This window comes from Chelonoidis abingdonii, chromosome 3 (assembly GCF_003597395.2).
Source record: "Chelonoidis abingdonii isolate Lonesome George chromosome 3, CheloAbing_2.0, whole genome shotgun sequence".
NCBI classification, from domain to species: Eukaryota; Metazoa; Chordata; order Testudines; family Testudinidae; genus Chelonoidis; species Chelonoidis abingdonii.
In genome coordinates this window covers 10,881,718-11,025,896 of record NC_133771.1, presented here as the reverse complement: position 1 = coordinate 11,025,896, position 144,179 = coordinate 10,881,718, and the positions used below count along the sequence as shown (strand labels likewise).

Here is a 144,179-nt window from a genome sequence, read left to right as displayed (position 1 = left end):
GTCGGGAGGTACCGCAGGGCTCCTCGGGGCAGGGGGTGAGGAGTTGCCGCAGTGTGGGGAGCTGCCATGGGGGCAGGGGGCACACTTCAGGGTGGGGGGGTGGAGAGCTCCTGCAGGGCTGGGGGGGCCCAAGGTAGAAGTTTTGCCTCGGGCGCAAAACTTCCTTGCGCCAGCCCTGGGGTTCTCCCATCAGTGTAGGCAATGCAGCTCCCCGACAGTTGGTATGTGCGTCAATGGGAGAATGCACCCATCAACCTAGCACTGTCTGCACCAGGGGTTAGGGCGGTTTCATTGTGTCACTCGGGGGTGCGTATTTTTCATACTCCTGAGCTGTATAGTTACACCAACCAAATTTCTAGTGTAGACTAAGCCTAAATGACCATAGAGGCAGTGCTGAGGTAGCAGAGGTGAAGATAGGAGCTCAGTGGTAGCAACTACACTGCTGCACACCTGGCTGCTTCACTGAATATGTACAGAGATTATCATCAGATAGGGAAGTACCATCTGAATAGGGTCAGGCTTTAGGCTTACGTGAGCTGGAAGACAGAATAGTCCAGGTATTCTTTAAGAATAACATATTTATCCTCTAATTAAATATTTATTGTTCTAGTTTTAGCTATGGACAAAAATGTGTTTGAAAGGAAAACTAAACACGGATGTGAGTCACATTGTTCTACATCTTATATATTTTTGGTTTTATTTTTCTATATATCATAGAGATAGTCAATAGTTTTTAAATTCACAATTTTAATGAATTCCCTCAATGGAAAGTTTGATGAACATTTCTATAATATTGTACATCATATTTCTAGCCGTTTTTATACTTACCGGTAATTTGCCGGGGTTCTTTTTTTAATCACCCAGGGACTTTGGTAGATGCTCATGCATTAAACTCCAGAAGCTCCAGGTTCAGTCCTGACCGATGTCGGGCAAGGTCTGTTGGAGTTACTTCTCAACACACTATTAAATGGGGAAATTCCTGCTCTATCTTGAATTTGAAATGTAACGTTATATTGTCCTTGTTTTAATGGCTATAAACATAGAATGTGAGAGCTTCTTCCCTTTTTGCTGTAGATAGGGTGAGTGACGGCAACAGAGATTGTCAATGCAGGATCTCTGGGAATCTGGCAGCCGACGCCTTGCTTCTAAAATCCTTGGACGCTTTTTATCCGGGCTGCAAAGAATCTCGCAAGCTGGAAAAAATCCACAAGGGAGCCCTTGTGTCACCCCTAAGAGCTTGTTCTTCTCTTTTTAATAAAAGTAGCTGCTGGTTGTGGTGTATTGCAAACATGCCTGTGATTTTTATTTGATTTGATTGCACACAGGGGCTGTTTTGCTATTTCTTTTCAATAAAAATCCCTTCCTTCTGTTATTTTAACTACATATAAATATAATAAATGATCACTGCCATATGTGAAATCCACCCAGGGGTGTTCCTAGACCAGGGGACATACTATTTATATGTTTCAGGGAGCTCACATGGATAAATCATGACCTTTCCCTTGGTCCCTTGACAAAGCCATTTGGTTTGTGTTGTTGTCAGAGGAGATGGGTTCAGTCCCAGCTCGGCTGCATGGTGTGCAATGCCCACATCAATGCTCCATGGCATGTCCACCCTCCCCCTGCTCCTCTTGCCTCCCAACCCTCCCCATCAAGAGGATCCCTTCTTTTGTGCCTGAGTGTCCAGATCTTGCCCTGTGCAGCAGGCTCCCACACAAGAGCCCAAAGGGCATCACAAATCCCAAAGACCCAGGCTTAGAAATCTGAGCAAAGTTGCAAGTGAGGGTGTAACTGAGGCAGCCACATGGGGTCCTGCCATGGAGAGGGAGAAACAATGGAGCTCACAGATGCTTTGCATATCTTTATGGCAGCAAAATATTGTTACGCTGGGGGCACCATTTAGGAAAGGCCTCCCCCAACACCAGCTAGTTTTGTACCAGATTTGTGTGCAGCAGAAGGGAAGATACTGCCCTTCCTCTCCCAACCCTCTCTGCCCTGCTCCGCTGTTGTTTGCAGCCATGCTGCCCCGCCTCCCACTATGGGGCCACCGCTAGCATCGCTCCTCGCCTGCTGATATGCTGCATAGAACAGGATGGGAGCTGATGCTGGGGTGTTCCCTTCCGCCTGCCCATTGCGGAAGTGGGTGGGCAGTGCACACACCTGACCCCAACCACTGATCCGCATAGCTGCCCCCACTGTGCCAACTAGGGACTGAGAGTATGGCTGGACCCGCAGTAGCAGAACCTTCTTGGACTCAGCCTCTCCTTGCATTCTGAGCTACATTCCTGTTACCCTTACATACCTCCTGCCTGCTTCCTGAGCTACAATCCTCTCTGCCCCTACGTACCCCCTGCCTGCACCCTGAGCTACACCCCAACAGGAACACAGCCCCTAGCAACCTCCTGCCTGGCCCCTGAAGTACATCCCCACCTGGTACCTGAGCTACCTCAATGGCTGCACACAGACACTAGTTACCCCCTGTTATAATATAATTCCTCAATCTGGACCTTAGAGTTCAAATATGAGGTACTAGCATAAATTCCTCTAAGCTTAATTACCAGCTTAGATCTGATAGCGCTGCCATCAGCCAGAATTTCCAGTTCTGGCGCACTCTGGTCTCCCCAAACTCTTCCCCTGGGGACCCAAAGACTCAGATGCCCTGAGTCTTACCACAAAGGGAAATAACCCACTTCCCTTGTCTCCTCTTTACTTTCTCTCAGGCTTCCCTCCCTGGATGGCCCGGGATGATCACCCTTTTCATTCCTTGAAGCAAACCAGAGAGATCAAATTTCTTTCACCCTCACTCAGAGTCCTGCAAATGCAAGCTTTGTAACTCCAACCCGAAGAGATGTTCCCTTCCCCCCATTTCCTTCCTCCCCACAAATTCCCTGGTGAGTTCCAACTAGGAAAAAATCCAACAGGTCTTAAAAAGAAAGCTTTATATAAAAAGAAGAAAAAAGACATAAAATGGTCTCTGTATCAAGTTGACAATATACAGGGTATTGGCTGAAAAGGAAAAAATGAATAAACAGCCTTATCCAAACAGAAATACAAATTAAGACATTCCAGCAAACTACACACATGTAAATACAGAAAAACAATATAAGCCTGTCTTTCTTACCTTTGTACTTACACTTGGAAACAGAAGATTAGAAACCTGAGACAGAGAGATCCTCTCTCAGAGCCGAGAGAGAACGGAGACAGACAAAGAACACACAGCCAAAAATTCCCTCCCTGAGCTTTGAAAAATCCTGTTTCCTGATTGGTCCTCTGGTCAGGTGTTTCGTTCCCTTTGTTAACCCTTTACAGGTAAAAGAAACATTAACCCTTAGCTATCTGTTTATGACACACCCTGCCTGCATCCTCAGTGGTTTTCAAACTGTTTGAGCTGACCTCCCCCCGCCCCTATATTTTTTGGTTGTGGGCCCACCACCTTATATACAAAATCTAGAGTTTTCAGGTGCCTAAGTAGCCCCACGAATCACGATTAATGTTCCGCACACCAAAACCTGAAATGGTGCCCCTGAAGTTACCTCGAGCTTTTCTCCACAAACCAGCTCCTTCTCTCAGTGCCCTTCTCCCTGCCCTGAACCCATGTCTTCCTCACAGATCTTATGATCAACGTTTCAGGGACCAGACCTAGCGGGACTTGTCTTTACTGGGAAAAGGTGTTATTTGAGAAAAGGGGTTAATGTATGAGCAGGGGAGACTGTGCAGCATAGTGGCTAGAGCACAGGACTGGGACATAGAAAACCTGGATTCTGTGCCTATCTCTAGCTTGTTGGGTGACCCATAGGCCTGCCCCAAGAGGAGTTTGACCAATTAGGGCAAATACTGGGGCAGTGATTGACATGTAACCTGAATCAAAAGGTGGAATGTGACCCCCCCCAAAAAGCTCCTCCCACTCACTTCTAAATACATAATATTTCTGTTTTTGAAGAATTACTGCTTGTGGGCCTATTATTGATCAGAGGGTTGTATCTGCGTCTTTTCAAGGACCAGCAAGGCTAGCTTGCTCTGTATTTCAGAGATAAGCACCCTGATAATATCTTGGAAATTCCTAGAGGAATATGTCCCTCAGCCCACGCTGCTTCCAGCAGCTCCCATTGGCCTGGAGCAGCGAACCGCAGCCAGTGGGAGCCGTGATCAGCTGAACCTGCACATGGGGCAGGTAAACAAATTGACCCGGCCCACCTGGGGCTTTCCGTACACAAGCAGCATCTCAGTTTTGGGAAGCACTGCCCGAAGTCATTAGAATACAGTTTTAAAATCTGGTCAAAAGGTAAACGATTGTTACGATGATGGAAGGAAAACACAGTGATAGCTACAGGTAAGAATATGGGGGGTTTGTAATTGTCAAGCACTGAACATTATGTCAGCAGCATATTTGTTTTAAAAATGTCATGCTGTTTCTAGGAAAGAACATGCTGTTCAGGCAGTGTCCGTATGAGACAAATAACTCTCTTTGGTAGCTCTCCTCCAGCTCGAAGGTGAGCCAATGTTCACCCATTTGGTTGTGTCGTCCATCTGATACAGACAGTGCGGGGGCCACCCGTACCTTTTTAAAAAAAATATTTTAGTGATATAATCCGCAGGTTATAACCTTTGATTGCATCACCCATGAAGCAGAAGGTATCATTACTGTTTGTCAGTTTTATTTTCACATCCATATTGTCAAGGCTGATTCCCCACTCTGGCACTTCAAGTGCAGAAGATGGGGGCCTACAAGGATTCTAAAAATCAATATTGGCCACTCCAGGCTTGTATTAAACTCCCAAGGTTACAGCTTTTCTCTGACCTTGGCTTGGTAAATGCTGCCACCACCCAAATGCAAAATCACCCCTTGGACCCAGTAAGGAACACTTGAGAATTCTTCCCTGTGGGGTACTATCAAGTCGTTTCATCCCCCATCTCCAGGGAAGAGCTGATAAAGAAAACAATGGAAATTAACTGTTGCTACTAGCTAATCAAACAACATGCATAAACCTCTTAGGATCCCAAAAATCCAGTCCTGTTCTTAAAAAGGTAAATTTTATTAAAAACAAAAAGGAAGAAAATACATCTGGAATTTAGGCTTTTGCTAGATTTTAAAAAAGCAATTCCAAAAATTAAGCACCCAAAATAGCTTTCTTGGGGGTTCAACTTAAAGATTACAAGCAAATGAAAGCATCTGAGGTTAGCAAAGAGTTGTTCACAAGCCTTAAAAAATAAAGAAAAATTAACATAATTGCATCTTTCTTAACATTCCTAAATTACTTACATATGGGGGGAGGGTTTCAAATCAGTAATTTTAGTACAATCTAATGATTTCTCAAACTTGGCTTAAAGTGTAGTCATAGCCCTGGCTTTGCTCTGCCCCACTCCCTGCTCTGGAGAACAACCACAGACACCAAGGGAAGCTTCCACCTCAGTTTTAAAAAGTTCTAGCCTTCCCACTGGTTCTTTTGATCAGGTGCCCTTTTCGTTACCTGAGGGAATTTTTTAACATTTTACAGGTAAAGCAAGCAGAGAACAGCTAGCAAGAGGGATTTTACAGATAACTGGCTGGTTGGGTATCCATAAATCGGAGCTACCCCCACCTCTTCATTTATCGCAAACCTGTTCAACAGAAGTTTTTCTTGAAAAATAGGTCGCTATGTAGAGGACCCAGCAGCTGTGTCTTCCTGTTCTGTGTTTGCCAGACTTGCAAACACTTGATTCTCACCATCCAGCTCCATTGCTTCACCTTGTCCAGGAAAGTCTTTGTATAACAGGCCAGCAGAAAAGAGTGTAGTAAGTCTGTCATCACTGTAATTTAGCACTGATTCGATAAAGACCCCATAAGGGTAACAGTCTTTGTTTTGGCTTGTATGGTGGTATCCCAACTTGACATTCTACTGGCTGCAGATAGAGGCCACAGAAGAATTCACCAGGAGGCCCTCAGCCCCCCTCCAAAGATTTGTAAAAGAAGATGGAACCATATTGCGACAAAGGTGCAGTAGCACAATGTATATAATCTACACCATTCCCTGCTGTAAGAAAATCAAGGGGAGCAGCATTCGTAATGACTGTAGATGCTTTTCTTGATGCTGGTCTCTGTAGGGGATTTTTGGAACAAGTCTAGTTGGTTTTAGTGCACTCATCAGCCCAAAGTGAACTGAAGCCATGGTGATTAAAATCTCTCTCTTAACATATGGAAAGTACATCACAGGGGTACTGTGATATGTAGGAAGGGCATATCTAGCCTCACATTGTAATAGTTTCTGTAGTTTCTGTAGTTGGGGAGGGGGTTGTCTCCTTAACAGTTTAGGGTCACCGTAATGTTTTGCTTTTTAAAACCCCTACTGTCTCCTGGAGCGCAGGGGCAACTTGATGGTCACCTTCTCAAAGCAAAATGAAATGTGTCTTTTCTGGTCTGTCTCTATTTCAGTGATGATAGAGTCAATGTGGTGTTTACTGACAGGGACATAACGAGCTTTATCATATGTGATGGTGAGAAACCTGTTGTTACTTCCTTGAATGGGGATGCAGATAAACAAGGGTATGGAGAAGTCCTCCACAAACAGTTGTTAGACAACGTCTGTGTATAAAGAATTTGAACTCCTCCCACACACCAGTGATGTTTGCTAACAAGGTCATTTTTTGACACCACAATTGAGGAGCAAATCCAAAATATTAGCTAGCTCCTTCCATGAGTAACATTAGAGGATGTAATTCTATATATTCTTAATTTGTAATTTGATTTAGTTTCTACTTTTGATGTGAGTCTTTTTTGAATGTCAAGTAATTGGAGATCTCCTGGTTAAGCCACATTTCTGTCTTTCCTGTGCATTGCAATATTTGCTCTTGCATTCTTGATAATGTCAGACCAATGACGGTCAGAAATTAAACTCTGCCACTGGATCATACAACAAAATTCAGAAATGGGGGCTGTAAACACAATGTCTCATCATAGATTTAACTAAGTAGAGGCTGCCTCTTTCCATGATTGTGCTGGTTCCTACTCCCAGGCTGACATTCAATATGGAGAAACAGTTCTCGTTCGCCACCCTTGTCTAATGGTCAGCACACAGCACTCACAGTCAGAGGGTAGCTAAAGGGCACATTAGAAATGTAGATAGATTCCACCTCCTCCATCCTTCCTTTAATGAGGAGACCATAATCTCTCCCTTCCCCAGATGTATAAAACTCCTGAATCCCCACACTGAACAAGGCAAATTGGCATTAGGAGGAAATGGAGGTTAGGGGTAGGACAGGTTGGGGAGTGGGAAGTGCTCAAATCCTGTCTGATGAGGCAGGGAGGGCTTGATAGTTTGGGAGGTGGGAGTCAGGGGCTCATCTCGTCTATGTGGAGAGGGAGGAATAGGTGGGTTTTCAGGCTGTAGGTGTGTCAGCTAGAATTCAGGTAACAGATGTCTTGTCTTCACTGCTGAATAGAGTGACCAGATAGCAAGTGTGAAAAATTGGGATGGAGTAGGGGATAATAGGTGCCTATATAAGAAAAAAACCCAAATATAAGGACTGTCCTTATAAAATAGGTGTGTCTATGCAATTACAGTCTTCTCTTGAGTTCTTTTCCCCGTGTTTGTCACTACATGCCAGGGGAGAGTTCATTCACACTCTCCTTATGATAGGTTCAACTCATGAATCAAGCTATTTCTGTGCAATTTTCAACAAGCAGCTGATCAGGCCTTTTGGTTGTTTAGACTTTATAACATTTCATTTGGATTCATTTTTAGAGATTTGCACATCTCAGCATATCAACTGAATATATCACCTTCTACAATATAAAACAAAGGCCTTTTTCTCTGTATGAATGATCAGTTTGACATAAATATTTATTACATATCACAATTGTATTTAAAATAGATAACATTGCAGGATGTGTTTGCAATACTCTTTGAGGTCAGATCTCCTTGGTAATAAAACTTCCTCATACGGCATAACCTGGTTACAGATTCCTCATTAGAGCTTTCAGATATCTATATAGTTTCTTACAGATTTTATTGACAGCCTTTATATCTCTCTTTTCCCATTAAAACATTTGTAGATGATATTGTCATGTCAAGTAAGACCTGGATCTGCTGTATCTCTATTATGGATTTCTTTGCCTAAAGTATGTAATCTGGAAGAAAAAAAGAGAAAGGAGGAAGCTATTTTCCATTTTAACAAGAGTGTGTGATCAGCTTAGCTAGCAACTGTTCCTGTTTCTTAGTCTAACTCTTCTGTGAAAATCAGAAGCAGCCATTCTAATTTGATGTGTTTTAAAGGTTTAGGTCTAAATTATGCCAAGGATTCTGGCCTATTCATAGTTGAGTATAACATTATTGGTAGCAGTAAATTCCATGTTTTCTTACTAATAATGACATCTGACAAGGGGCCTGTCTTACACAAGTTACACTCTCAAAATACCTGGTAAATACCTACAGACAGGTTCAAAGCCCTTTGAAATCACTGGACATTGTCCCTTTGACTGAACTAAATTCTCTAGAGAAATTCAAGCACATCATATTTATCACGTACGGCTCAGCAACTAAATATATAATTCAGACAAAAAAAAGGAAGGAAGAAAAAAGTTAGGCATGCCTCGCAAGGCTAGTTCTCTTCAAACCAATATGAGAAAAGATCTCAGGAGAAGACTCTATTCCAATAGACACATCTCTTCTGCCTTGGTAATCAGCAGACAACCCTGCTTTGTCAAAATGATCAATTTTGGCCATGAAACCCTTCTTCCAAGTAATTTAGGCAGCAACAAATTCCAGGTTCAATATTAAGGGCTTCTTCTTAACAATACAAAAGGAAAATCAGCTTCAGACCCCACCCACCAATCTAACAAAAATAAACACTAGCCCTCGGTGCCACTGAAGCAATACTTCCCCTCTCACAAGAACTGAGTATCTAGAACAAGACAACTTTTCCTAAAGAAGAAAACACCACATTTAATTTAGAAACACGCTGCAACAAGGATTTGAAAGTACACAACTAATAGGTAAACACTCACCCTACAGTATCTTGAGCAGTGTCCCTTTTCTCAGTTTCCCATATTGTGATGTGAAACCCCAAGGAACAAATGTCTCTTTAACATGCCAATCCCTTTTTCCTTCCACTGCCTCCTACTCTTGACATGCATCTGATGAAGTGGGTATTCACTCACAAAAGCTTATGTTTCAATATGTGTGTTAGTCTTTAAGGTGCCACAAGACTCTTTGCTGCTTTTACAGATCCAAACTAACATGGCTACACCTCTGATACTCCTACTCATAGTTTGTTGTCTGAGATCAGCAATGTCCCCAGAGTCCAGCTGTGTGTTTGGGTGGGTTTCCCTCCTGCCCCTGAAGAGAAATCGTGGTTGAGTGATGCCTCCACCTTTGCTCATCAGTGTCTCTGCAGTCTCCATTACTGCTACTTCACTCCACAACATTACATTCTGAAGTTTCACCACTTAGGTCAAGTCTCCGTGTTTTCACTCACTAGCAGAGAACCTCTTTGCAGTTGTCTTTTCTACACTGCTTTTAACCAAAATGCTAGCTCCTTATCACTTCTAACAGCCAGTCCCCTTAAATAAGCTGATCAGTAAATTCAAATCTAATGATTACTGAGGAAGAACTATGACACTCCCAAAAAAAAAAAAAAAAAAAAAAAAGCTACTCAGCTCTGTCTTTAAACACAGATGAAATTAGCCCACATTCCCTAGAAAGGAACATCTGTCCCCAACACTTACTTGGATTTGGCATCACTACCCACTACTTAGCAAGTGATGTTCAGGTTAGGGTAAACGCCTTAGTTGGGGCTTGTTAAGTACAGTTCTGCTTCCCTTTACATAAACACTAAGGACAAAAACATTTAATAAACTTTCCATTCAACCCTAAAGTTAATTTTAACCCCAAACAGTCAAACTGATCAGTTTGGCAGTAAAGATCTGTGTGCTGAGCCCCTAGGCAGAGTCAGGTGTTTATGCAAATACAGTCTGCTCCTGAGGTCTTTGTCCACCAGTCTGTTACTAAGTGTCAGAGGAGAGCTCATTCAGACCCTGCTTACTGCTGGTTTGGGTGAAAAATCATGTTAGTGTTGAATGCAGGTGTTACTAGATTTGCCCGTTACTTTGGGGAATGCTCATTCAGCGCTGGGTTCTTCCAGCCCCAGAATCAGACAAACACACACACACACACAAACACACACATTAATAGAGTGCGTCTGCGAGGACTGAGTTAATCAGCACTCCCAAGCTGACCACTTATATGCCCTTGGACTAAATAGGCTGGGTCAAGCTGCATTTCCAAGCTGTCACCCTCATAGGCCCTTGGACTCAGCAGGCTGAGTTGAACAGCACCTCCAAGCTGTCATCCTCATATGCCATGGGAAACACACCGGAATAGAGCACACCTGAGCAGGCAGGGTTGAGCAGCACTTCCAAGCTGCCACCCTCATATGTCCCAGGTTCAGCACGTCCCTATCCCCACTTTCATGTTACAATTGTTCCTACAGTAACCCACTTGATGAGCAAACCCCACAGGATTTGGGGGTGCTGCAGGGATATTTAGCTTAGATATGAGGAGCGTTTCTGGAGAACGAATGGGGAAGCCAAAATACACTCACCCAGGGAGGGGAACAGGGAGAGATAAGTAGCCAGCTTAACTATGAAAGTTATTTATTGAAAGGTGATAACTATACCACGGGAGACAAACGAACAAAACTGCTATAATATTAAATCTAACAAATTTGATTATAAAAGTCAGGTTTAGAAAACTATAACTGATCACATGAGTCAGGGTCAGAAGGCTACATCGAGAGAGAGAGAGAGTGGTGGGTTCTCACGTTCTCACCACTCCGTGAAGTTTGAATCGATCAGGGGTGTCAAGTGGTGGTGGTAGCTGAAAGTCTGGAGTGCTGGAGACAGGCAGAGCCCCCAGCACAATCAGTCAGGAGAAGATGAAGTCCCCATGGAACTGATGCAGGTGTTGGACACAGGCATCAGAACACCTACTTGAGCATGGTAGGGGTTCCAGTAGGGAAAGAACAATGGTTCAAGGGAGAACATTAGATTTGTTTATGGGTAAACTGATGGCTCAAGGGAGTATATCAAAGTTGTCTTCTTCAGGCTAGACAATAGTAGCTGATCATTCCTGGCTATGGGAGGTGTTCCTTCCAGGGAGCTTACAAAGCAATTAGGCAGCTTCAGTATTTAGGATACCAATAAGGAATTTATTACTAGAATTGGTCTGATAACTACTGAGCTTGGTGTGTGCAGGCATAGGTTCATTAACATCTGAAGCAGAAATTTCCCATGATGCAGTGCTTTCCTGCTTTTCTGGTCCCAGAGTTCCTTGCAGTTCTTGCCTTGGAATCTCTTTCTCCATTCTGTATGCTAATGAAGATGATAGAATCATAGAATCTTAGAATATCAGGCTTGGAAGGGACCTCAGAAGGTCATCTAGTCCAATCCCCTGCTCAAAGCAGGACCAATCCCCAACTAAATCATCCTAATCAGGGCTTTGTCAAGCCTGACCTTGAAAACCTCTAAGGAAGGGGACTCCACTACCTCCCTAGGTAACCCATTACAGTGCTTCACCACTCTCTGAGTGAAAAAGTTTTTCCTAATATCCAACCTAAACCTCCCCCACTGCAACTTGAGACCATTACTCCTTGTTTTCTGTCATTCTGCTACCACTGAGACAGTCTAGATCCATCCTCTTGGAACCCTTTCAGAGAGTTGAATTGCAGCTTATCAAATCCCCCCTCATTCTTCTCTTCTGCAGACTAAACAATCCACGTCCTTCACCTCTCCTCATAAGTAATGTGCTCCAGGCCCCCTAACATTTTTGTGCCTCGCTGGACTCTTTCCAATTTTTCCCATCTTTCCTGTAGTGCGGAGCCCAAACTGGACACTACTCCAGATGAGGCCTCACCAATGATCAATAGAGAGGGAATGATCACATCCTCGTCTGCTGGCAATGTCCCTAACTTATACAGCCCAAATGCCGTTAGCCTTTCTTGGCAACCAAAAGGGCACACTGTTGACTCATATCCAGCTTCTTCGTCCACTCTTACCTAGGATCCTTATCTTGCAGAGCTTGCTCCATAGCCATTTGTCCCTATAGTCTGTAATATGAATGGGATTCTTCCTTCTAAGTGCAGGCTTGCACGTCGTCCTTGCTGAACCTCATAAGGTTTATTTTGGGCTCAGTCCTCTAATTTGTCTTAGGTCCCTCTGCCATCCTATTCCCTACCCTCCAGCGTGTCTAACCACTCCTTTCAAGTTGCTCGTCATCTGCAAACTTTGCTGAGAGTGCAATCCACGCCATCCTCCAGAATCATTAATGAAATATTGAACAAAACTGGCCCCAGGACCAACCCTTGGGGCACTCCACATGAAACCGGCTGCCAACTAGACATGGAGCCCTTGATCACTATCTGTTAAGCTCGACGATCTAGCCAGCTTTCTATTCACCTTATCATCCAATCATCCAGCCCATACTTCTTTAACTTGCTGGAAAAAATAATGTGGGAGACCGTATAAAAAGCTTTGCTAAAGTCAAGGAATAATACATCCACTGCTTTCCCCTCATCCACAGAGTCAATTATCTTCTCATAGAAGGCAATTAGGTTAGTCAGGCATGACTTGCCCTTGGTGAATCCATGCTGACTGTTCCTGATCACTTTCCTCTCCTTTAATTGCTTCAGAATTGATTCCCTGAGGATGTGCTCCATGATGTCTCCTTGTCCCATATTTGATGCAAATGAGGCTAGGAGAGTTTCCTTAATCCTGTCACCCATGTCCGGAAGGGTTTAGGTGTGTCTCCCAATGCCTTTCCATTGTTTTTTGTGAGTTTTTAATTTGATTGGCTTTGGTTCAGGTAGAGGCTGCGGGGGGAAGGTCTTCTGTGTGTCAGACAGGCTGGGTACTGTGCCCTGGTTCCCCAAGAGCACAGAGCTGATAGGTAACAAAGGGGTAATGAAATCTTGTTGTCCTTATTGCATAAATAAATGGCAGCAGAACTGTTCTTAGCATGCCCTAGCTGAACAGGTAACAGTAACCTCACTCACTAAGGGACAGGGAGTGATGCCAAATTTATGAAAAAGTCAGGAAGATCTGGGACCGCTGTTTCGTTGGGTAGAATGGGCTGTGTAGAAAGACTGCTAGATACTGATGGATGCTTTGCTCCCTGGTGTTTAAAGACAGAGCTGAAAAGATTCAATTCAATTATTAATTCTCAGTGATTACTAGAGATGAAATCATTTATGAGCGGCTCTAGAGATGGAGCCTTAGCTATAGTCCAGGAACAGCGTTGTGCTGTGAGACAAGGCAGAAGCTGCAGTAGGAGCAAGGTTCCAGGCTATCAGGGCCGGCTCCAGGTTTTCTGCAGCTCCAATGGCGAAAAAAAAAAAAAAGCTAATCGGCACTTTGGTGGCAGCTCAAACGCGCCACTTTATTCTTCGGCTGCAAATCCTTCACTCCCTCTCTTCCTCTTCGGCGGCACTTCAGCAGCAGCTCAGAGGAAGAGAGGGACTGAGAGACCACCACCCCTTTCTATTGGCCACCCCAGGCACCTGCTTCCTTTGCTGGTGCTTGAAGCGAGCCCTGCAGGCTAACCAGTGAAAGCGCTAAAGGCTGGGGTATGTGTTAGAACCTTAGAATGCAGCAGCAAACGTTTCCTCAGATAACGGTAACAGAGAGCAGCAAGCGGCTGCAGAGACAGAGGCAGCAACAAAGATATGACTTAACTCCCCCTTTTAGGGTGAACCCAGATGAATGAACCCCTTGAATTCTGGGACTTATAGTCCAGCAAGCATGGCAACTCTAGGCTGCTAAGAAAGCCTGCTGAGTATGAAGGGCTGCTCTCCTCTGTCTGGACGGAGTTGGTAGGACCCGGAATTTGTAGGATTACAGAATCTCTCTGGAAAGGAGAACAGGGAAAGACAGGAGGGAAGTGATGATCTTAAGAATTAAGAAGAAGAATGAACCCTGAGTGATCTACTAAAAGCCTTCTCCCCAACACCACCTGAAAGACTCCCTGAAATTAACCTCTGCCATTGGACTGCGCCTCAGAAATTTCACACCGATCGGGGGGTTATTATTTAAATTTACCCTTTATATGTGGAGGATTGTGAAGAGGAACACTCACCATGGTACCACCTCATGGTCAGGGGGACAGCAGGCTGTTTTCTTTCCAGGTGCTCCACTTTCCCTGCAATGATTTGTCCCTTCAGTGACTCAGCCCTACAGCCAGGTCTCACATTCAAATCCATGCTTTCAGGGTATATGCAAAGAGTTCAGCAATGGGGTAGCCTTCTGGAATAAGCATGGGACCCAGGCTTCTCCCTTTTGGATTGGGTCATCTCATGCCTCGACCCTAAAATATTTTATCTTATCACAGCCTTAACTAGGCAGAAGCTGTAGTCTTGCTATGATTTTCTTTGTTTTATTGCCAATAAAGTGCAGCAGACTGTGCTTCTGATGGAGCAGATTCCCCAGAAGACAGTGCAGTGTGTTTGTCTCCCCAGTATCAGTCTGCAAAGAAAGAAACGGCAAAAATTAGGAAACAAAAAATTGAGGAGGAGCAGAAGTAGATCACAATGCATAGAAATTAGAAGTAATGAACTGCAGCAATATAAGTGAAGCTCAAGAGATCCGGAAAAAGATTCCCTGGTGGTAGGGCCAAGGAGAACAAGGAGTTTTATTGAAGTATTTCAGGAACAAAAGAGATTCTAACACTGGAACAGGCCCATTACTCCATGGAGATGGTAAAATAATAATAACAATATAGAAAGGACGGATGTGTTCAATAAATACTACTGCTCTGTATCTGGAAAGAAGCACAATGTTGTACATATATCACCTGTAAGAGTGTCCAGGATTGAAGCCTCATAGAATAGGCGAGACAACTGCTATCTTGACCACCAGATAGAAGCAGAGACCTCCAGAGTGACATGCAGGGTCTCCATAGACTGAAGTAGGAAGTCAGTTCCTGGGGGAGAGTGAGATGTAAGAGGCACACAAGCTCTGTGGGTCAGCATAAGGGGGCTGTTAGCAAAAGAGCTGGCCAAATTCTCTGTCCTCTTCCCTCCTTCTTTTCTTTCCTCTCCTTTACCCTCCTCTCTGCCTCTCTCACTAACCCAATTCCCTGTCCTGCTTTCCTGTCTCCCCTTCTCCTTTCTCTACCTGAACATTCTCCTTTCAGTCTTCAGCTTACCCCGCCTTTTTTTCTTACCTAGTTGCTCTCTACCTTGTCCCATCTTTTCTCTCCTCCCCTACCTTCTCCCTCATTTCCGACCCCTTTACTTGTTGTCCACATCCCTAATTCCAGAAATCCTCCCAAATCAAACCTCTCACAGCCATAATGTTAGTTAGTGAGCAGGTGATTAACTAACTGAGCCCTACGGGTGGGGACACTGTTCATTTGGATAACTAGTATGTCTGGATAAAGGGAATTTGGAGAACTGGAATTATCCTGTAAATTAATCTTAACTCAGGTAGTTTTAAAAAATCACCACGTTTTCATTTGGATAAATAAATCACATGCACCATTGCAGGTTTGAAATGCCCATCTTCAATCTGAACATTGGAATTGTTGCAATTTTGTCTTTGGGAAATTCCATCATCTTTGTGCAAAACATCTTGAGCCATCCCAGTTTGCATAGCACACGTTAGGCCACAGTGGTTTGTGCAAAACATCTTGGGACATATAAGGAACATTTATTGGTTTAGCTCTTGTCAGCAACTTACTTCTGCAGGCCACTTCTCCTTCGCCTCCCCGTCTTGTGTTCCTTGGTCAACATGATATGACTCTGTGTTAGCCCCACCTATTCTTAAATATCTCTAATGACAGGGATTCCACAACCACTCTTGGAAGTCCCTTCCAGAGTTTAATTTAGTTAGAGAGTTTTCCTAATATCCACCCTAAACCCCCCATGCTGAAAATTAAGCCCATTACTTCTTGTCCTACCTTCAGTGGACCTAGAAAATGGTTGATCACCATCTTCATTATCACAGCCCTATTTGAAGACTGTTATTAGGTCCTCCCCTCTGTCTTCTTTCCAAAAGACTAAACATGCCCAGGTATCTTCACCTTTCCTCCCAGGTGAGGTGTGCTAAACATTTGATCATTTCTTTGCTCTTCTGTGGAATCTCTCCAATTTGGCCACATCTTTCCTTATGTGTGGCACTCAGAATTGGACACAGCACTCCAGATGTGGCCTCGCTGGTGCTGGACAGAGCAGGACAATTACTTCCCATATCTTACGTACGATCCTTGTGTTAAAACACTGCAGACTGATATTAATAATTTTTTACAGCTGCATCACATTGTTGACTCATATTCAAGTTGTAATCCACTATAGCCCCTAGATCCTTTTCAGCAGTACAACCACCTAGCCAGTTATTCCCCATTTTACAGCTGTGAATTTAATTTTCCCTTCCTAAGTGAAGTACTTTGCACTAGTCTTTATTGAATTCTAATATATTTTATTAAGAGCAATTCTTCATTTTTGCAAGGTCCTTTTATATTCTAATCCCATCCTCCAAAAAGCTTGCAACCCCTCTCAGTTAGGTGTCATGTGCAAATTTTATAAGCACAGGAAAATTGTACTGCTAGAACTGAGATCCTCTAATTACCATAAAGTAAAGCAGTGTTGTACGGGGAGATGTCTTCAAACTAGTAAAGTGCCTGAAGTCGACAAGCTTAGCTTATCCAAGGAAGGAGGGGAGGGCGTTTGGGGTGCCACAAAAAGGGCGCTTGACCCCGTGCCCTTCCGGATAAGAACTGTGTTGAAGTTTCTGATACCTGCATTTTAGAAAAGCAGGATGTGCCCTCAAGAATGTGTCTAACAGGGTCTCAAGGATGCAAACTCTGGGGAAAAAAACACACTTGGTTAATCAATACTCCGAAGAAAACCTCTTGTTTGACCACTGAAACTGCTTCCTTAACAATTTTTCTTTAAGAGACGTGTGATTGTGTTATTAAAGTATAAAACTATATAGGAAAACAGCACCCTGTAGTTTGAGGAAATTTCATTACCCAGATGATCTCACTAGAAAGTACTGAGACCATTTTGGAGAAAGTTGTGTGATTTAAAAGGACATGTCTGAGAAGCTGGCTGGACCTTTAATGTTGGTTTTCAATAAGCCTGGAACACTGGGGAAGTGGCATAAGTCTGGTAGACAGCTACTGTTGTGCCAGTACTTAAAATGTGTGAAGGGGAAGCCCTGGGTTATTATAGGCTTGTCAGTCTGACATCAATCGCAGGAAGGATAATACAGTAGTTGATACAGACAGGATTAATACAGAATTATTGCCAATCAACTTGGATTTATGGAAAAGAATCCTGTCAAACTAACTTAATATATTTTTTATGAGAATGCCAGTTTGGGTTATGAAGATAATGTTGTTGACACAATATACTTAGTCTTCTGTAAGATATTTAACTTGGTATCACAGGACATTTGGATTAGAAAACTGAATTATATAAAACTAACATGGCATACATTAAATGGATTAACAGCTGGCTAACTGATAGGTCTCAAAGTGTAATTGTAAACAAGGCATCATCATTGATGGGATAAATGTCTGTTGGGGTCTGGTAGGGATTGGTGAATATTAAAGAGAAAACATATCATATCATGACATATCATAGCTCATCATGTTGCAATATAAATGGCACAGTAAAAGAAAACAGCTCTCCTCTTTGAACTCTCACCTTGAACTTCTCTACACTTCATCTGCTACTTAGATTAAGGATGGCTACCCGTGTTATGAGATCTCTTCAAAAATGCCAGTCGAATGGATCATCAGGAAAAATGGCACTTAGGAGATTTCAATGGGCTTCACTTTTCATTGGTTTCACAACATATCAACAGAGCGTTGCAGCTCCCTTATTACAAACAAATGCCTTGGTACAGTATATAAGTGATCACTGATAAAGAGAATGAGAAGTGACTGGGCTACAGATGCAGCCAGGGAAACTGAAGGAAATTTCTAAACTTCTGTAATGGAGTCAGTGCTCACTGGGAGCCCAAGTAGGATCAATGAGGTAGAACAACTGTACCGCTGATAACGGTTAGTTTTTCACCCAGTGAGGCAGAGCTGTGAGTATTAAGGGCTAGACACTGCCATACTTAGGCCACGTCTAGACTACGCGCCGGATCGGCGCGTTAAAATCGATTGCTCAGGGATAAAAATAACGCATCTGGTCTGGACGCGATATCTCGATCCCAGAGCGTGCTTAGATCGATTCCGGAACTCCAGCCAGACGACCGGACTTCCAGATTCGACACAGCGAGCCGTGCGGATTGATCCCGCTCGGTGAAGACGGGTGAGTAAATTGATTTTAGATATTCGATTTCAGCTACGCTATTCTCGTAGCTGAAATTGCTTATCTAAAATCGATTTAATCTCGTAGTGTAGACCTGGCCTTAGAGTAGGTCTATACTGCAAGAGCTGTAGCAGCATAGCTGATCTCTAAGGTTGATATTTGATCCCCTAATGTCTGCTCAGCAACATGACACCTCTGGCTGGCATCAGACTGTGGGGCTGTTTCACTGCTGCATAAATGTCAGGGCTGGGGCATCAGCCTGGGCTCTAGGACCCTGTGAGGTGGGACGGTCCCAAAGCTTGGGCTGCAGCCGGAGCCCAGAAGTCTACACAGCAATATTACCACTGCCCGAACCCTGCGAGCCTGAGTCAGCTGCCATGGGATGGCCCCAGTTTCTCTTTTTTTACAGTTTAGACATACTCATAGAGCATCTGCAATAGTATTTTAGTATTAAAAATTCTTATCACTGGGGTGACTCTGCTACCATCATATGAGCAGGTAAAACACAGCAACCCTTGAGCAGAGCTATGGGTCTTTTGTTTTAAGTCTTTATGATAAGGGGACCAGCTGCCTGAATCATGAAACTTTATCCTGAAATTAGTCAAAGCAGAGACTTGTTCTACAGGGTGGCCATCCTTCTTCCACTCAATTTGCAGAGGCTTCTTTCCAGAAATCATGACCTGGTCTCATTATAAATAAGAACCAGGTCTTGCGAGTCAAAATAAGAGGAAAATTCATATAACAGACAGAAGATGCCTCACAGCATTTGCGATAAAACAACCATGTGATCAGCATATAGTAACACCAAGATAAGTCTACCTTTAATGTGTGGTGGAGAACATTTATTTTGCTTTAAATATCCATACATCATTAATATATAAATTAATAAAAGAGGTGCTAGAAGGCATCCCTGGTATTCTCCTCAAGCCACTGGGAAAACATTCTCCATTGCCTTTACCCAACCCACATCACTCTGGTGAAGAGCCTCCAAAATATTCAGAAGTCTTAGATCGATATTCATAATTTTTAACTTTGCCCAAAGATTCTCTAGATCAATAGAATCAAATACCATCTTTAAAACTCTAATAGTGGCACACAGTTTGTACCTTTAACCACAGTATATTTATAAATCAGAGAGGAGAAAATAAAGCAATTGTCAATTGTGTCTCTACCTGTTTTTATCTAACTTCTCTGTGAGTATGGCAAGAAAATAGCAGGGAAATAATAGGCGTGAGTGGCAGTCAGGGTGAGGTGCCCACTCCTCGTGTCCTCACTCGGCAGAGGAACATCCAATGACCCTTGACCTTTCTCTGTGGAGAAGGTAGCAGGTGAGAAGACAAGCACCTTCTAACAACAGAGAGACAGTTGAAATAGAGGCCTGGTCTACACTACGCGTTTAAACCAATTTTAGCAGTGTTAAACTGATTTAATGCTGCACTCATCCACACAACGAGGCCTTTTATATCGATATAAAGGGCTCTTTAAACAGTTTCTGTACTCCTCCCCGACGAGAGGACTAGCACTGAAATCGGTATTGTGATGTCGGATTAGGGTTAGTGTGGCCGCAAATCGACGGTATTGGTCTCCGGGCAGTATCCCACAGTGCACCATTGTGACTGCTCTGGACAGCAATCTGAACTCGGATGCACTGGCCAGGTAGACAGGAAAAACCCTGAGAACTTTCGAATTTCATTTCCTGTTTGCCCAGCATGGAGCTCTGATCAGCACGGGTGGCGATGCAGTCCCAAGAATGAGACAAATCTTGAGAGGTGCTTGGCACCTGCAAATGCCACTGGCTTCCCATGTTTCATGCAGCAACATTTTTTGTCTCTACTTTAGATAGTTATCCTTAAAGCAGATGATTTTTATGAGGGAAAAAAGAAAGGGAAACCTCTTGGTTTTCTACCATCACTAAGTGTAAAAATTCCTTAGTTTAGATATTCAGAAAAAAATCCATGGATTCCTGGCACACAGTATTTATAATGTTATTCACTTTTATTCTCATAAATCTCTGTTAAAAAGGATTTTAAACTCTTTGGAATGGTTTATAAAGCATGAAATTAGTAAATTTCCTTAAATAGACAAGGAAAATATTGATTAAATATTGTACAAACAAATACACAAATGCATATGCCCTACTGTCAGTGCTTCCAAGGTATAGTTGTGTTCTGAAATCTTCTCTGCAAAAGGACTCTCATTTCAATTTAATGGGAGGCTTTCCATTTTTTCAGAGAGCTTTCGATCAGGCTGTAGACGATTGCTCGTTTTAAATACTCATACTGTAACTTTCACAAGGCAGGAACTTGACTACTGTGTTTCCCTGAAATTCTCCAGGAATGTTTATGACTCTGTATAAATTATAATTATGATGATTGTTATAAACAGATTGGAGCACAAATTTAGTAAATGTAACATGCTTCAAAAAAGATTTCAACAGATCAGCATTTCACAATCCCCGGTAGCCCATGAATAGAGACTTTCCATCTCCTCTCTATTTCTCAGTGTCTTCTCTCCAGCAACACTGAGCTCCCAGCCAAACTTCAGCCATGAAGATTCTCTACCTGCTCTTTGCTCTCTTTTTCCTGGTGCTCCAAAGCTCCCTAGGTAAGATCTTAATGAAATGAAGGGAGAATATAGAAGGACAATAGTGAATCTGTATTAAGAGTTCTAAAAATTGTGCAACATAATTTTTCCAGTTTTTTTTTTCAAAAGAGTTGCAGGGGTTTCAGCCGATACTTCATATTTAACTGGAGAGTAGTCCTGGGGTGAGATGTTCCTATTAAGATCCAGTTAGATTTGGCTGAACTATGACCTGTAATACTATCACCAATGTTCTACCTAGTGGAGTCCTACAGTGATTGGTTCTTGCTATCATACTAGTTAAAAAACTTATAAAGGACTTGAAAAAACCCCATAAACTCATCACCTATAAAGTTAGCAGGTGACAAAAAGTACGGGACAGGTCACTCATAGAGAGGGATTTGAATCACTTGGTAAGCTGGGAACAAGTTAACCATCATACAGCTAAATCTAAATGCATGGATCTAGGAACAAAGAAGTTTGGCCACAGTTATAGGGTAAGGGACTCCATCATGAGAAACTGTGACTCTGAAAAATGTTTTGGATGTTGTGGATGGATAAACAGCTGAAAATTGTTAAAAGGTTTAAGACATAACTTGGATGCAGAAAGAAGGAAATCTTGAGTAGGAGCAGAGAGATTATTTTACCTCTGTATTTCACACCTCCAGATGTGACCACATCTTGAATACTGTGTCCAATTCTACTGTCCACACTTCAGGAAGAATGTTGATCAGTTGGAGAGGGCTCAGAGAAAAGCCACAGGACTGATGAAAGGATTAGAAAGCACCCCTTATAGTGATAGACTCAGAAAATTCAATCTCTTTAGCTTAACAAAGAGAATGTTAAGCAGTGACAGTGTTTGGAATCAGAAAGAGTCAAAACCACTGCAACAAAACTATTATTCCACCAGTAGAAACTGGTGATTCAGGCAGCTGCCTGCTTTCCATCCTGAACAGCTTTGAGGCTGTGAAGGACTCTGATGCTCAATGCTACAGTACTGAAGCATATAGCCAGGAAGGGAGGAATGCCTTCATGATTTGAGCATTGCCCTGCTAAACCTGAGGTTATAAATTCAGTTCTTGAGAGGGCCACTTAGGAACCTGGGGCAAGAATCAGTACTTGGTCTGCCTAGTGAAGGCAGGGGGCAGAGCTCAATGACCTTCTTGAGATCCCTTTCAGTTCTAGGACATAGGTATATCTCCTAGTCTTTCTTTATTTTTTATTTTTTTAAAGCCAGAAGATCTGCTGAATTAATTCACTCTGCTCAATTCTTAGGGGCAGTCTTTGAATGGGCACAGAACTACAGACATTTATATATTATCAAAGATCTAGTGAAAGGGGGCACAGGAAGATAACTCGGTTGACTTGGCCTTGTCGCAGTGAACTGAAAATTCAGTTAATGGGAAATGCCCGTCATGCTGCAATCACAGCTCTTGTTTACACTTATGTTTGGATGAAAATCAAGACTCTTTTTCTTTGTGCGGGATTCACCCAGTTCATCAATAACCCCATTTCCTGTAGTCATGCTGGGGGCTTCTGCCACCATACATGTTACCCCACTTACGGATATATTGGAACTTGTGATTTTCTGCGGAGTTGCTGTAGAAGAAGAAGGGTAAGTTCAGGATGCCACAAGGGAGACATCACTGTGCAAACAGAATATTTGTGTCTCTCCTTTCTATAGCTGCTCTTTAATGAGCTTGCAGGCTCAGAGTACATGGCACGACCCTGACATGGGACGAAGGAAATATTTGTGATGCCCTGATTCTGGACTATCTGGGGTTTACATGTTAGAGTTACGCTAATCTTACAGCTACTTTACTCAGGCTGCCTAAGGTCTGTCCACAACCTAGAGCAGCCCAGAGTCTCAACAGTGCTCAGTGCTACAGAGCTTGCCTCTCTGAGACCCTGTAACACCCAGTACCACCGCAGGACAGTACTTGCAAGGAGGGCAGCATAGGAATAATTATGTGAGCCATGTATTGCTCATGTATTGCAGTTACTCTCCTCAACCCATTTTAATGTCCCTCTGGCTTGTCAACACGGCATCGTGCAGACAGTGTCTGTGGCCAGTCTGTGGGGTACGTCTACATTGTTGTTTCATTTAAGAATATGGAAAACAACGGGGAAGGACTAAAGTATATTTCCCAGGAGAGAGTATGGGGGATGTGTCTCCTTTGTATCATTGTGCAGCACCTGTGAGATCAAAATGGCTGCTCTTTACAACATTAATTCTTATTTTACCAAACAGAAACTTGTACAAGTATGGAGCTAGGTTTAAGTGTGTGTGTGTCACATCCCAGTATAAAATGATTAATTCTGTCACAGAAAAATTAGAATAACCAGCAATACAGCTTCTGATTGACGCTTAAACTTTTAAGCCTTTCAGAAATGTTATGTCACCCTTCCAGTCACTGACAGAAGGATCCTATTTTCAATAACTACCTGAAGACACATTCAAACATAGAATTTTCTTGTAACACTCAGCATAATGACAGCTGCCAGTCTGATTCCATTATAAACCCTTCCCCTCACATACTTGTCCTTTTCTGGAAAGGTCTCCTCTCTGGATATCATTTCTGCATTTGAAAGGCCTGCTGTCCTCACACTGAGCAGAGTAGAATTTGGGAGCCTTATGTGAAAGCAACAAATGGGGAAGAAATGGTCCCTTTGCCCCTGAGGAAGCATCTCTAGCCCAGCGAGTTTTGTGTTTTTCTTTTTAATGTCATTTTGCCCCAGATGAGGGAGGTTTTGGTTCAATGGGATGGGGGCTAAACCACCAACCCAATAATAGAATCGGAGGCACTGGCCAGGTCTGATGAGGAGAAGGTAAGCTGCACCCACACAGTGTGGATATAACCACGATTTTCCCATCGAAAAAAAGGGTATTTTTAAATCATTCCACTCAAAAATGGAAGAACAATTAAACTCAATTTGTGACCTGGACCTCACTGCAAAGTCCATCCAGAATGACACAGTGTGAAAAACTGGAAATAAAAACAATGATGAACATTTGAGGATTTCAGACAACCACATGCTCTGCAGCATTCTTGGAGCTGTGTTAAAGAACATATGGGTCCAGATGCTGCAAACAGGAGGAGCTGTGTTGAGCATAAAGTTGCTCCGGTGTGTTTTTGTGGGAAAGAGGCACTTTTGAGCACATATGTGAACGCTGCCATTCCTTCTGGGACCAGGACCCTGTGGTTTGAACCAGAGCCCTCCAGAGCAAAATCCTCAAGTGCCTTCAGGTTGAACAAAAAATCCAATGTCTAGATGGAGCCTGTGACAGACTCACAACCTCCACCAAGCAGAATTCGTAACACACACTGACCACTGGGTCACACATGTATATTATCAGATGTGCTCACTCTTCAGTACAATTCAATAAGCACTAATGCACTTTAAGGATTGATAAAAGAACTGGAGTACTTGTGGCACATTAGAGACTAACAAATTTATTTGAGCAGAAGCTTTCATGGGCTAAAATCCACTTCATCAGATGCATGCAGTGGAAAATACAGCAGGAAGATATATATATACACACACAGAGAGAACATGAAACAATGGGTGTTACCATACACACTGTAATGAGAGTGATCAGGTAAGATGAGCTATTACCAGCAGGAGAGAAAAATAACTTTTTGTAGTGGTAATCAAGATGACTCATTTCCAGCAGTTGACAAGAAGGTGTGAGGAACAGTTGGGGCGGGATGTAAAATAAACATGGGGAAATGGTTTTACTTTGTATAATGACCCATCCACTCCCAGTCTTTATTCAAGCCTAATTTAATGGAGTCCATTTTGCAAATTAATTCCAATTCAGCAGTCTCTCATTGGAGTCTGGTTTTGAAGGTTTTTTGTTGTAATATTGCGACTTTTAGATCTGTAATCTAGTGACCAGGGAGGCTGAAGTGTTCTCCAACTGGTTTTTGAATGTTATAATTCTTAACTTCTGATTTGTGTCCATTTATTCCTTTACATAGAGACTGTCCAGTTTGGCCAATGTACATGGCAGAGGGACATTGCTGGCATATGATGGCATATACATTCGTAGAGGTGCAGGTGAACAACCATCTGTTAGTGTGGCTGAGGTTAATAGGTCTTATGATGGTGAGCCCTGAATAGATACACAGACAGAGTTGGCAATGGGCTTTGTTGCAAGGATAGGTTCCTGGGTTAGTGTTTTTGTTGTGTTGTCTGTGGTTGCTGATGAGTATTTGCTTCAGGTTGTGGGGGCTGTCTGTAAGCAAGGACTGGCCTGTTTCCCAAGCTCTGTGAGAGTGATGGATCGTCCTTCAGGACAGGTTGTAGATCCTTGATAATGTGCTGGAGATGTTTTAGTTGGGGGCTGAAGGAGACGGTTAGATTACTCACAGATTACCACTACAATTTTTTTTCTTCTTCTCTCCTGCTGATAATAGCTCACCTTAACTGATCACTCTCATTATAATGTGTATGCTAACATCCATTGTTTCATGTTCTCTGTGTATATCTATATATATATATCTTCCTACTGTATTTTCCACTGCATGCATCCAATGAAGTGGGTTTTAGGCCACAAAAGCTTATGCTCAGATAAATTTGTTAGTCTCTAAGTTGCCACAAGTACCCCTGTTCTTTTTGCAGATACAGACTTACATGGCTACTACTCTTTCAGTCTTTAAGGTAGCTCAGTACATATTTGGAGCCTTTATATTTCTCCTTTTAGAATTCCAGAGCAATTACAAACCTTGGTGACTTCAGTGCTAGCATGGCTCAGAATTTCTTTTTACTGTTTTAAACATGACGTTTCCTACTGTTAAGTTAACTTAGTCTCATTGCTTATATGTAACCAATTCCATTTGTACTCTTCTTGTTAACTGCTGGATTTCCCCTGAGCCTTGTACAAGGTGCCCAGCATGCTCAAATTAATGTTGCAGCAGGGACAGGACTGAAAGATGAAGTTGGGAGGGGTGAGAGGCTTTCCCAGACAATTTGGGCTTCTTCTCTACACCCAAACTGCTACAGTGGCACAGCAACACCGCTGCAGCTGGGCCAAAGCGCTTCAGTGAAGACGTTACCTAAACCAACAGGAGGGGCTCTCCCATCAGTGTAGGCAATGCAGCTCTCTGAGAGTTGGTATGTGCGTCAATGGGAGAATGCACCCATCAGCTTAGCGCTGTCTTCAGCAGGGGTTAGGTTGGTTTTACTGAGTCAATCCCGGGTGCGTATTTTTCATACTCCTGAGTGACTTAGTTACACCAACCAAATTTCCTAGTGTAGACCAGGCCTAAGTACCATAGAGGCAATTATGGCATAGGAGAGGAGAAGATAGGAGCTCCGTGGTAGCAACTGCACTGCTACTTAACTGGCCACTTCACTGAACATGTACAGACATTATAATCAGGTAGGGACCTGCCATCTGAATAGAGTCAGGTTTTAGCCTTACATGAGCTGGCAGACAGAATAGTCGAGGCGTTCTTTAAGACTAATATATTTATCTTCTAATTAAATATTTATTGTTTAATTTTAGCTATGGATAAAAGAGTATTTGAATGGAAAACTGAACATGGACATGAGTCATGTTGTTCTACATTTTACATATTTCTGTTTTTGTTTTTCTTTATATCATAGAGACAGCGAATATTTTTAAAGTTCACAATTTTGATTAATTCCTTCAAAGGAATTTCAAATTTCAACTTTTTTAAAATGTTTGATGAACATTTCAGTGATATTGTCCATCATATTTCCAGCAGTTTTTCTATTCAGTTTGCTGGGGTTCTTTTTTCAATCACCCAGCACCTTTATTTTTGGTGGTTGTTACTTGAACTGTGTAGAATGTTATTAGGAAGGACTTTTGAAAGAAAATGAGAATCTGCCTCCTTTACTGGAGAGTTAGGGGCAAAGGGAGGGGAGGGTCATGTTCAGAAGTCCAGCATATTTACTTCAAAAGCCAGGTGGGCAGCCAGAACATATGTTTAGGTATAGCAGATAAATTGACTCTCCTCTACATCGTTAACTAATGGCTATTTGGCTTTTAGCTCATGGAGTAGAGGCTCATGCACTAAGCTCCAGAGGCTCCAGGTTCAATTCCACCTGTGGTTGACTTGGGTCTGTTCATGTTACATATGCACATGCTATTAAACATTGGGGAAATTCCTGCTCTACTTTGCATTTGAAATGTAATGTTAAATTGGGATTATATATATATATACACATATATATTTGGGAGGGGGTAGCTCAGTGGTTAGCACACTGGCCTTTTAAACCCAGTGTTGTGAGTCAATACTTGAGGGGGCCATTTAGGGATCTGGGGCAAAAATCTGTCAGGGGATTGGTCCTTCTTTGAGCAGGGGATTGGATTAGATGATCTTCTAAGATCCCTTCTAACCCTGACATTCTATGATTGTCCTCATTTTAATGGCTGTAAATATAGACTGTAAGAGTTTCTTCCCTTTTTGCAGTAAAGAGAGTGATAGCAGCAGAGATTGTCAATGCAGGATCGCAGAGAATCTGGCAGACAACGCCTTGCTTCTAAAATCCATGTATGCTTTTCATATGGGCTGCAAAGAATCTCGCAAACTGGAAAAAGTCCACAATGGAGCCCTTGTGTCACTCCTGATAGCTTGTTCTTCTCCTTAAATAAAACTAACTCGTTCTTGTGGTGTATTGGAAACATGCTTGTGAGTGTTCCAACTGGCATACGGGGGCTGTTTTCCTATTTCTTTGCCATAAAAACCCCTTCCTTCTTTTATTTTAATTAAATATAAATTAAAAAAATGGTCACTGTCATAGGTTAAATCCACCCAGGGGTGTTCCTAGAGCAGGGGACATACATATGTATATGTTTTAGGGAGCTCATGTGGATAAATCTTTCCCTTTCCCTTGGTCGTTTGACAAAACCATTTGGTTTGTGTTGTCAGAGGAGTCAGGTTCAGTCCCAGCTCGGCTGAACAGTGTGTAACGCCCACATCAATGCTCCACAACCTGTCGACCCTGCCTCTGCTCCTCTATTCTCCCAACGCTCTCCATCATGAGGTCCCTTCTCTTGTGCCTGAGCGTCCAGACCCTGCCCTGTGCAGCAGGTTCCCGTGCAGGAGCCAGACTGACAGCACAAATCCCAAAGACCCAGGCTTAGAAACCTGACTAAATTTGTAGGTGGGGGGTTAACTGAGGCAGCCACATGGGGTATATCTTTGCAGCAGGAAAATATTTTTACCCTGTGGCACCATTTAGGGAAGGTATCCCCCCACCCCCAGTTTTGTGTGACGTGTGCAGCAGAAGGCAAGATGCTGCCCTTTCTCCCCCTGCCCATGCCACCCTGCTCTGCTGTTGTTTGCAGCCATGCTGCCCCTGCCTCCCACTGTGGGGCCACTGCTGGCATCACTCCTCGCCTGCTGATATGCTGTGTAGAACGGAGTGAGGGCTGATATCGGGTGTTCCCTTTCCCTTGCTGATTGCAGAAGTGGGTGGGCGGCACACATCCCTCACCCTAGCCACTGGCCTGCAGAGCTTCCCCCACTGTGCCAACTAGGGACTGAGGGTATGGCTGGGCCCACAGTAGCAGCACCTCCTTGGACATAGCCCCTCCCTGCACCCTAAGCTTTACCCCTCTTGGCCCCATGTACGCCCTGCCTGCATCCTGAGCTACATCCCTCCAGGAACACAGCCCCTAGTAACCTCCTGCCTGGCCCCTGAAGTACTGTCTGTCATAAACAGATAGTTAAGAGTTAATGTCTCTTTTACCTGTAAAGGGTTACAAGCAGTGAACCTGGAACACCTGACCAGAGGACCAATCAGGAGACAAAATACTTTCAAATCTCGGTGAAGGGAAGTCTTTGTTTTGTGTTGTTTGTTTGTCTGTTGTTCTCTCTGGGTTTTGAGAGTGACCAGACGTGCAACCAAGCTTCTCTCCAATCTCTCTGATACAGTATCTTATATGTTCAGAATAGTAAGTACTAGGTAGATAAGGCGGTTTTAGTTTTTTCATTGTTTTCTTTATTTGCAAATGTGTATTTTGCTGAAAGGATTTTAACTCTGTTGGCTGTACTTGTATACTTAGGCTGGGAGGGTATTCCCAGTGTCTATAGCTGAAAGACCGTGTAACATTTTCCAACTTGAGTTTACAGAGACAATTTTTACTTTTTCTTTCTTTTATTAAAAGCTTTTCTTTTTTAAAAGACCTGATTGATTTTTTCCCCGTGTTAAGGCTCAAGGGAACTGAGTCTCTACTCACCAGGTACAGAATTGGTGGGAGAAAGGGGGGAAGGGAGGGGGGAAGGTGGAATTCCTCTGTGTTTTAGATTCACGGAGCTTGAATCTGTATTGCCTCTTGGTGTGGGGAAAAGAGGAGGGGGGAAGGTGACATTCCTCTCTGTTTTAAGATTCAAGGAGTTTGAATCACAGTGATCTCCTAGTGTACCCAGGGAGGGGAGGATCTGGGAGGAAGAAAGGAAGGGAGGGGGAATGGTTTATTTCCCTTTGTTGTGAGACCCAAGGAGTTTGGGGTCTTGGGGTCCCCAGGGAAGGTTTTGGGGGGACCAGAGTGTACCAGGCACTGCAAGTCCTGGTTGGTGGCAGCACTACAAGATCTAAGCTGGTAATTAAGCTTAGAGGAATTCATGCTGGTACCCCATCTTTTGGACACTAAGGTTCAGAGTGGGGGTTATACCATGACACACCCCCTCCTGGAACCTGAGCTACCTCCATGCCTTCACACAGCAGCTAGTTATCCCCTGTCTGAACCCTCAGCAGTTTTCAATTTTTTTGTGCTGATCCCCGGCTTTTCAGTTATAATTTTTGGTTGTGGCCCCACCACCTTGTATGAAAAATTAGAGTTTTCAGATACTTAAGTAGCCCCAGGAATCACAATTAATGTTCTGCACAATAAAATATGAAATGGTGCCCATGAAGTTACCTTGAGGTTTTCTCCACAAACCATCTCCTTCTCTCAGTGCCCTTCCCCCTGCCCTGAACCCACGTCTCCCTCACAGACCTTATGGTGAACGTTCCAGGGATCAGCCCTGGAGGGACTTGTCTGTACTGGGAAAAGGCATTGTGTGAGGAAAGGGGTTAATGTATGAACAGGGAAGACTGTGCAACCTAGTGGGGACATAGGAGACCTGGATTCTGTGCCAATCTCTGGCCTGGTTGGTGACCCGTAGGCCTGCCCCAAGAGGAGTCTGACCAATTAGGCCAAGTCCTGGGGCAGAGATTGACATGTAACCTAAAGAAAGAGGTGGCATGTGAACTCCCCTAAAAACTCCTCCCACTCATTTCTAAATAAATATTATTTCTGTTTTCGAAGAATTACTGCTTGTGGGCCTATTATTGATCAGAGGGCTGTATCTGTGTCCTTTCAAGGAACAGCAAGGCTAACTTGCTCTGGGGAGTCATTTGTATATCAAAGACAAGCACCCTGGTAATATTTTGAATATTCCTAGAGGGTGGATCACAATCTTTGTTACTGGTTCAAATAAAATCTAAATTAGGATTTAAAATTAAAAGCTTTTTTTAGGTAATATTATTGGCTTAATATAATTAGATCCAAACCATCTGGTAACACCGTAGACTCACCCCCAAGAGCAGGTTTGAGCCCTGAGGGAAAGTTTCTGGGTAGACTGAGAAAAACCACAGACATGAAGGGAAAGCTTCCTTCCCAATTTTAAAAAGTTCTAGCCTTCCCATTGGCTCTTTTCATCAGGTGCTCTTTTCTTTACCTGGAGGACTTCTTAACTCTTCTTAACAGGTAAATCAAACAGAGAACAGCCAGCAAGAGGGATTTTACAGCAAACTGGTTCTCTGGGTCTCCATAAAAGCAGGGCTGGTACAACCATTTAGGTGACCGCTGGGATTTGAGGGGCACCATTTTCTTTAGCAGTGACCGCGGTGAGCGGATCTTCGGCCACTCCGGTCATCACTGGCATTTAGGTGGAGGAAGCTGGGGCAGGGGAGCATGGGGAGAGCCGCCTGCAGCAAGTAAGGAGGGAGGCAGAACGTAGGGGAACTGATTGGTGCCGCAAGCCTGGGTGGCGGGAGAAGTGAAGCAGCCACGGTGTGCTTGGGGAGGAGGCGGGGCAGGGGTGAGCTGCTTCACTTCTCCCCCGTCCCAGGCTTGCAGCGCCAATCAGCTTAGGCGCCGCAAACCTGGGAACCAGGAGAAGTGAAGCAGCGACGGCGTGCTCGGGTTGCTCGTGCATGGAGCAGGGGTGAACTGGGGTAGGGGGGTGCATCAGGGCGGAGGGAGGAGTTGCCATGGGGGGGTGCCTCAGGGTGGAGGGGGGGAGCTACTGCGGGAGGGGCACCTCAGGGCGGGGGCAGGGAGCAAGATGGAAGTTTCGCCTAGGGCGCAAAACATCCTTGCACCGGCCCTGCATACAAGGGAGCTACTCCTCCACTCCCACACACACACACACACACACACACACACACACACTTCATTTATCATAATACTGTTCAACAGAAGTTTTTCTTCAAAAAAACATGTCACTATGCAGATGACCCAGCAGCTGTATTTCCTGTTCTGAGTCGTCAGGTTTGCCTGTCTCACAAACCCCTGATTCTCACCATCGTGCTCCATTGCTTCATCTAGTTCAGAAATGTCTTTATATAACAGGCCAGCAGAAAACAGTGTGGTAAGTGTGTTTTTGCTGTAATTTGGCACTGACTCTATAAAGACCCTGTAAGGGTAACAGTTATTGCTTTGGCTTATGAGATGGTCTCCCAACGTGACATCCAAGTAACTGCAAATAGAGGCCATAGAGGAATTCACCAGGAGGCCCTCAGCCCCGCTGCTGAGATTGATTCTATCTTCTTTTATAATATTGCAACAAAAGTACAGTAGCATATTGTTTAAATGCATATAATCTACACCATTCCCTGCTGTAAGAAAATCAAAGGGAGAGGCATTCATGATGGCTGTAGATGCTTCTCTTGATGCTGGTCTCTGTAGGAGCTATTTGGAACAAGTCTAGTTGGTTTCAGTGCACTCTTCAGCCTGCAGTGAACTAAAGCCATGGTGATTAAAATCTCTCTCTTAATATGTGGAAAGTGCATCACAGGGGCTCTGTGAGATACAGGAAGGGCATATCCAGCCTAACATTGTAATAGTTTCTGTAGTTGGGGGGGGGTCTGGGTAATAGTTTAGGGTCACCATAGTGTTTTGCTTTTTAAAAGCCCTGCTGTCTCCGGGAGTGCAGGTGCAGCCTGATGGCCACCTTCTCAAAGCAAAATGAGACACGTCTGTTCTGGTTTGTCTGTATTTCAGTGGCGATGATGTCAATGTGGTGTTTACTGACAGGGATATTGTGATAGAAACCCCCTTGGAACTGCCAACTGATGTGCCAAGACTACTTCTACCCCTCCTTTCCTGCCCTGACAGCTTGGGACTTCAGCCTCCTGCCTGCTTTGAGCCAGACCTACTAGCCTGCTGCAAACCCAGACCCAAGTCTGAACCACATGCCCTAACAGCTGTAGCTTAACTGGAAGCAGCTTACAGAAGTGTTCCTGTCTTTAACACACAGATGCCCAACTCCTAATGGGGTCCAAACCCCAAATAAATCCAGTTTATTCCATATAAAGTTTATACAGAGTAAACTCATAAATTGTTCGCCCTCTATCACCCAGGTATCAATACATACTCTGGGTTAATTAATAAGTAAAAAGTGATTTTATTAAATACAGAGAGTAGGATTTAAGTGGTTCCAAGTAGTAACAGACAGAACAAAGGGAATTACCAAGCAAAATAAAATAGAACATGCAAGTCTATGTCTAAGAAACTGAATACTATAAAAACCTCACCCCGTAAGCTTCCTTTTACTGACTAGTCTCCTTCTAGTCTGGGTCCAGGAAACACTAACACACCCTGTAGTTACTGTCCTTTGTTCCAGTTTCTTTCAGGTATCCTTTAGCCAGCTGAAGACAAAATGGAGGGGTCTCCCAGGGGTTTAAATAGACATTCTCTCATGGCTGGAGACCCCCTCCTCTCTCCTATGCAAAGTCCAGCTTCAAAATGGAGTTTTGGAGTCACCTGGGCAAGTCATATATCCATGTATGACTGAGTTTCTTACCAGCTAAGCCATATTCCTGGGAAAACTCAGATGTGGATTCGTGTCTTCAAGACCCATTGTCCATCAAGTGCTTCTTGAGTGGGCATTTAACTTGCACATTCCCTTCTAAGGAATCTGACCAAATTCCTTACTAAGGTTATTTAAAATCAGACAAGTATACAGCCAATATTCATAACTCTGAATACAACTACACCTGCGTACAAATAGGATGAATAAATTCAGTAGATCATAACCTTTAATAGATATGTTACATGGCATATGTAGCATAAAACATATTCCAGTTATGTCATATATACATTCATAAGCATATTTCCATAAAGCCTTATGGGTGGGACCGTCACAGACATAATAACCATAATTGTACGCTATGGTGACAAACTTGTTGTTTCTTCCTCGGACAGGGATGCAGATAAACAGGAGTATGGAAAAGCCCCCACAAAGAGTTGTTCTACAATGTCTGTGTATAGACACAAGAATGTGAACTTCCCTTCACCCACGTAATGTTTGCTGAGAAGGTCATTTTTTGACAACAAAATTGGGGAGCAAACCCAAAATATTAATTAGCTCTTTTCTTGAGCAACATTAGAGGATTTAATTCTATATACTCTTCCTTTGTAATTTGACCTGGTTTCCACTTTTCCTGTGAGTCGTTTTTTGAAATTCAAGTCATTGGAGATCTGCTGGTTAAGGCAGGGTAGTCTCTCACCATACTTTTGTCTTTCCTGTACATTGTAGTATTTGCTCTTGCATCTTTGATAATGTCAGATCAATGGTGGTCAGAAATTAACCTCTTCCAGTGGATCACACAGACAAAATTTAGAAATGGGGGCTGTAAACACAATGTCTCATCACAGAAATAACTAAGTAGAGGCTGCCTCTTTCCATGATTGTGCTGGTTCCTACTCCCAGGTGGACATTCCATATGGAGGAGCAGCTGTCTTCAGCCACCTCAGTCTAATGGTTAGCACGCAGTCAGAGGGTAAGTAAAGGGCACATTAAATTGTTTACAAGCAGCTGATCAGGCCTTTTGGTTGTTTAGATTTTATAACATTTCATTTAGATTCATTTTTAGAGATTTTCACTTCTCAATATATCAGCTGAATGTATGACCTTCTACAATATAAAACAAAGGTCTTTTCCCCGTTATGAATTATCAGTTAGACATCGATATATATTACATATCACAGTTGTATTTAAAATAGATAACATTGTAGGATGTATTTGCAATACTCTTTGAGGTGAGATCTGGTAACAAAACTTCCTCAAACTACACACCCTGGTTTCAGATTCCTCATGGGAGCTTTCAAATATCTTAAACTTTTATTGACCACCTTTAAACCTCTCTTTTCCCATTAACACATTTGTACATGATATTGCCATATCAGGTAAGACCTGGATCTACTGTATCTCTATTATGGATTTCTTGGCATAAAGTACATAATCTGGAAGAAGAAGAAGAAAAGATAAAGGAGGAAGTTATTTCCCATTTTAACAAAAGTGTGTGGTCAGCTTAGCTAGCAACTGTTCCTCTTTCTTAGTCTAACTCTTCTGTGAAAATCAGAAGCAGCCTCTCTAATTTGACATGTTTTAACAGTTTAGATCTAAATTATGCCAAGGATTCTGGCCTATTCATGGATGCATATGACATTATTAGTGGTAGTAAATTCTATGTTTTCTTACTAATCATCACATCTGACAAGTGTCTGTCTTACACAAGTTACACTCTGAAAATACCTGACACATACAAACTGATTGAAAGCCCATTGCAGTCAATGGACAATGTCCCTTTGACTTGACTAAATTCTCTGGAGAAACTCATACATATTATATTTACCACATGCGGCTCAACAACTAAGTATATAATTCGATCAGAAAGAAAGAAAGAAAGTCATGCCTGGGAAGCCTAGTTCTCTCCAAACCAATGGGAGAAAAGCTCTAAGGAGAAGACTGTATTTCAATAGACAGTTATTCTGCCTACGTAATCAGCAGGCAGCTCTGCTTTGTCAAAGTGATCAGTTTTGGCCGTGTAACCCTTCTGACATGTGATGTAGGCAGCAACAAAGGCCGGATTCAATATCAAGGGCTTCCTCTCAACAATACAAAAGAGAACCAGCCTGAGATGCCACCCACTAATTTAAGAAAAATAAACACTTCCCCTGGGTGCCATTAAGAGGCAATACTTCCCCTCTCACAAGGAGTGTCTATAACAAAAGAAAACTTTTCCTAAAGAAGAAAACACAGTGTTGAATTAGGGACAGACTGCAACAAGGGTTTGAAAGTATACAACTAATAAGTAAAACACTCACACTACAGTATCTTGAGCAGTGTCCCTGTTACGTGCCTGAGTGCTCTACAGGGACGAGACACACACACACACACATGGTGAGTGATATGGCTTTTAATGAAGGTAAAGAAAACACACCTGCAACGGGGACTCTGCACGTTGCTAACTCAAAGCGGGGAGCGAGTCCAAAGCAGCAAAACAATTTCTAGTAAATATAACTTTATGCTAATAGCATGTAAAGCAGCTCATACATAGGCAAGTGGGAGCTTTCCCACAGCTGGGGCTATCTCTGGTGGCAAAGGGCCAAAGGCTAGCAACACTTTACCAAACACACAGAAGCTCCCAGGCAAAGCAGTTCTGACCAGTTACATACAGCATGCACTAGTACACAGCAACCTTTAATAACCTGTCCTTGAGAAGGCGATCAGCCCTAGCTAAACCATAACAAAATCTTCCGCAGTCCCTTAAAGTCCCTTTTCCCAGTTCCCCATCTTGCTGTGTGAAAGCCCATGGAAGAAATGTCTCTTTAACATACCAATCCCTTTTTCCTTCCGCTGCCCCCAATTCACAGTTTGTTGCCTCAGATCAGCAATGTCCCCAGAGTCCAGATATGTGTTTGGGTGGATTTGTCTTCTGCACCTGAGGAGAAAGCATGGTTGAGTGATGCCTCTGATCATCAGTGTCTCTGCAGTCACCATCACGCTCACCTCTCTCAACAACATTATATTCTCAGGTTCCACCTCTTAGCCCAAGTCTCTGTGTTTTCACTGACTGGTAGAAAGCCTCTCTGCAGCTGTTTTTTCTGAATTGCTTTTTACCAAAATGCTATCTCCATATCACTTCTAACATTCAGTCCCCTTAAATGAGTTTATCAGTAAATTCAGATCTAGCAATCACTGAGGAAGAACCAAGACACTCGAAAGAGGCTATTTATCTCTGTAAACACAGGAGGAGGAGTCAAATAGCTCTTAGGACTCCTTAAACTAACCCCTGTTTGCAAGAAGTGAACATCTGTCTTTAATCCCTTCTAGCACTTATTTGGATTTGGCATCACTGCCCACTACTTCGAAAGTGATGTTCAAGTTAAGTTAACCCCCCTCAGTTAGGGCTTGTTAAGTACAGTTCTGCTTCTTTTTACTCAGACACTTAGGATAAAATAATTTCATTACCCTTCCATTCAACTCTAAAGTTAATTTTAACTCCAAACAGACAAAATTGATCAGTTTGGCAATACAGGTCTGTCTGCTGCGCCCCTAGGCAGAGTCATGTGTTTATGCAAATACAGTCTGCTGCTGGCTATGAAGGGCCTGGTCTCCTCAGTCTGAATGGAGTTGGTAGGACCTCCTGGGAATCTCTCTGGAAAAGAGAGCATGAAAAGGCAGGGGAGGCTGATTTTAAGAACTAAGATGAAGAATGAACCCTGAGTGATCTACCAAAAGCCTTATCCAACGCTACCCCAAAGACTCCCTGAAACTAATCTTGGCCATTGGACCACACTGCAGAAATTTCACACAGATTGGGGGCAGGGATATTATTTAAATCTACCCATTAGGTGTAGAGGAATGAGAAGGAGAACACTCAACTCGGCACCACCTCTGGTCAAGGGCACAGCAGGCTGTTTTCTTTCCAGGTGCTTCCCTTTCCCTGCAATAATCTGTCCCTTCAATGACTCAGCCCGTCAGCCAGGTCCCACATTCAAGTCCATACTTTCAGGGTATATGCAAACAGTTCAACAATGGGGTAGCCTTCTGGATTAGGCATGGGACCACAGGCTTCCCCCTTTGGGTTGAGGTCATCTCCTGCCTAGACTCTAGAATCTTTTATCTTATCACAGCCTTAACTCAGCAGAGGCTGTAGTCTTTCAATGATTCTCTTTGTTTTATTGGCACTAAACTGCAGCAGACTGTGCTTGTCAGGCAGCAGATTCCCCAGAAGAGAGTCCAGAGTGTTTGTCTCCCTGGTATCAGTCTACACACTAAGTGTAGGCAAAAATTAGAAAAAATAAAAAAAATAGGGAACAGAGGAAGTAGATAGCAGTGCATAGAAATTAGAAGTAATGAACTCTAGAAATATAAGTGAAGCTCAGGAGATCAGGGAAGACTCCATAGTGGCAGGGCCAAGGAGAACAAGGAGGTTATGTACAAGTATTTCAGGAACAAAAGAGATTCTAAGACTAGTACAGGCCCATTACTCTATGGAGATGGTAAAATAATAATAACGATACAGAAAGGCAGATGTGTTCAATAAACGTTGCTGCTCTGTATCTGGAAAGAAGCACAATGTTGTACGTATATCACCTGTAAGAGTTTCCAGGACCAAAGCCCCAGAGAACAAGTGTGACCACAGCTGTCTTGATCACCAAATAGAAACCAAGACCTCCAGAGTGACATGCAGGAGTCTCCATGGAGTGAGGTATGACTTTGGCTCCTGGGGGGCGGGGGAAGGTATGTGACAGACACACATGCTCTGTGGGTCAGCACAAGAGGGATGTTAGCAAAAAAACTGGCCAAATTCCTTCCCCAACTCGCTGCCCTGCTCTCCTGTCTCCCCCTCTCTTTTCTCTCCCTGAACACTTCTCCTTTCAGTCTTCAGTTTAGCCTCTTCTTTTTTTCTTACCTATTCACTCTCTTCCCTGTCCCATCTTTTCTCTCCTCCCTTAACTTCTCCCTCATTCCCCCCCCCAAGCCACCTTTTCTTGCTGTCTGCATCCCTAATTCCAGAAATCCTCTCAAATCAAAGTTCCCTCAACCATAATGTTAGTTAATGAGCTGGTGATTAACCAAGAGCCCTACAGGGGACATACACTGTTTATTTGGATAACTAGTATGTCTGGATAAAGGGAATTAGGATAACTGGAATTAACCTGTAAATTGATTTTAACTCAGTTAATTTTAAAATTACCATGTTTTCATTTGGACAAATAAATCACATGTATTACTGCTGCTTATCCATTAAAATTGGCAGGAAAGGGCATTCTTCAGCATAGCTTCACTGAAGCCCTGAGTGGTTTCTGAAGATAGCTAGAAAGATAATTCAGGTAGCTCATTGACTCAAGGGGTTATGTCAGCTGTGTTCTTCTCTTTCTAGATCTCACAGGCATCTCTGTAGATAGCACTTTAAAGGAAGAGTTAATAGGGGGATTATCTGACTTTATGATGTGATTTTAGCAGTTGCCTAACAAGGGGGGCTTTCAGTCCCCAGATGATAACAGCCCAACTTGCTGTCTCTCTCAGTCACATATTTTTGCTTCAGTGACTGACAGTTTGTCCAAAACAGCCTGGTTTATGCAGATTGTGAAGGTTTGGTTTCTACTTAGTAAAAATTGGAGGTGGAGGGAGACAATCAGAAAGTGACCCATGGTTCTACTGAAGATTTGAAATGTCCAACTTCAATCTGAATGTTGGAATTGTTGCAACTTTGTCAGTGGGAAATTCCATCATCTTTGTGCAAAACATCTTGTGCCATCCCAGTTTACATAGCACACGTTAGGCCACAGTGGTTTGTGCAAAACATCTTGGGACATATAACGAACATTTATCGGTTTAGCTCCAGTCAGCAACTTACTTCTGCAGGGCACTTCTCCTTCGCCTCCCTGTGTTGTGTTCTTTGGCCAACTTGATATGCCTCTGTGTCTTTCCCCATGTGGCAGTTTGTGTTGCAGACATGTCAATTTTGAAGTTAGGAGAGATTCTTTATTTAAAGTCTTCTAGAATCATAAAAGTGTAGGGCAGAAAGGGACCTCAATCAGAAAATTAACCATGGTTCTAGTGAAGACATTTATTGGTTTAGCTCTTGTCAGCAACTTACTTCTGCAGGCCACTTCTCCTTCGCCTCCCCGTCTTGTGTTCCTTGGTCAACATGATATGACTCTGTGTTTGCCCCACCTGTTCTTAAATATCTCTAATGACGGGGATTCTACAACCTCCCTTGGAGGTTCCTTCCAGAGTTTAATTTAATTAGAGAGTTTTCTTAATATCTAACCTATACCCCCCTTGCTGAAAATTAAGCCCATTACTTCTTGTCCTACCTTCAGTGGACCTAGAAAACAGTTGATCACCATCCTCATTATCACAGCCCTTTAAGTATTTGAAGACTGTTATTAGGTCCTCCCCTCTGTCTTCTCTCCAAAAGACTAAACATGCCCAGGTATCTTCACCTTTCCTCCCAGGTCAGGTTTTCTAAACATTTGATCATATTTGTTGCTCTCCGGTGGAATATCTCCAATTTGGCCACATCTTTCCTTGAGTTTGACACCCAGAATTGGACACAGCCCTCCAGCTGTGGCCTTGCTAGTGCTGAGCAGCGCAGCACAATTACCTCCCATGTCTTACATACGATTCTTGTGTTAATACAACGCAGAGTTATATTAACAATTTTTTACAACCACGTCACATTTTTGACTCATATTCAATTTGTAATCCACTATAGCCCCTAGATCCTTTTCAGTAGTACAACCACCTACCCAGTTATTCCCCATTTTACAGTTGTGCCTTTAATTTTGCCTTCCTAAGTAAAGCACTTTGCACTAGTCTTTATTGAATTCCATTATATTTTATTCAGAGCAATTCTTCATTTTAGCAAGGTCGTTTTATATTCTAATCCCATCCTCCAAAGTCCTTGCAACCCCTCTTAGCTTGGTGTTGTGCAAATTTTATAAGCACAGAAACATTGTATTGCTAGAACTAAGCTGTTCTAATTACCATAAAGGAAAGCAGTGTTGTACGGGGAGATGTCGACAAACCAGTAAAGTGCCTAAACCAACTATTACTTATTGCTAAAAGCAGCCAAGTCGGCAGGCTTAGTTTATCCAAGGAAGGAGGGGAGGAGGTTTGGGGTGCCATAGCAAGGGCAGCCTGACCCCGCATCGTTCCTGATAGGAATTATGTTGAAGTTTCTGATACCTGCATTTTAGAAAAGCAGGATGTGCCCTCACGAATGTGTCTGACAGGGTCTCAAGGATGCAAAGTCTGGGAGAAAAACACACCTGGTTAATCAATAATCAGAAGAAAACCTCTTGTTTGACCATTGAAACTGCTTGTTTAACAAGTTTTCTTTAAGGGACACGTCATTGTGTTACTAATATACAAAAAACGGGGGAGAAAGTTTGAGTTAGTGGGACTCTTCAGGACTGGACTCTCCCTCTGGATACATCTTGTGTTCCCCACAAGCAGCCGCTGTGCCACTCGAGAGCCACACTCAGCTTTGGTAATTATTGAGAGTTGGGGGTGTTTTATAACCTGTTGCGGATGTGTGTGAGTGTTGAGACTAAGTAAAGTTTAGTTTTAAATTCTCCTATTGCCAAGCCCAGGGGAAATATGGGGTTTCCATGTTTTCAAGGACGTCTCCTCCCTCCCAGTAAACCCACCAAGCCCATCCCCTTCACCACCTCCTATCCCTCGTCTCTCCTCTATGCCTGGTCAGGAAATGGCACAGACCTAGTCCTTATGCAAACAGCTCCCATCAGTATCCGATTTCTCAGTTCTAATGCCTGGCTCCTATTTCTCTCTTCTGAAATATTCCCCCACCCTCCCACACACACTTCAAAGCCCCAGTTCCCCAATATCTTCCCCAAACAAGAGCTCACACCCCAAATCCCCAGCACTCACATCCTTACTACACTCAAACTACTGGCTAACTCAGACAATGGCTCCCTACTCCACCCCACAGAATGGGCCTCCTGGTCATTGCCAATGTGGCCCATGTCAGGGAGTGAGGCCTGCAGCATTCTCAACTCCTTGAAGTGTCTGCTGGCAGTAGCTCCCAAACCCTCAGTCCCTTCTGTGTGCCTCTGAGTCCCCCCAGTCCCACCTCACATGTCCCAGTTTCCCAGATTCTCCCCTCTACTTTCCACACCATGTGCCTCTGACCCTCCTGATTCCAGTACATGTCCCATTCCTCTTCATCCTACCTCCTCCTTCTTTTCCTTCAACCCCCCTAATATTCCTCTCACTCCCAATCCCCAGACCCCAAATCTCCCCTGCCTCACTCCTCAAGGTGTTTTCAGAGGGGCCCCAATGGCCTCTCCCTCCCTTCTGTCTTTAGGCCTCCAGGTTCCTCCAACTCCACTCTTCAGTGGGCTGCCAATGGAGGCTGCTGACCTCTCAATCCACAGATAGACTGATGGATTTTCAGGGGGAAGGACAGAGTCCAAGCCTACATGAAGACTGATCTCTGCTGGAGCCAGCTCTGCTGACTTGCGGGTAGCTCCGTCAACTCTAGTCATGTCAGGGGCGGCTCTAGGCATTTTGCCGCTCCAAGCACAGCAGGCAGGCTGTCTTCGCGGCTTGCCTGCGGGAGGTCCCTGGTCCCACGGATTCTGCAACACATCTGCAGGAGGTCCACCGAAGCCGTGGGACCAACAGACCCTCCGCAGGCATGCCACCAAAGGCAGCCTGCCTGCCACCCTCGTGGCGACAGGCAGAGCGCCCCACCTGGCTTGCCGCCCCAGGCACGCTCTTGGTATGCTGGTGCCAGGAGCCACCCCTGAGTCATGTTCAGATCCCGGCTTTGTCATGGCAAAGACTGTCAAAGTCATTTTAGAGAGGCCTGTTGTGCCTCTCTAAACAGGAAAACGGGAAAAACAGGCAGGCCACACTGCATTCCACAAAACTGTGTGTATTACTGAGAACAAAACTACTAGGTCTGGTTTTCCATAGAGATATCTGCTCAAACAATTTTGATGGCTACATGATCTCAACACTTTAAAAGGATAATACTCAACTGTTATACAAAACAAGATGCCCCCACCACACACGTATATTCATGACTCAAAGTATCCCCAATATTATGAAGTTTATTCTGTGATTTTCCAAGGATTTGAAACATTTCTGTAATGGGATGGATGCATAAAAACAGGAAAAAATAATCATACACTAAGAATATTAATCAATACTGTATGAAAAAGATGCACACGTAATATACACACACACACATAGAGTTTGGTCCCAAGTTATTAGTATTTTTAATAATGTCATCTATGTCCAGGGATGCGCAAGAATCCTTTGCAGAACTTAGGGCTAAGCCCTTAAAACATGTCTAATAGCTGATGCTGCATCTGTAGCTCACAGAGGAGTTAGAGACCTGGTCTACACTACGCATTTAAACCGAATTTAGCAGCGTTAAACCGATTTAACCCTGCACCCATCCACACAACGAGACCCTTTATATCGATATAAAGGGCTCTTTAAACCGGTTTCTGTACTCCTCCTCGACGAGAGGAGCAGCGCTGAAATCGGCATTGCCATGTCGGATGAGGGATAGTGTGACAGCAAATCGATGGTATTGGCCTCTGGGCAGTATCCCACAGTGCACCATTGTGACTACTCTGGAAAGCAGTCTGAACTCGGATGCACTGGCCAGGTAGACAGGAAAAGCCACGCGAAATTTTGAATTTCATTTCCTGTTTGCCCAGTGTGGAGCTCTGATCAGCACGGGTGGTGATGCAGTCCCATATCCAAAAAGAGCTCCAGCATGGGCTGTACGGGAAATACTGGATCTGATCGCTGTATGGGGAGACAAATCTGTTCTATCACAGCTCTGTTACAGAAGACGAAATGACAAAGCATTTGAAAAAATCTTCAGGCTGTGATAGACAGAGGCCACAGCAGGACTCAACACAGTGCTGCGTGACAAGCATAATGGAAAGCCAAAGAATCAAATGGGCGCTCATGGAGGGAGGGAGGAGGGACTGAGGACCACAGTCCCCGCAGTCTCCGAAAAGCATTTGCATTCTTGGCTGAGCTCCCAATGCCTGTAGAGTCAAACACATTGTCCAGGGTGGTTCAGGGTATATCTCGTCAATTTCCCCCCTCTCCCTTCCCGTGAAAGGAAAGGGAAAAAGATAGTTTCTTGACTTTTTTCAATGTCATCGTATGTCTACTGCATGCTGCCGGTAGATATGGTGCTGTGGCGCTGAACATCAGCATCCTCTCCCCTCCTCTTCCGTCCCCAGTGGCAGATGGTACAGTACAAAATGACTGATAGCTGTCCTCATCATCCTGTGAGTGCTCCTGGCTGGCCTCAGGAGAAGTCGGCCGGGGGCACCTGGGTAAAAATAGGAATGACTCCCAGTCATTCCCGGCAGATGGTACAGAACGGCTGGTAACCGTCTTCATCATAGCAACTGGGTGCTGAGCTCCATCAGCCCCCTCCCACCTTCATGTCTAAAGAAAAGATTCTGTACTGCCTGGACTATCAAAGCAGAGAGAGGCTGGGTTCCTCTCCTCCACCACCGTTTAATGTCCTGCCTGGACTATCATAGCAGCTGGAGGCTGCCTCTCCCTCATTTAATCTTACTAAAAAGTCAGTGTTTCTTATTCCTGCATTCTTTATTACTTCATCACACAAACAGGGGGACACTGCAATGGTAGCTGAGAAGGGTTGGGGGAGGAAGGAAGCAATGGGTGGGGTTGTTGCAGGGACATCCCCTAGAATGGCATGCAGCTCATCATTTCTGCGGGATCTGACACGCAGCGGCTGTGCTCTCTGGTTCTCTGGTACACTGGTTCTCTAGTAACCTTGCCCATATTCTAGGCAGGACTGACTCTATTTTTAGATAAAACATAAAGGAGGGAATGACCCAGGGGGTCATTCCCATTTTTATCTTTGCATCCCGGCTTGATCAGCAAAGGCCAGCCAGGGCCCATGACAGCAGCAGACTGTACAGAACGACTGATAACTGTCATCTCATCACTAATTTACAATGACATGGCAGACTGTACAATAGGGATAGTAAGTCTCTGCTACCTTGCAAAGGCAAATGAATGCTGCTGTGTAGCACTGCAGTACCGCGTCTGTCAGCAGCATCCAGTACACATACGGTGACAGTGACAAAAGGCAAAACAGGCTTCATGGCTGCCATGCTATGGCGTCTGCCAGGGCAATCCAGGGAAAAAGGACATGAAATGATTGCCTGCTGTTGCTTTCATGGAGGAAGAAATGAGTGACGACATTTACCCAGAATCACCCACGACACTGTTTTTGCCCCATCATGCATTGGGATCTCAACCCAGAATTTCAATGGGTGGGGAAGACTGCGGGAACTATGGGATAGCTGCAGGATAGCTACCCACAGTGCAACGCTCCAGAAATCGACACTAGCCTTGGTACATGGACGCACACTGCCGAATTATTGTGCTTGGTTGGGCCGCATGCACTCAACCTTATATAATCTGTTTTACAAAACCAGTTTATGTAAAATTGGAATAATCCTGTAGTGTAGGCGTACCCAGATTGAGTAACAACAACAGTTGCTAGCGGAGCTAACCACAAACTCTCACTCATTTGTGAAGTAACCTCACCTTTTATCAGTTTCTTCTGTATTATTTGCTTTATTCCTAGAAGTCCTTAGCAGATAGACAAGATAGAAACTATATAAAAAATATAGGACTATATACGAAAACAGATCCCTGTAGTTAGAGGAAGTTTCATTACCCAGTGATCTCACTAGAAAGAGTACTGAGACCATTTTGGAGAAAGTTGGCTGAGAAGCTGACCAGACCATTAATGTTGGTTTTCAAAAAGTCTTGAACACTGAGGAAGTTGCAGAAGACTGATAGAAAGCTATTGTTGTGCCCGTACTTAAAACAGGTGAATGGGAAGCCCTGGGTTATTATAGGCTTGTCAGTCTGACATCAATCACGGTAAAGAAAACAGAGTAGTTGATACAGACAGGATTAATACAGAATTAAAGGCAGGTAACAGAATTAATAACCAATCAACATGGGTTTATGGAAAAGAGGTCCTGTCAAACTAACTTAATATTTTTATCAGAATACCAGATTGGGTTATGAAGATAATATCATTGATACAATATAATTAGTCTTCTGTAAGATATTTAAGTTGGTACCACAGGACATTTGGATTAAAAAGTGAATTATATAAAACTAACATGGCATATATTAAATGGATTAAAAGCTGGTTAACTGATAGGTCTCAAAATGTAATTGTAAACAAGACATCATTGATGGGGTTTATGTCTGGTGGGGTCTGGTAAGGACTGGTGAATATTAAAAAGAAAACATATAGAGAGAGATCATAGGTATCATGCTGCAACATAAATGGCACAATAAAAGAAAACAGCTCTCCTCTCCGCACCCTTTTCTGGTTATTCTCTACACTTCATCTGCTACTTAGATGAAGGATGGCTGCCTGTGTTATGAGATCTCTTCAGAAATGCCAGCCAAATAGATCATCAGGAAAAATGGCCAATAGATTTCAATGGGCTTTACTTTACAGATTTTCACTTTTCATTGGTTTCACAACATAGCAACAGAGTGTATCAGCTCCCTTATTACAAACAAATGCCTTGGTATAGTATATCAGTGATCACTGATAAAGAGAATGAGAAGTGACTGGACCTCAGCTGTAGCCAGGGAAACTGAAGGAAATTTCCAAACTTCTGTAATGGAGTCAGTGCTCACTGGGAGCCCAAGTAGGATCAATGAGGTAGAACAACTGTACCCCTGATAACGGTTAGTTTTTCACCCAGTGAAGCAGAGCTGTGAGTATTAAGGGCTAGACGTTGCCATACTTAGGGTATGTCTACACTGCAAGAGCTACAGCAGCCTAGCTGATCTCTATGGCTGAAATTTGATCCCCTAATCCAAATTTGACCTCAGAGGGAATGTCTGCTCAGCAACATGACACCCGTGGCTGGCCTCAGGCTGAGGGGCTGTTTCCCTGCTGTGTAGCTGTCAGGGCTGGGGCTGCAGCCTGGGCTCTAGGACGCAGTGAGGTGGGACAATCCCAAAGCTCATGCTGCAGTCAGAGCCCAGAAGCCTACACAGCAATGTTACCACAGACTGGACCCCATAAGCCTGAATCAGCAGCCATGGGACAGCCCCAGTTTTTGCTTTTTTACGGTGTAGACATATTGATAGAGCATCTGCAATATTATTTTAGTATTAAAAATTCTTAGTGCTGGGGCGACTCTGCTCCCACCATATGAGCAGGTAAAACACAGCACCCCTTGAGCAGAGCTCAGGGCCTTTTGTTTTAAGTCTTTATGATAAGGGGACCAGCTGCCTGAATCATGAAACCATATCCCTAAACAAGTTAAAGCAGAGATTTGTTCTACAGGGTGGCCATCCATCTTCCACTCAATTTGCAGAGGCTTCTTCCCAGAAATCATGACTTGATCTCATTACAGGACCAGATCTTGCAATTTAAAATAAGAAGAAAGTCATTTCAGAAGAAGCCTCATGGAGTTTGTGATAAAGCAACCATTTCATCAGCATATAGTAACACCGAGATAACACTACCTTTAATGTGTGGTGGAGAAATTTTATTTTCCTTTAAACATCCACCACATCATTAATATATATATTAATAACAAGAGATGCTAGAAGGCATCCCTGGTGTTCTCCCCAAGCCACTGGGAAAACATTCTCCATTGCCTTTACCTGACACACAGCACTCTGGTAGAGAGCCTCCAAATGTTCAAGAGTCTTAGATCAATACCTGTCCTTCTTAATTTTGCCCAAAGTTTGTCTAGATCAATAGAATCAAATACCATCTTAGCATTCTAATAATAGCACACAGATTTTACCCTTAACCACAGTATATTTATAAATCAGGAGAAAATAAAGTAATTCTCAATTGTAGCTCTACCTATTTTTATCTAATTTCTCTGTGCATATGACAAGATCATAACAGGGAAATAACAGGTATGAGGTGGCAGTCAGGGTGACCTGCCTGCTCCTCGTGTCCCCCATTGGCAAACACCCAGTGCCCCTTGACCTTTCTCTGTGGAGAATGTAGCAGGTGAGAAGACCAGCACCTTCCAACAACAGAGAGACAGTTGAAATAGAGGCCACTGACTGGGAGAAGAGAGGGACAGCTCACTGCCCTGTCACCGCTCCCTATTGCCCTGTGATGTCCTCCTCTCCATGGATTCTCATTCTTCATTCACTCCCCTCCACTTTTCTATTTGGTGCTTCCAAATGAGAGGAAATGGGGGGAAAGAGGAAGAAGGTGAATGGGAAGGGGTCTGGGAAGGGGTCTGGGAAGCTTTGCGGGGGGTTGTATTTTGTAGGCTCTGGACTCTGGTTAGAATAATCCCCCAGGGAACTTGGAGGTGTCATACAGCTCTATTGAACCCTTAGAAATGTTCTTACATTCCCCTGGCTGCTGTTGAAGCCCAATCAGTTCTTGTTCTCTCTGTCATGAAAGAATGAGACAAATCCTGAGAAGTGCTTGACACCTGCAAATGCTACTGTCTTCCCCATGTTGATGCATTAACATTTTATGTCTCTGCTTTAGATAGTTCTCATTAATGCTGATGCTTGTTATGAGGGGGGAAAGAAAGGGACAACTCATGGTTTTCTCTCATCACTAAATGTAACATTCTTCAATTTAGATATACAGAAAAAAAACTCATGCTTTCCTGGATCACCGTATTTATAACGTTATTCACTTTATTTCTCATAAATCTCTCTAAAAAAGGATTTTTAACCTCTTTGGGATGGGTTTTGATGCATGAAATTAGGAAATTTCATTAAATACAGGTAAAATATTGAATAAATATTGTACAAAACAAATACACAAATGCACACGCCCTACTGCCAATGCTTCCAAGGTATAACTGTGTTCTGAAATTCTTCTCTGCAAAAGGACGCTCATTTCAATTTAATGAGAGGGCTTCCATTTTTTCAGAGAGCTTTCAATCAGGCAGTAGATGTTGGATAGTTGTAAATATTCATGTTGTAACTTCCTCAAGGCAAGAACTTGGCTACTGTGTTTCCCTGAAATTCTCCAGGAATGTTTATGATGCTGTACAAATTATAATTATGATGATAATTATAAAGAGGTTGCAGCACAAATGTAGTAAATGTGACACATTGCAAAAAAGATTTCAACAGATCAGCGTTTCACAATCCCCGGTAGCCCATAAATAGAGACTCTCCATCTCATGTTTATTTTGCAGTCTTTTCTCTCAAGTAACGTCGAGTTTAAAGCCAAACTTCAGCCATGAAGATTCTTTACCTGCTCTTTGCTGTCTTTTTCCTGGTACTGCAAAGCTCTCCAGGTAAGATCTTAATGAAATGAGTGGGGGATTATACAAGGAGCTGAAAAAAACCATAAAATCACCATCTATAAATTTAGCAGGTGACAAAAATTAAGGGACAGGTCACTCATACAGAGGGATTTGGATCACTTGGTAAACTGGGAACAAGGTAACAATCATACAGCTAAATCTAAAATGTATGGATCTAGGAACAAAGAAGGATGATCATAGTTATAGGATGAGGGACTCCATTTTGGGAAGCAGTGACTGAAAAAAGTTTTGGAGATTGTGAATGGATAATCAGCTGAAAATTGCTAAAAGGGTTAATACATAACTTGGATGCAGCAATAGGGAAATCTTGAGTAGGAGTAGAAAGATTATTTTACCTTTGTATTCTGCACCTCCAGATGTGACCACTTCATGAGTACTGTATCCACTTCCGGTGTCCACACTTCAGGAAGAATGTTGATCAGTTGGAGAGGGTTCAGAGAAGAGCCACAGGAATAATGAAAGGATTAGAAAACATGCCTCATACTGATAGATGCAGAAAATTCAATCTCTTTATCTTAACAAAGAGAAGGTTGAGGGGTGATTTATTACAATTTATAAGTATGTGTATGATGAAAAATATTTAATAATGGGCTCTTCAATCACGAAATAAAGATATTTTGTGATCTAATGATTGGAAGTTGAAGCTAAACAAATTGAGACTGGAAATGAGTTGTAAACTGTTAACAATGAAAGTAATTAACCACTGGAACAACTTACCAATGTATTCTCCATCACTGACAGTTTTTAATCAAGAAGGATTGTTTTTTTTCCGTAAAAGATACCTTCTAAGAAATATTTTGAGAAAGTCCCTTCTCACTAGATGATAATAAAAATACTTTAGTACCAGGCAAATTGGTTGAAACTATAGTAAAGAACAGAATTATCAGACGGATAGATCTACACAATGAGATGAGGAAGAGTCAACATATTTTTGCAAAGGGAAATCATGCCTCACTTAGCTACTAGAATTTTTTGAGGGGGGTCAACAAATATGTGGACAAGGATGATCTAGTGTAATTAGACTTTCAGAAAGCCTTTGACAAGGTCCCTCACCAAAGGCTCTGAACCAAAATAAGCATTCATGGGATACTAGGGAACATCCTCTCATGGATTGGTAACTGGCTAAAAGAGGAAACAAAAGGTAGGAATAAATGGTTAGTTTTCAGAATGGAGAGACGTAAATAACGCTGTCCCACAGGAGTCTGTACTGGGACCAGTCCTGTTCAAAATATTCATAAGTAATCAGGAAAAAGGGGTAAAGAGCGAGAGGGAAAAATTTGTAAATGATGCAAAATTACTTAAAGATAGTAAAGTCCAAAGCAGAGTGCGAAGTATTACAAAGGAATTTCATAAATTTGGGTGACTGGGCTACAAAATGGCAAATGAAATTCAATGTTGATAAATGCAAAGTAATTCACTTTGGAAAACACAATCACAACTATACATATAAAAAGATGGAGTCTAAATCAACTTTTACCACTCAAAAAAGAGATCTTGGAGTCATTGTTGTGAGTTCTCTGAAAACATCTGCCCAATGCACAGTGGCATTTTAAGGAATACTTTAAGGAAAGTGCAGCTAAAATCTAGTTTAAAATAGTCTAATATTAATATCCTAAAGGACATTTGGGCCACATTCTTATAAGGACCAGCCTGTCTGAAATGTCTAAGCTTGGCAACTGTCATTGAGTAAGTATTCCCAAGTGCTAAGTCTTCACAAGGATGTCTGTGCCGAGTCTCACTGACAATCAGGTGTTCTGACTGAGAAGGACTTGTTTAAATCCTTCTCTTTCTAAAAGTTCCAGTCACCCAACCCACTGCTAAGCTGGTTTAACCCTTCTCAGCCAATCAGCATTTAGATACTGCCTAGTACATCAGGCGGTTCGAATCAGAAAGAGTCTGCCACTATAAGTTGGTGATGAAGGCAGCTGCCTGCTTTCCATCCTATACAGTTGTAGGGCTGTGAAGGACTCCGATGCTCAGCGCTCAGTTCTGAAGTGTGCAGTCAGGAAGCCAGCAGATCTGCTGAATTAATTCATTCTGCTCAGTTCTTAGGGACAGCCATTGAATTGGCCCGGAGCTAGACATTTATGTATTATCAAAAATCTAATGAAAGGGGGCACAGGAAGAAAATTGGGTTGGCGTGGTCTTTTCTCAATGAACTGGAAATTCAGCTAATGGGAAATGCCTGTCATACTGCAGTCACAGCTCTTGTTTACACTTACGTGTGAATGAAAATCAGAACTCTTTTTCTGCAGGATTGGCCCAGTATATCAATTCCGATGCTGTTTGTAGACAGTTAAGAGGCAGGTGCCTCCCTATATGTTACGGCCCTTGGATAAACATTGGAAACTGCAGGTTTAGGCGGAGTTGCTGTAGAAGGAGAAGGGTAAGTTCAGGATGCCACAAGGGAAACATCGCTGTGTAAACAGAATATTTGTGTCTCTGCTTTCTATAGCTGCTGTTTAATGACCTTGCAGGCTCAGAGCACACGACACAACCCTGGGACATGGGACAAAGGAAACTTCTATGCTGTCCTCATTCTGAACTCTCTGGGATTTCCATGTTAGATTTAGAGTAACCTTACAGGGTATCAGAGTAGCAGCCGTGTTAGTCTGTATATGCAAAAAGAACAGGGGTACTTGTGGCACCTTAGAGACTAACAAATTTATTTGAGCATAAGCTTTCATGGGCTACAGCTCACTTCATCGGATGCATAGAATGGAAAATATACAGGGTTTGTGTGTCATATCCCAGTATAAAATGATCTCATCTGTCACAGAAAAATTAGAATAACTAGCAATACAGCTTCTGATTGGTGCCTATACTTATACTTTTAAGCCTTTCAGAAATGTTATGTCACCCTTCCAGTCACTGACGGAAGGATCTTATTTTCAGTAACTACCCGAGGACACATTCGAGCATGGAATTTTCTTGGTAACACTCAGCATAATGACAGCTGCCAGTCTGATTCCATTATAAGCCCTTCTCCTCACATAGGTGTTCTTTTCTGGAAGGGTCTCCTCTCTGGATATCATTTCTGCATTTGAAAGGCCTGGTGTCCTCAACCTGAGGGGAGTTGGTAGGACCTGTTCTGAGTCTCTCTGGGAGAAAAAGAGCAGGAAGGCTGATCTGACAAAAAGAAATGGCCTAAAAATGAAGCCTGTAAAAGCAAACCGAGAGGAGCTTAGAGAAGAGCTGAGCAGAGGAGAATTTGGGAGCCCTACGTGAAAGCAGCTGATGGGAAGAAATGGTCCCTCAGCCCCTGAGGAAGCATCTCTAGCCCAGAGAGTTTTGTGTTTTTCTTTTTAATATTATTTTGCCCCAGATGGGGGAGGTTTTGGTTCAGTGGGTGTGGGGAGAAGGCTAATCCATCAACCCAACAATAGAATCGGAGGCATTGGTCAGGTCTGATGAGGAAAAGGGAAGCTGCACCCACATAGTATGTATATAACCATGATTTTCCCATAGAAAAAAGGTATTTTCAAATTTTTCCCCTAAAAAATGGAAGAAAAATTAAACCCAATTTGTGGCCTGGACCTCACTGCAGAGTCCATCCAGAATGACACAGTGTGAAAAACTGGAAATGAACAGAGTGATGACCATGTGAGGATTTCACAAACTGACTAGTGGGTCACATGTGTATACTTTCAGTCCTTAAGAACATAACATAAGAACATAAGAACGGCCGTACCGGCTCAGACCTAAGGTCCATCTAGCCCAGTATCCTGTCTACCGACAGTGGCCAATGCCAGGTGCCCCAGAGGGAGTGGACCTAACAGGCAATGATCAAGTGATCTCTCTCCTGCCATCCATCTCCATCCTCTGACAAACGGAGGCTAGGGACACCATTCCTTACCCATCCTGGCTATTAGCCATTAATGGACTTAACCACCATGAATTACTCAGAGCCTTTGCATTTCTCCTTTCAAAATTCCAGAGCAATTGCAAACCTTGGTGACATCAGTGCTAACATTGCTCAGAATTTCTTTTTACTGGTTTAAATATGAAGTTTCCTACAGTTAAGTTACTTTGGTCTCGTTGCTTATCTGCAGTCAATTCTATCTGTGTTCCTATTGTTACGTGCTGGATCTCTCCTTAACCTGAATAAGGAGCTCAGCTGCAATTTAGTGCTGCAGCCGGGACAGGATGCAGAGAGGAATTTGGGAGGGATAAGAGGCTTTCCCAGACAGTGAGGGCTTGTTCTCTGCACCTAAACTGCTACAGTGGTACAGCAACGCCGCTGCAGAAGTGATGTGTGCATCAATGGGGTAGGAGATGTGAAGATAGGAGCTCCGTCGTAGCAACTGCACTGCTACTCACCTGGCTGTTTCACTGAGCATGTACAGAGATTATCATAAGGTAAGGAACTGCCATCTGAATAGGGTCAGGCTTTAGGCTCACATGAGCTGGCAGACAGAATAGTCCAGGCATTCTTTAAGAATAACATACTTATCCTCTAATTAAATATATATTGTTTTAATTTTAGCTATGGACAAAAGTATTGACATGAGTCATGTTGTTCTCCATCTTACATATTTTTGGTTTTATTTTTCTATATATCATAGAGAGAGTGAATATTTTTATAGTTCACTATTTTGATTAATTCCCTCAATGGAGTTTCAAATTTCAACTTTTTAAAAAAAGTTTGATGAACATTTCAGTGATATTGTACATCATATTTCCAGCAGTTTTTCTATTCAATTTGCTGGGGTTCTTTTTTTAATCACCCAGTAACTTTATTTTGGTGGTTGTCACTTGAACCATGTAGGAAGTTAATAGGAAGGACTTTTGTAGGAAAATGAGAATCTGCCTCCTTTACTGGAGAGTTAGGGGCAAAAGGAGGAGAGATTCATGTTCAGAAGCCCAGAATATTTACTTCAGAAGCCAGGTGGGCAGCCAGTACACAGGTTTAGCCATAATAGAGAAATTGAGGCCACTTTACATCCTTAGTTAGGCAATATTTGGCTTTTAGCTCATAGAGTAGAGGCTCATGCACTAAGCTCCAGAGGCCCCAGGTTCAATGCCACTCGCTGTGGACTTGGGTCCATTGGTGTTACGTATACACACGCTATTAAATATTGGGGAAATTCCTGCTCTACTTTCCATTTGAAATATAAAATTATATTGCCCCCATTTTAATGGCTATAAATATAGAATGTGAGAGTTTCTTTCCTTTTTGCAGTAAAGAGAGTGAGTGATGGCAGAAGATACTGTCAATGCAGGATTGCAGAGAATCTGGCAGACAACGCCTTGCTTCTAAAATCCTTGGACGCTTTTCATCTGGGCTGCAAAGAATCTCGCAAGCTGGAAACAATCCACAAGGGAGCCCTTGTGTCACTCCTAATAGCTTGTTCTTCTCCCTTTAATAAAACTAGCTGGTTGTTGCGGCATATTGCAAACCTGCTTGTGAGTGTTTTGACTGGCATATGTGGGCTGTTTTGCTATTTCTTTTCCATAAAAATCCCTTCCTTCTTTTATTTTAATTAAATATAAATAAAATAAAATAAAAGGTCACTGCCATAGGTTAAATCCACCCAGGGGTGTTCCTAGACCAGGGGACATACATATTTATATGTTTCAGGGAGCTCACGTAGATAAATCTTTCCCTTTCCCTTGGTCCTTTGACAAAACCGGTTGGTTTGTGTTGTTATCAGAGGAGTTGGGTTCAGTCCCAGCTTGGCTGCACAGTGTGTAATGCCCACATCAGTGCTCCACGGACTGTTGGCCCTCTCTCTGCTCCCATCGCCTCCCAACCCTTCCCACCAGAAGGTCCTTTCTCTTGTGCCTGAGCATCCAGACCTTGCCTTGTGCAGCAGGCTGCCATGCAGGAGCCAGAATGGCAGCACAAATCCCAAATACCCAGGCTGAGACACCCGACTGAATGTGCCAGTGAGGGTGTAACTGAGGCAGCCACAGGAGAGCCTGCCATTTAGAGAGAGAAAAAGTGGAGCTCACAGCTGCTTTACTCAGCTACACCCCTCCAGGAACACAGCCCCTAACAACCTCCTGCCTGGCCCCTGAAGTACAACCCGACTAGAACCTGAGCTACCTCCGTGCCTGCACACAGCCTCTAGTTAACCCCTGCCTTCACCCTCAGCAGTTTTCAAGCTTTTCATTTATAAATTTTGGTTGTGGGCCAACCACCTTATATGCAAAATCTAGAGTTTTCAGATACCTACATAGCCACCGGAATCATGATTAACGTTCCTCACAACAAAATCTGAAATGGTGCCCCTGAAGTTACCTCAAGCTTTTCTCCACAAACCAGCTCCTTCTCTCAGTGCCCTTTCCCCCTGCCCTACACCCATGTCTTCCTCACAACCCTTATGGTGATTGTTTCAGGGACCAGCCCTGGGGGGTCTTGACTTTATTGGGAAAAGGCATTGTGAGAGGAAAGGGTTTATGTATGAACGAGGAAGACTGTGCAGCCTAGTGGCTAGAGCACAGGACTGGGACATAGGAGACCTAGATTCTGTGCCTATCTCCGTCCTGTTGGGTGACCCATAGGCCTGCCCCAAGAGGAGTCTGACCAATGAGGGCAACTTCTGGGGCAGAGATTGACATGTCACCTGAAGAAAAAGGTGGCATGTGACCCCTCCTCTAAAAGCTCCTCCCATTTATTTCTAAATAAATATTATTTTTGTTTTTAAAGAATTACTGCTTGTGGGCCTATTCTTGATTGGAGGGCTGTAGCCATGTCCTTTCAAGGACCAACAAGGTTAGCTTGCTCTGGGGAGCCCTCTGTGTATCAGAGACAAGCACTCTTGTAATATCTTGGAAATTCCTAGAGGGTGGATCACAACGTTTGTTATCGGTTCAAATAAAATCTAAATTAAGGTTTAAAATTAAAAGCTTTATTTCTAGGTGTAGCAGGGTGGTTACCTGCTCCAGCCCTGGCAGGGTTAAAACGAGCCCTGGGAGAGGATTGGATGGTGAGGAGAACAGCCCAGAGTGAATGGGAAGCAGGCTCAGCTGGGGCCACGCCACAATTAGGTCCCAGCTGGCCCTATAAAGGCTTGAGCCAGGAGTTTAAGCAAACAGTCTCTCTCTGTCTTTAGAGAGAGAAGGGTCTGACTGCTAGGGAGGGTACCTGGGTACCTAAGGTGGAGCAGAGTAGGGGGAAGGTAAGAGGAGCTGAGGAGCTCTGGCCTGGACCCCACCCCCAGGCTGCAGTCCTAGGGTAAGGCCAACTGGGTACTGGGGTTGCAAAGAGGCAGCCCACGGTTAGGCTGAGGCAGCAGGTCCAAACCCCTTTGCTTGTGATAAGTGGCTGATACACTGAAGTCTGCCCCAGTGAATGGGGGCTAAATGATGACAAGCAGTAGCCAAGACTGAGGTGAAGTGGGGATAGTGGTGGGGGGGGTCCCCTGGGATGAGGAGACCCTGAGACTGAAGGGTTCTGAAAGGGGGGCAGAAACCCAATGAAGGGGCACTGGGTTCTGGGAGGGACATGGAGGCCAAGTGGTAGCGGGACACCGGCCTGCAGAGGGCGCTCTGGGGGCTGAAAACACTAATTCCCAGAGACAACCAGCATTGGTGAGTCCACAACATTACACTAGGTAATATAATTGCCTTGATATAATTAGATACAAACATTCTGGTAGCACCGGACCACCCCAAGTATCATGACCAGACAGCAACTGTGAAAAATCGGGATGAGGGGGGTAATAGGAGCCTATACAAGAAAAAGACCCAAAAATCAGGACTGTCCCTATAACATTGGGTCATCTGGTCACCCTAACAAGAGCAGATTTGAGCCATCAGGGAAAGATTCCGGGTGGTCTAACCCACCCCAAAGAACTATGGAATGCATTTGAGCTTTCATGTGTTCTTCTATTAAATGTTGTTCCCTTCACTGTACAGTCAAGTCACAGGATGAAATTTTCTGATTGGGGGAAAATAGGTTTTGAAAGAGTTTGTCAGAATCCCCCATAATGTGGGTATTTGGTAGGTTAGTTCTTCAGCCAAATTAATCCCAAGGGAAATTTTATAACAATTTAACCATTTTGCACTTTCATCACCATCAAGTCATTTTGCTCTAAGTCATTAGAATACAGTTTTAAAATCTGGCCAAAAGGTAAACCATTGTTACAGAGATGGAAGGAAAACACACAGTGATAGCTGCAGGTAGGAATGTGGGGCTTTTGTAATTGTCAAACAGGGAACATAATGTCAACAGCATTTTCATTTTAAAAAATTCATGCTGCTTCTAGGAAACAATATGCTATTTGGGCTGTGTCTGTATGAGACAAATAACTCTGTGAAAAGGACAGGAGTACTTGTGGCACCTTAGAGACTATCAAATTTATTTAAGCATAAGCTTTCATAGGCTACATCCCACTTCATCAGATGCATAGAATGGAACATATAGTAGGAAGATATATGCATACAGAGAACATGAAAAGATGGAAGTTACCATACCAGCTGTAAGAAGCTATTTAATTCAGATGAGCTATCATCAGCAGGAGAAAAAATACTTTTGTTGTGATAATCAAGATGGCCCATATCAGGCAGTTAACAAGAAGGTCTGAGGATACTTAATGACCCAGCCACTTCCAGTCTCTATTCAAGACTCTTTCTTAGTCTAACTCTTCTGTGAAAATCAGAAGCAGCCTCTCTAATTTGACATATTTTAACAGTTTAGGTCTAAATTATGCCAAGGATTCTGGCCTATTCATAATTGTGTATGACATTATTAGTAGCAGTAAATTCCATGTTTTCTTACTAATAATGACATCTGACAAGTGTCTGTCTTAAATAAGTTACACTCTGAAAAACCTGCATTGAAAGCCCATTGAAGTCAATGGACAATGTCATTTTGACTGGACTAAATTCTCTGGAGAGACTCAAACACATCATATTTACCGCGTGCAACTAAGTATATAATTCAAAAAAGAAAGAAAGAAAGTCAGGCATGCCTGGCAAGCCTGATTCTTTTAAAAAAAAATGAGGGGAAAGATCTCAGGAGAACACTGTATTTCAATAGACACATATTCTGCTCGTGTAATCAGCAAATAGCCCTGCCTTGTCAAAGTGATCAGTTTCGATCATGTAATCCTTTTGCCATGTGATGTGGGCATCATGAAACGTTATCCCCAAATAAGTCAAAGCAGAGGTTTGTTCTACAGGGTGGCCTCCTATCTTCCATTCAGTTTGCAGAAATCATGTTGTGGTCTCATTATAAATGAGAACCAGATTTTGCGAGTTTAAATAAGAGGAAAAAGTATTTTCAGAAGAGGCCTCTTGGAGTTTGCAATAAAATAACCACATCATCAGCATATAGTGACACTGAGATAAGTCTACCTTTTAATGTGTAGTGGAGAAATTTTATTTTCCTTTAAATATCCACCATATCATTAATACATAAATTAATAACAAGAGGTGCTAGAAGGCATCCCTAGTGTTCTCCCCATGCCACTGCGAAAACTTTCTCTGCTACCTTTACCCGACCCACAGCACTCTGGTGGAGAGCCTCCAAATGTTCAGAAATCTTAGATTGATGCCCCTCTTTCTTAATTTTGCCCAAAGATTGTCTAGATCAATAGAATCAAATACCATCTTTAAAACTCTCAGAGTAGCATAGAGTTTGTACCCTTAACCACAGTGTATGTATAAATCATAAAGGAGAAAATAAAGCAATTATCAGTTGTGGATCTACCTCTTTTTATCTAACTTCTCTGAGCTCACTGCCCTGTCACAGCTCCTCATTGCCCTGTGGATGTCCTCCTCCCCATGGATTCTCATTCTTCATTCACTCCCCTCAACTTTTCTATTTGGTGCTTCCAAATGGGAAGAAATGGGAGGGGGGAAAAGAGGAAGAAGGTGAATGGGAGGGGATCTGTGAAGGGATTTCTGAAGCTTTGCGAGGTTTGTATTTTGTAGGCTCTGAACTCTGGTTAGAATGAATCCCCCCGGGAACTTGGAGGTGTCATAGAACTCTATAAAACCCTTGGAAATGTTCTTACATTTCCCTGGCTGCAGTTTAAGCCCAATCACTTCTTGTTCTCTCTGTCATGAAAGAATGAGACAAATCCTGAGAAGTGCTTGGCATCTCAAATGCCACTGAGTCCTTGTGTTTGATGCATGAACATTTTGTGTCTCTACTTTAGATAGTTCTCATTAATGCTGATGCTTGTTATGAGGGGCAAAAGAAAGGGAAAACCTATGGTTTTCTCCCACCACTGACTGTAAAATTCCTCAATTTAGATATACAGAAAAAAATCCTGGATTCCTGGCACACGATATTTATAATGTTATTCACTTTATTTCTCATAAATCTCTCTTAAAAAGGATTTTTAACCTCTTTGGAATGGGTTTTGATGCATGAAATCAGGAAATTTCCTTAAATACAAGTAAAATATTGATTAAATATTGTACGAAACAAATACACAAATGCACATGCCCTACTGCCAGTGCTTCCAAGGTACAGCTGTGTTCTGGAATTCTTCTCTGCAAAAGGACCCTCATTTCAATTTAATGGGAGGCTTTCCATTTTTTCAGAGGGCCTTCGATCAGACAATAGATGTTTGTCAGGGGCGGCTCCAGGCCACAACATGCCAAGTGCGTGCTTGGGGCAACATTCCGCTGGGGGCGCTCTGCCGGTCACCGGGAGGGCGGCAGGCGGCTCCGATGGAGGGTCCGCTGATCTCGTGGCTCCGGTGGACCTCCCACAGGCGTGCCACCGGGAGGTCCACCGCAGCTGTGGGACCAAAGGACGCTCCGCAGGCACGCCTGCAAGAGGTCCACCGGAGCCGCGGGACCAGCAGACCTCCACCGGAGCCGCCTGCCGCTCTCCCGGCGACAGGCAGAGTGCCCCCCGTGGCATGTTGCCCTGCTTGGGGCAGCGAAATGTCTAGAGCCGCCCCTGATGTTTGTAGTTGTAAATATTCATATTGTAACTTCCTCAAGGCAGGAACTTGGCTACTGTGTTTCCCTGAAATTCTCCGGGAATGTTTATGACACTGTATAACTTATAATTATGATGATAATTATAAACAGATTGCAGCACAAATGCAGTAAATGTGACATTCTTCAAAAAAAGATTTAAACAGATCACCATTTCACAATCACAGGTAGCCCATAAACAGAGACTATCCATCTCCTGTCCATCTTGCAGTCTCTTCTCTCCAGTGACATTGACCATGCATTCCAGGTCATGATGCACCCTTATCTTTGTTTTGGGTACATGCATTCCAGGTACTAAGGTACATGAAGACATCTCCTAGGTCTTCACCATGATAAATAGGTTTGTGAGGGCAACACCCTTTCTGTTACTATAAGGAAACAATGATATGTCCTGATACTGACTGTTTTCCTATCTACTTAAGCCAAAGCTTACCTTAGGTAATGCAAGGTCTTGGGATGCTTAGAATAAGCGAACAAATGTACAGGCTAATGTGGGCTGTATAACAGCTACATTTTTAATGCATTCTTAATGTTTACTAGATATGTACGTTATCTAGTGTAGCTTTAATAACAGTGTTTAGAACTTTAAATTTTAGAACACAAAAAAGAAAAGTCTAAGAGTTTTGAGCTTAGTTGCATCTCAGAGGTGTGTGTGCAAGGTGATCCATCCTTCACTTCATCTTGAACCCCATGCTAGCTGTCACCTGTGTGCTTCCTGGCCTGGCCTGGTGCAGCTACCCCTCCACCTTAGGGTGCCCTTCAGATGGACCCCCAGAGGTATTTGCTTTGGATGGTGGGGGACAGCTCCAACTGGGAAGGGCAGATTGAGCCCTACGCTGTGAGTCCCAGCCCATGGTGCTTGATCCCTAATGTGGGATTGAGCAAGGTAGCTGGGTCCTTGGCGTGGTGGACCCCAGTGGGGGACCTTACAGGGAAGCCCGTTGATGGAGGAACATGCTGCTGTAAGGAGTTCAGAGCAAAGGGACGATGCACTGATTTTCTGCCAAGGGTAGCAGATTGTCTTGAGCAGCCTGTGCATGTGATATAAGTCCAGCTCACTCCTGGGCTATGGCCACTATTCAGATGTTAATGACAGCACAGCTCAAATCTAGTTTAAAATATTCTAACCTACCTCCCCTACAGGGTGAGGAGATGGACATTCGAGCCACATTCTCACAAAGATCAGTCTTTCTGGCCTCTCTATAACTGGCAATTGACCATCAAGAAACTATTCCTGGACTGAATCTTCACAAGAACATCTTCACAGAGTCACAGACCATGGGGTGTGTGACCAGAAGGGCCTTGTTCAAACCTCTCTCTTTTTAAAAGTTGTAGCCATTCCACACTGTGTTGAGCCAGTTCAGCCCTGCTCAGCCAATCAGCTTTTTTGATGCTTCCTGGTATATTACTCTTAGGAGGCAGAACAGATCAAAACAGCAGACAAGAAGGGAAGTTGGCAATGCAGGCGGCTACCTGCTTTCCATCCCTAAAAGGCATGGGGAGGTGACAGACACTAAGGGTACGTCTACACTATGGGATTATTCCAATTTTACAGAAATTAGTATTTGGAAACAGATTATATAAAGTCAAGTGCACACGGCCACACTAAGCACATTAATTCGGTGGTGTGCGTCCATGGTCCGAGGCTAGCATCGATTTCCAGAGTGTTGCACTGTGGGTAGCTATCCCATACCTATCCCATAGTTCCTGCAGTCTCCCCTGTCCATTAGAATTCTGAGTTGAGATCCCAATGCATGATGGGGCAAACACAGTGTCGCAGGTTGTGGTAATCTAGCCTCCCAGTCCCAGACCTGAACTTTAGCGTCCACAATCTGGTCCTGTCCCAAACCTGGACCTTAGCGTCCAAAAGTCTGGGGGCTTACCTGAAACTCCCCCAAGCTCCCTACCAGCTTGGGTATTTGGGCTGCCACCAGGTCAGGAATTTAATTAGAGAGCCTGACCCCCCTCTTTCCTCTCTCTGGTGCCCCAAACCTCCCTTGGTGGGACACCCAGATTCCAAATCCCTTGGATGCTAAAAGCAGGGGAGAAACTCCCTTCCCCTCTGCCCCCTTCCCGGGCTTGCCAAGAAACCGGTTTCTCTGCTTCCCAAGAGATAAGCGTTCTCTGCCCTCAGGACAATTGAGATGCAAAATACCAACAGCTTGGCTTTGCCTTTCCCGTGCCTGCCTTCCCGTGAGGGAGACAGATACCTGATACAGAGGTGATTCTTTTTCTCTTTCCCCGTAGCCTGCTCTTTCCCTGAAAGCAATAGGAAAATAGCCCACAGCCTGGCTTTTCCCTTCCCTTTGCCTCCCTAGGAAAAGAAACTTCCACACGTTTTAAAAAGAAAAGTTTATATAAAAAAAGAAGAAAAAAATATAAAACAATAATCTTGCATTAAGGAAAACTCAATACAGGCTCTTGCTTATAGAAGATATGAGAACAGTCTATTAAAAGTAGCCCAACTTAAACCAGTCCACAAATCAACATACATTTGTGAATACACCACAAAGATCATCATAGCCGACCTTACTTGGGCTTCCTTTGTCCTCCACAAGATTTTTACAGAGTATTAAGAGAGAGTAGGAGCGAAACTTGTGACTCATAGCGAAAAACAAAAAGACCCCTGGTATACAAATTCCCGCCCCTGACTTTTAACAATCCAGTTCTCTGATTGGTCCTCTGGTCAGGTGTTTGGTTACCCTTTCCAGGTAAAAGAAACTTAACCCTTACCTTACCTATCCATTTATGACACAGGTGATTCTGGGTGAATGTTGTCACTCAATCCTCCCTCCGTGAAAGCAACAGCAGACAATCATTTTGAGCCCTTTTTCCCTGGATTGCCCTGGCAGATGTCATAGCATGGAAACCATGAAGCCCGTTTAGCCTTTTTTTCACTGTCACCGTATGTGTACTGAATGCTGCTGACAGACGTGGTACTGCAGTGCTACACAGCAGCATTCATTGTCTTTGTAAGGTAGCAGAGATGGTTACTAACCCTATTTTACTGTCTGCTGCTTTGGAAATTGGTGATGATGGTTAGCAGCCCTCTTGCACTGTCTGCTGCTGCCATGGGTGCTCCTGGCTGGCCTCGCTGAGGTCAGCTGGGGGTGCATGGACAAAAATGGAAATGACTCCCCAGGTCATTCCCTTCTTTATGTTTTGTCTAAAAATAGAGTCAGTCCTGCCTAGAATATGGGGCAAGTCTACTAGAGAACCAGAGAGCACAGCTGCTCCGGGTCAGAGCCCCAGAGATCCTGCAGAAATGATGAGCTGCGTGCCATTCTAGGGGGTGCCCCTGCAACCACACCACCCTTTGCTTCCCTCCTCCCACACCCCTTCTGGGCTACCGTGGCAGTTATCCCCCCGTTTGTGTGATGAAGTAATAAAGATGCAGGAATAAGAAACATTGACTTTTTAGTGAGATAAAATGAGGGGGAAGCAGCCTCCAGCTGCTGTGATATTCCAAGCAGGACAGAATCTCCATTACTCATTAAAGGGTGGGGGGGAGAGGAGTGCAGCCTCCAGCTGCTATGGTACTCCAGTCAGGATAAAATCTCCATTACTCATTAAAGGGTGGGGGGAAGAAGAGCTCAGCCTCCAGCTGCTATGATGAGGACAGTTACCAGCCCTATTGCACCATCTGCCAGGACTGAATCTCCAGGACACAAAGCTTAAAGAAGGGAGTGATTGGGAGTCATTCCCATTTTTGCCCAGGCACCCCCAGCTGACCTCATTGAAGCCAGCCAAGAGCACTCACAGGATGATGAGGAGAAGGGCTATCAATCATATTGCATCATCTACCATCAGGGAGGGGATGCTGCTATTTAGCGCTGCAGCACCCCATCTACCAGCAGCATCCAGTAGAGATATGGTGACATTGAAAAGAAGCAAGAAATGATTTTTTTCCCTTTCCTTTCATGGGGGAGAGGAGCGGGGTAAATTGATGAGATACACCCTGAACCACTGGTGACAATGTTTTTGACCCTTCAGGCATTTGGAGCTCAGCCAAGAATGCAAATGATTTTTGGAGACTGCAGGAACTGTGGGATAGCTCGAGTCCTCAGTCCCCCCTCCCTCCCTCCATGAGCTTCCATCTGATTCTTTGGCTTTCCATTATGCTTGTCACACAGCACTGTGTTGAGTCCCTGCTGTGGCCTCTGTCTATCATAGTCTGAAGATTTTTTCAAATGCTTTGGCATGTCATCTTCTGGAATGGAGCTCTGATAGAACAGATTTGTCTCCCCATACAACTATCAGATCCAGTATCTCCCGTACAGTTCATGCTGGAGCTCTTTTTGGATTTGGGACTGCATCGCTGCCTGTGCTGATCAGAGCTCCATGCTGGGCAAACAGGAAATGAAATTCAAAATTTAGCAGGGCTTTTCCTATCTACCTGGCCAGTGCATCCAAGTTCAGATTGCTTTCCAGAGTGGTCACAATGGTGCACTGTGGGATACCGCCCGGAGGCCAATACCATCGATTTGCGGCCACACTAACCCTAATCCGACATGGCAATACCGATTTCAGCGCTACTCCCCTTGTCAGGGATGGGTACAGATATCAATATTAACAGTCCTTTATATTGAAATAAAAGGTTTTGTTGTGTGGACAGGTGCAGGGCTAATTTGGTATAAACACCTACTGTAGACTAGGCCTAACACTCACATCTGTGATTCTCAGCTCTGCAGCCAGTGAGCCAACACACATGTCTGTTTAAACACACTCTGTTCTCTCCCAAGGGGAGGCTACTGAATTTCATAGGTTATTAGGGTTGGAAGGGGACTTTAAGAGATCATCTAGTCCAAACCCCTGCTCAAAGCAGGATCAATCCCCAAATGGCCCCTTCAAAGATTGAACTCACAACTCTGGGTTTAGCAGGGCAATGCTTAAAGCACTGAGCTATCCCTGTACTGAATCATGGCTGTTTCTAGCATATTTGATCTGTCATGAAATGGTGCACAAGAAGCTAAATGGGCTGAGCTGGCTAAGTCTAGGTGAAGAGGAAATGCCCATCATGTTACAATCACAACTCTTATTTACACAGCTCTGTAAATGAAAATTAGACTCTTTCTCTTTCTGCGGGATTCACCCAGGGTGCCAGAGGCAGCTTGTAACGTATACATTTGGGAGGTAATTGTTACCATGATGCCTGTCAACCCTCCTTCCTCCCTCATCCCCCATCACGCTGTACTGACTGGATGCTGCAGTTGATGGAACTATTGGCATGCGAAATGAAAGTCAGTTTAGGGTTTCAGATGGGAGACATTACAGTGTGAGCAGAAATACTATTACTCTCCTTTTTAATCCCAGCTATTGTTTCATTAATGTGTCAGGATCAATGGTGATTATTATGCCACTCTGGGGTCCTTTATAGTCAAATCCAATTTTCACCTGTTATTATTATGGTTTGCACTTAGAGGTGATTCTCTGTTACTGCTGCTTGTTCCTGCTTCCTAAATTCCACACCCAACCCTATTCCTGGTTCCTGCTCCACCTCAACTTGCTCCTAGCTCCTGCCTCACCCCTGTCTTCATTCCTAGTTTCCACGGTGCTCCCACTCCATGCTGATCCTTGCCTCACCTCCAGTTCCTGCCCTTATGCCTCTATTCCAACTATTGGTTACTACTTCTAGCTCTGATTTCTGGCTGACTCTGGCTTGATCCTTGGCTCAGGCATTTGATCCCAGTTCTAACCCTCAGCTTTCACCCTTGGCTTTGGTAATCAGCAGTTGTTTCTGGTTATGACCCTCCACTTCATTCTCTAAGCTGGATGCCTGATTTCTCTGACCACTATGCCAGACCATCTATGTCCCAGGACCTAACAGCTCATGCAGATAACTTCCCTTGAGGAGGGTCCCGCCGAATGGAACCAGCAGGGCTCACCCTTCCTTCCCAAAGGGAACTGGAAAACCCAAGTAGGTAGCCTGCCTCCAGGTGGTCTACCAGGCAGTGCAGGCCCATCTTACCAAGTTGACTGCAGAGAAGCAGATGCTATGCCTGCAGGCTCTTCAACTCCACACACACATGCTGGCCCCAGGATCCTATCTGCTGCAGTACCCCTGGGGCAGGGACATGTGACCCGTTAACAGAACGTTTCAGTGGGCACCACGAGACGTTCCGTTGATTTACAAATCAGTGTCACCTCCAGTTCCTACTACAGCTGCAAATGCACTCTTTCCACAGGCAAGGTAGGCCTGGCAGTCAGCCTGATAGTCAGGGCAGCATTGGATTGGGCATCTCCCTACTAGAGGGTAAAACCCTGGTACTAACTAGTTGTGACGGCTTGCTACAGGCAATGTCGACAATCCTTGACAACCCCTGCTCTGACTGCGATGCTGAGGCTGCACTCAGGAAGCTCCGGCAGGGGCAGGGTAATGCCACGGACTGTGAGGCCAACTTCTCCCAACTGGCATCAGACACGGAGTGGAATGAAGCTGCCCAGATGTCCCATCTCTGATGGGGTCTGAAGAGCTCAAGGGCATTTTGGCCCAAGCGGAAACCCCAGCAAACCTAGATACCTTTATTGAGCTGACTGAATGATCTCAGAGCAGCATGAAGAAAGAGTCAGCACCACACCCTGTTCAGCATGCCAAGCACAGGCAGATAGATTCTGCTCACCAGCAACTTACTCCCAAAGAAAAAGACAGTCAGCGACGTCTCAGTCCATGCTTCATTTGCAGCCACTTGGGCCATTCCATCACCACCTGCCTGGCCTGAAGTCTGGCCCTACAGATTCCAGAGAACAAGTTGACACAACTCTTGATCCAAGCTGGGCATGAAAACCAGTCATAACCCCGAGCTTAAAACCCTAGTCCTGATCAGGACATGCACCAGATCCTGCCAGGTCATGCCACAGCTACTAGTACCCAGTAGGCCAAGGATCCTGAGCCAGCCTCAGTAACTCCCTCAGAAACTCCCTCATTGATTCTGGCATCGCAGATAACTTTATGGATGAGAGCAGCTCAGACCCTACTGGTCCCATTACAGTCCAAGTCTGTCTCCGACTAGATAGAAATGATTGAGGGATCTCCCCATCCTCCAGGTCTGGAGTCACTGAAACACTCCCCTTGGAGACCACAATCCAGGGGCACTGAGGGATACTGCAATTTAACAGGATACACTTCCCACATTTTCTCCTGATTCTGGGCATCTCCTGACTAACCCATCATGACCCCCTTAAGTGACCAGCAGCAGTCATGGGTCTGTTTTCCCTCGAAGTTCTCGTTTCATGACTGAAAAATGAGACCATCCTTCCTTCCTATGCTTTACAGAAAAGGAAAGCAGAGTGATCCTGGCAATTGCTACCTGAGAAGCAAACTCTATCCCCGTAGATCAAATTGGAAAAGGGAGAGGAGGGACACTTCTAGGGAGTGGATAATGGAAACATGAGCAGGAGCACCACTTGGGTTTGGAAAGTACAATCCTTGCCAGACACACCTGACTGGTTATAACCTTAGGGGCCCACCAGCACACAATAGATGTAATGTGTTTCAATGCCAAGGCATTTACTACAGCATCTCAGGAAAGCCTGCCCTGAAAGGGCCAAATTCTGCCTCCCCTCCTTCACTCAAGTTTTCTTGTTAACACTGTGATGCTGGCAAACCAGATGCCGGCTCATGTCAAGGTCCCTATGTCTCAATTAAACACTAACAAATACATACCTAGAACCAGTCTGGCTCACCTGTATTAGTATTGTTAAAATATGCATTAGGATTAGAGAGGTGTGACTGCTTTTAAATTGCTGCAGGTGTTAATCTCACTTATAACATCTGTATCCCATATTGTACGGTAACATGTATACATTTGCACTGTAAACCTCTGGAACTGTATATATCACCAGAAAGGAGAGAAACATTAATGTATGTAAAGCGCTGGCTACCTGCAGAAGCTATTAGGTGCTTCCCCACCAGGAAGGCCCATTGAAACCAAACCAGCTGTTTTGGAACATCAAAGAACAAAGATTTTGAGGATTGCTTTCTCTCCTCCCACACTTCCCTATGAAGAGGAGAAATGCAAATAGGCTCATCCCTTCAGCTTGAAGAAAGGAAATAAAAATCCCTAGCAAGAAGAAATGGTATCTCTTTGCTGCTTGGGCTCTGTAAGGGCAAAGATTTCTAGGCAAATGAAAGGGATCTCCAGCTGCCGGATTAGCCCTACGAGATATACAGAATTTACTTACAAAAAATCCTATTACCATTTGACTGTGTGTGTTGCCTACCTGCTTTAACCTTATAAATAATTCTCTTATTTCTTTTTCCTAGTTAATCAGTCTTTAGATAGTTTATTACAGGATTATCTACAATTATTGTTTTTCGTGTGAGATCTAAGGCGCAAGTGACTGGAGTAAGTGACAGGTCCTTTGGGACTGAGAGTAACCTGAACATTGTTGTGTTTTTTGGTGTATGAGACCATCTACCACAAAGGCAAGCTTGCCTAGTTGGCAAGATAGATTGGAGTATACCCAAGAGGACTGTCTGTGATTTCATGGTGTGACAAAGTTCCTCCTCTACCTTAGTGGGTCCTGCGCTTATTGGCGGATTTGTTCACCTCAGTGATCTTCCCCTCTTGTGCAACCCACAGTCTGGGTCAGCTCCTCCTGTGTCTGATCAGGAGTTGGGAGGTTTGGGGGGAACCCAGGCCCGCCCTCTACTCCGGGTTCCAGCCCAGGGCACTGTGGATCACAGCTGTCTATAGTGCCTCCTGTTAACAGTGCATGACAAGCTACCAACTCCCCTAGGCTACTCCCATGGCCTCCTCCACACCTCTATTCCTCAACCACAGGGGACTCTTCCTAGTGTCTTGATAAGCTTGGTCTTTCCTTCAATCTCCGCAGACACTCTTCACTTTCTCAGGCTCCTTGCCTTCTCCTCCCAGCTCCTCACACACGCTCCTTCTCCTCTAGCTCTCCTTGGCCTGACTGGAGTGAGCTCCTTTTTAAACCCAGGTGCCCTGATTAGCCTGCCTTGATTGGCTGCAGGTGTTCTAATTAAAGTAGCTATCTCTACTGCCTTCTAGAAAGATCTTAATTGGCTCCAGGTGCCTTGATTAACCTGGAGCAACTGCCATTTGGTTACAAGGATACTAGGGATTTGTTTAGCCTGGGGCTAACATACCTGTTTCTCAGTACTTTACTGTAGCCATCTGGCCTTGCCCCATCACAATGGTTAGGCTGCGATAGTACCTGAGGAGTTCACACTTAACACTCGGTTGGTGAAATCTAAGACTAGGACTCACAGCAAAATTGGGATTTGTGCCATACTGATTAACAGTTTACCCTGAGGTTGGTATTCATGGTCTTGAGCCATTCCAGATAGCCTGACACACACCACCATGTGGAGATCTGGCTTTAGCTCTGATGATCAGGGCTGGCTTTGGGAGAACTGGAGTATGTGACTGTCACATTTAGGGATTGGCTAACTGCTCCTAATGGTATAAGAAACACACCCCTGCACAAAAATAAGAGAGGCCTCCTACCTTCTGTTCCCTACCCCTGCTCCTTGCCAAAATCTCACCAGGGCCCTTTTCAGAGCCTCCCTGAGGTTGGATCTAACCTTGGCTGAAGTTAGAGAAGTTGTTTTAGTTTCTCACTGACTCCCCACTCACATCTCAGCCCATCAGGGAGGTGGTTGGGGTCTAAACATTCTCCCTATCCCTTCCCAACCTCTTGTCCCATAGGCCCCACCCAACAGAGCTCTGTCTGCCAACAGGCCATGCTTCCCCCTCACCTTGTGCTCTGTTCTTGAGGGCAGACCAGCTGCCCCCTCCTTCCCTCCCTCAGGATGTGATGAACAAACATCATGGGGCACATTTAAAGCTAGATATTCAATAGCTGCCAATGGCCTGAAGATCAGGGCAGGGCCGGACCTGTGTGAAATGAGACCCCCCCGGTACTCGTGCATGGACTGGCCAGGCATGGAAACAGAGGACTGCTGGAAATGCTGCCCACATGGAGGAAGTGACTGAGTGCTTAGGCCTCCCAACCCTGAGAGCTGGAGAGCCTCAAACGTAAACCAAGGGACCATAAGGCCTGGCTGCCACAACTCCCATGGAGCCAGTATCAGGGTCTGCCTTGTGGGACTCTTCCCCCACTCACAGATGTCACCAAGCTCAATGAACTCTCACTGAGATTCAGCCTAAATGTTCCCTGTCTTAATTATTCTCAGTAGACTCCCTTTACATCAGGCTAAAAATAATTGCTCTCAATGCTTGGTGTTTACATCCTCTAAATATCTGTAGACTTTTAGCGTTCTCCCACCCTGCTTTAGGGGCTGATTTGTCAAGCGATACATGTGCAGACTCTTTTTAAATTCCAGTTAAACCTTCTCCAGCACCCTAATTTTTTATTAAACTCTGAGCTCCCTCCAGTTTGTGAGTAGAAGTCAGGTAATGAGGGTTCAGAACTCAACTCAATTCAATATTCCCAATGGAGGGACACCAAAGCCATGTGAAGGGGACTGTGACATGACACTACTGAGAACCAGTAAGTCCAGGACACAACAGGTACTACAGAAAAGTTTAAAACTCTTTGTTTAGTTTTTTATTATTAATAACAACTATTTTATTCAAATGTTTTTGAACTAGTTAAGAGAAAAAACTTTCCTTGTTAAAGATTCAAGAACCTTGCCCTTCGGTTCTGGTTTGAGGAACCCAGAAGACATTTCTGTGGGGTTTCCAAAGAATCTTCTAGCAAAAGAGGGAAGACTAGACTTGGTTTTCCTGATGCTTCTAAGGTAAATAACAAGGAGAAAAAAAATAAAACAGATTAAAACAAAACAAAACAAAAACTTTATAAAACATAAATCCCTTCTGGTTTCTTGATACCTTATAAAAAGGCAGAAAAGAGCAGAGGCCCAGTGCTATTTTCCCCTTTCAAGTTAACCTGCAATAACCTGGGTTCAATACTGACAGTGCATTAGAGTATTAGGAAATAGTTGATCTGGTCAATCAATCACTTTATGTTGGTGTAAAAAAGATTAGCCACATCCTGCTACTAAAGGATGAAGGCACCTGTTCCTGAGAAGCTATTGGTAACTTCAGTCTGTGAGGGGGGTCTTGCCAGACCTCTAAGATAGTGGGAGGAGGAATAGGCCACCAACCACCCTTGGAAAATCAGCACAGCGATGGGCCATCTCCTCAAGATGCTGCGGGGGACAGGTAGGAGATGGGCAGGGCTTCCTTCAAGAGCAGAGCACAAAGCAAGGAGGAAACATGGGGTGTTGGGAGAGAGGGTTCCACCATCAGAAACCTTTGGGAGATGAGGTTTTATGGGACACAAGGAGAATATTTAGACTGCTTATACCCCTTAGGGATAGAGCTATTGGTAAATAAGATTGATGGGTATCAGTGGATAAGTGAATCTTCCTTAAACTTCAGCCAAGGTTTACTCCCACGGGCAGTTGGCTCTGAAAAGAGGTCAAGGTGCGGTTTGTTAGCAGCATAAGGAGAAGAGGAGGCATTATTTGTTTTTTTGTGAAGGGAGGTGTTTCTTTTATCTCAATCATCCCCACTTGTGAAACCCACATATTCCAGCCTTTCCCAAAGCCAGGTGTGGTCATCAGTGTAACAGCCATGTGCCAATTAAGGGAATATTTTTGAGTTCCAGTCAATAGCTGCATGGGACCCAGATGGATCATTGCCATCTGTGGGGAAAGAGCGGTGTGTTGAAAACTGTATTAAAATTGTAGAGCTATCACTTTAAATGTTCAAAGTTTTATTTTGGTCCTGCTTCCAAGCTAGAGGGCTCTACAGGGAACCATGTGTTCTGGGCTTAGCAAGCCATCTTCACGAAATGTGGAGTGAGTTGTGTCTCTCCATTTTAGGGAACAGCTTGCTTTGTCCCTCTGTTTTTGCATTTTATGTGTTCTTGTTATGAATTCTAAGATAAAGGACTTATTTTCTTGCAATTCAATTATGTCTTTTAGCAATATAAAAAGAAAAACATGCACAATCTAAAACAACAGCAACATCCATATAATACATTAAAATGTCATTCAGAATGTAATAAAATCTCTCTTCTTCAGCACTACGATAAACAAGCAAAAATTGCCACTGATGTCATTATGATGAGGACTTCGAAAAAAAATAAAAACATTATCATTTGAGATAGTGACAAAATATTTTTGTGTACGAGAGGTAAAATCCAGTGTGCACTCAGAAGCTTGGAATTCTACAATCCAAAAGATAATGAGGTAGATCTTCCAATGCTCCAGATTTCCATGGGCAACAACAAAGTTGTGAAGAAATTTTCCATAGCTTTTCTTTAAATCTATAAAAACAACATACAGTGTGTACCCTTAACCACAATAGCTTTATAAATCATTTAGGACAAAATAAAGCCATTATCAATTGTGGTTCTACCAGCCATCTTCCTGCAAGAGTATTGCTGTTTTTATCTAACATCTCTGTGCGTATGGCAAGAACATGACTGGGAAAGAAGAGGAGTGAGCTGGCCAGCCAGGGGGGCGTGCCCGCTTCTTGTGTCCCCTTTGGGCAGTGAAGCATCCAGTGCCCCTTGTCCTTTCTTTGTGGAGAAAGTGGCAGGTGAGAAGACCATCACCTTCCAACAGCAGAGAGACAGTTGAAACAGAGGGCACTGACTGGGGGACGAGAGGGGCAACTCACTGCCGTGTCACAGCTCCTCATTGCCCTGTTGATGTCCTTATCTGCATGGATTGTCATTCTTGGTCCCCTTCCTTCATCTTTTTGTATCTGGTGCCTCCAAATGAGTGGAAATGGGGAGGAAGAGGAAGGTGATGACTGGAGGGAGACTCACAAGGGTCTTCTGAAGCTTTGGTTCTGGGCCCTAGTTAGAATGAATCACTCAGGGAATATTGAGGTGTCAAATGCCTCTATAGACCCCTTAGAAGCTTTCTTACATTTTCCTGGATGCAGTTTAAGCCATATCACTTCTTGTTTTCTCCTTCCTGAGAGAATGAGACAAATCCTGAGAGGGGATTAGCACCTGCAAATGCCATTGGCCTCCACATGTTTGATGCATTAACATTTTATGTCTCTACTTTAGATGGTTATTGTTAAGGCTGATGCTTGTTATGGAGGGAAAACAAAGGGAAAATTCATTGTTTATCCCATCACTAACTGAAAAATTCCTCAGTTTAGATTTACTGAAGGAAATCAAACATACGCATTCCTGGCAAACAGTATTTGCAATGTTATTCACTTTATTTCTCATTTTTAAAAGGATTTTAACCGCTTTGTAATGGGTTTTGATGCATGAAATTAGTAAAATTCCCTAAATGCATTGTAAATATTTATAAATGTTGTACAAAATAAATACAAAAAAACCCACACATACTCCCTACTGCCGATGGCTTCCCAGATACGGCTGTGTTCGGGAATTCCTCTCTGCAAAAGGGCCTTCATTTAAATTCAGTGGTAGTCTTTCCATTGTCCTCAAAGGGCTTTCGACCAAGAAGTACGTTTACTAGAGATAACTTGTATATTGTAACTTCCTGAAGGCAGGGACTTGTCTTTTGTATTTCCCTGAAATTCCCAAGGAACATTTATGGTGCCGTACAAATAATAATCATTATAATTTGAGATTGCAGCATACATGTTATTAATGTGATTTACATCGAAATGAGATTTCAACAGATCAGCATATCACAATCCCCAGCACTGTATAAATAGAGAGACTCTCTGTCTTCTGTCTATCTTTGTGTCTCTTCTCTCCAGTGGCACTGAGTTCCCAAACTTCAGCTATGAAGATTCTCTACCTTCTTTTTGCTGTCCTCTTCTTGGTGCTGCAAAGCACTCCAGGTAAGTTCTTAATTAAATTAAGGTGAAGTTAATTATTCAGGGCTTTAATGTCCTTTTTGTTAAGTAATATCTCATGCCCCTACGAGAATCTATGCTATTTGGGAATAGAACCCTGATTGTTAATACGGTAGACCTACATCTCAATGTCTTAGCTACACTGTGTCACAGAAATAATTTCCTATATCTGTGCTTGGCTTCATTACTAGAAATGCCATTGTGTGGGGCTGGAACAGTTCCTGCAGAAATGACAATGTATCTGTATTATTATTCTTTATTATTGAATTAGCACCTAGAAACCCCACTCCCACAATGGGACTCCATTGTGTCAGTTTCTGTTCTACAGGACAATAAAGATACACTCCCTGCATCAAAGAATTTACAATTCAAGTATAAGATGAGTGAGAAAACACAGACCGATAGGTGGAGCACAAGGAAGCAATGAGACAACACTGTTGATATCTGTGCAGAGTGGATACATTAATCAAAGCACAACTAATCTACTTTAAAATATTATAATCTAAATTTTCTAAAGGGGTAAGGAGGTGAATATCTCCATTCTCAAAAGGATTGGCATGTCTGGCATGTCCAAACCTGGCAATTGGTCATGAAGAATCTATTCCCAAGGGATGCCTGCACAGGGTCTCACAGACAGTTAGGACTGTAAAAAGATTTGTTCATGCTCTTCTGTTTCTAAACATTGCAACAATCTAGCTCAGTGCTGATACTGCATGATACTTCACTGTTAGGAGTAAGAAAGAGTCAAAACCACTGCAGCGGCCATTAAGGGAAGTTAATGATGAAGATAGCTACCTGCTTTTCTATCCCTTAAAGGTGTGGGGCTGTGAAGGACACCCATGCTCAGTGCTAGGGTTCTGCAGTATGCAGCCAGGGAGCCAGAGCATCTGCTTAATTCTCTCATTCTGTTCTCTTCCGAGGGGCAGCCATTGTGTGTGCACATATTACAACCATTAAAGATAAAGTACCACAGTGTATATGAAGATAATTGGGCTGACACGGCTGGGTCTCAATGAAAAGGAAATTCCTGTCTTGCTGCAGTCATAGCTCTTGTTTACCCTGCTGTGTGAATGAAAATCAAGATCTTTTCTCTTTGTGCAGGATTCACCCAGACTCCCGCTTGTTTCAGGTAATGTATACGAAATGGGGGTCAATGCTACTTTAGATGTCCCCTAGGAACTTATTACATTGGACGCTGCTGTCATTGGCGCAGTTGCTGTAAGAGGGTAAGTGCAGGATTCCAGTAGGGTGAAATGGCTCTGTGATAATAAATAATTGTTTCTCTTCTTTATATGTCCAAACTGTAGTTTAATTCCCTTGGAGGCTTTGCACATACTGCACAGCACAGCGACAGAGGAGCAAAGGAGGCCTCTGTGCTGCCCTTATTCTGGACTGTTTGGGTGCAGGATTGGCCCTAGCCTATGGTTAGCCAAGCATATATTAGAACAACTTGATTGACTTGTTGTACTTACAGCTGCCTTACCCAGGCTGCCTATGGTTAGGTCCCAGCTTGGAGCATCCATAGTGCTTGGATGCTGACACCTGATAACACCCAACATTATCTCCAGCACCACAGGTGTGTGTGGAGGCTGGGAGGGGTTGCCACGTACATGACGACTGAATCTATGACCACCCAATTAGAATAATTAGTGTCTTGTTGGCTTCTGATCAAGGCTTATACTTTTAAATGTTTCAGAATTTTTATATGTCACTTTCCCAGTGTCTGACGGAAGGATCCTATTTTCAATTACTAGCTGAGGACAAAAACAATGAGGAATCCTTGTGGCATCTTAGAGACTAACAAATTTACTAAGGCATAAGCTTTAGTGAGCTAAAACCCACTTCATCAGATGCATGAAGTGGAAAATACAGTAGAGAGGTATAAATACACAGCATGTGAAAAGATGGGAGTTACCTTACCAAGTGTGTGTGTTGGGGGATGGTCAGTGCTAATGAGCCAATTCAATTAAGGTGGAAGTGGGCTATTCTTAACAGTTGACAAGAAGGGGTGGAAATCACTTTTGTAGTGCTAATGAGGCCAATGAAATCAAGGTGGCAGAGTTAAACAGTTAACAAGGTGTGAGTATCAGCAGGAGGAAATAATTTTTTTGTAGTGACCCATCCCCTCCCACCCTTTTTTCAGGCCTAGTTTGATGGTGTCCAGTTTTCAAATTAATTCCAGTTCTGCAGTTTCTCGTTGGAGTCTGAGGACAGATTCAGTCATAGCATTTTCTTGGTTGCATTCAAAATAAGGACAGCCCTCAATCAGTTTCCATAATAATTCCATCTTCTTGCATACTTGTCCATTTTTGGAAAAGTCTCCTTTTTAAGGGAAACATCCATACTCACTCCAGGACCAATGGGATTATATTGCTTGGAATGTCTGAGCAAAATTTATTCAGTAACATAGAACCATAGATTATTAGGGTTGGAAGGGACCTCAGGAGATCATCTAGTCCAGCCCTCTGCTCAAAGTAGGACCAATCTGCACTTCCCTAAATGGCCCCTTAAGGATTGAATTCACAACCCTGGGTTTAGCAGGCCAATGCTCAAACCACTGAGCTATCCCTCCCCCCTCATTTAATGTATTTTACACAAGTTCAGTTCCCGCCTGGGAAATGGCCTCTGTCAAAAACAGGGATTCTTTGATTTGTAGTCAAGCAATCATAACAACTGTAGACTTCTAACAAAGCATTCTGGGTATGAAAGGCCTATTGTCCTCAGTCTGAGGGGAGCTGGTAGCCTCTCTGGAAAGAAAAAGAAGATGTAAAAGCATGAGGGCTGATCATCACCAGAGGAAATGGCTTAAAAATGAAGCTTGCAAAAGTAGCCTATATATGTATGTAATGGACTTACACTTCTGTAAGACATGTGACTTGGTACCATATGACATTTTGGTTACAAAAATACAATGATATAACATTAACATGGCACATATTAAGTACATTACCATCTGGCTAACTGATAGATTTCAATATGTAATTTTAAATGGGGAATCATCATTGAGCAAGTGTGTTTTTAATGGTGTCCTGCAGGGATTGGTTCTTGGCCCTATGTTATTTAACACTTTTATCAATGACGTGGAAGAAAACATAAAGTCATCATTTGTAAAGTTGGCAGATGACACAAAAATTGAGGGAGTGGTAAATAATGAACAGGTCACTACTAAATACAGATCTGGATCGCTTGGTAAGCTTGACGCAAGCACACAATGTGGGTTTTAATACAGCTAAATATACATATATATACATCTAGGAACAAAGAATGTAGGTCATACTTGCAGGATGGGGGAGTCTAGCCTGGGAAACAGTGACTCCGAAAAACATTTGAGGGAAGTGGTGGATAATCAACTGAACATGAACTACCAGTGCCAATGCTGTGGCCAAAAGGGCTAATGTGAGCTGGGGATACATAAGCAGGGAAATATCACATAGGAATAGAGAGATTATTTTACCTCTGTATGTGGCACAGGTGTGGCCTCTGCTGGAATACTGTGTCCAGTTCTGGTACCCACAATTCAAGAAGGATGTTTATAACTGGAGAGGGTTCAGAGAAGAGCCATGAGAATGATTACAAGATTAAATGCCTTATACTGATAGGCTCAAGGCACGCAATCTAGTTATGTTAACAAAGAGACGGTTGAGGGATGACTTCATGACAGTGTATAAATGTGACACTTTTGGGGATTATCCAAGGTGCCTAAGGTCAATCACCCCCACCTGCTTACAGAGTGAAAGCACCTTATGCGTGCCCCCCAGGGGAACTCCTGCCCAACTACCTGCAGTTTGCAACACACATGAACTGCTCTGGGCTCTACAAGCCCTGCCCTTTCCCAATGCAGGCTAGCAATTTACATACCCCACATTGTTCTACTCGATTGCCCATTCCCTGGTCCTCTAGACACCTGCAATGTACGCCAATCTGCTGCAGTGCACCCCAGTTCACCACCCCCTTTGAACCAGGCATCTAGATGTGTTTATAGGAAAACCAAATTGAAGTTAATCGAACAGAGATTGAGATAGAGATTCAAATGCAAGGAAGTATAAAGGTTTGGAAACATAAAGTTACAGCTAAAAGGAAAACATAAAGCACCATCTATAGCCTGTAATTATTAGCAAGTTACTTTCCTGTTTAATAATGTATTTCTCATCCAGTGGTTAGTCCTTATAGCTCTTGTCCGGTTCAGAAAGCTTCGATCCACCTTTAATGAGAGGAGGATGTAACAGAACTCTCAGCTTCCACAAAGTGGGGGGGTATGCGTGTAACACATACTGCCAGGTGGGTGACAGATGCATGTCATTAGAAGTGCTCACTCTTGAATGCAATTCAATAAGTAACAGTCCATTTTGAGGAATGATGTTACTTCAGTCCTTAAGGTAGCTCAGTACATACTCTGAGCTTTTGCATTTCTCCTTTTACAGTTCCAGGGCAACTACAAACCTTGGTGACTTGAATGTTAACATTGCTCAGGATTTATTTTTAATGGTTTAAACATGAAGGCTCCTACAATAAAATGAACTTGGCCACACTGCAAATCTGCAGCAGTTCCTGTCCCTGTTCTTCTTTTTACCTGCAGCACGTACCATAAACTATACAGGCTGCCCAGCATGGTGAAATTAATGCTATAACATAGCCAGGTCCAAAGGAAGTAGTAGGGAGAGACTTCCTCAGTTACTGAAACACCAAAGAGGCAGTTTAAAGGCAGGGGAAATGAAGCTGGACTCTCCATGCTAGCAACTGTGGTGCTGCTCTTTCAGCTGCTTCACTAAGCATGCTCAGAGATCCCTGCAACCAGGAGGCATGGCTGCAAGTATGAAACTGCCACCAGAATATGGTCAGGTTTTAGGCTTTACTTGAACTGGGAGGCAGACTTCGCATTTCCAGGCATTCTTTAAGAATAACCTATTGAGCATGCAATTACGTGTTTGTCAGTTTAGTTTTAGATATGGCAAAAGTGTGATAAAAAAACTGTACCTGGGTGTGTCATATTGTTGTACGCTCTCTGTATTTGAGGTTTTATTCTTCTCTATGTAATAGAATTAGTCAAAAAAATTAATATTCACAATTTTGATTAAATCCGTCACTGTAATTTCAAATTTCAAGATATTTTATTAATTTTGATGAACATTTCAATGAAAACTTTGCATCATATTTCTAACAGTTCTAATATTTAATTTCTAGTGGGGGAGGTTCTTCTTTGTTTTTATGTAAAGGGAGGGAAGAGCCACATTCAGAAGTCAGATATATTTAACTGATACACCAGATAGGCAGCCAGATCACATGTTTAGATATATATGACTATTCACTATAACTCTGTAGCAGAATGGATGAATCCCAGCTTTAGAGTTAAATTGAAATTCCTGCTCTACCGTTCATTTGAAATGTAATGTTATTTTGTCCCTGTTTTAATGGATATAAAGACAGAGTCTGAGAGTTTCTTTCCTTTTTGCAGTTCTAAAAGTGACTGATGGCAGCAGAGATTGTCCATGCAGGATCTCTGGGGATCTGGCAGATGACGCCTTGCTTCTGAAATTATTGGATCCTTTTCATCTGAGCTGTCAAGAATCTCACAAGTTGGAAAAAAATCCATACGGAAGCCCTTGTGTCACCCACAATAACTTGTTATTCTCCTTTTAATAAAAGTAATTGGTTGTGGTGGCATATTGCTGGAACATGATTGTGAGTGTTTCAATTGTGAGCGGCAGTTTTGCTATTTCTTTTCCATAAAGATCCCTTTCTTCTTTCTTTTTAAAATTATAAATAAATAAAATAGGTCACTATAGTGCGTTAAATCCACACCCACAGGGGTGTTCCTAGGCATGGGGGCATACATATTTATATGCCTCAGTGAGCTCACAAGGGCATATCTTTAGCTGTTCCTTACATCTTTTACAAATCCATTTGGTTTGTGGTGTTGTGAGAAGAGCTGGTTTCAGTCACGGCTTGGCTGCACTATGTGTAATGCCCACTTTGGTGCTCCATGGCACCTCAGCCCTCTCTCTGCTCCCCTGTTCTCTCAAAGTTCCCCATCTTGGGGACGCCTTGTCTTGTACCTGCATTTCCAGACATTGCCATGTGCAGCAGGCTCCCTTGCAGGAATCAGAATGGCAACACAAATCCCTGAAACTTTACATGCTGCATATGGAATCTCAGGGAGGCTGAGACGTCCCCAAAACAAGTCCTTACCAAGAAGAACAGAAGAAATCAGGCCAAGCTACTTTAAGCTCTGAGATCTGATTCTACTCCTTGTTCCATTTACCACTGGGTTATACTGATGCAGTGCTGGCATATGAGAGATAAGTAGGCCCATTCCGGATGTTGTTTAACAGTTCTTCAAAACCTCCAATGATTCCACAAGGTCCTTAGGTAATTTGTTCTAGTGTTTAACCACCCTGAGAGTTAGGAAGACTTTTTTCTTCAATCTAACATAAATCTCCCTAGCTACAATTTAAACCCATTACCTCAGCGGTTAAGGAGAACAATTTGTCACCCTCCTCTTTATAACAACTATTTACATATATTCCCGAAGTGTGGTGCCCAGAAGTGGACACAGTGCTCCAGTTAAGTCCTTATCAGTCTTGAGTAGAGTGGTGGAATTACTTCTCAAGTCTTGCTTACAACACTCCTTCAAATACATCCCAGAATGATGTTTGCTTTTTATAGCAGTATTACATTTTTTCATTCATCTTTTCTTTGTGATTCACTATCCCCCAGTCCTTTTCTGCAGTCATTTCCCATTTTGTATGTGTTCAATTGATTATTTCTTCCTAAATTTAGTACTTTGCAGCTGTCCTTATTGAATTTAAACCTATTTGTATCGGACAATTCCTCCAGTTCATCAAGATCATTTTGAATTCTAATCCTGTCCCGCAAAGTGTTTGCAACCTCTCCCAGCTCAGTATTGTCCACAAACTTGCTAAGTATACTTTCTATGCTATTATCCAATCCAAGTCATTTATGAACATATTGACTGAAACTGGACCCAGAACAGGTCCGTGTGGAACCCTACTTACTATGCCCTTAGTAGTCTAGGGGTTAATGACAATCAAATGTTTATCCCACCTTTTGATCCCTGAGGCTACACCCACAGGTCACAATAACCACCACCCCTGGGGTTATTACTTCCAGGGCTGAGATTGACATGCGACCAGAAACAATGGGTAGCATGTGACCCCCCCTCTAAGAACTCTTCCCACTGCCCTCTACCAGTCAGAGTATGTTTCAAGCCTGTAGGACTAACCCCAAGGACTTTGACCAATCAGGATAAGTTCCATGACTGAGACTGACATGTGAACGGAAGCAAGGCGTGGCCTGTCACCCCTCTGAAAACTCCTCCCTCTGCTCTCTACCAACTGGAAAGGGTTTCAGACCTGTAGGAGCACCCCTAGAGAGGATTTCACCAATCAGTTCTGAAAAAGGATCACGTGACCCCTCTAAGAATTCCTTCCACTACCCACTATGAACTGAAATGCGTTTCAGCCACATAGACCCTAATGAAGGGAAACCCCTACCAATCAGAACAGGTATAGCACAAGGATCTAGTCTGATTGGCAGCACTGCCCTCTATCACTGTGAGGAAGAAGGCATCTTGTTTCAACAATGTTTTTTTCAGAAATTGTGGAAACATTGAGAGGAAATGTGGCCTCCTTCATACTCTGTGAGAACTACAGAATTCGTCTGAGCGCCAAGCATGCTCCGTGGCCTGCAGAGAAAGTGTTACATTACTGGCAGTTTGGAGGATGAGGGAGCTGATGAGGGAAGCCCTCTGGCCCAGCAGTTAATGGATATGCCAGAATCTATCCCCAAAGTCCAAGTGCTTGTGAGGCAAACTGACAAGCGTAATGCGCCACCCCCCCCCCCGCCATCATCCGCCGCCAGGAAGGAAGGCAACCACAGTTTGTTGTCCGAGTTACCATTCGACCAGGTGAACAGAGAAGATCTTGCTAAAGAAATAGAAAATAAGAAAGTGTTGGTCAAGGATGGGGTAGGAATTGACCCGGCGTTCTGTGACTCTAAAAACCAGGGAGTTTACAGTTGTATCTTTTCTGAAAATCTCTCAATAGCTTGGCAAGCTCTTTTTAGAGGATCCAGAACCTCTGGACATCAGAGGATGAAGCTGAATCAGGCCAAATTTGTGTTTGCTACACACCAAGATAAATTATTCAAGAAGACATCATGTATGAAGAGGATGATGGATATATAGATTTAAGGAAGGCCTCTGGCATAGAACTAACTGATCCTGTGCCACATGGTGAGTGTAAAAGTGTTCTGGCATCTAATGAAAGTGTTTCTCTTTAAGTTATCCTTAATCACTGCTTTAGGGAAAAGCTTTCTGAAGATTGGGAGGGCTGTGTTGTAGACATGCCAGGCCAGTAGTATCATGACTATGTGAATTGGATGTCAGAGGATATAAACTGGAAGCTCCAGGCCCTGTCTGCTGATCTGTGTCTGAAAAGTTTATTAAACATGGTAATTGCCATAAGTTATGCAATACAATGTCTGTGCTTAATCCAAGAAAATTTAGGCCAAAGGTGACCTTGGTAAATGCTGTGCAAAGCGCTTGAGAATCCAACCGTGTTTTAACAAGACTATCAAACCAAAAGATACCCGCTTAGTGCATTTTATTGACTGGCTGATCTGCACAATAAGTTACAGAACCCTGCTTTTATTTGACAAAAATATAAAATGATTAAATTAGAGAATCATAGAAGATTAGGGTCCTGCAGAAAAGGACCTGGGGATTACAGTGGATAAGAAGCTGGATATGAGTCAGCAGTTTGCCCTTGTTGCCAAGAATGCTAACGGCATATTGGGCTGCATTAGTAGGAGCATTGCCAGCAGATCGAGGGATGTGATTAGTCCCCTCTATTCGGCACTGGTAAGGACACATCTGGACCATTGCATCCAATTTTGGGGCCCCCACTACTGAAAGGATGTGGACAAATTGGAGAGAGTCCAGCTGAGGGCAATTAAAATGATCAGGGGGCTGGGGCACATGACTTATGAGGAAAGGCTGAGGTAACTGGGATTTTTTAGTCTGTAGAAGAGAAGAGTGAGGGAGTGTAGCAGATCGAGCACTCACCAGCACGGCTCCTTCTGCTGATTACTTCAGGAATTAGCTCTTTTCCAGCACTCGGAGCACCCTCTGCTGGCTCGTGACTCTCCTGCCACAGGCCCCGTGTCCCTCCTGGACCCCAGTGCCCTTTTCCCTTGGGGTTCTGCCAGTGCAGTACCCCCACACTCTGGGTCTTCCCTCCCAGGGGAACCCCCAACCCTCTAAGCCCCTCTTGCCTCAGTGGCTACTGCCAGTCGTCATCTAGCCCCTGCTCACTGGGGCAGAGTGCAGTCTGTAATAGCCACTCATCACTGGCAAGGGGGTTGGGCCAACTGCCTCTGCCTAACCCCAGGCTGCACCTCTGAAGCCCCAGTACTTCCTTAGGCCTTTGCCAAGGCCTCCGCTTGGGGAGTTGCCTGGATGGAGCTCCCTAACTCTTCTTATCCTTCCCCAGCGCTGCTCTGTGCTGGGTACCCTGTGCTCCCAGGCAGCCAGGTCCGTCCCACTCCAAGCTGGAGTGAGTCTCTGACCCAGTAAAAGCAGCAAAGAATCCTGTGGCACCTTATAGACTAACAGATGTTTTGGAGCATGAGCTTTTGTGGGTGAATACCCACTTCTCTGACCCAGCTCCTCCCTTAGCCCTTCTTATCATGGCTGCTGTGGCCTGATTAGCTGTGTGCCCATCTGTGGCTGATTCCTCAATCAGCCTACATCTTTCCCCTGGAGCAGGGTAACTGCCCTGCCACAGGGGGGAGTTGATAGCCGCCCTCAACTACCTGAGAGGGGATTAGGATGGAGCTAGGCTGTTCTCAGTGGTAGCAGATGACAGAACAAGGAGTAATGGTCTCAAGTTGCAGTAGGGGAGGTCTAGGTTGGATATTAAGAAACACTATTTCATTAGGTGAAGCACTGGAATGGGTTACCTAGGGAGGTGGTGGAATCTCCATCCTTAAAGGTTTCTAAGGCCCGGCTTGACAAAGCCCTGGCTGGGATGATTTAGCTGGTGTTGGTCCTGCTTTGAGCAGGGAGTTGGACTAGATGACCTCCTGAGGTCTCTTCCAAAACTAATCTTCTATTGTTCTATGATTCTAGGTAATTTGCATCAACACAGATGCTTGCTTTTGAATCCAAAGCAATCACCAGCTCAGAGACTAGACTCTGACTTAAAAGGATTAATTTCCATCAGCAAGTCAGAACCAGAGTTCTGATTACTTTCCACTTTGTAGCCTTTTATTCTATTTAATGTTAATTATACTACAGTGAGTTTGGCTCTGGTGACTACAGTCTTGAGTTTAACAGACTTATCTCTGTTTGTTCTAGATCAAGAGCCCATAGGAACATATGAAACAATAGGCAAGTAACACAGACAATCATAAGAAAATCTATTTTTTAGCAGTTTTATTAAAGTTACCAACAAAATTATAAATGTCACAGCATATTCAATTCCTAAAGATATGTACCATATATTAGTTATAACTACAGACATCTCACATCCTCCTAGATGGTGTTAGAGTCTGTTGACCCTTTTATCAATATAGGAGTGGTTCCTGAAGGAGGTTCCCATAGGAAGCTCAATAATATCCACCTGGTGAAGTGAAGAAACAGATTGACAGAGCCAGAAGGGTACCCAGAAATCACTTACTACAAGACAGGCCCAACAAATAAAGCAACAGAATGCCACTAGCCACCACCTACAGCCCCCAACTAAATTCTCTCCAGCGCATCATCAAGGATCTACAACCTACCCTGAATGATGACCCCTCACTCTCACACTTTGGCAGACAGACCAGTCCTCGCTTATAGACAGCCCCCCAACCTGAAACAAATACTCACCAGCAACAACACACCACACAACAAAAACACCAACCCAGGAACCAAACCCTGCAACAAACTCTTGTGCCAGCTCTGTCTGCATATCTATTCAAGGGGCACTATCATAGGACCTAACCACATCAGCCATACTATCAGGGGCTCATTCATCTGCAGATCTACCAATCTGATATATGTCATCATGTGCCAACAATGCCCCTCCGCCCTGTACATCAGCCAAACTGGACAGTCTCTATACAAAAGAATAAATGGACACAAATCTGACATCAGGAATTATAACATTCAAAAACCAGTAGGAGAACACTTCAATCTCCCTTGTCACTCAATAACAGACCTAAAAGTGGCAATTCTTCAACAAAAAAACTTCAAAAACCGTCTCCAACGTGAAACTGCAGAACTGGAATTAACTTGCAAACTGGACACTGTTACTTGGGATTCTTTCAACCCAAAGCTCTTGGTAACTTTTACTCTGTGTGAGGTGGTGTCAGAAAATAAATCAGGGGAGACACGGCCGTCTGACCGATAGATGGCTGGCACAAAGAGGACAACACAAGAGTGCTTTCACTTAAAGCTAAATTTTACTTAGTCTCAAGCACTTACACACGTCTGCAACAGGTTAGTAAAACACCCCCAACCCTTGATAATTACTGAAGCTGAGTGTGGCTCTAGAGTGCATAGCGGCTGCCGGTGTGGAATACAAGATGTATCTAGATGGAGAGTCAAATCCTGAAAGAATCCCACCACCTCAAACTTTTCCCCCTTATTTATAATACAATGACATGTCCCTTAAAGAAAACTTGTTACAAGCAGTTTCAATGATCCAGCAAACCAGGTATGGGTTTTTCCCATACTCTGCAGTCTTGAGGCCCTACAGACACATCCCTGATGGCAAATCCTGATCTTCTAAGATGCATGTATCAGCAACTTCATCACAATTCTTATTAGGAAGGATGTGGGGTCAAGCTACCCTTTCTGTGGCACCCAAACCCGCCTCCCCTCCTTCCTTGGATAAGCTAAGCCTGCTGACTTGGCTGCTTTTAGCAATAATCCATAGTGGTTTCAGGCACTTTACTGGTTTGCTGACATCTCCCCGTACAGTTACCATCAAATTAGACCTGAATAAAGACTGGGAGTGGTTCGGTCATTACAAAACCTAAGCCTAATTTCCCCCATCCTAATTTCCCCCTACTGTTACTCACACCTTCTTGTCAACCATTTGAAAGGAGCCACTCTCATTACCACTACAAAAGTTATTTTTCCTCCCTTGAAATTGAATTGTCTCATTAGACTGACTTCACACTTGGTAAGGCAACTCCCATCTTTTCATGTATTTATACCTGCTCCTGTATTTCCCACTCCATGAATCTGATGAAGTGGGTTCTAGCCCACAAAAGCTTACGCCCAAATAAATTTGTTAGTCTCTAAGGTTCCACAAGGACTCCTCGTTGTTTTTGCTGATACAGACTAACACAGCTACAACTCTGAAACCTTTTATATACTGTGATTCTGCCTATATCTACATTCTGTGCATGTACAAGAAAGTGTCAACCCTCTTTTTCTTACTGGTCTGTGTCCCCTAGAAACATAAAGGACCCCGAATTCTATAGGCTGTGCAGGTTCTCATTAACATTGACATACCACCTTCATTTTGTGGTTAAGAGACATGTTGGAGACAGTATTTGCTGTTACAGCATTTTATAATTTTAAATTTAATCTTCCCAGTTAGATTTTCGTAATATTACCAGTTGGTACCTTTTTCCATAATTTTTCGGGTTATTTCTTGGTCATTGATTTATGTCATCATTTCTTGTCTCCAAGGCCTAAAATAGCTAAGTTAAAATCTTGCAGGCCTCAGCTTACAAGTTCTTGCATTTCAGCTTGTCTTACTCATGTCTAATACTTGATTCCTCTACATACTGATCAAACATATACTTTTATAATCCTACAAATTAACTCTAATTAACATGTAATGTATATGATATAACATTGATTAATCATAACATTACACAATAAATGAACAATAAATTAAATGTATATGATATAACATTGATTAATCATAACATTACACAATAAATGAACAATAAATTAAAATCGTTGGCTACATTCCCCCTCCCAACAGGGTGTTGTCTCATTATCAAGTGATAATGAGATAATAGGAGGCCTGTCACACACAGATGAGAGTATAAAGTAATGATTAATATCACAGTACACAAAAGACATAATTGATGTAATATTTAAATCTTAATTAAACTTAAATTTATACTAAAGGGTATATGTAACATAACTTTATTTGCACACCATTATTCTATAGCTCTGGCTGCTACTGGTGCTGTGTAAGTTAACAAAAAGAGAAAGGAAACAGGCTGAATTATATGCAGCAGGGGGTTAACCCTTCTTGTATGTATGGTTCCAAGTTATTTTTCCCATGTAACATAAGGCCAGGATGATGCATGTAGTAAGGATACTGTCTCAAATAATCCATTTTTTCCATTCAATTCCCAATTCCCACTATTTAAAATTTTGACTATTGCTTGATTTGCTTTATTCGTGTTATTACTAATTATAATTAAATATGATTTTTTAAAATAACTTTTTAACTCTAAGGTTAGTGATGGTATATAGTCATGAAAAGCTGGAATACTTTGTGTGATTTGATTCTGATCATTAGGGTTACTCAGAATAACAGTTTTATTTTTAAAAGTGGGTATCAGAGATATTTGTTGTGTGACCAATTGTTGCAGGCACTTTTGTTTAAAACAAAAATTTGGATTTGTGACCATACATTTGCATTGACCACAACAGAACTTTTTTCTAATTAGTTACCATGTAATAGTGTTCTTTTCCTGTACAGGGTATTTGTTCCATAGGAGATTTCCATTTGGTTAGCTGTACTGGATACGATGTTTATGTTGCATTTCCTGCCAGTAAATCTTATAGGTACATTCACGGCTGACCACATAGTGGAGCTGTTATCTTAAACACATCACACCTACAGATTCATTGATGTCCCTTTTGAGAATAAGCCATCCATGGTACTTTTCATATTTGGATATTGTGATGATACTTGCATCCATTTCTTGTCACAGTTATCTTATAGGTGGCCTATGGACTGGACGGTAGCCAACTGGTTAAATATATCCTTATCTGTATCGAACACAGGTAGCAATAGCGTGAACAAAACATATAAGGATTGTAACATGTCACAGGGTTTTTTTAAATAACATGTATTCTGATTTGGATGTGGTGTCATAGATTTTTGGTTTTTAATTGCCCCAAATGGTATTTTTTACATTCCATTTGGCATTAAAAAAAATTTCTTCACACTTTTGAATACATTGTGGATAATTCCAATTTAAAATTTGCTGGTCTTTAATTAATGTTGGTATCTTTTTTCAGTTTTAAGAATTGTAAGGCATTTTTAACGGTGTTGATTACATATTTTTATATGCTGAACAAAATTTTTTTCAAGATAATGATTTCTATTCTGATTATTATTATAATTTACCAACTAATATTTTTGAGTTTTATTAAACAAAATTGAAAACTAAAATCATTGGCTACAACTTCCAACTTTTGCTTCCAGAATACCCAGTGATCTGAAAAAGAAACCATAACCTATTGTGGCTCCTTTTGGAGCCCTAATAGGATTTTAATTAAATAGCATGTTTTCTTTACTTTTCTCTTACCCCTTCTACAATATACACTGGATATTTCATAGAAAAATGCACATTCCTTCCATAGTTAAACTGCTATAACATTATATTAGCCATACTAATGTTTACAAAAAGTGTAATTGTTTATTTTGTGCTTACAGACTTTTTATGTATCCTTATTTAAGTGACAGTCTGATTACTCAAAGCCACGCTAAGACTTAGTGTTCCTAACATTGCTTCCTTTGTACATTCCACCTATGCACTTGCAACCGAGGTGCACTGTCCTGTAACTTTTTAGTCTTCTCCTGCAGTTCTCAGCTGCTATTTATTACCAAACAAACAAACAAACAAAAAAAGAATCTCTTCCCGTTCTCCTGGTTCTGATTGCCTGTGTCACATCCTCTGGTCCTTGTTTAAAAAAAAAAAATTAAACTTTATAAAAAAACAGACCCAAAGGATTAAATGCAAGTACCAAAGCCAAACCACACTATCTGCCTGTGTCCAGCAAAAGGGTCTGTCAATGTATCAACTTTGAATAAAAAATTCAAATGGATTTTTAGTGGCATTATTTAAAAAACCCAACAATTCTTCTTTAACCTACGGAACAGGGCTTTACAAACTAGGGGTATTGGTTTAGGTCCTTAAAACCTTACATAGTTACACAATATATTTACACACACACACATTCTCTTTTGCTTAATATCCCTTGCACTGCTTTCATTATTTTTATGAAGTTGTAACAGTTTACATTCCCTTTTATACACTTGGAGGCAGTTAAGTTCCAATGTAAGCCCCTTATGTATTTTTTTTAGTGATTTTGACTAAATTGTCCATAGTCAAATAATTTAAATCAGATTATTTCTTTGCCTGCTGCCTGCAACAGCCCTTTACAATTGATTATTCATAGACTACTCTTTTGGGGAAAAGGGCCCATTTTCCTTCAGAATAGCTGTAAAAACTCCTGGGAACAAAAACATCTACCTAACCCTCCTTGTGCAACTTGTTTAACTATCAGGCTTTCAGCGATATGACTCTACGGAGTTGTACATATATTTAAATTTACATGACTGGGTTTTAGTAGCAAACCCAGAATTCTCTTCTTCTAACACCATAAATGTCACTCTTTAATATTTCCACAACTCCCAAATAGTTACTTTCCTCCAGACTCTGTAGTATTAATTTCTGCAGAAGCTACTGTTAACTCTTTACTCTTTCTCTAAATCACTTACTTCTGCATCCAATTTATTATATCTTAGCTTTATTATATTATTCTCTGCTGCCGTAACTTTTAAAGTTTTTGTGGCAACATCATTTTGTGATCTTAACCCGTCCATGCTTTCACTCTAACTGCTGTGTTCATCAGTTGAACTGATTCTTATGTGTTTTGCATTTATTTCTTAAGGTGGCGCATTTTGCCTGCAACGACACAGCCAGCAAGTACCGTCTCAGCAACACAGCTGCCTTAGTTTGCTCTTGCAAACCCCAAATTTGTTCCCTCGGTGTCTGTTGCCTTTGTCCGCATGCCAAATGGACGGCAGTATTGTCCTTCTTTGTTGCAATTATTTGTTCCTGGGCAACTCCATGGGTTAACACATTAATGCTAGATGTTAAGCCGCTCACTCTCCGTTTTTCACCTTGAGAAAAAAAAATTAATCCACCCTTCTGGGATCCAGTTGCAGCTCCTGTCTCTTAAAATAGTCTGTTAATTCTGCTATCATCCAGGAGTCCTGCTGTTCCCTTCTCAAGGGGACATATGGCCCTTTGGGGAAGACCTGCGGGGGTATGACCATCCAGGATCTGTCCCCTTCAGATCAGTCCAAATATCCCACCCCAAGTATCATCCCAGGGGTCTGAAGTACCCCTAGTATTTGCACCTGTTCTCCCCTCACTGCTACCACAATGCTTCTCTGGGCTCCTAGCTTACATTTCAACTCTTTAATCTGTTGCATGCAGGCAGAATGATCGCTGCTAGACTGAGCCTGATACTGTTTTTCCTGCAGGAGTGTTCTGACAGCTGCCTGAACATCCCTCAATTTCAAGCATAATATCTCTATTTCCTCACTTATAAAGGCTTTATACTAATTCAAGGTATCCTTTACCATATCCAGTTTCAATTCACAGTCTTCTTAAATTGACCAGGTCACATCTTGAGCCCTCAGTAGGATATAGACAGAGTGTCCGATATTGTGCAGGTAACACTGCTGGAGAATGCTGGCAATCTAGGTCATTTCAACTGAACTGATTGAGCTTTTACAGCAGTTGGACAGAATATTTGTGTCCTTCTCTCAACAAGGACTGCAGCCTGCTTGACAAAATGAACCCTCCACAGAGAAGAGGGAGAGTGAGAAAGTTGAAAAGCTAGAAGGGTGGAAGCTGGTAGCGGAACCAATCCTCTTTGCAGAGTGGGTAGCGAACCAAGAGCCATGCCTGAGGAAGATGACTCTTTTCAAGGGAAAAATGCATTGGAACATGCATGTAAAGGGTTTGAAGCATATGCAATAATATGACATGTAAATTAAATAAAAGAGCTGTAAAAACTGCAGCTGGGTAGGCACTATGGAAAGTGGAAGAAAACAAAATCATCACTGATAAAGTTTACAGACAGCACAAAAACTGGGTAAGTGGTAAATGATGAAGAGAACAGGTTATGAAGACAGAGTGATCTGGTAAGCCTGGCACAAGCACAGCAATATGCATTTTAATATGGCTAAATGCAAATATATATGTCTCTAAGAACAAAGAATGTAGACCATACTTACAGGATGGGGACACTCTATCCTGGGAAGCAGTGACTGAACAAGATCTGGGGGTCATGGGTGGATAATCTACTGAACATTACCTCCCAGTCCAATGCTGTGGCCAAGAGAGTTAATTCAACCCTGGAATGCACAAAGAGGGGAATCTCGAGTAGTAGTGGAGAGATTATTTTACCATGAAGAAGCTATTCCCAAGAGCTGAATTTTCACAAGCATGTCTGCGCAGAGTCTCTCAGACAGGCACTCGATCCAGAAAGAACTTGATCAAACCCTTCTGCTTCTAAAAGTTGCAGCCAACCAACCTCGTGCTGAACTGGTTCAATCCTACTCAGTCACATCATTTATCGTAATTTTCCTGCTACATTGCTCTTGGGAGCCATGAACAAACAAAACTAGAGCAGCAGCCTGTAACAAAAGCCTGGTACTGCCAGCTTTTCTTCCTTTAAATGTGTAAGGCTGTGAAGGACACTGAGTTACAGACAGTTTTCAAATTCATCCAGCGAGCCAGAGCCCCATTTAATAAACTTGCTCTGCTTTCTGTTTAGAGGGTACTATAGGATGTTCCCCAAACCACAGCCATTTCTGTAGCATTAAAGCTGTGATAAAACTGTGCCCTGGATGATAATAACGGTGCTGATTTGGCTAGCTCGCAGTAAATGTGAAATCCAGTCAAGGAGAAATGCCTTCAATGCTAAAATAATAACCCCTTTTTCATTCTGCTGAATTATAATTAAGACTTATTCTTTATGCAGGACTGGCACAGAATAATTTTACCAGAGAGCAATGTAGACCCTTTGCATGTGAATGCTTCTTGTCCTATCATCACAATACCAGATACTTTGCAGATTGTTTCAGAATGGGCCACTGTTGTTTACCGTAAGTTTACGATTCCATAACAGAGACATTAATGCATTAACAGAAATGTGTGTTCCTCTCCATATACCTTGAGTGCCCAGAATCTGAGATGCATTCGGGTTAGAGTGTCCTCAATATATATTAGAACAACCCTGCTGGCTGCTCGTACTACGGCTTAACCCAGGCTGCTTTGATCTGCTCCACACATAAAAAATCCCAGAATGTCCATAATGTTCAATGCTATAGAGATTGCACCTCTTGAGACCTAACAACTCCAGTACCATCTCTAGCACCAGCTCTATGCCAGTGTTTGCAAGAAAGGCCAGCATAGAGCCAGTTGCATCAACTCTGCTGCTCATGAATTGATGTACTCTCCCTTAGCCACATATGATGCTTTTACACCACTAAACACTGCGGGACCAGCATATACATGCATGGAGTGCGGCCTGAAACAGTCTCACTGTATAAATGGTTTGTGTTCCCTATTAAAAAATGGAAGAAGAAAGAAGAACCAATGCAAAGTCTCCAGGTGAGAGTGCAGGATATCAGTCTACTGCTCTGTATCAGTCTCTAGCAACTCTGAGACCAAAATGCCTGCTCTCTGCAAACAGGCAGCATCTTTAGAGCTTTACAGCTGTGGTGCACACAGATCCCACCACCCAGCCCACCCCAGCCCCGGGATCTGTGCGGCAGCTCCCTGCCCCAGCTCACCTCTGCTCCGCCTCCTCACCGAACACACCGTCACTGCTCCACTTCTCCCGCCTCCCAGGCTTGTGGCACCAATCAGCTGTTTGGCATCACAAGCCTGGGAGGGAGAGAAGCAGAGCGGGGCGCCGTGCTCGGGGGAGGAGGAAGAGCAGAGGTGAACTGGGACAGGGAGCAGGTCCCCTTACTTGCTGCAGGTGGCCCTCCCCATGCCCCCTTGCCCCAGGTTCCTCCGCCTAAATGCCGACGACAACCTGGGCGGCCGAAGATCCGGCCACTGCAGTTGCCGCTGAAGACCCTGAAATGCTGCCCCCGCAAATGCTAGCTCCGTAGGCGACCGCCTAGGTCGCCTAATGGGTTGCACCAGCTCTGGGGGAGGCTTCAGGCACCAGCGCAGCAAGTGCGTGCTTGGGGCGGCAAGCCACAGGGGACGGCGTTCCAGTTGCAGTGAGGGCGGTAATTCGACTGCGAGTATGTCGAAGGTTCGGGACCGGCAGATCACCCACAGTAACGCCACTGAATCTGCGTTATCAGCGGACCGCCCACAGGCATGCCACCGAAGGCTGTCTGACTGCAATGCTTGGGGCAGCAAAAAACAGAGCCACCCCTGGCTCATGCCTCAGCCAGGGCAGGGACCCCAGCAAACAGTCTAGTTCGCCGGCAGGGGTTGAGCACCAACCACAGTCTATGGGGCTCAGGCAAGGGGTGTCCTATGAGCACAGGCCTCCTGGCCTAAGGAGGGGGACTACTGCCATTCCAGGGGTAGGGTGGGAGGGGGGACGCGGGCCTGCCCAACTCCACCGCATCCCAGCCCAGGGCCCTAACAGCAGCAGATGGTCTGCCACTGGGTCAGCGGGCATCCAGACACAACACGCTGACCATGGCACCAGAGCCAGACAATAGTCTGGTTCCCCTGGGCTGCTTCTGATACTCCCCCTCGGGTTTAGCTGCATCCAAGAATTGTCCTCCATCTCCTCAGGGTACACTGCGAGCAGCAGTCCCACCGAGTCCTCGATGTTGTGCGTGTCAGGCAGTCCTGGTACCTGGGCTGTCTCCTGGGGTTACAGCTCCAGCAGCAGGCTGGAAGCATCTGCCTCCCTCCGTGGCTCCTCCTCAACAGAACTGCAGGGCCTGCCTCTTATACTTCCTGTTCCTCTCCCACCCTTCCATTTCCGGCATAGCAGCCTATGGTTTCCAGGTTCTGCCCACCAAGGGGCATCTGGCTCTCCCTCGCTGTCGGTCTCTGAGGGATACCACGCCCCTTTGCTATCGGTCCCACCAGTTAGGGTTTGTGGTCCTACTCCAGAAGCGCCGGTCTACATAGGGGGCATCCATGGCTACACCAAGTGTCATAAGCAGCATCGAGTCTGTTATATCTGTGCCCTCTTCCTGCTCCATCATTATCTTTGTCAGGCGCCTTCAGTGGGTCAGAAAACTCCACTGGAATGTCCACCTAAGTGTCATGGAAGCGCTGCCCATTTCCTTAAGCAGGAGTGAAAGCGCAAGTGAGGGAAGTTCTTCAAATGGTGCCTTCTCCGCATTGCTGGCTAAGGGTGCTGGAAGGGCCAAAATGATGGCTCTGAAAGAGGTGTTTGTGGGCTGCTCAAACTACGTGGGATCTGCTGGGGTGGACCATCTGGTTTTCTCACACTGCACTACACACAAACAACTAGAGTGGCCACATCTCAGGGGCATGCTTGGAAGTCTGGGATACGTTTGGTTTGACTCTGGCCTGTGTATTGCAGTGCAGATGCTGGAACCTCGGGGTGGAGCCCAGGTTAAAAAATTCTCAACCTAGCATCAGCAATCAGTGTAAACGCTCAAGCCCTGGATTCTCAAACCCAGGGTCTTCTGACTCGAGTTCCACCAACTCTGGGTTTACACTGAAGTGTAGCCATACCCAAAGTCCTATTTGCCTGAACACATTAGGAACAAATAACAGGAAGCAGTTTCTTTGTTCTGAAATCCAAGCCAGATTTCCAACGAGGCCTGAGTCCCAAGGAAATCTGTCTCCGTCCCTGCTTCTCAGGTTTTCTGCTGCTTTCCCTGAGCCTTCGTCTTTGCATTCTGCTGGCTTTCTGCTTTTGACAAACACAGCTGCAGTGCAATCAATACTGTAGCCCCTGTGCTTCCAATCAGTTCTCAGGGAAACCATTCTTATTCTTCCTTGAGTTTGTTCTTGCTCAGGCTTTCCCTGTGGCCAGTGCCATGAGCAGTGGCTTCTCTTGTTTCAGCTATTCTACTGCATAAAATAACTTAATTATATCTTCCACTGAGACAGAATAAAGGGTGGAAAGCATGCCCATCAGCTTCAGTGAGGTCTTTGATTCCTTGTAGCAGCCACTAGCAATCTCCAGCATAACAATTCCAATTAGAATAATAGGTCATGTGTTGGCTCCTGGTTGAGGCTCATGCTTTTCAAATATTTCAGCATCTTTATAAGTCATTTTCCCAATCACTGATGGATGAATCCTATTTTCAGTCACTTGCAGGTTCAGCTATAGCAATATCTTTGAAGCATTCACCATAGGAACAGCTCTCAGTCTGTTTCCATTATAACCCCTTCTTCTCACAAACCTATCCAATTCTGCAAAGGTCTTTCTTTGGCAGGAATATTCCTTGCTCAGTTATATAACCATAGAATCATAGAAGATTAGGGTTGAAAGACACCTCAGGAGGTCATCTAGTCCAAACCTCTGCTCAAAGCAGGACCAAACCAACTAAATCATCCCAGCCAGGGCTTTGTCAAGCTGGGCCCTAAAAACCTCTAAAGATGGAGATTCCACCACCTCCCTAGGTAACCCATTCCAGTGCTTCACCACCCTCCTAGTGAAATAGTGTTTCCTAATATCTAACTTAGACCTCCCACATTGCAACTTGAGATCATTTCTCCTTGTGCTGTCATCTGCCACCACTGACAAAAGCCTAGCTCCATCCTCTTTGGAACCCCCCTTCGGGGAATTGAACGCTGCTATCAAATCCCCCCTCATTCTTCTCTTCTGCAGACTAAATAAGACCAATTCCCTCAGCCTCTCCTCATAAGTCATGTGCTCCAGACCGCTAGTCATTTTTTTGCCCTCCGCTGGACTATCTCCAATTTCTCCACATCTTTTCTATAATGGGAGGGCCCAAAACTGGATATAATATTCCAGATATGGCCTCACCAGTAACAAATAGAGAGCAATAATCACTTTCCTCAATTTGTTGGCAATGCTCCTACTAATGCAGCCCAATATGCCGTTAACTTTCTTGGCAACAAGAGCACACTGTTGACTCATATCCAGCTTCTCATCCACTGTAATCCACAGGTCCTTTTCTGCAGAACTGCCTCTTAGCCAGTCAGTCCCCAGCCAATAGCAGTGCATGGGGTTCTTCTGTCCTAAGTGCAGGACTCTGCACTTGTCCTTGTTGAACCTCATCTGATTTCTTTTGGTCTAATCCTCCAAATTGTCTAGGTCACACTGGACCCTATCCTTACCCTCCAGCCTATCTACCTCTCCCCTCAGTCTGTGTTCAAAGTGGAATTTTTTGGAGTGTTGGAGCAAAATTAGTTCAGCCATAGCTGGGTTTTTAATGTTTTTTGACACAAGTTCAGCTCACACCTGGGAACATGGCCTCTGTCAAACAGAAGGCTTCTGGGACTTGTAGACCAGCAATCCTGGGAGCTGTAGGTGCTAACAAAGCATGCTTGAGTGTCACAGTTTCAGGGCAACTGCACCTGTTTCCCCAGATCAGTGATCCACTCTAGGGTTACTCAGTCAGGGCTCAGGGCTCCAGCCATCACCTGTGTTTGGGCAGGGACACTTGTCCCACTCCCCTGACCAAGGGGTGGAGTGGTGATGGGAATTTAAGGCTGCACAACAGCCTGCCATACACTGTGATATGCCCAACAAGCCAGACTACCTAAAAGCCAGTGGCTGGGCTTTGCTTTCTCTCTGAGGGCAATGAACAGTGTATTGCCAGCAGTTTCAAGTTACCACCCAACTCTTCCTAAGCAAGCGCATTTACTCTTAAGGTAAAAGCGTTACAGAGAAAACAGATAAAAAACAATGAACTGATTCAAACCTATAGTAAATATAACAGGAGTTACCCAATCAGTCTTATGTGGCCCTACTAGGCCAAACATTATCCAATCCTTTTGCAAGGATCAGGGCCACTTAGACAGAAGGTCCTGTCCATTTGCTGGACCAGAAAGAACATCCTGATTCAGTTCAAATCCAGCCTTTTTATATCAAAAGCCCTTTATGTTTCTCTTGGTCTCTGGAAAACCCCATTTGAACCAGTAGGTGTGAGACTTCCCAGAGGTGGTGTCTTTCTGGTGGTGTTTACAGCTCAAGTGATTCACCTTAATTACCCCCACTGTTTTTGTTTCCTAGGGGAGCTGTGATAACCCACCCGCTTCCCAGAGTTGCATACAATCCCTGTCTCACAGTGATACATCATCATAATACAATATAATCCCCAAAGGTACTGCATGTGGTTGCAATATCTGTCACACAGGGTATTAAAGGCTTGTTCTCTTCAGTCTGAGGGAAGTTGATAGGAGTTGCTGGGAGTCTCTTTGACAAGGAGGGGAGTAGGGAAGGAAAAGGCAGGAGGGCTGATCTTGCCAAAAGGTTTAAGAATGAAGCCTACAAAAGCAGCCTGGAAGGATCTCAGAGAGGAGCTGAGAAAGGGACAGTTTGAGAGTTCTACATGAACAGAGTGCAGCCTTGAGGAAGACGCAGCTGCTCAGAGAGCCAGGGTTTTTTTTTCTCCAATTGACATTTTTGTTTAACATAGAAGGGGGAGTTTTTGATTCAGAAAGGGGATTAAATCACCTCTCTCCAGGGGGAAGCGAGGCCCGGGCAAGTCAGAGGGTTGGAAAACACATTATACATGATGCCCAGCACAGACAAATGAATGTTGCAGCAGGGATAAGTGCCAGAGGTACAGTTTGGAAAGTCAAACACCAATGAGAGAACTTGGAGGCAGGCAATGTGAAGATAGGAGCTCTTCAGGCCAGTAGAATGGGAACCAGGGCCCTAAAGTGAAGTGGCCATGCTACCCAAGTTGCAGCAGGGGATATAAATGTTAACCAGATATATCTGCATGGATGGGATCATTCTTCCTGTGCTTTTTGATCTGAAATTGAATGTTGTAATTTCCCATATTTATGGATACAAAAAAAGAATCTGATTGTTTCCTTTCTCTGTGCAGAACGTATGACTGAGAGCTCTGCTCATGGTCTAGGCGGGATCTCTGGGAATCTGAGTGACATCCCCTCACTTCTAAAATCCTTGGTTCCTGCTTCAAAGAAGCCTGAAGCACTGTTCATTTAAGTTTCACAGAGCCATGTGTGCTGGAAAAATCCAAAAAGGAAAGCATCCATCACTGTTAAAAGATTGAATCTCCCCTATTAATAAAAACAAGTTGTTGTGACATCGCAGTGCTGAAATATGAGTGTGTATGTTCTGGCGGGGATGAGGACAACCCTATTAAAGGCATAGAAATATCCCTCTGTATTATCACTTGATGTTAGTTACATCTTGCCTGTGTGCACCAAGGAGTGAGGCAACAAAAAGAAGAAAAATTTGGGAGGATGGGACCCACAGTGAGAATCCATTTGTTCTGCAGCCACATAGAAGGGGACATACATGGGGCAATAAGGAGTTATTGGCACCTGTCCTCCTTATCCCCCAGTCATTGCACCCTGCCCTCATTGTCTCTTGACCCTGACCCTCCTCCACATTCCCATCCCTGTGGGTAGATGGAGGCAGCCATCTTCTCACAGAGTGAGGCCGGGGAGCTCTGTCCTCTTCCCTTTCACACTCACAGGATCCTCAATATGATTAAGGTTATTTTTCAGTGTTAAACTCTTTGGACCCTCTGTGATGGGTGGGATACCTGAAAGTAGGACAATACCGTGGATACATACACAACAATGGGAACAAGTGTGTAAAACAGATACTTAAACACAGGCCCTGCTGCCAAGGCACATCCTAGCTGGAGCTGTTCTCAGAATTTGGCTCTCCACTATGTGGCATTGTCCAAAGCCCACTGAAGTCAGGGGGACTCTTTCCATTGACTTCAGTCAGCAGCAGATGCTTACCCAGGATGAAATCCTGGCCCCATTGACATCAATGGAAAAAATCCCATTTAACCCTTAGATGGTTATTTCCTTCAGGCAGGGCCTTGTCAGTAGTAATTGTGGTCAGATGTTTGGCTGTGCGTGTGTGTGTTCTCTGTTTGCCGTCCCAGCTCTGTATAGATAGCAGGTTCAGCAGATCTCGATCAAACTGCCCAATAAATCCACAGACTCAGTTTTCAGCAAAGGCACCTGGCCAGGTTTATTGACGACGAAGCACGGTTGTAGCTTTCCAGATCAATATCTACAGTTCTACTAGCACATGTATGCCCATGACAATGGAGGCAGCTCAGTCAGTGGTGGGACTTTCCACTGCCCCCTAGGCTGGCCAGAGACACCCCTCTGAGACTCCATTTTAAACAACAATACAAACAAGTTATGTGTTACCCCTCTGATGTGGTTAGTTCGATCAAAACATCTCTATCCATCACACTGTCATCCTGACCTTATCTTTAGGAGGAGTCAGTGCAGGAGCGGCGCCAGGGTTTTTGGCGCCCTAGGCGCAGGGCCGGCTCACCGATCCCGCGGCTCCGGTGGACCTGCCGCAGGCGTGCCTGAGGATGCTCCACCAGAACCCCGGGACCAGCGGACTGTCCACAGGCACGCCTGCGGGAGGTCCACTGCTGCCCTCCCAAATCCTGGCGCCCGGTCGCCTAAATGGAAGCGCTGGCCCTGAGACAGTGTGTTCTTGTTATATTTGGGGGGGCGTGGTAGTACCATATGTGGGGTGTGGTGTTCTGGTACCACCCTTCTGGATGGTGCTTGTGTGAGTATCCAGTGCCTAGCACTTCTTAGGAATGTGTGGGGTTTTGCCATAACAGCCCTGTTCTTCCCAGGTACTATGAGCTTGCAAGCAGGTGTGTTTCATGGCAGGGCCTGATTTTTGCTAACTAGGCCTTATATCAGCAAAGCTTGACCATTATTTTAGTTCAGGCCTCAGGCCTGACACCAGTCTTCTGATATAAGGCATTATGTCTCAGACCTTCTCTGTAATACAGTAATGATGACATAGAAAATATGGAATTTTTTAGTAAATAAACTAATTCAAAATTTTGGAATGGAATATTTTTCCTTTCAAAACAGCTGTTTCATCAACAAGAAAATTTTCAGGGCGAACGAGTCAATTTTAATGACCTCTCATTTTTTAAAAAATGAAACCATTCAGCTGAGGTTGAAACATTAATTATTATTATTATTATTATTGTTATTATTCCCAAAGGAGACCATGTCATGGACCAGAACCCCATTGTGTTAGGTGCTATATAAACACAGTTAAAAAGATGGTCCTTGCCTCATAAAGGTTACAAAATAATGTAAGGCAAGACACAGCAGATGAATACAGACTGGTGTGGAAGTACAAACAAACAAGGAGCCATTTGGAAGAGGATTATAGAATCATAGAATATCAGGGTTGGAAGGGACCTCAGGAGGTCATCTAGTCCAATCCCCTGCTCAAAGCAGGACCAATTCCCAACTAAATAATCCCAGCCAGGGCTTTGTCAAGCCTGATCTTAAAAACCTCTAAGGATGGAGATTCCACCACCTCCCTAGATAACCCATTACAGTGCTTCACCACCCTCCTAGTGAAAAAGTTTTTCCTAATATCCAAGCTAGACCTCCCCCACTGTAACTTGAGACCATTACTCCTTGTTCTCTCATCTGCCACCACTGAGAACAGTCTAGATCCATCCTCTCTGGAACCCCCTTTCAGGTAGTCGAAAGCAGCTATCAAATCCCCCTCATTCTTCTCTTCTCAGACTAAACAATCTCAGTTCCCTCAGCCTTTCCTCCCGCATAAATCATGTGCTCCAGCCCCCTAATAATTTTTCTTGCCCTCCGCTGGACTCTTTCTAATTTTTCCACATCCTTCTTGTTGTGTGGGGCCCAAAACTGGACACAGTGCTCCAGATGAGGCCTCACCAATGTTGTATAGAGATCAATGATCACGTCCCTTGATCTGCTGGCAATGTCCCTACTTACACAGTCCCAAATGTCGTTAGCCTTCTTGGCAACAATGGCACACTGTTGATTCATATGCATCTTCTTGTCCACTGTAACCCTTAAGTCCTTTTCTGAAGAACTGCTGCCTAGCCATTCAGTCCCTTGTCTGTAGCCATGCATGGGATTCTTCCATCCTAAGTGCAGGAGTCTACACTTGTCTTTGTTGAACCTCATCAGATTTTCTTTGGCCCAATCCTCTCATTTGTCTAGGTCCCTCTGTATCCTATCCCTACCCTCCAGGATATCTACCACTCCTCCCAGTTTAGTGTCATCTGCAAACTGGATAATGAGGATAATGAGGTGCTTTGAGTTAATCGCGTGAGTTAATTGTGATTAATCGACAGCCCTATTTAAAACATATCAAATAGCAGATGAGGCTTCTATGTTTTACCTAGGACTTAAACTGAGTAACAGCAACAGCAAGCTGGCTAAGCTAGCTGCAAATACTTGTTACATTGTAAAGGAATTTCTTTTATATTTTTATTCTATAATGTGCATGCACTCACACACACACAGAAAGCTGCATCTTTTAAATACAAATGTTATCTTAACTAATTATTAACAAAGATATAAGAATCCTTTTTTTATAGATTAGAGAAGGTGACATGTTCAATGGGTATACTGAAAGGCCAATGCCAGCGGAAAATCTGCGAGGTGAACCCAATTAATATAAGCCCTAACCGACCACCTGCCCTGATATCCTGTTTGCTGCCAGTAGCAAAGAGACAATTTAACATGTGAGCCAATCCTAATAGCGTGCAAATGAAGTATAGAAAATAATCACATGTGATTAGAGGGGATTATACAGCTGTTATTTTTATTATTCCATTAATTGTTAGCAACACTACTGGCGATGAATCAGGCAAATGAGTCAAATGACTTTACGTTGCTGCATGATGAGCTATGACACACAGACAGCATCATCGTGGAATATGAAAAGACTTTACATAATGTCTACAGACTTAAAACTGGATATTTCTGGTGACAGCTCAAAGTACAGACAGACAAACTGCTCCTGAGGGAAGGTTATGGAGTGGTGCCAAGTTGGCCAATGACCGACCTCCGGGAGGATCGGGAGATGATCCCTGCAGTAGTTAATAAGGACGATTTTAAAACTTTTATTATTATTATTAACAGCCATGATATTCAAACAATTTTAAGCAGTTAGAAAATAAAATTTCTTTCTTAAAGAATCAAAATCCTGTCACGCTTTCCATTTAGGGTTGAGGAACCTTGAACCTGTGAGGCCTCCAAAAAGCCTTCAGGCAAAAGAGAGAAGACCAGACTCAGTTTTCGTGATACTTCTAAAGTAAGTAATATGGAGAAAAAACAAAACAAATTAAAAACACCCTTCAGGTCCATTGAAAGCTTGTAAAGAGTCAGAAAAGAACATAGGCCCAGTGCTAGTTTCTCTTTTGCAATTAATCTGAAGTACCTGTCTTCAATATCGGCAGAGCATGAAGAGTGTTAGGAAATGCATGACCTGGTGTAAAATGAAGAATTGCCACATCCTGCTATTAAAGGATGAGGGTTCCTGTGCCTCAGAACATATCAGTATCTTTAATCTGTGAGGGCAGCCAGCCAGACCTCTAAGATAATAAGAGAGGAACACCAACCATTCTCTGGAAAGTGAGCAGGGTGATGGGCCATCTCCTTAAGGTGCTGGGCGGGAAGAGCAGATGGTGGCTTGGCCTCCCCTTGATATCAGAGCACAAAACAAGAGGGAAGCATGGGGCTATTAGAAGGGAAGGATCTGTTGGGAGGGGGCCTGTGGAGAGGAGGTTTGATGGGACACAAGGAGACTATTTCACACATACACCCCAATCTCCCTGAGGGATGGAGATTTGGGTGCAGGGTGGGCAGGTGCCAGGGGTTAAGTGAATCTTCAAGGTTCAGCCAGGCTTTATTCCCACTTCTAGCTGGTTCTGAGAAGATGTCAAGGTGGATTAATTGGCAGAAGAAGGGGAAAAGGCAGGGTTTTTAGTTTTTCTGCAGGGTGGGATTTCTTATTTTATATGGAGAAGTTTTCTCATCCCTATCTATAACACCCACATCCTACAGCCTCTCCCACAGCCAGATGCGGTCATCAATGCAACAGAAAGGCACCAATTAAGGGCAGATCCTGGTGTTCCAGTCTGCAGCTGGAGGGGATCCAGCTGGAACATCGCCACCTGTGGAGAATGTGTGGTGTATTGAAAACAGCATTAAAATTATAAGCTATCCATTTAAATGCTCAGGATTTTGTCCTGCTCCTTCTTGAATGTCAGGGGGCTCTACAGGGAGGTGTGCAATCAGGCCTTAGCTGTTAGCCAGCAGCCAGCCAGCCAGCCTACAGTAATGTGGGGTGAGTTGTGCATCTCTGTTTTAGGGAGCAACCTCCTCTCTCTCTCTCTCCCTCTCTCTCCCTCTTTTGGGTTTTTGGTAATTTCTTGTTCTGAATTCTAAGGACTAAAGAAGAGTTATACTGTCACTACCCTGCAATTCATTTCCATTTTATTAAATCATATATGACATATGTCTTTTGCAAATACAAAAAGAAAAAATTGCACCAACAGTGACATTCATATAACACGTTAAAATGTCAGTTAGAAGCTAATCAAAACTCTTTGGCATAATGCTAAAAATGCAAAAGTTGCCACCAATTTGATTCCTACCATGTACTAAGAAAAAAATAAAAGAATTATCATTTCAGATGATGATAAAAATTACTTTTATACAAAAGATATCAAATCCACTGTGCTCTCAGAAGATGGATTCTGCAGTCAAAAAGATAAAGTAGTAGATTTTCCAATGCTCCAGATTTACATGAGTGAAAATGACAATGTGAAGCAACTTTTTTCTTATTTACCTTTAAGGAAAGCAGTGTCTGTGGTTTGGAATCTTAGCTGAGTATATGTCATACATAAATGAAGACTTGATATCTCATTCTAATGCAGATAAAAAACATAAGCTGTCTTCAAAATAGAAAAGCAAAAGGCAAACTTAAAATTATGAATCATAGCTGGATCTTCTTGTTGGGTAATATCTGTTACTCTCTGTTTGACTACATTGATTTAAAAGTATCCATAATAAGTGAGTAATGGAGAAACCCCGCCTAAGTATAATAAATTGAAGAATATTATACCATGGAAATAAAGAGTTGTTTCCCCATCTCCTGAAACAAGGATGGAGCAATATGTAATCTGGAAGAATAAAATTTAGACCAACATTTAATAAAAGCAGTATGTAAAAACAAGGCCGGGGTAGAACTGGGGAAAAATAAAAGTCTTCTAAAAATATATTTTGAGTGACTTCTTATGGCCAAAATTTGACTCCAACCCAAATGTTGAAACCCATAGAGCACCTGCTATGTCAGTTTTGGAGTTAAAAATTCTTAGAGCTGGGGCAACTCTTTTCCAATCATATGAGCAGCTAAAACAGCACCTCTTGAGCAGAGGAAAGGGCCCTTTGTTTTAACTGTTTATGATAAGGGGACCAGCAGCACAAATAATGAAATTTTATCCTTAAATAAATCAAAGCAGAGATTTGTTCTACACAGGGTAGCCTTCTGTCATTCACTGAATTTGGGTAGGATTCTTCCCAAAAATCATGACCTTGGTCTCATTATAATTGATAACCAGGTCTTGAAAGTTATAATAAGAGGAAAAATTAGGTAACTGTCAAAGGCCTCTTGAAGTTTGTGTTAAAACAAGCATGTAATCGGCGTATAATAAGACCCGAATAGATCTCCTCTTAATGTGTGTTGGAGAAAGCTTATTTTCCTTTAAAACATCCACTACCTCATTAATATAGAAATTAATAAGTTCAGGTGCTTGAATGCACCCCTGGAGTTCTTCCCTAGCAATAGGGAAAACGTTAGTGCATTCTCCATTGGCTTTACCCTACCTTTACGTTCCTGACACCTCATATTGAAAATATTAGTCACTTTATTTCTCATTTTTAAAAGAATTTGTAATCTCTTTGTAATGGGTTTTGATGTATGAAATTAGGAAATTTCCCTAAATACATGCAAAATATTGATAACTATTGTACACAACAAATACATGAACACTCATACCCTACCGCCAATGCTTCCTATGTACAGCTGTGTTCTGAAATTCCTCTGTGCAATAGGGCCCTTGTTTAAGGTCAATGAGAGGATTTTCATTATCTTCAAATGGTTTCTGTCCTGGTAATACATGTCTGCTAGGTGTAAATATTCATATTGTAACTTCCTCAAGGCAGGGATTTGACAGTTTACTTCCCTGAAATTCTCCAGGAACTTTTATGGTGCTTTACAAATAATCATTACAATTAACTGATTGCAGCACACACCTTTTGAATGTCACTGGCATCAAAAAGAGATTTCAACAGATCAGCATATCGCAATCCCCAGCACCCTATAAAGAGAGAGACTCTCTGTCTCCTGTCTGTCTTAGTGTCGCCTCACTCCAGTGGTGTGGTGTTGCCATCCAAACATCAGCCATGAAGATTCTTTACCTTCTCTTTGCTGTCCTCTTCTTGGTGCTGCAGAGTATCCCAGGTAAGATCTTAGTGAAATGAAAGGAAAACATAAAAGGAGGTTTGTGAACTGTACTAAGGCTGCTTAAAACTTTCTTTCATATTTTTTTAAGCTTGTTTTCTGAAGCTCTCTAGTGCTTATTTAGTTGGCAACAGATGTTTGAAATTTGGCTGGGGAATAGTCCTGGGGTCAGGAAGGTGCTTTTGATGTGCCTAAGAAAATCTATTCAGATTTGGCTTAATTATAGCCTATAAAAATATCCCCACCATTCTGTTTAGTGGGATCCCACAAGGATCAGTCCTAGATCCTATGCTACTTAACATTTTTATCAGTGACCTGGAAGAAAACAAAGTCATCACTGATAAATTTTATAGACAACACAAAAACTGTGCGAGTGGTAAATAATGAAGGGAACATGTCACAAAGACTGAGCAATCTGGATCACCTGGTAAGCAAAACAAGATGCATTTTAATATGGCTAAATTCAAAAATATATATCTAAGAACAAGGAAGGTAGGCCATACTTTCAGGATGGAGGACTCTATCCTGGGAAGCAATGACTGTGAAAAAGAAGTGTGGGTCATACAGGATAATTAGCTGAATAGGAGCTCCCAATCCAAAAGAATTAATGATATCCTTGGATTCATAAACAGGGGAATCTCAAATAAGAGTGGACAGGTTTTTTAAGGTCTATATTTAGCCCTGGTGTGATTGCTGATAGAATACTATAGAGACAAGTTGGGTGAGGTGATATCTTTTTACTGGACCAACTTGTGTTGGTGAGATAAAAAGCTTTCGAACTCTTCAGTACTCTCTAATATCCTGGGAGTGACACAGCTACAACTCTACTACATATCACAGTGGAATACTGTACTACATCCAGCTCTGGTATTCACAAGTCATGAAGGATGCATGTGCACATTGTTAAAAGGGTACATTGGTCGCAGTGCCTCTCAATCAAATTTGACCCAGCTACTGTCATTTTGGCAACCCTCTCAAATACAAGGCCTATGGCAAACTGCCCGTTTTGCCCCCTGCCCCTGCTGGGTGGGCCTGATGACAAACAGAGCTGAGCATCTGCACAGGCCACATGTAAGATGAATCCTTTTCTTCTGGCCTGACGATGAAGAAATACTAGGGGATGGTGGACTATGTTTTGAACCAGAAGAGCATGAATTAGAGGCTAACTTCTTCTGTTGACTAGTGTTCGTTATTCAGAGCTTTCACACCCTTTTATTCAGCAATATCTCACACCCCAATTAGAGATTACATACATTGGAGAATAGAAGCCACATCATTAATGTGGCAGATTTTTGTGTCAATATCTTAACCTCACTGACCTCAGGCATAATCTGCCATTTCTGTGTGCTTGGCTTCACTACTGGAAATGCATTTGTGTGGGGTTGTAACAGTTTATACAGAAACGACAAGGCATCGTTAATTATTAATTGTTAATTGTTATTATTTTATTATTATGTTAGAACCTAGGAGCCCCAGTCACAGACTGGGACCCCATATTCTCAGGCTCTGAACAACTATACAACAAAGACACCCTCCCTTCACTAAAGTATTTACAATCAGAGTATAAGAAAAGAGACATCACATACAGACAGGTGTAGCATGAGGAAGCAATGAAACAATATTATTTAGGTCTCAGCTTGTGTCCATGTGTAGGAAAGCCCAGATAAAATCCAGTTTTAAATAGTTTAATCGAAGTATCAAAAATGGTGAGGTGATGGACATTTATGCAACATTTTCACAAAGACCAGTGGGTCTGGTATGCCTAAACCTAGCAACTGTTCATAGAGAAACTATTCCCGTGTGCAGAGTCTTCACAACAAGGTCTGTGCAGAGCCTCATAGACAATCAGCCATTTGGAGTGGCAGGGACTTGTTCAAACCCTTTGGTTTCTAAGTGTTGCAGCCGTACAGCCCAGTGCTGAGCTGGTTCAACCTTGATCAGCCAGTCAGTATTTATGATACCCTCCGGTACATCACTGTTAGGAAGCAGAAAGAACCACAGCAGCAGCCGTTAAGGGAAGTTGGAGATGCAGGCAGCTACCTGCTTTTCCATCCCTTAAAGGTGTGGGGTTGTGAAGGACATCCATATTCAGTGCTAGGGCTTTGCAGTGTGCAGCCAGCGAGCCGAGCACGTGCTTAATTGTCTCACTTTGTTCTCTTCCCCAGGGCAGCCATTGAATGGGCGCAGAATTACAGCCATTTAAGTATAAGTAAAATGGTGCACATGAAGATAATTGGGCTGACTTGTCTGAGTCTCAGTGAATGGGAAATTCAGTGAATGGGAAATGCCTTGGGGAGGAGGGATAGCTTAGTGGTTTGAGCATTGGCCTGCTAAACTCAGGGTTGTGAGTTCAATCCTTGAGGGGGCCATTTGGGGATTTGTCCTGCTTTGAGCAGGGGGTTGGACTAGATGATCTCCTGAGGTCCCTTCCAACCCTAATAATCTATGATCTATATTTTTTTGCCCTTTTTTTTTTAACCCTTATAATAATATAAGAATTGTTTTCTTTCTGCAGGATTTACCTGTTGTTCTGGTGCCACCATACGATGTCTACAAAATGGAGGCACGTGCTACCCTAGGCAATGTCCCCCAAATACTTACATAATTGGGCGCTGCTGCCCTTGGCGCCTTTGCTGTAGGAGGGTAAGTTCAGGATTGCACAAGGGAAATGGTACGGTGTGAACTAAAATAGTTGTTTTTCTCCTTTATCTATACAAGCTATTATCTAATTCCCTTGGAGGCTTAGAATGAACAAGCCAGAGGCAGAGGGGCAAAGGAGGCTCCTGTGATTGTCCTGATTCTGAACTGCCTGGAGACTGGATTGGTGCTAGCATATGTTAGCCTAGAATATGTTAGATCAACCTTATTGAATTCTCTTACTTAGAGCTGCCTTACCCAGGCTGCCTATGGCTGGTCCCAAGTGGGGAGAATCCATAGTGCTAAGTGCTATATAGAGCTTGCCCCTCTGTGACCTGATAACACCCAGTATCATCTCCAGCACCACCCTCAGGATTGGTTGCAAGAAGGGCAACATAGGACCAGTTATGTCAGCCACGTGTTGCTCATAAATTCGTTTGATGAAGTGGGTATTCACCCACAAAAGCTCCAATACATGTGTTAGTCTATAAGGTGCCACAGGACTCTTTGTCACATAATAAAGTCAGGGGCTATGGCCAGATTCACTCCTATGTCTGCATGTTAACTTATTTTAGAATAGGGGAAACAATGGAGAAGAACAAAAGTAATGTCTCCATGGGGAGAGCGTGGGGGATGTGTCTCCTTTATACCAGTCTGCAGTAACTCTGTAACCAAAATGGCTGCTCTTCGCAGACCGGCAGCATTCTTAGAACTTTCATGCTTCATTTACAAAATATAATTGCGCACAAATTTTGAGCTCTGTTAAATGTGTATGTGTGTGGGAGGGAAGGGATGTCTGCCACGTTGTGATATAAAAATGACTGAAAATATCATAGACCAACTAGAATCACTACCACATGTTGGCTTCTGATCAAGAGTTATACTTTTAAACGTCTCGGGATGTTTATATGTCACTTTCTCTGTCACTGACAGAAGGATCCTATTTTCAATAACTAGCTGAAGAGAGATTCAACCATAGCATTTTCCTGGTAGCACTCTGTCATAAGGTATAATTCCCAAATCTGAACCTTAGCGTCCAAAATTTGGGTACCTGCATGAATCCTCTAAGCTTAATTACCAGCTTAGATCCTGTAGCGCTGCCACCAACCAGGAATTCCAGTGCCTGGTACACTCTGGTCCCCCCAAAACCTTCCCTGGGGACCCCAAGACTCAGATGCCTTGAGTCTCACAACAAAGGGAAATAACCCACTTCCCTTCCCCCCTCTTTACCTCCTCCCAGGCTTCCCCTCCCTGGGTTACCCTGGAAGATTACTGTACTTAAACTCCTTGAATTACAAAACAGAGAGGACAATTCACCTTCCCCCCTCCTTCTTTTTCCCCCTCCCAGTCTTTCCCTGAGAGAGACAGTAATCCTGGCACAGAGATTCCTATCCCCTTGAGCCTCAACTAGAAAAGAAAATCAAACAGGTCTTAAAAAGAAAGCTTTTAATAAAAAGAAAGAAAAGACATAAAAATCGTCTCTGTAATCAAGATGAAAATATTACAGGGTCTGTTAACTTATAAAAAATGAATAAACAGCCTTATCCAGAAAAAATACAATTTAAACATTTCCAGCAAACTACACACTTGCAAATACCGAAAAACAATGTAAAAGCCTATATTGTCTTTCTACCTGTACTTACAAATTGGAAACAGAAGATTAGAGAGCCTGGAGATAGTGTGATCACCCTCAGAGCCTAGAGAGCACACAGACACAGAACAAAGGACCCACACCCAAACTTTCCCTCCCCTGAGATTTGAAAGTATCTTGTTTCCTGATTGGTCCTCTGGTCAGGTGTTGTTTGTTAACCCTTTACAGGTGAAAGAGACATTGACCCTTAGCTATCTGTTTATGACACACTCACAATAAGGCCAGATGATTGGATGCAAGGTAATATATCTACATGGGTATGTCTGTGTCACAATAAGTACCTAAATGGGGAATTAATATATAATAATGGGATCATCATTCTAGCAGATAGTTATAAGATGACCCAATGGCTGGATGTTGAAGCCAAACAACAGACTGGTAATGAGGTGTAACTTTTTAACAGTGAGGGTAATTACCACTGGAAAAATTTACCAAGCGCTATGGCAGATTCTCCCTCATTGTAAATTTTTAATCAAGATTGGATTTTTTTTTCAAAAAATATAGACTCTGAATTGTTTTGGGAATGTTCTTTGGCCTGTGTTATACAGGAGGTCAGACTAGAAGAGCATTTCTCAAACTGTGGGTCATGACCCTAAAGTGGGTCATGACCCCATTTTAATAGGGTCACCAGGGCTGGCTTAGACTTGCTGGGGCTCGGGGCTGGACCTGAATCCCAAGCCCCACTGTCTAGGCCTAAAGCCTGAGGCCCTTAGCCCTAGACTGAAGCCGAAGTCTGAGGGCTTCAGCCCTGGACAGAGGGGTTCAGGTTATAGGGCCCCTGTCTGTTGCTGAAGTCCTTGGGCTTTGCCCCTCCCACCAGGGCAGTGGGGCTTGGATAGGCTCAGGCTTTGGTCCCTCCCTTTTTGTTGTCAGAAGGGGGTTGCAGTTCAATGAAGTTTGAGAACCCCTGGACTAGATGATCTCACTGGAGCCTTCTGGCCTTGGCATCTAAGAATCTATAAATCTGTGATCTCAGAGAGGATCTGAGAAAAGAACAATTTGGGACTCATATTACCTGAAAACAGACGATGGGAAAAAATGTTCACTCAGCTCCAGAGAAAGCACCTCTAACCCAGAGAGTTTTGTTTTCTCTTTTTGACTATTTTATTTGACCAGCTAGGGAAGGTTTTGGTTTAGCTGTGGGCAAACCGCTTGCTCAACAGGGGAAACTGGGGCAGTGGCCAAATCTGATGATGGGAGGATAAGCTGCAACCACATAGTCTGGAAATAACCATGATTTTCTCAGAATAAAAGATGTATTTTCAAACTAGTTGACTAAAAAATGGCAGAACATTGAAACTCAATGTCTGTCTGAGTCCTCACTACATAGTCCAACCAGAAGGACTCAGTGTGAAAAACTGGAAATGAACAAAATGGTGAATGTGTGAAACTGCAGTTACAGCAGGTGCTGAGCAGCATTCTTGGAGATGTGGTATGGAACATCTGGGTCCAGAACCTGCAAATATGAGTGTAAAGTTGTTCATGTGTGTTTCCCAGTCACTAAAACACCAGAAAGGCAGCTTGAGGGCAGGAGATGTGAAGCTGGGAGCTCCATGGTAGCAACTGCAGTGCTGCTCTCCTGGCTGGTTCAATGAGCCTGTACAGAGATTTCTATTATAAGGAGACAGGTTTGCTGGCATGGAACTGCCACCAGAACAGGATCAGGCTTTAGGCATATGTGAACTGGGAGGCAGAACTGAAATTTCCGTGCATTCTTTAAAAATAACGTATTGCTCATGTAATGAAATGTTTGCTGTTTTAATTTTAGCTATGTGTGTTTGATAGAAAAACTGGACATGGAAGAGAGTCACATTATTGGACACTTTATGTATTTTTTGTTTTATTTTTCTCCGTGCAATAGAGTTCAACCACATTTTTAAAGTACACAGTTTTAATAAAATTCCTCAATGGCATTTAACATTTCAATCATTTTTAATTGTTATTAACATGTTGACGAATAATGTGCATCCTTTTCCCAGCGGTTGTAATCTTTAATGTGCTGGGGTTGTTTGTTTGTTTTTATGTCCCTGCTCAATTTATTTTTTGTAGCTGTTGCTTTAACTCTGTAGGATGTTAATAAGAAGGACTTTTTTTTATTAAAAGAAAGACTATGCCTGGTATAGAAGACAGTTGGGGTAAATGGGGAGGGAGGTCCATAGTCTAAAGTCTGATAAGCCAGGCAGGCAGCCAGTTCACATATTTAGCTATAACTGACTATCTTCATTAAAACTTTGTAGCAGCATGTTGCCCTAAGGAAAATAAATCCACTGCTCGGGGGTTAACCAGGAATACCTGCACTCACCATTCAGTGTTGGGGAAATTCCTGCTCTACTTCCAATTTGAAATCTACTCTCATATTATCTTTCCTTTAAGGGGTACAAACACAGAACCTTAGAGTTTCTTTCCTTTTTGCAGTATTAAGAGGGAATGAATACACTCACTTGTCCATTCAGCATCCTGGAAATCTGAGAGACGATGTCTTGCTTCTAAAATCATCGGATCCTTTTCACTTGGCTCTCAAGGATCTCATGGGCTGCAGAAAACCCAGAAGAGACCACTGGTATCATCCATGATATGTGTTATTTTCCTATTAATAAAAGTAACTGGTTGTGATGGTGTGTTGCTGAAATGTGTGTGAGAGTGTTTTGACTAGCAATCCGGGCCTGTTTTGTGATTTGTTTCCCATTAAAATCCATTTATGTTTCCTTCTTTAAATTAAAAATAAATAAAATACAAGGTCCCTATTGTATGTTAAATCCACCAGGTGCATTCCTAGGCCGGGGGATATACATATTTCTCTGTTGCAGTGAGATCACATAGATAAATTTTTACGTGTTCCTTGAACTTGTCACAAATCCATTTGGTTTCTGTTGTCAGAGGAGTTGAATCCAATCACAACTTGCTGTATGACGTGTAACACCCACTTTAGTGCTTCAGGGCACATCAGTCCTCCCTCTGTTCTCCTGTCCTCTCAAACCTTCCCACCACCTGGTCCCCTTCTCTTCTGCCAGAGCTTCCAGACATGGCCATATGCAGCAGGCCCCCAAGTAGGAATCAGAATGGAAGCCCAGATCCTCTAATTATTTCACTGTGCATGTGGGACCCCAGTGAGCTCTGAGAGATTCCCCAAAATAACTCCATATTGAGGAGAATAGAAGAAATCAGGCCATCCTGCTTTAAGGTCTGAGGCCTGTTACACTTACAACTTTGTTATAGTGGTGAAAACTGGCATAGGAAAGATCAGAATTGGGTCCAGGATGTTCCACATACTTTCAATCAGTCTCACCTCCTCCAAGCTTTATCCGATGCTGTCCTTGTGGTGCTCAGAAATTAACCTCTGCCACTGGGTCACATACAAGAAATATGGGGGCTCTAAATGGAAATCTCATCACAGATTTAACTAGGTAGAGCGTAGGCAGAGCCGGCGTCTTTCCATGATTGTCTTCATTGCACTGTCACTGAAGTCCAATAGGCTGCACTGTGCTGGTTCCGACTCCAAAGCTGATGTTCCATATGGAGGAGCAGCTGTCTTCAGCCACCTCCATCTCATGGTCAGCACACGACACTGACAGCCAGGGGTTAAATAAAAAACACTTTAGAAATGTAGATAGATTTCCCCCTCCCCCACCCTTCCCTCATGAAGAGACCGTAATCTCTCCCTTCCCCAGATGTACAGAGCTTCTTAACTCTCACATCGAACGGTGCACACGTGGCAACAGGAGGAAATGGGGGTGACGGGAGGAAGGTTTGGGCAGTTAGAAGTTCTCTACTCTTGACTTATGGTATATTTACCACGACACCAAGTCTCAGAGCCCTGGTCAACAGGCCTAGACTCACATTATGAGGCTAAAGACAGCAGTGTAGACAGTCCCAGTCGGGCTCTGAAATTTGGGGAGGGGGCTGGTCTCAGAGCAAGAGCCCCACCCTGAGCGGGAACATCTACACTGCTACTTTTAGCCCTGTAGTGTAAGCCCCACAAGCCCAAATCTGTTCACCCTGGCTCTGAGACTAGCTAGCGTGAGATTTCTGTTTTGCAGTGCAGAGGTACCTTTAGAGGTTTGGGAGGGTTTGCTATCTGGGAGTCAGGGGCTCGTAACTTGTGGTGAAGAGTCCTAAGAGTTTTGAGGTCATGGGTGTATGAGCTGTAAGTCAGGTAACCAACTTCTCTAGGAGCTTGTCTTCGCTGCTCAAAAAGCTGGGTTTTCTTACCTTGACTGAAATAATGTTGTCACAGAGTCCCTGGGCGATGCTCTGGAACTGCTCCTCACAAAGCCAGTCAGGACTTTGGGGAGCCTCCTCTCCCTTGGAGCAGACAGTCTTCAGGGCAAGAAGCTCACACGGCTTCACCTCCTGGGTCTCTCCTTGGAGCATTCAGCATGTGTCTCTCCGTGCGCTTCCCACAGCGAGCCCGCCCAGGCGGGGTCCTGGGGAAGCCAGAGGGTCCTGCACCCCCACTTCGCAGTCAGATGTGATTCTTAGTCAGCCAGTAAAACAGAGGTTTATTTAGATGACAGGAACACAGTCCAAAACAGGTCTTGCTGGTACAGACAATGGGACTCCCTTTAGTTAGGTTCATCTGGGGCCCCCAGGGAAGCCACAGCCCCATTGGGAAGCCCAAGCCCCATTGGGGCGCCCCTCTCCATTTCCCAGCCAGCTTCAAACTGAAAACTCCCCCCAGCCTCTCACTCAACCTCCCCCTGGCTCCTCCCCCAGTGTTTGTGTCCTTTGGTCAGCGTCCTGGGCAGAGGTATCACCTGGCTTTCAATCCCCCCTCCTGGGCTCTCAGGTTACATGCTCAAGTATGCTCCCTTCCCCAAGGCAGGTCATCCCAGCACAACTCCCCTGCCACCTTCCCAGGTCACTACTCCCCACTCAGCATTCACATAACACAGCAAGAACATTCCCACTTCTTCACAAATGTGCAGGAGCCAACCTGAGGTGAACACCCTGAGTACAAAGCCGTTTAGTTTTACCGTGAGGTAAACTTGGCAAGGTCAGTAGTATACTGCCATCTGGGGTTGAGTGCAATGAGCTAACCTCCTGGTAAAACGAAAGTGCCTTGTCTTTACTGTGTTTTTACCTAGAAATAAATCATGTGCGTTAGTTACCCTAAGGTAGGAAACAACTCATTTAGCAGTGAAGACAAACCCTTCATTATATCTCATGTGTCTCATGCTGCCTGGAGAACTATAGAGAATTAATATTGAATTCCACCCTGTGCCAAACACAGTGGGTGCGGTTAGCTAAACACTGCATTATTCTTGTATGAGTTTATTTGGAGCTGCCCGAGGGCCTGCATGCAACTTCTTGTGAGAATGGCTGATTTCTATGCAACTCCAGGGTCCTTCTTCTTCAGTCTCTGTTTTCAACTAATATATCTTTATAATTTACATTATGGTTGTACTGAGAGGCTTCAGCCTAGCAGAGAGCTATGCACCATACATAGTAAAAGAAAGACTCTGCTCCAAAGAGCTTGCGCTCAAAATTGACAAGACTGACAAGGGAACTATAATTATCCTGATTTTACAGATCAGGAACAGGGGGCCCAGAGAGATGAGGTGACTTTCCCAACATCACTCAAGCAATCTGTGGCGGAACTAGGAGCTGATCCCTGACTTTCTCAGTCCCAGTCTAGTGAATGAACCATAAGCCCATCCTTCCTGGCTACATTTTGCATCCTGGCCATTACCGTCCATTATGTCTAACCTCTACCCTGGCAAATCAAAGAGAAAGCAGAGTGTCTCTGGGGAGGCTCATGAACCCTGAGCAGGAGCAGCAGATTCATCCGACTGTGGGTTTTTTGGATAGAATAGTGTAATTAGAGGATGGGCAGCATGCAATAGATCAGGGTGGGCAAACTTTTTGGGCCGAGGGCCACATCTGGGTGGGGAAATTGTATGCAGGGCTGGGACAGGGGGTTGGAGTGTGGGAGGGGGTGTGGTGTGCAGGAAGGGGCTCAGGGCAAGGGACTGGGACTGAGGAGGAGTGTGGGCTGTATGAGAGGGCTCATGAAAGGGAGTTGGGGTGCAGAAGGGCTGTGGAGTGCAGGAGGGGTGCAAGGTGTATGAGGGGGCTCAAGGCAGGGGGCTGGGGTGCAGGAAGTGTGCAGCAGGGGGCTCAGGGCAGGAGGCTGGGGTGCACAGAGGTGCAGAGTGCAGCAGGGAGCACATGGAAGGGGGTTGGGGTCCAAGAGGGGTGCATGGTGTATGAGGGGACTCTGGGAAGGGGGTTGGGGTGAAGGAAGGGTGCGGAGTGCAGGAGGGGGCTCAGGGCAGGGGCATGGGGTGCAGGAGGAGCTCAGAGTGTACAAGGGGGCTCAGGGCAGGGAGTTGGGGTGCAAGGTACAGGCAGGGGGCTCAGGCCAGGGGGCTGGGGAGTAGGAGGCGTTCGGGCTCTGGCCCGGCACCACTTACCTAAAGCAGCTCCGTAGTGGCAGCAGTGTGCACCGGGACCAGAGCAGGCTCCCTGCATTCCTGCCCTGGCCCCGGATCTGGCCTTGGCCCTGGCCCCGCACCGCTTCTGAAGCTCTGCGGCCCCAGGGGGCAGGGGGAACGGTGGAGGACTGTGTGTTCACTGCCCTTGCCGTGCCTCCAGATACCTCCTCTGAAGCTCCCATTGGCCACGGTTCCCCATTCCCAGCCAATGGGAGCTATGGGGTGTGGTGCCTGGAGGCAAGGGCAATGCACATGGAGCCCTCTGCCCCCCTCCAGAGGGCCGCTTCTGAGATCGGCACGTGGCCTGCAGCGCCACAGGGGGAAACCCCACGGGCCGGATCCAAAACCCTGAGGAGCTGGAGCTGCCCCATGGCCTGTAGTTTGCCTGCTCCTGCGATAGATGTAACATGCTTGAATTTCTTCAGTGAATTTACTACTATCAAAGGGATGTTGTCCATTGACTTCAATAGGCTTTGAAGCAGGTTCTGGGTGCATTCAGAATGTAATTTGCTTAAGGCAGAGACTTGGTATGGGCTTTGGTAATACAAATAATGTCATATTCATCTGTGACTAGACCAGAATCCTTGGCATAATTTAGACCTAAACCTTCAACATGCATCAAATTACAGAGGCTGCTTTTGAATTTCACAGAAGACTGACACTGAGTAACAGTAACATTTCCTAGTTTAGGGTGACCACATGTCCCGATTTTATAGAGACAGTCCCAATTTCAGGATCTTTTTCCTATATAGGCTCCTATTACCTCCCACCCCCATCTCAATTTTTCACATTTGCTGTCTGGTTACCCTATCCTAGCTAAACTGACCACAAACTCTTGCTAAGATGGAAAATAAAGTCCTCCTTTCTCTTTTCTTCTTCTATACTTTATGATTTATATCTAGAAGTTAATGACAGATACAGTACATCAAACTCTTCCTGAGAAAGCAGTTTAATGAATAATGTATAATTGTACAGGAGAAGAGACAGACAAAAATTGCCAGTGAAAATGTAAGAAACTATAAAGAAATTTGAAAGCTATGCCGAGGATTCTTGCCGTTTGAGAAGGTTTCATTACCAAGGAGACTTGACTTCACAGAATACTGCAAACCTTAAGGACAATGATGTCTAATTTAAATATTATTGTGATAAAAATAATATATACTTATGTATAGCTGCTATTTAATAAACAGATAGCAAAGGCTTGCCTTTATACTGAGGATGGTGATATGCTCAGTTGACATGTTGAGAGGCCAATGAAAAGTGAAAATCTGTAAGATGAATCCAGCTGAAATGTTATAAGTTCTAAGCAATCACAAGACCGGCTCAGCTGTTTGTAGCCAGTTGCAGAAAAGGCCACTGAACATATCGGGTAAACCTACAAAGAACCTGTAGGACTAGAACATGGGACCACAAAGGTGTAGGACTGTTGATGCTGCTGTGTCACTACTGGAAGCTTCAGGTCAGTTTTCACTGGAAGATCTTAAGAAGTTAGACACTATAGGAAGTTACTGCCCTGCCAGGGCTGAATGGCAGCCCCCCATGACTCTGACTGGCTGAACCAGGAAGCCATCATGGGGAGCTGTCTAAGCAATGATGCAAACTGCTCCAGATTTTGCCTTGCTGTGGACCCTAGACTCCATCTTCTGACCCTGCAACTTGTCCATTGTCTATAACTTGGTGCCTGACCTTGACATCTGACCCAGTTCAACTTCAGCTCCACTAGTTGCCTGCTATCTTTAACTTGCTACCTGATGCTCACTTCCTGGTGTCCAGACCTGACTTGACCCTGACTCTGCTGCTTGTCTCCTGACGACAACTTGGTAACTATTGATGCACCATGCAGGCTGCCTGTGGTCCTGCAATGTAGGAAATGACCAGGTGCCAGCTGAGAGGAATATACAGCTTTCTTGTCTTACTACTCCATTAATCATTACCCACATTATTGGTGGTGAACCATGCAAATGAATCAAATGACTATATTGCTTCCTGGTGAGCTATGAAACAAGGACACAATTGTCAAGTAATGTGAAAAGGCTTCACAAAGTTTCACTCCTAACTTCTCAAAGGGCATTTCTGCAGACAACGCAAAGCACTGACAGAGAAACCGCCACTTGAGGAAGAACACTGAGTTATGTCATGTTCACCAAGAACCACACCACAGGGAGGCCTACAGAGAGAGCCCTGTAGAAGTCGGTTGCTGATCAGTGCCAAACCAGCAGGTGTTCATTGCATGGACCAAGACGATTTGCACAACCTAACGAGTCTTACACAAACTAGGGTGGCACAAGATGTGTTGCAGGAAGACCACAGAATTTTCCAGAGACAAACTTGCAAAAACTCAATAAACATTCCTCTTTTTGTCCTTAAATGATGAGAAGGGACAACTCATATTCTAGTTGGACATTTCTAATCTTTGACAGAAACATGGGCCACTTTCTGATTGGCCCAGATCAACTTTCCCCAGAAGACAAACCAAATCATGACGCCCTTCAGCAACTATATAAAGCAGCCTGTTCTGACCAAACCATCACTCCCTGAAGCTGAAACATCTGGATCCAAGAGACAACAAAGGAGACCTTCTCTGCCTGGCCAGTGAGAGCTCCACAGACCTGGTAAGAACTAAAGTCTCTTCAATGACAATCACTTCATAATTCTGTCCTTTAAAGTCCTCACTATGGAGACAGCTGCAAACAAAAACAAGAACACAATTGTCATAATACCCTGAGTGTACTGCCTCAATTAACTTTCTATCTATCTGGAGAAACCAGTCATTGCTACTGTGAAGCTGAGCTGGAGAACACACCTTCGCATGAGTTTCCATTGTTATGCACCAAAAATACATGTATTTTTTTACCCAAATGAAAACGGGGTAACTTAAATGCTAAATGCTTCTTCTCAGGAAGTAGGTACCTATATAAAATCCCGTAAATGACTGAAATGTATAAAGCTACTTTTATTATAGCAGTTCACTAACAACTTTAAACTTAGTTGGATAGAAATTATGGTAAATCAATAGTGATTAAGAGTACTGAGGGTTTGCCAACTCATTAAATTAACTAAGCCTAGTATTCTATCAATTAGGAAAGCATGCTTGGTTTTTCTTAAATTTAACTGCTTCTCAGAAAGAAGTTGCCAGAGTTAGTGTCGTCAACTCCAAACGGTAAAAAATCATGAGATGAGCTTAAATCTTGAGATTTTTTTAAATGATAATTTTGGGGTACATTTTATTTGCCTTCTAGTTTCTGAGCATTTAAAGTGCACCTGTTTCATGTTTTCTAGCTTATGTTTGCAATCAGGATGGCAAGAATGCTACTCTTGTTTAAAATGAAAGCTAGGATTCTCATGCTGTTCTTCACCCCGGCAGCCAGGAGTTTAGAATAAAATCATTGGGGTTGGCCACTCTGCTGAATTAAAACCTTGTAAATGACTAAAATGCATAATTTAAGCTTGCATTTCACTAACAAGTTTAATCTTAGTTGTCTAGAAATGATAGTAAGTCAACACATGATTAAGACTATTGAGGCTGGTTTCACTTTCTGTTCAAAGCCTAATACGATTTGTAACAGGAAACGGTGCAAAAGATTGCTGAAAGGAACCCTAAGTGTTTCAGGGTTTACCTGGAAATCAGGCAGTTTGAGGTCAACAGAAATGGACAGCCTCCTATCCAAAAAGAAGAAGAAGCTCTGACTTATCTTTTAAGCTAAAGATTTTTAGCAGTATGTGAATATTTAAAGTGGGAAAAGAAGCTGCAATACTGGTAAAATTCCAGACAAATTAGAACAGCTTAAATCATTACCTAAGTATTATATTTCAGGTTCAAAGTCTGATAATTAATTGCATTGACCTCCTTAATCATTAAGTAACTTGTCCAAATTTCTAAATCTAACGCTGGAGCTGTGTACTTGAATACCACAAGCAGTTCTATAATTTCACTGGCAAACATATTTAATTAGAAATTGATAAACATCTACATTTATGGATTTATAATTCCGTTTTCATACTAAAGTCACCTACCAAATATATTGTAAAGCTAAGATAAAGTTTGCTGTATAAGGAGACTGTGAGAAGAATTGCATGATTTGATTTGATTCATTGTCTTCCTTCTTGATACATTGGCACATATCACGCTGAATTCATTCTAGCAGATTTCATAAACATGATTATTTGACCATCTTTATTTTGCTTTCTGTAATCTAATTGCTTTCAGTTCTATTTTGGCTAATACAACTAATCAATGTGCACTATTTCAGTCTGTATTTTGGGAAAAGAATAGTGATCCACAAAACTGTGAGATGCCTGATGTGAGTAACCGGCTAATTAAGATTGCTCACCCAACTTATGTTTTAAAATGTATCTTTCCTCATACAACTCTATTTCTCTGAAATGTTCCTGCACCACCTCTGGTGCTGTGCAAATAATAAATATTATTAACAAATTGCAGCAAACATATTATGCCATTTAACTATAGACAATATTTCTATAGCTCAATATTTCACAGTCTCCAGCACCAAATAAATACAGGGACTCTCCATCTCCTGTCTGTCTCTTCTTTCTAGTGACATTGAGTTCCTGGCCGAAGTTCAGCCATGAAGATCCTTTACCTTCTCTTTGCTGTTCTGTTGGTGCTCCAAGTTGCTCCTGGTAAGATCTCAGTGAAATGAAGGTTAATTTAGAGGGATGTTGGCAAGTCTAGACAACGGTTGCCTAGAACTTTGCATTGTAACTTTTTTGAAACTGTTTTTCTGAAGAGCTCTAATAGATACCTAGGTTGCAGCAAACACTGGAAATGTGGCAGGGGAATTGTACTGGAATCAAGGAGTTGTCTTTGTTGTAATCATAAAAGTCCATTTAGATCTGGCTGAATTCTGACCTGTTGAAAAACCCTCAGTTCCTGTCTGTGATTTTCTAGCAGATGTTGCTAGAGGCTAAATATTCCCCAAACTGTATCTACCTTGAACATGCTCTTGCTATTGCATGATGCACAGAACTCAACATACAGATTGGAGAAAAAGAAAATTAATCCTCTTCCTCTGATCTACTATGATGGAAAGGCCCCATTTGGTGAAGGGGCTGGTGCTTTGGGCTGGAGATCATAGTCTGAAGTTCTGCTGACTAGTACTAATCACTCAGTGCCTTCACAGCTCCTATAATTAAGGAAGACCTCATGGCCCATAGAGAGATTGTACAAATGAGAAAACAGCCCAGATATCTAATATGGCAGATCTTTGTCTTACCCACACCATCTCTCAAAAACAATCTGCCACATTCATGTGCTTGGCTTGATTCCTGGAAATGACATCATTTGGGGGTGAGACAGAATATACAGGAATGTCAGTGCATCAGTGTAGGTTTTGGATTTATATCTGCTGGTTGTGAATAGTTTTGAGAAAGCACAGCTACCTCCAGTTAAATATTTTAACCCAGGTATCCTAAAGGCTGAAGATATCGAAATTGTGTCTACCTTTTCAACAGGATTGGCCTGTGTGGTAAACGTAAAGCTGGCAATTGGTCATGAAGAAACTATTCCTGAGTGCTGAGTTTTCATAAACATGTCTGCGCAGAGTCTCTCAGACAGGCATTCGATCAAGAAAGAACTTGATCAAACCCTTCTGTTTCTAAACGTTGCAGCCATCCATCCAAGTGCTGAGCTGGTTCAATCCTACTTAGTCCCTTAGCATTTACCATAATTTCCCTGGTGCGTTGCTCTGAGAAGCCATGAAGAATCAGAACTTGACCAACAGCCCGTAACAAAAGTCTGGTACAGGCAGCTGCCAGAATTTCATCCCTTAAGTATGTGAGGCAGTGAAGGACACTTGTGCTCTTAGATAGTTCTTAAATATATCCAGTGAGCCAGACACTCATTTAATGAATGTGCTCTGCCCTCTGTTTAGAAGCTGCTACTGGATGTACCCAGCACTACAGCCATGTCAGTAGCATTAAAAGTGTGGTAAAATTGTGCCCTGGATTATATTAATGGTGCTGATTTGGGCAGCCTTCAGTGACTGCGAAATCCGGTCAAGGGGGAATGCCTGCCATCAGAGGTGAAAGTAAGCCGGGCCGGGCCGGTACGGCGTACTGGCAAGAGCCAGTATGCCGTGCTGGACCGCATCGACTTCCACAGCAGGGATTGAAAGGGCTCTGGGCTGCCCATCACTTTGGGAAGCCCAGAGCCCTTTAAATCCTGGCCACGGCTCTGGCGGCCGGGCTGGGGCCAGGATTTAAAGGGCTCCGGGCTTCCCTCAGCGGCAGGAGCCGTGGGCCCTTTAAATCCCTGCCCAAGCCCCACAAAGCTTGGAGTTCCCCGTGGCAGCCAGAGCCTTGAATTTGCCCCTGAGCCCCGGGGGGCTCCCAGCCACCTCTTCAGCTGAGAGACCCTGGTTGATTTAAAGACCCTGAGTCTCCCAGGCACAGCTGGTTCCCCAGGGCCTTTAAATCTTGAGAGACCACACCTCTTCCAGATGAGGCCATGGCCCCCTCAGGACTCCGGCAGTACCAGTAAGTCCTGTAAGTTACTTTCACCCCTGCCTTCCAATGCTAAAATAACAGCCCATTCTTCATCCTGCTCTGCTGACTTATAATTAAGACTCATTTTGTGTGTAGGCCTGGCAAAGATTATTTGGACCCCATCGCAATGTGAAGGCTTTGGGGGTGTCTGCAGTGAGCCTTGTCCCCGCTGTGCTAGACAGTTTGGAAGGTGTGTCACACAGGGCTTCTGCTGCGTACTGTAAGTTTATGATTCCACGGCATAGACATAACTGCATTAACAGAAACATGTGTTCCTCTCCTTTCTATATCCAAACTATTGTTTAATGCTCATGGGGATGCAATACACATGGCAGAGCCCAGAGGCAGCAGGCAAAGGATACATCTTGGGTACCTAGAACCTGGGATGCACTGGAGTTGGAGTGTCCTCAGCATATATTGGAACAACCCTGCTGGCTGCTCTCATTCCTGCTTTACCCAATCTGCTTATGGCCAGCTCCAGAACCATCCAGAATCTCCATAGTGTTCAGTGGTATAGGGATTGCACCTCTGAGACCTGTCAACTCCCAGAACCATCTCTAGCACTTCCTATGCCTCAGTGCTTGCAAGACGGGCAGCATAGAGACAGTTACACAACTCTGTGCCGCTCATGCATGGATGTAACTCTCTCGCAGCCAGGTGTGTTGTTTTTACACCCCTACACACTGGTGGAGCAGCATGTACAAACGGTATTCAGGTATAAATGGTTTGTGTTCCCTATTCCAAAATGGAAGAACAAGGAAGAACCAAAGCAAAGTCCCCAGGAGAGAGAGCAGTATATGAGTCCACTGCTCTGTATTGGTCTACAGTAACTCTGAGATCAAAATGGCTGCTCTCTGCAAACAGGCATCATCATTAGAACTTTACAGCTGTAATATGCACAAAAGAGAAGCCTCAAAGTTTTGATCTTAGTTACACCGGGGGGGGGGGGTGAGACTTACAAGATACATCACAATGTAAAATGATGCAAAGTTCTTAAATGCCATTACCGCTTGGCCTGAGTTCCTAGCCAACATTAAGGGTCTTGTGGGTTGTCTCCATTAAGAGGAGAAATTGATTATATGGGTCAGGTATTTCTTTGGTGCGAACGTGTTTATTTATAAAGAATGAACACAAAGGATATGTCTATATGGACATGTAGGAATTGTAAGTCTGGGTTCAGGCTCAAGTCTTAACTCCTTTTCTGTCTAAATGCAACTTTCAGACTTAGCCCCAGGTCCTTGGATCCCCCCAGGAAAGGAGGGTTTGAGCTTGAGTCAAGCCAGTACTCAGGGTTCAAGCCCTGTGGTTTTGCCATGTGGACACTGCATCGCTGGACTTGGGCCACAGGGAGTCCACCAGTGCTATCCCACAACTCCATGCCCTGGTGCTCTTTATCCTTTATGTCCCACAAGTTGCCAGCAGGACCAGTCCTCAACTAAATCATACAACCTAGACCTCCCCCACTGCAACTTGAGACCATTGCTCCTTGTTCTGTCATCTGCCACCACTGAGAACAGTCTAGATCCATCCTCTTTGGAACCCCCTTTCAGGTAATTGAAAGCAGCAATCTCCATGCAAAAGCTCTAGACCCTCTGTTGGTCATCTCAGGTCTACATGGCAATGTGGTCCCACCAGCCATATTTTGTGGCCCTGCTGCAGAAATTCTGGTCTATGTATGGGACATCAGTGGCTCCACCAAGTGTCATAAGCAACATCAGCCAGTTCAAATCTATCATATCTGTGTCCTCCTCCTCCATCATTATCTTTGTTTCGTGCCTTCAAGGGGTCAGAAAACTCCACTGGAATGTCCATCCAAGTCTCACAGAAGTGCTGCCCATTTCCTTAAGCAGGAGTGAAAGCGCAAGTTCTTCAAATGGCGCCTCATCCACATTGCTGGTTTGGGGTGCAGGGCGGACCAAAATAATGGCTCTGCAGGAAGCTTCTCAAAATTCCTGTGACACACGGGGGTGGGCCTCCAAGTTTTCTCCCAGACAAACAGACTGGGAGCCAGTGACCTAGATTGGAGAGGCCCGGCTGGTTCACTGAGCATGCCCAGATATCCATGCTCTCACCAGGCAAGGCAGTTAGCAAAAAGCTGCCACCAGAACAGAGTCAGTTTAGGCTTATGTGAGCTGGGAGGCAGGACTGGAATTTCCATACATTCTTTAAGAATTAGTTATCACCTAAGTATCTATTGGTTTAGCTTCAGCTCTGGACAAAGATGTGTTTAACAGAACAGTACATGGAAGTGAGTCACACAGTTCAACAATCTAGTTTTTTATGCTTTGCTTTCCTCTAAATTTAATAGAGGGAGCTGGAAATTTTCAATTTTGACTAAATGTTTCCTTTATAGTTTCAATTTACACAAAAAAGAATCCATAAATATTTTTCATTCTGTTCCAAAGGGATGTGATACATATTTTGTTTCCATTCCTTAATGCATGATGTCAATTTTGCATTTGTTATGTTCTGGTAAACATTTTAACTTTGCAAAATGTTTTTAGGAAGTACATTTTAAAAAAATGAGAGAACATTCCTCTCTTCCTAGAGAACTGGGGACAGGTGAGCAGACTTCCCTGTTCAGAAGTCTACATTTGCCTGTTATGCTAGATAGCTCACTTGTTTAAACACGACAACTACAGCTCAGTAACAGCACATTGCATCAGGGAAAATGACTATTAACCAGGAATATCCACACTGATGGGACAATTTTTCCTGTGCTTTTTGATCTGAAATTAAATATATTTTCTCATTTTTATAGGTATAAGCAAAGACTCTGATCAACTCTTTTCTCTGTGCAGACTGCGTTGCTGACAGCTCAGCCCATGGTTTCGGCAAGATCTCTGGTAATCTGGTGACATCGTCTCACCTCTAAGAATGGTTAGATCCTGCTACAATGGAAGCATGAAACTCTGTACATTTGGGCCAGACAGAGCCATGTGTGCTGGAGAAATCCAGACAGGAGAGCTTCTATCACTGATAAAAGATTGCAACTCCCCTTTTAATAAAAGCAAGTTGTTGTTACATCATAGTACTGAAATATGAGTGTGTGTGTTCTGTTGGGAGTGGGGGTGGGCTTGGGGGGTGTTAGCCAATCTTAATATAGGCACCAACATATCCCTCTGTATTATAACTTGATTTTAGTTACATCTTACCTGGGACACCAAGAAGTGAGGCAACAAAAAGGAGAAAAAGTTGGGAAGATGGGACCCACAGTGAGAATCCATTTGTTCTGCAGCCACATAGAAGCGGACATACATGGGGCAATAAGGAGTTAGTGGCATCTGTTCCCCTTATCCCCCAGTCATTGCACCCTGCCCTCATTGTCTCCTGACCCTGACCTTCCTCCACATTCCCATCCATGTGGGTAGATGGAGGCAGCCATCTCCTCACAAAGGGAGGCCGGGGAGCTCTGTCCTCTTTCCTTTCACGCTCACAGGATCCTCAATATGATTAAGGTTATTTTTCAGTGTTAAACTCTTTGGACCCTCTGTAATGGGTGGGATACCTGAAAGTAGGACAATACCGTGGATACACACACAACAATGGGAACAAGTGTGTAAAACAGATACTTAAACACAGGCCCTGCTGCCAAGGCACATCCCAGATAGTGCAAAGCCAAATTCAGAGAACAGCTCTAAGTGGCATTGTCCAGAGCCTACTGAAGTCAGGGGGACTCTTTCCATTAACTTCAGTCAGCTGCAAATCCTTACCGGGGATGAAATCCCGGCCCCACTGATGTCAATGGAAAAAATCCCATTTAACCCTTAGAAGGTCATTTCCTCCAGGCAGATCCTTGTCCATAGTAATAATGACACCGAAAATATGGAATTTATTAATAAAGGAGCTTATCCAAAATTTTTGTATGGAACATTTTTTCCCTTTTGAAATTGCTGTTTCATCAACAGGGAAACGTTCAGGGGGAACATGTCAGTTTTAATAAAATCTCATTTTAAAAACACTGAAACAATTCTGATGACGTTGAAACTTTCATCTTATTATCATTATTATTTATTCGGGAGCCCAGGTCATGGTCCAGAACCCCATTGTGTTTGGCACTGTACAAACACAGAGAAAAAGATGGTCCTTGCCCCATCAAGCTCACAAATTAGGCGTAAGGCAAGAGCCAGCAGATGGATACAGACTCACGTGGGAGTACAAGAAAACAAGGAGCCAGTCTTGGCCAGCGTGATAGGCAGTGGTATCAGCACAGCAGCCTAACCACTATCAAGTTTGTTGCAGGCTTCAGAGTAGAGAAGAGTTTTTAGGAGCCATTTGGAGGAAGACAATGAGGTGCTTTGTGGCTGTTCAGGGGGAGCTCTTCAAAAGCATGAGGAGCAGCATGGAAAATTACAGAAGGACTTGCCATATACAATAATGTCATAGACTTCCATAACTTAGTCCTAAACCTTGAAAACATGTCAAATAGCAGCTGAGGCTTCTGTGTTTCACCTAGAACTTAAACTGAATAATAACAACAGCAAGCTGGCTACACTAACTGCAAATACTTGTTAAATTGTAAAGGGACCTCTTTTATCTTTTTATTCTATAATGCACAAACACACACACAAAGCTGCATATTTTAAATATAAATGTTATTGTAACTAATCATTCAAAAGATATACCGATCTATTTGTTTTATATTAGAGACAGTGATCTTGCCTATGATCTATCAGTTCATCTGGTCCTGATCTGGGAATTTCATTATGATTAGTGATCCCAGCTGTGAAAGGGTCAGGAAAGACTACATGAAGGTGGGAGAAGAACTCAGTTAGAAGGAAGTAGGTAGATTCCCTCTCAGGTAGGGCCTGAGGAAGGCAAGCTGAGGAAGACCACAAGGATGGAATTAATCTATCTGGTGGCTCCTGGAAATGGGGCAAAGCAAAGTGAGCCGGTCCTCAGAGGCTGATGTTCCAGCAGAGGAGGAAGAAGCTAGGAGAAGCCAGGGGCCTTAAAAGTAGAGCATAGGCTGTGTTAAGTGCGAGCCCCAGGGAAGCACCATGACGTGGCCAGGAAAACAGCGGCACATATGAAGGAACAGACCTAGTTGTTTAATGTAGGGTCCCTGGGTTGGAACTCAGAGCAGTGGATAGACATGTGTTCCCCCGAGTGCATAAGCTCCTTATAAGTACAGTTGAGCCCAGAGCTGGGCTGAATCCTAAGATTAAAGGACAGGCTGGAATATCCCAAGAGGGAGCGGTAGGAACTTTTGTGCTTGGACTTGTACTTTTGTCACTCAGCAAAGGGTCCCAACTAGCCAGGACTTATCCAGGGGCTGAGTCCTGGCAGAATTAGACGATCACCAGGTCAAAGAGGTGACTAACAAGCTGTGTTAGTGGTGAAGATCCCGGCAACACCTCAATCTGATGCTAGAAGATGCTATGGGCAGTGAATGCAAACTCAGGTCTGTGGGATGGCTGCTTAGCAATTAAATACTTTTGCCACAGAAAGACAGTGAGTATCTTTGGACAGTCACAAGGCAGGTTGCTGGGAGGGGTGTGCAAACCTCAAAAGGCTTGCTATGTAGGTGGAGCGGGTTAAATTACTGTATGAATGGGACAAGGGAGAAGGTGTGTGTGAGTGTATTTGAGGGAAGGTTCATTCTGTTTCCATAGACAAACACGTATGGTGAGCTCTCAGGGTGAAGGTCTCTATTGTCCCTCCTGGAGGCCTAGCCCTGAGGGCACATTCCACCAGGAGGGGGGCAAAGGTGTCTTTAAGCTGCTTCTGCATCCCCCAGATTTTGGGCCACTTGGGGCTGGAGCAGCCCCAACATATATTAGAACAACCCCGATGACTGTTCTGATTTACTGCAGCCTTATCCAGGCTGCATGGGGCTGCCCCGAATCTCTGCTGCCTTACAGCCCTGATAACCCCCAACGCCATCTCTTCAGCAAAGGGCCAAATACTTCAGCACTATGCTGCCTAGGAATTGAGGTAACTCCCCCAGCCCACTGTGGTGCCTTGCCATCCCTAGATGTAATCAGACAGACACATATAACCAGAATCACACGTTCAATCCTATTGTTTCAAATATTTATTTTCATTTAAGGGCTTGTCCATCTAACAAGTTGAACAAGTCAGCTTTAAATCAGTTAAAAATCTTATGTACTTAACTGGTGCAAAACACAGTGTGGATGCTCATGTTTCTGTGTGATCCAGTTTAAACCAGATCTTGGTTGATTTAACTGAACTCAGTTCCTTACAGACGTAAGCTAATCTGTGTTTACGTTCATAGACCTTTCTCTGAACAAAAACACAGAGTGTTTTGCAAAGATTTAAATTAATTGGTTTTCAGTCACACCAATGTAATCTGTAATAGAGACACGCACTCTGAGTTCACTTTTACCTTAGGATTAATGAAAACATTGCTTGCAGGTGTGTATATCAAACATTGCAAAGTTTTCATGGGACCACAGGGAGCACTGAGAGATTCCCCAGAACAAAGCCACATTGACAACAAAAGACATCAGAAAACAATGTATTAAGGTCTGAAGGCTGGTGCTGCTCCCAGTGTAAATCAAGAGTCTCTCCACTAAAGTCAGGGTAGTGACACTAGCATAAAATTGTCATAAGGGAAATCAGAATCAGATCTCTGATGTTCCATAAAGGTTAGAACAAATTGACAATATTTCAGTCTGTCACACCCCACCAATGGCCGATCCAATTCCTTCCCAGACTTCCCGCAATGATACCCTGGCATTAGGACACACATCAGCAATTTCAGACAGATTGGTTTCCCTTTGCACTGTTTAGAGGTGTGTGAGGCAGGTCTAAATTAGAAAGCGAATCACATCCTTCACGAAGCAGAGACAGTAATCTTCCCGTGATTGTTTACATTGTACTGTCACTAAAATCCAGCAGGCTGCGCTATGAAACAGCAGGTTCCTACTTGAAGGAAGATGTTCCACAAAGAGGTGAATCTTTCTCTTTTCAGACTTATCAATCTCCCTGAAATCAGGCCTCAGACAATAAAATGTCTGAGACCCCATGTGAATGCTGAAAGGTTTGCAAGGTCTGATACCCTCATTAAATATCTGCAAGTGCAACCTAATGGATACGACCAGAGGTGGAAGCTCTTGCACAAAATAAGGGGACCTGGGCAGGGGTGGGGTGAAGGCTGGAGTAGAGGGAAGGAGGGAGAGGATCTGGCATAGACTGGAGATTAGGGTGCTATGGAGCTCCCAGGTGGGGGTTACACAGGGGATCTTGTGGCAGGGATAAGCCCAATGTGATGAGAGTGGAAGGAGTCCGTGCAAAGATGTAGCTGCCCTATGGCTGTTTCCCCCAGAGCTGTACAGCTATCAGTGCAAAAGTGAAGGAGAGAGGTGTAGTGTGGAGGTGCAGACGGAGGTGCTAATGGCAGCATGTAATAGGGCAGTCTGGGCAGCACTACAGAGGTGCTTGCACTCATCAGAGAAGTCCCAGTAAAGACTCTGTGGCATTTGACCATCGATTCTCATAATAACAACAGGAGAGGAGATCTGGGTGCCGCGGAGCATGGCGGTGGGGTTATGCACAGTACAGTCAAGCTGCGACTGTACCAGCTCCTCTGACACAGCACAAACCAAAAGGATTTGTAGCTTGTGTAAGAAATAGATTGATCCACCTGAGCTCATTGACACATACAGAGATGTATAGACCATGGTCAATAAACACGCACATGTGAATTTAACATGCTTTGTGTTTTATTTATAACTGAAAAAAGAAATGAATTTCTATGGAGAAAAATGGCAGAAAAGCCCCTCCCCACCCCTCCTGCTGTGACACAAACACACACTTCAGCATTGGGTTTTCAAAGCAACTTGATTTAATTGAGCGGGAATCTCTTTACAGGTGATACCAAGGCTCCCTTCTAGAAATTCTCCAGCTCATGCAGTTCTCTACAGCCCCAATGAATGGTGCTTCCATTGCAATAGGATTCAATGATTTTGGAAATGAGGGGCTGTCTTTCAAATTCCCAGAGGTCCTGCTTAGGCAATCAGCAGAGCCATCAGTGACGTCACCACCTGCACAAAGAAAAAAGGCTCTCACATTCTTTGTTTATTCCCATAAAAAGAGGGAAAACATGACTGATTTCCAATCAAACAGCACAGTAGAAATGTGCAGTCACTGACTGGTGAGTGCAGATAAACATAGTTAACTCTAGTGCAGGGAATTCATTTTCCCACTGCAACTATTGACAAGTCTACTATAGAGTTTTAATGGGGATAGTCATATGTATCTAAAGAGATGACGTGGCTACCTACTTGGCTTAACAGGTATATACCAGGCATCTGAACTTGTGGGGGAGGGGAATACCCAAACCTAATATGTTGGATTTTTTTTTGTAAACCAACAAATTGTTTCCTTTTTCAACTATGAAATGAAAACAGCTTTCAAATTTTCAAAAAAGATTGTGACTATCTCCCTCTGCGTTTCAACCAGGAGACACAATACACTTTAGTCACACAACTGTTTGTCAAAATGGCATGCAAAATGCTGAAATCATCAAAGAAATTAGGAATGGATCTCTCTAGAGAAGAAGAAGAGAAACATCTCCCTGTGCTCCATGCACAGAATCACCAGGGTCTTTGTGCATTCATTTGTCTCACACACATTCAAATGTACTCAGTCTCCATCACTTCACACTCATAGCACGCTCCTAGAAACACATCCCCCATCCACACACACATTAACATTCACCCAGGGCTCTAAGTAAACTCAAAACTCTCAAAGTTTGCCTATGGGTCCATCTACACTTACGTGAGCATGCAGAGTTCAGACATTGCACACCCAGCCAGCATGGGTGTAAATAGCCATGTATATGCTAAGGTATGGTTTAGGTGAGTAGAATACAGTGTCCAACACATCTGAACCCCCCTGGGTATATACCCTATACAGGTGACTACATGCCCAAGCAGTGGTTCCCCCATCCACACCACTATTTTTAGCAGCATACAGTCCCGCTACCAGAGCCTTTCTTCCCTGCCAGCTCCCACTCCCTGCCACCACAGCCTTTCCTTGCCACAGTGGACGGCTCCCACGGTGGGGAGCAGCCTTTCCCTGCCACCTACCCACTGTTGGATCCTTTCACTATGCGGGTAGCTATACACTTTAAACAAACAAAAGGAAGCATTTCTTCACACAACGCACGGTCAACTTGTTGCCAGGGGATGTTGTGAAGGACAAAACTATAACTGGGTCTAAAAAAAAACTAGATAAGTTCATGGAGGAGAGGACCCAGAATGGCCGTTCTGATGTGCAGTGTCAGAGGGGTAGTCGTGTTAGTCTGGATCTGTAAAAAGCAACAAAGAATCTTGTGGATAAGTTCATGGAGAAGAGGTCCATCAATGGCTATTAGCCAAGACAGTCAGGGATGCAACCCCATGCTATGGGTGTCCCTAAATCTCTGACAGCCAGAAGCTGTGACTGGACAACAGGGGCTGGACCACTTGATAATTGCCCTGTTCTGTTCATTCCCTTTGAAGCACCTGGCACCAGCCACTGTGGGAAGACAGGATCCTGGGCTAGATGGACCTTTAGTCTGACCCAGTATGGCCGTTCTGATGTTCAGTATCAGAGGTGTAGCCGTGTTAGTCTGGATCTGTAAAAAGCAACAAAGAGTCCTGTGGCACCTCATAGATTAACAGACGTATTGGAGCATAAGCTTTCATGGGTGAATACTCACTGGGTCTGATGAAGTGGGTATTCATCCACGAAAGCTCACGCTCCAGTACGTCTGTTAGTCTATAAGGTGCCACAGAATTTTTTGTTGCTTATGTTCACTGTAATGACAAGTGCGGACATGGCCTGTCGTTTGCTGTGACAGGCGGCTACATGGGCAGTGCCTGTACTCTACAAGCTGCTGTAAGTGTAGATATAACCTATATCACAAGTTGCACTGCCTTTACTAAAAGTGTAATTTTAAACCAATTGCGTTAACACTTTGAAAAACACACAGAGGACACTCTTGGTTCAGTTTAAACACAGTTTTTTTTGAGGGGGGGCAGGGTTTGGCATGTGAATATAGATTTAACTGACTCAGGAAAAAATATTATTTCTATTAAACTGGTTTAAACTGGACTATATAGAAATACCAAGGTCCACACTGTTTGGCAGAAGTTTAACTACTTAAGGTTTTTAACTGACTAAAGGTTAAACTGGAGCAACCTGTAATGTAAACAGGCCCTTAAGCTCTTCCTTTCTGTGCACTGCGTGCCTAAATGACTAAATATGCTGCCTGTCCACAGCATGGGTCTCAGAATTGCTTCAGGCAGATACAGAAGAGATGCAGCCCCCATGCTCTCTCCTGGAGATTTACTTTATTCTATCTTGTCTTCACTATTTCTAAATTAGTTTAGATTTCTCTTTATGGCAACAGTATATGACTTCCCCAAACTTCTCCATGAGCACACAGATTGACCCCCTCCCCAGCACGCCTAGGAAACAATGGTTTTCTTTCTCAACAAATGTGATTGACTGGCCATGTGTACATAAAACAAAGAGTAACACACATTCCTGCCAGCACTGCTGTGTTGCCTCGCCAGTATTCTGCACTTACGGTAGACAGCAACTGTCTGATCCACTGCAGGTGCCAATACGAGCCATACCGCTGGGACATGACCCACTCCGGCAGGAACCTCTGAGGCGTATACACTGAAGGCTGTTCTGAGCCTTGGTGAATTCTGCAAAGAAAAGGAATCTTAGTTTCCATGTGCAGAGCAGAGGAAGTAAGAGTTGTGATTTCCACATGACAGGCATTTCTCATTCACTGAGATGTAGCCAAATCAGCCCAGTTATCTGCCAGAGAAAAACTTTACTAGTTTATATAGCTTTCATGTCTAGCACCTTGTGCAATAGGAAACTTAGAGGAGAATCTTTTTAACTGGAGGTGGCTCTTCTTTCATAAAACTATCCACCATCCATAGGTATAAGCCCAGATCTTAAACTGTGTTCATTGCCGTACACACTGTCCAGCCCCGAGGATGGCATTTCCAGGAATGAAGCCAGGCACATAGACCAAGAAGGTTCTTTCTGAAAGATAGTGTTGCTTAGGCTGTGAGATGAGAGTCTGCTCTGGTAGAGATCTGGGTTATATCTGCAGTTTGTGTAACCTCTTCATAGGCCCTGAGACCTGCCTTAGCAACTTTTATGAAGGACTGCGACAAATTGGAGATTTGTGTGTAAGATATGTGATCATCTAAGATCCCTATTCATTCTTGTTTGGATGAATAACTAAAATATGTGCCTTGTGTCTCAACATTTATTTTTTTTTATTTGGTTTTGGTTTTTGAGGCTATGGAGCCGGTTAGAGGACAAATGGTCCATCTGCTGCTACAGTGGAAGAGGCGATACTGAGTTATTGATGGTTGATTGCCAGAACTCCAGGAACTTGCAGCAGAGGAAACTGGAGTAAATGGATTAGGGGGAAGGAAAACAGCTCTTCTCCTATAGGCATCTCCTGAAACAAAAAGAGTAGGAAATATGGTAATAGACTCCTGGACCTAGCAGGGACAGGAGTCTTTTAATGGAACACAGACACTGGCTCATGAGGGAGGGACATAGCAAGACTGACTGCGAGCTAAGGCTGTCTCTGCACTACAGTGGCTGTACCCACATCATCCCACAAACCAGACAAAGCCTACAGTGACAAACATTGTTCAGTTGACGGAGGAACACCACCGCCCCGCACAATGCTATGTACACTGGCAGAAGTACTCTGCCATCAACCTATCTGCATCTACACTAGTAGGGTTTTCAGCATAGCTATGTCAGTCAGGGGTGGATTTTTTCTCACACCTCTGACCAACCCCTCTGCCAATCAGACTTTTCAGGTTAGACTAAGCCTCAGACTGGGATAGGTCACAGAAAGAAATATGTGGACTGGTCTACACCTAAAACTTAGGTTAACCTAGGTATGTTGCTTCAGGGCTGAGAATTTTTCACATCCCTGAGAGAAGTTAAACCAACTTAAGCCCAGGTGAAGACAGCACTAGACTGATGGAAGAATTCTTCCATCAACCTAGTTACTGCCTCTCAAGGGGGTGGATTTAGCCCTTCTGCCACCGTAGTAAGTGTCTGTAATACTGCAGGTGTGCAGCTGTAAGATCTGGAGTGTAGACGTACCCTGAGTTGGTTCAGTTTTTGTCTGTAATTTCAGCTGAATTCACCTTATTTAGTTTAATCCGTACCACATTCTCATGCCTTGACAGGGTATGTGTTTTGGTTCATTTGGTCCTATTTCAGCCTTCATTTGAGCCTTTAAATAAAGAACTTGGTTTTTAAAGGAGACCTGGTTGGCCTGAGGGTTCAAACTCTCTTCTCTCTCTGGAAGGAGGGAACTCTGTAGACAGCCTTAGCACAGGGGCCTGCAAGTTAAAGGGGTATGTGGAACTAGGCACCTATCCTTGTTTTGGTCTAGAAGGGGCAGGATCGTGAAATCCACCCCAAAGAAGGAGCAGTTACTAAAGGTGAACGCAGGGGGCAGCTGAGAAATCAAAGTAACTCAAGTGGGACAGGGGCCATAAAGGTCACAAGAGCAAAACTTATGAACACTGCTCAGCAGAAATTAGATGTCAATTACCGAGCTCCTCATTCCCAACTCAATACACTTTTCCCCAGACCAAAGAGTAGTTTGAGGGAGGTAGGGCAAAGGGGGAGGTTTCAGTGTGTCTGTGTCTTGTCTGTCTGTTCAGTTCTCTGTGCCGTGCTGAAGCAAGAGCATGTGCAGTGAAGACAGAAACTTGGGGCTTTTAGCAGCAGGCTTCTAACAAGCTTTACTGAGGACAACACAAATAATAAAAAGATTTTCTAAAGTTTATAATTCAGCTACAAGCAAATGGATTTTCATGAGGCAACAAAGGCACCTCCCTAATTTCTGGACTATTCCCTTGCCAACTTTCAAGTTTCTCCTGCAAACCACGGAAGTGTTAGAAGAAAAACAGTTGGAAATTTTGTTATAATGGAGACTGTCAAACAACTTTGCTATAGGCTACAAATATCCATCTATAGTATCCTTTAATTTCGTTTTCAACTTACCTGGAGCATCAAGAAGACAACAGCCAAGAGAAAGTAAAGGATTCTCATGGCTGAAGTTTGGTCAGGATATCCGCACACTGGAAAGAAAAGACATCAAGATAGGAGATGGAAATAGTCCCTGAATGTTGTGAAATGGTGAGGTATTGCAGTCTTGGCTTGAGGCACATGAAATTTTACACTTTAATAGTAACAATTATCATTCCTACAACACCACAGATGCCACTGAAGCAAGCGGCACTACTTCAGACATGGCTTGGCAACAGGATCTCTTGTGGGTTTGTCGTCTTATACAATTGTTATCAGTATCCTATGTATATTTCAAGTATTTTCCTATTTCTATGGATCCAAACATGTGCTCAGATAAACATCTCAGCTTTCCTGGAGAAAACAACCTGCAAAGAAAAGCTTGAAATCATGCACCCTAGAGGCTTAATACAAATTTAAGAACCCACATCTGTTATTTTTGAAATTACAGGATTTTAAAGCCTGTCATGATTGTATGGAGCCTGACTCGTGGTTCTTGAACACTTGGTGTTCACAATGCCAGCCTCCTCTCCAGACCCTTGAGGAGATGGCCTGTCACTCTTATGATTCTCCAGTGGCTGACGGACTGGCCCCGTCCCCACTCCTGCTATGGTAGACACCTGGCTAACTGGCCAGCACCCCCCTTATAAATTGAAGCTCCCAGTATATTCTGTGGAACAGGTGATTTTCCCTCCCTTCAAGCTCACTCTTTGGTAGCAGGTCTGGGAAATGCTTCAGTTCAAGTGAGACCAGGGTTCGCTTAATACTCTAGTGCATTGTAGATGTGTTAGACACAGGCTTTTGAAGGTGACTTGCAAAGGAGAAAATAATATTGTGTTTGTGCCCTTTTTAATTTACTGTTTTGCTTCTGTGCAAGGTATCAAGCGGCTTGAAGCTTTACTGTTGTTCTTGCTATAATTTGCTTTCTTCTGCTTTTGGTTTACATTGGGAAAAGCAGGAAAATCAAGTCTGGTTTTCCTTGTTTTTGAGGGAGGTCTGTGTAATGACACAGAGGAATGAATGGGAGTTTCATCAGCCCTTAATTGAAGTGATGCATGAGTGGGGGATTGGCAGCTCATTGTATTGAATCTTTAATAAAGAAAGATTTTCTCCTTCCTGTTTAAAAATGATTTCACTGAAATAGCTGTTAGTAATAGCAATAAACAAAGAATCTCTTTCTTGGTGCCTGTGATTCTATCAGCCTACCAGTTCTTGCTCTTTCTCTCTTTGTCTCTCTGTTTCCATTGCTTAAGAATGGCCATATATATCAGAAGAATTAAAAACCACCTTTAACAGGACAAAACAAAGTAGCTGAGAGCAGAGTTCTCAGGTTTGCTGATAGCAGAAAGGTACCTTAATAAATGCTGAGAAATACAGTGGACAAGGAATACTGATCCATAGAAACTCCATTCATGCTTAGCATGTGTGTAAGGCTTTGCCTGTGTGCAAAATTGCACCAGTATGATTTATATTGATGCAAGAAAATCAGTGCAAACAGTACTGATCATGGGTGTTCCCACTGCTGCACCAGTTTAAGCTACTTCCCCTCAGAAATTCATCTCTGTTTTAAGGCATGAAATACAAAATGTTTTCCCTCAGTTGCACAATGGACATAGAAGGAGTGCATTGAAAAATATGATCCTGGGAGGTCCAGCTTACTCTGTGCCTCCCTGGCTTATGAGGCCTTCAACTGGAATTTGGACAAGAGAAAGGAGCTATTTAATTTCATCCTAGGATGCCTGGGAAGTGAACATTTAGAAAACTGAATGGCAACTGGGGGTTTCTCATGATACGGCTAAGGCTTGTGAGCAATGTCAGTCCTGTATTACCAGTGCATGATGCAAGTTGCATGCTATATGTCATCCCAAAGGTGACCACATGTGGGAAAGGCGAGGCCATTACTAAGTACTGGGAACAGGAATAAGGAGATTTTCATTTAATTTTGAACAGCCTGAAGCAAGGCCTTTAGCCAAAGTTTCAAGTAGCAGGAGTGCCCAGTTTAGGAAGATCCCATGCAGACATTTTGAGAACAGGGCAAAGAGGGATTGACATTAAGGAGTGATTGCTTTATTCCCTATATGTCTGTATGTATCACTTAAATGTACCACTTGTTTTTGGCCTCCGACTTTTGTTCAAATATTTTACCTAGCAGACCTGTGTTTTTTATTTTTTTTCTGCCTAGAGTCACAAGGGACTTAAGCACTAGGCACAGAATCCAAGGAGAATGAGATGCCCTCTTGCCTCCTCTCCCACCCCTCATGATTAGGCCACTAGCCTCAAATGGAGGAGACCCACATTCAAGTCCTTGCTCTAGAGCCAAGGGTCAATAGCACCTAAGTCCCCTTGTGAATTTAACCTGAAAAATCAAAATGGTTTGTTTGGGAAATGTTGGGAATGAATCATTTTGACATCTGTGAATTTTTTGCCTGACCAAAACAATTTGCCAAAATGACACTAACAAGAACAGGAACTAGGTTGACTGACATAGCTATGCTGACAACCCTACCAGTGTAGATGCAGATAGGTTGACGGCAGAGTACTTCTGCCAGTGTACTTAGCGTTGTGCAGGGCGGTGGTGTTCCTCCGTCAACAGAACAATGTTTGTCACTGTAGGCTCTGTCTGGATTGTGGACGATGTGGGTACAGCCTCTGTAGTGCAGAGACAGCCTTAGCTCACAGTCACTCTTGCTATGTCCCTCCCTCATGAGCCAGTGTCTGTGTTCCATTAAAAGACTCCTGTCCCTGCTAGGTCCAGGAGTCTATTACCATATTTCCTACTCTTTTTGTTTCAGGAGATGCCTATAGGAGAAGAGCTGTTTTCCTTCCCCCTAATCCATTTACTCCAGTTTCCTCTGCTGCAAGTTCCTGGAGTTCTGGCAATCAACCATCAATAACTCAGTATCGCCTCTTCCACTGTAGCAGCAGATGGACCATTTGTCCTCTAACCGGCTCCATAGCCTCAAAAACCAAAACCAAATAAAAAAAAATAAATGTTGAGACACAAGGCACATATTTTAGTTATTCATCCAAACAAGAATGAATAGGGATCTTAGATGATCACATATCTTACACACAAATCTCCAATTTGTCGCAGTCCTTCATAAAAGTTGCTAAGGCAGGTCTCAGGGCCTATGAAGAGGTTACACAAACTGCAGATATAACCCAGATCTCTACCAGAGCAGACTCTCATCTCACAGCCTAAGCAACACTATCTTTCAGAAAGAACCTTCTTGGTCTATGTGCCTGGCTTCATTCCTGGAAATGCCATCCTCGGGGCTGGACAGTGTGTACGGCAATGAACACAGTTTAAGATCTGGGCTTATACCTATGGATGGTGGATAGTTTTATGAAAGAAGAGCCACCTCCAGTTAAAAAGATTCTCCTCTAAGTTTCCTATTGCACAAGGTGCTAGACATGAAAGCTATATAAACTAGTAAAGTTTTTCTCTGGCAGATAACTGGGCTGATTTGGCTACATCTCAGTGAATGAGAAATGCCTGTCATGTGGAAATCACAACTCTTACTTCCTCTGCTCTGCACATGGAAACTAAGATTCCTTTTCTTTGCAGAATTCACCAAGGCTCAGAACAGCCTTCAGTGTATACGCCTCAGAGGTTCCTGCCGGAGTGGGTCATGTCCCAGCGGTATGGCTCGTATTGGCACCTGCAGTGGATCAGACAGCCGCTGTCTACCGTAAGTGCAGAATACTGGCGAGGCAACACAGCAGTGCTGGCAGGAATGTGTGTTACTCTTTGTTTTATGTACACATGGCCAGTCAATCACATTTGTTCAGGAAGAAAACCACTGTTTCCTAGGCATGCTGGGGAGGGGGTCAATCTGTGTGCTCATGGAGAAGTTTGGGGAAGTCATGTGTTGTTGCCATAAAGAGAGAAGTAACGTGCTAGCTCCAGAAGAGAGTCTGTGCTATCTCCCATAGATGTGCTGCACCAATGGAAGAATCTAGGGGGAAAGGAGGCTCGAAGTCAGATTCTGGACTGGCTGGGAACTGCAGTGGCTCAGTATATATTAGATCAACCTTGATGGCTGCTCTAATTTACGGCAGCCTTACCAAGACATTGTGGAGCTACCCAGACTATCTATAGCCTCACAGCCCTTGCATCTCCCAGTACCATCCCCTTCACCATCCAATGTGACAATGCTTGGAAGGAGGGGGTAGCGAAGGGCCTATTATATCAGCACCATGCTGCTCATGGACTGGATCTTGAGGTGTATATACACATGATATAAGCAGCCAGACAGCTACAGAACGCCACAGGCCAGAATCAGCCTTGGAAATCTAAACTAATTTTGGAATAGTGAAGACAAGAAAGAACAAAGTAAATCTCCAGGAGAGAGCGTGGGGGCTGCATCTCCTCTATATCTGCCTGCTGCAATTCTGAGACCCATGCTGCGAACAGACAGCATATTTAGTCATTTAGACATGCAGTGCACAGAAAGGAAGAGCCTAAGGGCTTGTTTACATTACAGATTGCACCAGTTTAACCTTTAGTCAGTTAAAAATCTTAAGTAGATGAACTACTGCCAAACAGTGTGGACCTTGGTATTTCTATATAGTCCAGTTTAAACCAGTTTAATAGAAATAATTTTTTCCTGAGACAGTTAAATCTATATTCACATGCCAAACCCTGCCCCCCCCCAAAAAAAACTGTGTTTAAACTGAACCAAGAGTGTCCTCTGTGTGTTTTTCAAAGTGTTAACGCAATTGGTTTAAAATTACACTTTTAGTAAAGGCAGTGCAACTTGTGATATAGGTTATATCTACACTTACAGCAGCTTGTAGAGTACAGGCACTGCCCATGTAGCCGCCTGTCACAGTGAAAGACAGGCCATGTCCGCACTTGTCATTATAGTGAACATAAGCAACAAAGAGTCCTGTGGCACCTTATAGACTAACAGATGTATTGGAGCATGAGCTTTCATGGGTAAATACCCACTTCGTCAGATGCATGTCGGTATTCACCCATGAAAGCTCATGCTCCAATACATTTGATAGGTTATAACGTGCCACAAGACTCTTTGTTGCTTTTTACAGATCCAGACTAACATGGCTACACCTCTGATACTGAACATCAGAATGGCCATACTGGGTCAGACCAAAGGTCCATCTAGCCCAGGATCCTGTCTTCCCACAGTGGCTGGTGCCAGGTGCTTCAAAGGGAATGAACAGAACAGGATAATTATCAAGTGGTCCAGCCCCTGTTGTCCAGTCACAGCTTCTGGCTGTCAGAGATTTAGGGACACCCAGAGCATGGGGTTGCATCCCTGACTGTCTTTGTTAATCGCCAATTGATGGACCTCTTCCTCCATAGATATACTAGTTCTTTTTTTTAACCCATTTATAGTTTTGGCCTGTCACAACATCCCTGGCACAGTTGATTTGTTAGTGACTGTGCGTTGGTTGAAAAATGCTTCCTTGTTTGTTTAGTGTATAGCTACCCGCATAGTGAAGGGATCCAACAGTGGGAGGCGGCAGGGAAAGACTTTGGCTGTGCTCCACTGCTGGAGAGCCGTCACTGTGGTGAGGAAAGGTGTGGTGGCAGGGGTGGGGGCTGGCAGGAAGAAAGGCTCTGGTAGCGGGGACTGTATGTGCTAAAAATAGGTGTGTGGATGGGGGAACCACGCTGGGCATGTGTAGCTGTATACGTATGACCCGGGGGAGGGGGGGTTCAGGTGTGTGGGATCTGATTCACTCACCTAACCATACCTATCAGCATATACATGGCTATTCACCATGCTGGCTGGGTGCGCATGTCTGTACTTCTGGCATTGCTCACGTAAGTGTAGAGGACCATAGGCAAACTCTGAGACGTTTTGAGTACTACTTAGAGCCGGGTGATGTTATGTGTGTGTGGGATGGGGGAAGGTTTCTACGGAGTGGTGTTTATGAGTTTCTGAAAGTGATGGAGACTGAGTAACATTTGAATGTGTGTGAGACAAATGAATGCACAAAGACCCTGGTGGTTCTGTGCATTGGAGCCAGGGAGATGTGCTCTTCTTTCTGAGAGACCATCCCAATTTCTTCGGATGGATGTTCAGCATTTTGCATGTCTTTTTGGACAAACAGTTGTGCACCACATCCCAAAATAAAGCGAACTGAAGCGTTTTGGCTCCTGGTGAAACACAGAGGGAGATAGTCACAACTTTTTCGAAATTTTGGAAACTGTTTTCACTTTCTAGTTGAAAAAAGCGAAACAATATTGATTGGTTTACAAAAAAAAATCCAACTTTGGTTTGTTGTATTCCCCTTCCCGCAAGTTCCAGATGCCTGGGTATTACTTTCATCCAAGTAGGTAGGCCACGTCATCTTTAGATACAATGGGAACTATCCCAGTGTAAAACTCTATAGGAGACTTGTATTCATAGCATAATTCCCAATTCTGAACCTAGAGTCCAAAATGTGGGTGCCTGCATGAACTCCAAGCTAATTACCAGCTTGGATCTCGATAGCGGCTGCACAGCCAAAATTCCATGTGTTCGGCTTCACTCTGTCTCCAAACCTTCCCTGGGGACCCCAAGACTCAGATGCACCTGGGTCTTACCACAAATGGAAATAACCCCCCTCCCCTTGTCTTCTTTCTTACTTCCTTCTTCCCCAGGCTTCCCCTCCGTGGGTTTACCCTGAAGATTACTGTGCTTAAACAGTCCTTGAATTTACAAAACGAAGGGCAATTACTTGCCCCTCCTTCTTTACCCCTCCAGTCTTTCCCTGAGACGATGTAATCCTGCACAGGATTTCTATCCGCTAGAGCTCACTTAGAAAAGAAAATCCAACAGTTTGAAAAGAAAAGCTTTATATAAAAAGAAAGAAAAATAAAAATGTATCTGTATTCAAGATAACAAAACAGGCAATGCATTAAAAGGAAAATATGAATAAACAGCTTATCAAGAATACCAATTTTAAACATCCAGCAACTACACACATGTAAATACAAAAAAACAATAAAAGCCTATTGTTTTTCTACCTTTGTACTCACAACTTGGAAACTGAAGATTAGAAGCTTGAAGATAGAAAGATCCCTCTCATAGCCGAGAGACAGACAGGAGACACAGACAAAGGGACACACACCCAAACATTCCCTCAGTGAGCTTTTAAAAATCTTGTTTCCTGATTGGTCCTCTGGTCAGGTGTTTGGTTCCCTTTGTTAACCCTTTACAGGTGAAAGAACCATTAACCCGTAACTATCTGTTTATGACAACTTGTCTATAGTTGCAGTGGGAAAATGAATTCCCTGCACTAGAGTTAACTATGTATATCTGCACTCACCAGTCAGTGACTGCACATTCCTACTGTGCTGTTTGATTGGAAATCAGTCATGTTTTCCCTCTTTTTATGGGAATAAACAAAGAATGTGAGAGCCTTTTTTCTTTTTGCAGGTGGTGACGTCACTGGTTGCCTAAGCAGGACCTCTGGCAATTTGGGAGACAGCCCCTCATTTCTAAAATCACTGAATCCTGCTGCAATGGAAGCACCATTCATTGGGGCTGTAGAGAACTGCATGAGCTGGAGAATTTCTAGAAGGGAGCCCTGGTATCACCTGTAAAGAGATTCCCGCTCAATTAAATCAAGTTGCTTTGAAAACCCAATGCTGAAGTGTGTGTTTGTGTCACAGCAGGAGGGGTGGGGAGGGGCTTTTCTGCCATTTTTCTCCATAGAAATTCATTTCTTTTTTCAGTTATAAATAAAACACAAAGCATGTTAAATACACATGTGCATATTTATTGACCATGGTCTATACATCTCTATATGTGTCAACGAGCTCAGGTGGATCAATCTATTTCTTACACAAGCTACAAATCCTTTTGGTTTGTGATGTGTCAGAGGAGCTGGTACAGTCGCAGCTTGACTGTACTGTGCATAATCCCCACTGCCATGCTCAGCGGCACCCAGATCTCCTCTCCTGTTATTATTATGAGAGTCGATGGCCAAATGCCACAGGGTCTTTACTGGGATTTCTCTGATGAGTGCAAGCACCTCTGTAGTGCTGCCCAGACTGCCCCATTTCATGCTGCCATTAGCACCTCCGTCTGCACCTCCACACTACACCTCTCTCCTTCACTTTTGCACTGATAGCTGTACACCTCTGGGGGAAGCATTAGCCATAGGGCAGCTGCATCTTTGTACGGCCTTCTTCCACTCCCAACACTTATCCCTGCCACAAGATCCCCTGTGTAACCCCCACCTGGGAGCTCCATAGCACCCTAATCTCCAGTCTATGTCAGATCCTCTCCCTCCTTCCCTCCACTCCAGCCTTCACCCCACCCCCCAGGTCCCCTTATCTTATGCAAGAGCTTCCACCTCTGGTCGTATCCATTAGGTTGCACTTGCAGATATTTAATGAGGGTATCAGACCTTGCAAACCTTTCAGCATTCACATGGGGTCTCAGACATTTTATTGTCTGAGGCCTGATTTCAGGGAGATTGATAAGTCTGAAAAGAGAAAGATTCACCTCTTTGTGGAACATCTTCCTTCAAGTAGGAACCTGCTGTTTCATAGCGCAGCCTGCTGGATTTTAGTGACTGTGCAATGTAAACAATCATGGGAAGATTACTGTCTCTGCTTCGTGAAGGATGTGATTCGCTTTCTAATTTAGACCTGCCTCACACACCTCTAAACAGCGCAAAGGGAAACCAGTCTGTCTGAAATTGCTGATGTGTGTCCTAATGCCAGGGTATCATTGTGGGAAGTCTGGGAAGGGATTGGATCTGCCATTGGTGGGGTGTGACAGACTGAAATATTGTCAATTTGTTCTAACCTTTATGGAACATCAGAGATCTGATTCTGATTTCCCTTATGACAATTTTATGCTAGTGTCACTACCCTGACTTTAGTGGAGAGACTCTTGATTTACACTGGGAGCAGCACCAGCCTTCAGACCTTAAGACAGTGTATCCTGATGTCTTTTGTTGTCAATGTGGCTTTGTTCTGGGGAATCTCTCAGTGCTCCCTGTGGTCCCATGAAAACTTTGCAATGTTTGATATACACACCTGCAAGCAATGTTTTCATTAATCCTGAGGTAAAAGTAAACTCAAAGTGCGTGTCTCTATTACAGATTACATTGGTGTGACTGAAAACCAATTAATTTAAATCTTTGCAAAACACTCTGTGTTTTTGTTCAGAGAAAGGTCTATGAACGTAAACACAGATTAGCTTACGTCTGTAAGGAACTGAGTTCAGTTAAATCAACCAAGATCTGGTTTAAACTGGATCACACAGAAACATGAGCATCCACACTGTGTTTTGCACCAGTTAAGTACATAAGATTTTTAACTGATTTAAAGCTGACTTGTTCAACTTGTTAGATGGACAAGCCCTTAAATGAAAATAAATATTTGAAACAATAGGATTGAACGTGTGATTCTGGTTATATGTGTCTGTCTGATTACATCTAGGGATGGCAAGGCACCACAGTGGGCTGGGGGAGTTACCTC

At 43.6% G+C, this 144,179-nt stretch overlaps 1 pseudogene; it reads right to left on the bottom strand.

Moving 5' to 3' along the window:
- Positions 1-132,223: 132,223 nt before the first annotated feature.
- On the bottom strand, positions 132,224-134,773 carry LOC142046512 (antimicrobial peptide THP2 pseudogene; annotated as a pseudogene).
- Between the last annotated feature and the right edge of the window lie 9,406 nt (positions 134,774-144,179).